The sequence below is a fragment of the Phoxinus phoxinus genome (genome assembly GCF_949152265.1).
Source record: "Phoxinus phoxinus genome assembly, chromosome: 4".
Taxonomy (NCBI): Eukaryota; Metazoa; Chordata; class Actinopteri; order Cypriniformes; family Leuciscidae; genus Phoxinus; species Phoxinus phoxinus.
Window position 1 is genome coordinate 30,169,298 of NC_136879.1, and position 120,927 is coordinate 30,290,224.

At 38.5% G+C, this 120,927-nt stretch overlaps 6 protein-coding genes across 14 annotated transcripts; 3 read left to right on the top strand and 3 right to left on the bottom strand.

Moving 5' to 3' along the window:
* Positions 1-6,448: 6,448 nt before the first annotated feature.
* On the bottom strand, positions 6,449-21,954 carry ttc12 (tetratricopeptide repeat domain 12). Of its 3 annotated transcripts, none has more exons than XM_079609594.1 (21): positions 21,659-21,954; positions 21,279-21,442; positions 21,017-21,047; positions 20,716-20,793; positions 20,506-20,627; positions 20,326-20,385; positions 19,341-19,412; positions 19,144-19,204; positions 18,548-18,736; positions 16,981-17,050; positions 15,848-15,936; positions 15,313-15,481; positions 12,265-12,354; positions 11,516-11,579; positions 10,402-10,536; positions 10,062-10,154; positions 9,802-9,870; positions 9,099-9,200; positions 8,105-8,204; positions 7,775-8,000; positions 6,449-6,922 (listed from the first exon to the last, which is right to left on the bottom strand). In XM_079609594.1, the coding sequence occupies exons 1-21, from the start codon at positions 21,714-21,716 to the stop codon at positions 6,853-6,855; spliced, it is 2,112 nt and encodes a 703-aa protein (XP_079465720.1). In that variant the 5' UTR covers positions 21,717-21,954; the 3' UTR covers positions 6,449-6,852. The 3 variants fall into 3 exon arrangements, with proteins under 3 accessions (XP_079465720.1, XP_079465718.1, XP_079465719.1); XM_079609592.1 differs by having other exon boundaries at positions 21,017-21,074; XM_079609593.1 differs by having other exon boundaries at positions 21,258-21,442.
* A 185-nt stretch (positions 21,955-22,139) lies between these two features.
* Positions 22,140-49,139, bottom strand: LOC306996750 (uncharacterized protein). Of its 4 annotated transcripts, none has more exons than XM_079609589.1 (32): positions 48,767-49,132; positions 47,796-48,019; positions 47,402-47,557; positions 46,869-47,057; positions 45,335-45,452; positions 45,136-45,246; positions 44,894-45,065; positions 44,642-44,804; positions 43,201-43,389; positions 42,941-43,115; positions 41,339-41,478; positions 40,745-41,046; positions 38,041-38,198; positions 37,529-37,756; positions 36,688-37,023; positions 36,243-36,617; positions 32,323-32,493; positions 32,092-32,249; positions 31,863-32,000; positions 31,541-31,688; positions 30,141-30,274; positions 29,783-29,908; positions 28,767-28,956; positions 28,623-28,688; positions 28,392-28,532; positions 28,252-28,311; positions 25,843-25,959; positions 25,425-25,576; positions 24,599-24,685; positions 24,189-24,335; positions 23,941-24,099; positions 22,140-23,813 (listed from the first exon to the last, which is right to left on the bottom strand). In XM_079609589.1, the coding sequence occupies exons 1-32, from the start codon at positions 48,972-48,974 to the stop codon at positions 23,655-23,657; spliced, it is 5,397 nt and encodes a 1,798-aa protein (XP_079465715.1). In that variant the 5' UTR covers positions 48,975-49,132; the 3' UTR covers positions 22,140-23,654. The 4 variants fall into 4 exon arrangements, with proteins under 4 accessions (XP_079465715.1, XP_079465714.1, XP_079465716.1 ...); XM_079609588.1 differs by having other exon boundaries at positions 23,648-23,813; positions 24,189-24,353; positions 48,767-49,134; XM_079609590.1 differs by lacking the exon at positions 25,843-25,959 and having other exon boundaries at positions 23,648-23,813; positions 24,189-24,353; positions 48,767-49,135.
* Positions 49,140-50,691: 1,552 nt separating this feature from the next.
* LOC306996752 (uncharacterized protein) lies at positions 50,692-59,556 on the top strand. Of its 2 annotated transcripts, XM_079609596.1 has the most exons (5): positions 50,692-50,728; positions 57,426-57,503; positions 57,639-57,706; positions 57,809-57,902; positions 58,494-59,556. In XM_079609596.1, the coding sequence occupies exons 3-5, from the start codon at positions 57,658-57,660 to the stop codon at positions 59,284-59,286; spliced, it is 936 nt and encodes a 311-aa protein (XP_079465722.1). In that variant the 5' UTR covers positions 50,692-50,728; positions 57,426-57,503; positions 57,639-57,657; the 3' UTR covers positions 59,287-59,556. The 2 variants fall into 2 exon arrangements, with proteins under 2 accessions (XP_079465722.1, XP_079465721.1); XM_079609595.1 differs by lacking the exons at positions 50,692-50,728; positions 57,426-57,503 and having other exon boundaries at positions 57,510-57,706.
* Positions 59,557-60,083: 527 nt separating this feature from the next.
* Positions 60,084-64,242, bottom strand: LOC306997847 (zona pellucida-like domain-containing protein 1). Its single transcript, XM_079611369.1, has 11 exons — positions 63,807-64,242; positions 63,567-63,665; positions 63,258-63,484; positions 62,227-62,417; positions 62,057-62,129; positions 61,870-61,967; positions 61,705-61,788; positions 61,261-61,432; positions 61,070-61,178; positions 60,930-60,959; positions 60,084-60,794 (listed from the first exon to the last, which is right to left on the bottom strand). The coding sequence occupies exons 2-11, from the start codon at positions 63,658-63,660 to the stop codon at positions 60,637-60,639; spliced, it is 1,236 nt and encodes a 411-aa protein (XP_079467495.1). The 5' UTR covers positions 63,661-63,665; positions 63,807-64,242; the 3' UTR covers positions 60,084-60,636.
* A 6,323-nt stretch (positions 64,243-70,565) lies between these two features.
* Positions 70,566-77,400, top strand: laynb (layilin b). Of its 2 annotated transcripts, XM_079609597.1 has the most exons (7): positions 70,566-71,144; positions 71,713-72,001; positions 73,093-73,250; positions 73,384-73,431; positions 75,508-75,594; positions 75,852-75,969; positions 76,074-77,400. In XM_079609597.1, exons 1-7 carry the CDS (start codon positions 71,069-71,071, stop codon positions 76,378-76,380), a joined length of 1,083 nt encoding a protein of 360 aa, XP_079465723.1. In that variant the 5' UTR covers positions 70,566-71,068; the 3' UTR covers positions 76,381-77,400. The 2 variants fall into 2 exon arrangements, with proteins under 2 accessions (XP_079465723.1, XP_079465724.1); XM_079609598.1 differs by lacking the exon at positions 75,508-75,594 and having other exon boundaries at positions 70,591-71,144.
* Positions 77,401-78,820: 1,420 nt separating this feature from the next.
* sik2b (salt-inducible kinase 2b) lies at positions 78,821-118,645 on the top strand. 2 transcript variants are annotated; one of them, XM_079610364.1, is made up of 15 exons: positions 78,821-79,438; positions 81,813-81,929; positions 86,224-86,287; positions 93,667-93,828; positions 97,668-97,792; positions 98,288-98,411; positions 105,662-105,882; positions 105,987-106,139; positions 106,246-106,404; positions 110,054-110,285; positions 110,866-111,150; positions 112,196-112,356; positions 114,403-114,513; positions 115,857-115,948; positions 116,026-118,645. In XM_079610364.1, exons 1-15 carry the CDS (start codon positions 79,301-79,303, stop codon positions 116,579-116,581), a joined length of 2,700 nt encoding a protein of 899 aa, XP_079466490.1. In that variant the 5' UTR covers positions 78,821-79,300; the 3' UTR covers positions 116,582-118,645. The 2 variants fall into 2 exon arrangements, with proteins under 2 accessions (XP_079466490.1, XP_079466491.1); XM_079610365.1 differs by having other exon boundaries at positions 78,943-79,438; positions 112,196-112,320.
* The last annotated feature ends 2,282 nt before the right edge of the window (positions 118,646-120,927 follow it).

The window sequence follows — 120,927 nt, forward strand, 5'->3', positions numbered from 1 at the left end:
GAGTCATATAAACAGGAACTAATGCTGATGTATTAAACCTTCACATAAAAACGAGGGAGATGGGATCCGTATAATCCAGCCATGCTCGGACCACGTAGCTGATTTGGTACCATAATGTGAAATGTGGCCTGGTTCAAGGGCACCATGTGATTTGAGTTAATCTAAAATAACCTGAGAGGAGCACATTACCTGGAAAAAATGCAGCAGGTGGTGTTAAATTCATCTAGTCTGCCAGTAGGCGAGAGGCAGCAGGATTTTATCTCTAGGTTGACCTGGCTGTTATTTGTTTTGAGGCTGATGACGACACGCAGGTTTCCTAGGGCAGGGATGAGATCTCCGGGCATGATATCTCTCTCCAAGTTCAGACTCATCTCTGCTGTGTAGTTGCCAGTGCCGCAGATATCATCAGAGATTTGCGCCTGACTGGAAGAAGACAATCAGACGGTCAAAATCCAATTGAGTGCAGTGAAAATTAATCATGTTGACTACAGTTTATCACCATGCTCGCATCTCTATAGATTGCATCTGTACTTGTGGAGCTAAAGTTTATTCTGTATCGTTCCGTCCACAACAACAGCAGCCATACTTCTATGGAAAATTTTAATCAAATAAATACAAAATAAAACAACTAAAGTCATTTTCTTAAATAAACAAACAAACAAAAGTAGTTCACCAGATAATACTGATGCAAGTGGGACACTAAAATGTGACATGATTTTTTCATTGTGGTTGTGTTTGCCATTTTGTGTCTCATTAATTCCAGCAAACAAAATAGTCCAATCAATTAGATAATCAATCAGTTATGACAATCAATCAATCAATCAATCAATCAATCAATCAATCAATCAATCAATCAATCAATCAATCAATCAAATCAATCAAATCAATCTACATACAGTACTTATCTGCTTATTGATCTAGCTTAGCACAAATGCTAATAAAATTGTTTGTTTCATATTAAAAGTGATTGAAGAGTCATTACCCACTGAGAGAATCGGATGATATAACCGTCCTCTTCCTGTTTATTACAGGTAGGTCTGACACAAAATCAGTAGATCTCCCTGAGTCACTTTCAGCAAATGGAGTGGTGGCATGTGAGATATCTTCACTCCCTACCCTGGAGGATAATGAACCATTGGGGAGCAATTGTTTCTCTGTACTTGAGAAACTCAAATCCGTGTGGACAAGAGGAGAGAACTTTCCCCCGGTAACAGCAGACAGCACAGTCCGAATGTGTTTTTGTACATCATCTGTTGCGGCTGAACTGGACATTTCGTCAGATGGAAAATTTGATTGTGTCGTTTGTGAATGCTGATTTACTGTTGAGGAAAAATCGGTCTGGTCCTCAGTTAAAGTCAAATGCTCTTTATGGAACACATTCTGCATTTGAAAAGGAAACAAAGGAAAAGCCGTTCCATTGGATGATTCAAGTGATGTGTTCAGGGCCCCTTCTGGACGTGCTGCAGCTGTTGTGTGCCAACTGATGCCAGAAATTTGGCTGGATGTCATGTTCTGAGGATGCTCCTTAACATCTGATAAATTTACAAACATGTGATGAGACAAAAGTGAATTTTTGTGGTTGTCTTGTCCACTTTTATGCGCTATTGCTGGCCCAATAGACACTGAAGGTGAAGCAGAGAGGGTCAAATATTGTTTAAACTCTGTAATCAAGTGAACATTGGAGGAAACAGATGTGTGAATTGGGTGTAAAACAATCTTGTGCGGAATTGGCGTCAACAAGGTTTGATTCGTGCCTTCAACTGAACGACTGTTCTGATCATGGGGTTTCAGAGTTGTTGGTTTAACCATGTCATCTCTCTTTTTTAAGTACGACTCAATCTGAGGTACAGATTGTGTTTGCGGCGTTTCTGTGAGAAATATCTCTCCAGGGTGAGCTTCAATAAGCTGCTGGACTGATGGGATACTGCTAACTGTGTAGCTGCCGAAAAACAGCATCACAGTCCCTCTTGGGTTTTTAAGATCTTGTTGTGTGTCGTCTAACGGCAAAGCAATCTTTCCAGTTGTCGACGAGTGATTTAAAAAGGCGTCGTTGCTATTACTTTTCTTAGAAATGGACAAAAGTTTTAAGAGAACTTTGGCATCTGTTGTCACAGTATCTTGTGACTTACCAAAAGGTGTTGGCAGCAGAAAGGACTTATTTTGTGGAACTGCACGAGCGAAATGGGAGATGTTGGCAAAAGATACCCGTGGTTTTAAAAACATAGTTGTTGTAATGAAGGTCTTTGTTGTGGATATGTTGCTGTTAGAAAGTGGGACCCTAAAATGTGACAAATTTTCGTTGATTGTGGTTGCATTTACGGTTTCGTGTCCTGTGTCCAATGTACTTGAGTTCATTTTTGGCCTCTCGGATATGATGAATGGGACTTTTTGTGACCCACCGTACTGTTGGTTTTGGTTAGTAGATTCGAATTTAGATAAGTTTTCCATATTCGTAAATCTCTTCACAGTTGCAGATGTAAATGAAGGTGGAATCGATTCATGAGCTTGAACTGATACAAAAGGCTTTAATCTCTCAGTGGGTAAAAGATTTAGAGGCTGTTGAGGCTGATGATCGTTCACTTTGAAGACATGAAACACATTCTCAAGCTTTGTCAAAGGTGGAAGAGGCACTGCAGTAGATAATTCATCAAACTGATTGAGGTGTTTTGAAGTGTCTTCTTGAGTTGAAATGGTTCGGAGAGCGGCAAGTGAACTTTGAGTCTGTTTCATGAACATTCGCTTATTTGCTATAGTTGCTTCCTCAGCGTTGGTAAATGAGGCAGTACTAAAGGTTATCAATTCACTCAGATGAACTGGAAAATGATCCATTTTGCTACGTTTCTCTGTCACAGAGATATTAGATGTTCTGGCTCCTTTGGTACAAAGATCTGACGTTTTGAGTAGAGAAGAGTTTTGAGCGACCAAAGAAAGGTCACTTTTATTCAGGCGATGAACGAAACTGTTTGGTGAGGTTTGGAGCGTTGGTTTAATTTGACGCTCTTTACTTGATTTGGTGTAAGAAATTGATTTGCTTTCTAGTCCATCCCTCGCTGAGACAATTCTATGCACGGAGTCAGATATCAACCGCGAGGCCACAAATTGTTTTGTCGTGTGCATTTCGCCAGCAGCTGTTTCCATGTTTGAAAAATAATTCAGCGTGGTTGCGTCTGGAATCTTTGTAGGGGTCAGCTTTGAAGCAGAGAATAAAAACATTGAGTCTGGGTGCTTTAGTGACACCCCGAAGGGTTTTGGTCCATTGGTGCTGGATTTTTTGCTGCTTTCTATCATTTTATTAACTATTACTTGGCTGGTTGATTTCACTTGTAATGGAGTATCAAGGATCACTGAGCTTGGTGAAAGCAGATTATTCTGTTCTTTTGGCTCATGCTCAGATCCATTTTTGGGATTTTGACCAAGCTCAGTGGTTAAAAGCCCTAAGCCCTGCAAAACTGTAAAATGCATAATGGTCGAATGATTCTTATTTAAAGAAGCCTCTTCAGAACGATTCAGAGGATTATCAGCCCTAAACGACTCCAGAGTCCAATTTTCATTCTTGTTTTCGCCCTGTCTTTCCACACTCTCGTTTGACTCCCCAAGGTTATCAATTACTGCTGGATCAGAGGCTGATACCATGGGAATGTCATTTGCGGGCGAAGGAGTAATAGACTCCAAGACTCTTTGATTCTTGCTTTCCAGTGAAGCGTGAAAAAAAGCTGAGATCTTTTCCCTGCCTCTGGACAGATGAGCAGCAGGCATCATGGTGTCATTCATCATTGACTCAAATTCAGCCTCAACTGAGGGATGAAGCCTTCCCTCATCATTGGAGATCAATGAGAGGTCTCCTTTGGACTGAAACGGCTTCACTGCAGTGCCATCCTTACTCGTGGAATGTGAACCTGTACCATAAGCTAAGACAAAGCTTGGCCCATTTGAGGTAATTGCATCTTTATCAGTGGTTGTGGTTGCATTTACTGTACTTGAGTGCTGCCTCTCATGTGGTGTATGGAACAAATCTGTCCCTGGAGAACTGATTACAGGCACAGTCAGGTGAGCAGGGCTTTCGGTGGAAACTTTTCCACTGTTGTCACTGGAGCTGTTTTGCTCTTCTGATGGCATAGTTATTATGAAGGTTGTGCTCTCGGTTTGCAGGGACTGAAAGCCTTGCAGGTCCTCCTCCTTAGCACTCACTGAAAAGTAGCAGAGTTGCAATTTTGCTTGTGAGATGGCTCATAAAATACACATAAATACCTATACAGTAGCATAAACAATTCGAGAGGCATTAAAATTTTATGACCGAATACACGAAAAAATATAGATACAGTTGCATGCATAAGGATTGTTCCGTAACAGTACAAACAATTGCAGCATTTGCCGTATCTAATGAATAATTCAGTGTTATTTATTAGACAGAAATGTGTTAAATGTTTTGGGAAATTAAGTGATCTCTGAATAGTTGCAACCGCTGGACAGGAAAATGTAGAAGCAGAACTGAACACATACAGTAAAAACGGGTCCATAACACTGTATTGAATTGAAAAATGTACTTTGAATCTAATCAATAGTGCTCTTATATCGCAATTAAATATATTAGAGGCAATTTTTTTATATGTTTTTATACATAATTGGTGGGTATAATAATGGGTAAGCCTCACAATTATAATTATATATTTTTAATTATATAAAAATTCTACTACTATATATAAAATTATATATTACAAAATGTATCATTACTTTTAAAATAATTTTATGAATTTTTATAATAACTTATTTTTTGAAAATAAAATGTAAACAATTTTTAAATTGTAATTATGCATATATATATATATACACACACATATTTAGTCCGAATAAATATATTACTAATTTTATAAGATTACAAAAATGAGTCAATTTTATAGTTTGTAAGCTACAACTATATTTTCTAAACTATAATATCTTTAAAAATCATGTCTCTAACTTGACATTTACTGTGCTGATCACAGCAGTTATTGAAGACAAACTTAGTGTACATACCTGTGAGTCCAAAAAGGAAAAATATGTAACCAATCCCCATGCTTAATCTTCTCTCTTGGTTTCTTTTAAGCTACACATACATTACATTATAATGAAACTACATTGAGATGCACAACATAGGATACTGTCCCAACAGAGCACACACCACACTCTGAAGGAGCCTACTGTGAGCTTTACCTTTCTCTCTTGTCATTTATAAGTAGATTAGATTACTGACACGTGAACAAAAGCAAGCTGAGAAAATGAAACGGATTTCTGCGTCAGTAGAATCCCTCATCATCCTCATCGTGTTTGACTGTGTATAATTTTTCAGCTTGCGTGAGCTGCTATGATAAGCTAGTATCCGAGTCATCCATTATTAAACAGATTCAGATAAGACTCAAATACAGTGTAGAGCAGTCGTTCCCACCTTTTTTCCAGGAGACTATTTAAACTATTTTAACGATGACCAAAATTATTTGTTAGGTTTAAGAAATGCAACAACGAAAACATTAAAGGGTAAGTACACACACACACACAAAAGAAAATTCTGTCATAATTCACTCACCCTCATGTCGTTCCAAACCTGTACAACTTTCGTTCATCCTCGGAAAAACAGATGAAGATATTTTAATGAAAGATGAGAGATTTCTGTCCCTCCATTGACAGCTACGCAACTACCACTTTGACTCTTCAAAAAGTTCATAAAGAGATCGTAAAACTAATCCATATGAATTGAGTTGTTTAGTCCAAATTTTAAAAGAAAATTTACGGTAGCTTTAAATGATGACCAGATTAAATTTAAGCTTTTAAGAAAACCAAAAGGAAGGGGTTTCATTTGGTAATATAGGCACAAAACAGAATTTCCATAAACAAAGCTGTTTCAGCCAATGGAATGGGGTCCCAAGGACAAAATTTTAAGAGCCTTCAAAAATAAAACTGGGAACTGGTAAAATACTATTGTAATGACTATTATTAAAATACTAAATACTATCTAAAAAATCATTAGTGATAGGCTTGCAAAAAACTATTTAGTTTGAAGTCAATTGCCATCAACGTTGGCTTCTTTTGTGTTCCACAAAAGAAAGTCAGTGATACAGATTTGGAACAACATGAGGAGTAAATGATGACAGTATTTACATGTTTTGGCGAACTACCCCTTTAATTTAATGTAGTTAGTTTAACACAAGTTTTTAAGCATATTTAAGCATAGTGGTGCTCCATCTGAAACAAAATCTAAAATATGCTCTGGGACAAACCTTAAGTGTTAAGGTTCCATATTGCGGTCTGTTTGTCAGATCATGTCCCAAACCCTGGATTACACTGTCAGACTCATTTCTGCTAAACCTATTTGAATTGTAACAATTTTACTTTTTCTAATTACTACATCAAATGCTTTCTAAAGCCATCAAGTCTGCAAAGATGAGCAGGCATTAACCATAATAATCTTCAAATGCAGTTTTATTAATCTCTTTATTCAACACATGAAAGCTAGCATTAATCCATTTATCAACAAACAGGGAACAAACTGTAATCAAGGCAACACACTTCCCAAGTGAGTCATTTGGGATGAAGGGATATTGAAACGTTTCGAATATCGTCCCGGGGCAACATGTTCTCTACAACAGCAGATAACAGAATCACATGTCAATGTGAATTCTCTCTAATTAAAATGAACACAGGAAACAGCTGTATAATCAAGATAGGCCTTAAGGCATGACAGTAATTTGTGGCCTCACTTAAGATGAGCATCTTAAGCTGCGAACCAAAGGACAACATTCATCTGTATGTGTGTGTGCGTTTGCATCCGTGTCCTGAGTTATGGGGTCAATTATTGAGGAACCGAATGTGGGTAGTGGCTCACGTGATCAATCTCACACAGGAATGAAGGATTTCTAAACCATGAAGCTCCCTGAGTTTCTCCATGTGCCTGAAAAAAAAATCAAAACAGAGATTTATCAAACCAACAGAACTCGTTTTTTTCTCATTTTGACCACACAATGTATTCTGAACAACCAAATACAAAAACCAGAGCTACGAATGTGAAATGCAAAGTAGTATGAAAACGTCAGCCAGTTTGCTCTGCATATAAAGTAGGTTCATCGGTTATGTGTAATATTTTTGGCAGTGTCTGTACCCTCCACTGTTTTCTGTCTAGAATGTCTTTTTTAGGCTGCACTCTGATCTCAAAGGTTTGAAATCTCACTTTAAAGACTCATGCTCGGGGCAGCATTACCTCTGAGAAGTTGAAAGCTCATCAAAGTTGAATGCCATAAGATTCTGACTCCTCTTTGGAGGACTGTCCTTGTTAGATGCTGACTGGGAGAATAAGACGCCTCAAAAACACTTAACTAACAGAGCTGCTTTTCTCACGTCTGAGCTTATGAACCCTTCATAAATTAAAGATGAGGTGGAAAAACTTGATAGTTATAGGTCAATAAAAGTATAAAGGTGCAATCGGTAAATGTTTAAAAGAAACTCTGTAAAAGTGCTTGTTAACAGCCGTACAATGAGACTAGAATATAAACAAAATGTCAAATGCAACAAACAAACATGTTTATATCTGAATCGCATCAATTAGGATGCCTTGCTTATGCGCTGACATTTTTAATTCATTATTCATTCAGAAAGTTCATCATCTTGTTGAAGTTAATTATGAAGAGGCATTATCTTTTCACCTTGATGTTTCCCAGAGTATCACTGCTGTATATAAGAACATCAGCATGAATGTTAATCAATATAATGCAGGTGACTGCAAAAGCCAAGTCAGACTTAATTATACCTGGGCTCTATTTTGCACAGCTTCCCAAGGGTGATGGCTGCGTTCTGCCGAACGGCTGCTCTTTTGGCATCTCCAGCGGCGTAGCGTAGCAGCAACGGCACGCAGTCTGTACCCAGGAGGCCACTGGCAGCTCCATCCACTTCTAAGCAATGCCCCATACACAAAGCTGCGTTCCCCACCACCAACTCGTCAATCCCGCCCAGGAGTTTTCTCAAAGTGTGCAGCCCTGAATGAATAAATGTGTGTAGCACACAAAGTCACCGTAAGGCCATAGAGCTTAAGACATCTTATTGAATCCAATCCTCTGCCTCCATGGCCCTCAGAACTCACGTTTGTCAAGCTTAACCAGCTCCTCACAAGCCTGTGGGATTGAGGCAGTACAGACTGTCAGGGCTTTAATGGAGTATCTGGAGCTCATCTCTCCTCCAACCTGACCGGACAGACACACAAGCAAGTTTCAGTTAAATCTCTACAATTGCCACTGCAAATGTAAAAAACTAAAAAACAAAAACAATACAGCTGGTCACCAGAATACAAAAATGTGTAACGGAGGCAGCCCGCAAAGTTAAACTGTTTAATCCTGTAATGCCTGCTATTTAAAAAAATATTTTGAAAAAAATAATTAATATTAAAATATGCATTGCATTTAGGTTTCATTCTTTGTGTTATGTTCTTTGAAACATTTATATTGATCTAATTTGAAAATGTATTAAAAATGTTATATTTTGTTATTTTTTATAAATTGTTATATTTTAGTTGTTATATTTTTGATGATTATCACAATATCTTTTCACAATATTCTAATTTTGAATTTGGGGTTTTCATAAGCTGGTATAATCATAATTTCATAATCAAAATTATAACAAATAAAGGCTTGAAATATCTCACTTTGATGAGTCTATATAATATATTAGTTTCACCTTTTAAGTTGAATTACTGAAATAAATTAACTTTTGCACTATATTCTAATTTTTCGAGTTTCACCTGTAGAAAGAAAGAAAGAAAGAAAGAAAGAAAGAAAGAAAGAAGAAAGAATGAAAGATAGATAGATGTGATACATGGTTTTAAAGGGTTAAACCTAATTATTTAAATACAATTTGGGTAATTTTGGAATTGGGCTTTTGGGCTGATTTAAGTCGGTAATCATTTATTATCCACTGGTCCTATGCTGGGCTCTGAAGGTCTTTTCGGTAATAATTTCATGTAAATTGCCAATTTAATGCAAGGGGCATAATCTCTACCATCTCCAATATATTATATCTCATTCCATTTAACTTTATTAGAGACACTATTTCAACTACTAAAGCCTGTATATAGGCTCTACCTTCAGAATCTTCAGCAACTTCTTCACTATTCCATTCCGCACGACTTCCTGAGTGGCATCAGAAGACATCGGGAGGAGAACGCTCAGCAAACCTGCAGCTCTCTGAAGCCGAAGACAAAACAATATGTTCAATGCCACAACTCCCATCATTAGGACAGATATGACATTTCAACAGGATAAGGCTGTACTCCGATGTATTTCAAGGCGGCTTGTCAAAATTTGCAGTTCAAACTCTATCACAGCAGTAAAACTCAGTCAAATCCATAATAAACACTTTCACCTCAACTGTACTCAGAGAAACAGCCTGACTGGATAGATATGAAGCGCCAAGGCAGCAAAACCCAAGCAAACAACCTGGAACCTGATTTACATAGTCAGAGAAAATAGTCCCCAATAGGGCCTAGGGCTGCAACGGTAATCACTATGTAAATGCTTCCGTGTATGCGAAATCCTTCTCTTGGGGATGTGAGCCATCTAAGGACATCCATATATTTAAACTCCATTTTTGATCTTGTGGAACCCATATGTGTAAATGTTTTGTAGCGATCCTCTAGAGATGCGAATGCGCAGGGTTCCACAACTGCAGGATGAACATTTTAATAATTGATGAGCAGAAATCTACAGTTCAAACGTTCTGGCGGCTCCCATCATCAGGGGGTGGGCTGAAGCTCGCTTTGGCCTTGGTAAAATGAATTCAACTCACTGTGATGACGCCTCCAGAGGAATCGCTCAGCAGGTCCAAGCACCTGCTGCTGGCCAGAACAGCGTGCTCCTGTGTGTTGAAAGAGAGCCAAAAAAGCATTCTCTCCAATTTTTCTTTGCTGTTTCAGACATGATTGCAACATATGGAGAGTAAAGGCACTAGAAGAACATTCGGCCTAGCCAAGGCCCTTTGGCTACAAAAGCTTGATGTGTTGGATGAGGGCTGGCCAAAAGCCCAGAATATTAAACTTCCTGCTTTACCTGGACAACTTGAGAGGGATTTGAGGCTAAGTTGATCATCAAACCCAGGAGGGGATAGAGGACACTTCTACATTCACAGGCGACGCACCGCTCCTGCAACCAAAACAGAGCTTTATCTTGACAGTGGCGGAAATTAAATTCATGTCCTTTTCTCAGTTTTAGCGTCAGTGGGAAATGGCGGTTTCACAGCTCATGTAGCAAGATAGCAAAAGGAGCTTAAAAACAAACCCTTTGAATCAAAATTCCCAGTGCGAGACGTCATACATAATTCAGCAATGTTCAAGGACGGAGTATTTGGGAGCTTGGTCGTGATGTAAAGGGTTATCATCTCCAAGATTACCATTGCTTGAAGAGAGCATCTCCAAAATTCTTCACGTCCTGCCAGATTTTTATGGATGACGTCATCCAGAGCCATGCTCCCGATCACAGAAATCACAGAAGCCAGGATCTTGTAGTCAGCTGTCATGATATTTGACTACATGGGAAAAACAGTATTAGCCAAATTTTGGACTATTTTATTTAAAAAATTTGGATGATTTTTTAAAAATACTTTTATTCAGGAAAGATCAACACTGACAGTAAATAAATGTTTCTTGGTGAAATCAGCATATTAAAATTAAGAAAGAAGAAAGTTTGGTAACATTTTAGTTTTAGGGTCCCATTCTCACTATTAACTAGTTACTTATTAGCATGCATATTACTAAATATTGGCTGTTTATTACTACTTATGAAGCACATTTTAATGCCTTGTTCTGCATGACCATATTCTACATCCCTTAATCCTACCCAATACCTAAATTTAACAACTACCTTACTAGTTATTAATAAGCAGCAATTGTGAGTTTATTGAGCCAAAAGTCATAGTTAATAGTTAGTTAATAGTGAGAATTGGACCCTAAACTAAAGTGTGACCGGAAGTTTTTCAGTATAACAGGATAAGTATTATAAAGTACCTTTATAATAAGACACAAGAAACAGCTCTAATCATACTAGTATTCATATGATGAGTACTAAAACTAATCATAATATCAGTAATTGGATGTCTACATGGACTGTAATCTATGTTGCATGTAGCATATTTGCATGCTGCAGTATGGTAAAATAATATCTTTGTACAGCTATACACTCCTTAGCATGTGGATTCAACCTTTAGGAAGAGGGTTTTGGATGGCATAATACAGAGTCAGACGAAAGACATTTCAATGCTAAGATGCATAAAGGGTCTTTGACCAATAAGAAAAGGTTTCTTTAGTAATTATGTGACTGTATGTTATAACAAGTCCTACAAAGTATATAGTCATATGTCTTCTAGTTGTAAAGGCAGCGATGTACAATCAATCCAGTGCCAAAATGTCTGGTAAATCAGACAATAAAGCATTAGAATATGATATTATGATTTAGAATAGTATAATTATATAGAGGATGATTATGAATGATGTTTCATAATACATCACCAGCAGATGTTCAAGAGGAAGGGCAAAAACTGCTGTGAAGATCTCCCTTGACTGAATCTTAAATCTGAAAAAGATAAAAAAACAAAAAAAGTATTAAATAAAGAAATTAGCTACTTAACAAGAATAAAGCTTAACTGACTAAAATCCTCAGATAACCCTCTTGTTGCAATGCGCAACGAGCCGTGGGGGCAGAAGATATAAATGCGTTATAATGTGGTGGGCACTGATCCAAGCAGATCTATGGTTGCAAATCTCACGTTGGTGACGTCCCACGTACAACACGAGACCAATATGGCTAACCATCCTTATCTAGAAACAAGAGAGCGGGCTTGAATTCACTGAACACTTTTCATTGACTATCTATCAAAGTGTTACGCCATTCTCATTTTCTTTTGTGCATGAAGTGGCTGCTTAATTCCATCTCCTGGTCACCGGGAGCACCTTTCTCTATCTGTAAGGTGGTGAATGACTAGAAACGTCACTCTCTCACAGAGATAAATGGAGGGATTTGTGAATGTGATGGATTGTTTTGTCTTAAATGTGTTCACTTTGCGTTCTCAAGGGACCTGGGCTGTTGAGCTGAATGAATTTGAATGCGTCTCGATTTAATACGTGCAAGCGACTATGATGTATGGGAATCTACTAGACTCTCAGGTGGGTCGTGCCCAAGATTCTGTAAAAAGAGTCAGTTTCGCTGTTTCTCTCACAGGCATTCATATGGTAAGGGCGAGTATATTGATTGTGCATACTTATTTTCTGCAGCCAAGTTCTCCAGAACTGTCAGCGCCGTCGCGTAGCTCGTTTCACGGCAAACACAGCTCATCAGGTTCTCAGCCGTTCTACAGGAGACAGATCGCATTCGTTATGGGCTCATTAAAAGGACTTTAATAAAACATGCTGTAACAGTAGGAGGCATTCTGCATGCTAGCTAATGAGATGAATCACAGATAGCGTAGCAACACCACACTTAAATCTATCTCCTGCTCTGGTTTGTAGAAAAAACAGAAGATGAAATTGAAATCAAAGTGGATTAAAACAATTATTAGTAAAAGCAATACAAATATTAATTTTAAACATATAATGTGCACTTTTTGATATAATTAATTCATTATGCTCTTTAAATAAACAAAAACAATTTGTATTCGAACAGAACTTAAGAGGAAAAAAACATTACTTTTGAGAGATAAAAAATGTATCAGTATAAACATGGTGTCATTAAACTAGCACCTAAATGCTCAGTAATTAATGATGTGATTTATTACTTATTAAAGGTACAATATGTAAGAATTTTATAATAAAATATCCAAAAATCACTTGCACAGTGTGATATATTTCCTGCAGTTGTGTACTTACAATATCCCAAAAATCACCAAAGATTTTTTATTTCAGAGAAATTTCTATTTTAAATAATGGCCCATCCCGGAAAAAAATGTTGCCTGTCAATGACGCAATATCCGCGCTATCCTCGATTTCCCCTCGTACTGCCATAGCCATGACGTAACCATGGTGACAGATGCGGACAACTGCGTAGTGCGTAACGTTTAGCGGCACGCTGTTCTTATTTCGTTTAAACATTATGGACCATGGCAAGCAGACTTTGGGACAATTAAGGAGAACTAAAATAAGGCTCAATATCGGCGTGGCGTTTTCGAGATGCCGAGAGCTCCACGTCCGTGACAAACTTGGACTTGACAGAGCTTCACGAGTCACGACGTGACAGCGACACCGCTCTTGCACATACTTTATTAGACAGGTGAGCAAATATACATAAAACTAATCAATGTTATATAGCTCAACATGATGAAATGTTAAAATATGATCTTTATGTTATTCTAATGTTGATCTAGCTTACTAGTAAGCTGCTAGTTTCATATAGCAAACAAACTAACTAGTGTTGTCACGATACTAGAATTTCTAACTTCGATACGATACCTTGAAAAATATCGATATTCGATACCATTTTCGATACCACAGAGAAAAAAACTGCCACAATATTAAGGGGGTTTTTTTTTTTTTTTTAAAGCTAAATATAACAAGTCTAGATCATGACAATGAGGTATATTTTACAGTTCTATCTTTTAATATTTTTTAATTGGACCAGGGGTAACATGACCCGTTGTATTTGTATAACCTACTGTTATCAAAGATTAAAATATAGCCTACTGTAACAAAAAAGCACTTAACAGTATCAAATTGGAGGATAGAGTGTCAGTAATGTATAATAATAAGATTAAACATTCAATTTTCAGTTAAAGGCATTTCATTATTGAATTCAGAGATGTCATTGTCTAGCTGTTTAGTTTAATTAATATCTGTGTAATCAAATTGATGATAATCGCTAATGAAGGCAAATTGCAGAATTAAATAATAATTTTCTGAATAAAGTTAAATAGGCACAAGTTAATTTACATTTGACCACAGTTAAAATATTTAAATACTTGTCTTAGATTCCTCAGTCAGATTATGTTAACTTTAAGAATTACGGTGAAAAAACGAGACAACACAGACTCATATCAACAACAATTAGTATTGTTGGCCATCTTGGTTAATGTTTCAGAAAAGTTAAAATGAGAAGAGTTACAGTGTTTCCTTTAGGATTTTTTTAGCAGTGGGGAAAGGTCTGTCCAAACAACAAACACCCCTGATGCTGAGCGTAGCCTATGTTTGCTAAATGGTACCCCTGGAGCCTGTTCCTTAAGTCTGATTTCACCTATAAAATAATTTTAAAAAATGAGTGATGTGAGGGATTATTGATAGTCAAACAATCTTTGGGTGCCCACAGCCCGCTCGCAGTGTGAAGCGCGCGTCCACGCTATACTCCGACTCCGTCATGCCCGCTCGCGGTGAGTTTTTACGTGTGTCCGCGCTATTCTACGACATGCCCGCTCGCGGTGTTCTTTATCAATCAACCAAAGCCGGTCGCGGGGACGCCGCTCTCGCCATCTTTCCATTCACTTCACTTTTGCTATTTAACCAGAGCAAATGAGACGAGTGCGTCACGTGTGGTGTTTGTCAACGCGCCTTTGGAGAGAAGTGAAAGTGACCGCTCGACTAGTATCGATACTTCGGGAAATTAGTATTGGTACCGTTCAGATATTTCAGTATCGATATTTATCGAAATATCGATATTTTTGACAACACTAAAACTAACACATAAAATAACATTTTAACTTTCAACACACTCAAATGCTGTTTATTATGATAGTGTTACGTTAGACCAAGTGAAACAGCGCTGCGTTACCTCTCAAGTTTAATTCATCAAATAAACTGACCCGTGTGAGTATTAATTCAGCACTTGCGGGTAGTTCGGTAGAATTAAATATCCTTTTAACTTTATATCCGCGGGACTCGCGTGTGATATCTCTCTATTATTAGCAATCGCGACCTGCTTCATTTCACTGTAATGGTAAAAAACATGAATGTTTTCACTCATCCATTAACATTATTAGATCCATCAGCTTGACAGCAAGTCCCATCATTCAGCTTGTCACTGCGTCATAAACCTACGCCTTTGTTATTGTAAGAGGTGAGCGACCTAGCGGCGAAAAAAGATTACATATTGTAGCTTTAATTATGTTCTCTGAGAATGTATTTTTATCTTTACCCCTGATCTAAAACCATCACAGTATTTCTTAGCAGTGTGGCACGCCAATCCATTTTGTTTCACATAATTCGTCCTGTCTAAATGGCTCATTTGACCTCATATGTGTTATGTTGTAAGTAATTCATTCATGGCACATCATTTTGTAGACTGCATTGCAATACATTCAATATGACACCAAAAATATTGTACGTACCGGCATAAATGAAGGTTGTCGATGAGCAAGTCCCTTCCGTGCTGAGTTTGTGAGTACAAGCTGAGCAATTCCAGGCTTTCCCTCTGTACTTCACATTCCGGTGATGCCAACATCTGGACCATGTGTTGTCTAGTAACAGGACACTCCATCAACAGCTGTTGGTTCTGCTCTGGAAGGAGCACAATTATGGAGAGGGTTTAATAAAGACAAATGCAAATTTAAATGACCAGTTAATGAGATTACCACTGAAGGGCACAAAGTACTTACTAAAGAGACTTTTAATGTGGGAGGCAATAACAATTTCACTGCTAGCAGGCAAGAACAGGATAAATTGATATTGACTTGAATTCAGACATTTCACGAATCCTCATTACTTTAAAAGTACTAGGGGAGAAGCAGAACCAGACCAAGTGGTGTCGATACATTTTCCATTTTCCAGAGAGAGACCGTTTAAAAGGATAAAAAAGGAATGTGCAAATGGGATTGCTATTTTCCCCTCAGCAATAGCACCTTTCATTTTCAAGGCTTATCTTACCGTTTCCACTGCAAACTGTCCTCCATAGTTTGACTACGGACATGCATAGGTCCACTGCATATGGATCTTTTGAATTCTGCGAGAGGCAGCTAAAAACAGAAAGGGAAAAACTGTAATACAGTAAACACACTTCAGTCACGCACTGGAGACCAAATGGAGTTAAAGGGATAGTTCACCCCCCCAAAAAAGCTTCCTTTTTGAATGGATGTCCTGTTTCATTGTAAATGCATGGAAAAGACGTTTTACATTTTAGCTATTTGTTAATTGAAATAAAGCTGAAATAAAATAAAACATAAATATTAGTGTTTTTATTCATTTTTAGGAATACTGAATCTGAGTTTTTGTAAATGCATGCTCACATTTAGTCTAGAACTACAATAACCATCATGTTCAGACAGCGCACACCTCTGCACTTACTCGTGATTCCTCTCAACATGGGGACTGAGAGGTGTCAGTCAATAAATGGGAAACAAAGTAACCATTAAAGAAAATGTAACTCGGATATTTTGTTGTACATTTTTTTACTTTACTCGTTACTTTAAAAAAAACTGATTATGTAACTCACGTTACTTGTAATGCGTTACACCCAACACTAGGAACAACATGAGACTGGTGAAATAAATGGCATAATCCTTTTTTTGGGAGGCTTAACTATCCCTTTGAACAAACATGTTCTATAGATTAGAGACCACACGTGTGCAAACTGTATGAAGCGAACACAGCGAATCTCACAAACAAACCAATCAATCATTGTCAAACACGGATAAACCCTTTCCATTTCATTCTGGTGTGGAAAGTTAAATTCCAACACAAGACATGATCGCACAGCAGAACCAGATTACACATCTGTTGTTTAAATGTATTCAAATTAGTCAATTAATTTTAATAGCATATTTGGTTGGTGCAAGACAACCGATAAGGGGAGAGAAAGCTGCTTGATAAATGATGAAGATGCAATCAATCATATGGCGATTATGCATGCACACTTTATAATACTACAGTGAGTACTATGCACAAAGCCTAAAATTCAATGAATTAAAATACAACTTCTAGATAGCATCACACAGTCATTTTCAAATGTTAAAAGTACATTCTGATCAAAACTGTCAGGTTCACTTCTTTAGCAACCTTACCTTCTTACAATGTTATTGCCATTAATGATACTGAAGCCATTGTTTAATCTGAATAATGTCTGCCCAGTACCTGTGAGGGACACCAGATAAGGTCAGTGTTAGTAGGTGTGTAGTGAGAGCCATATATCAACACTAAATCACAGTAGCCAGCCCCAGACACACAATATGCTCCGTTCAAGGGCAAACGAGCGTACAAGGAGAATAAACAAAAGCTCATCAAGAATAAGAGAGCGCTGCCTTATCTACACAAAAGCAGTGTTCATTCTGAGGAAATACTAGAAATTAGTTCACAAAGAGCCATTCAGGTATCTCACCTGAACAAAACATTGGCACAAAGCTTTCAAACTTGGAGAACTTTCAAGATTATGCTTCACATTGCGCAGGCCCATATTTTACCCTTGCGGAACACTTCTGACACTTTAAATAGCTTTAAATCGAGTATTTCTGTTGGAAAGAACTGCAGTATGTCAAGTAGGATTTAGCTTGTAGTTTTTATAATGTAAACTTGATAAGGTAACTTATTATGAAGTATAACACAAACATGCATGCAGTCCTGAAAAAAATTATCATGTTTGCCACAAACAATGAAGCAGCACAACTCTTTTGAATATTGATAATAATAAAAAAATGTGTTTCTTGAGCACCAAAAATGATTTCTGAAGGATTATGTGACACTGAAGACTGAAGGAGTAATGATCCTGAAAATTTAGCTTTGCCATCACAGGAATACATTATATTAGAAAATATGTTCAAATAGAAAATAGTTATTTTAAATTGTAATAATATTTCACAAACTGCACTTTTACTGCATTTTTGATCTAATAAATGCGGCTTTGGTGAGCATAAGAAACGTCTTTAAAAAAATAATGAATCTCTTCAAGAGTCAACTATAATTATGGTAAATTTTAACTGAATTTTTTTTTATTTTTTTTTTATAAATGAACTGTAATTTTTCTTTGGCTATTTAAAAAACATCTGCTGTTTGTATTGTTTTTGTATTGTTTATGTATATAAATTGAGTTTCAAATGTAACTTAAATATAATAGAAAAATATTCACTTTTGTGAGGAGTGACAAGTAGCCCTGGTTTCCCTTATATATAGTATACTTTGTCTACAATCTAAATATCTGATCTGTGCAGTGATATTTTGACACAAGACCAGAACCGAGCAGACAAAAACTGACAGGTAATTCACGCGTTCACTAACAAAGTCTAAAAGGCTTGCGCGTGTGCTTGTGATAGGACTGTGTCCGTCCTCTGTGGCTGATCATGAGGATTAGTTTCCTCATCATGAACTGCAAATGAACCGCAGAGCAGAATCAATGAGCCCTCCGCACAAAATTCCTCACTCCTCTCCTCTCCGCATCGATCCCCAGTGCAAGAAATATCGCCCTGGTTGCTGGAACAACACTGGGTAAACTGAAGGCATATTTCAAACAAATCTGAGGTTCAACAATGCAGTAAAAATGTGTTCGTCCTATACCAAAAAAACTGCTGGAGTTTAGTGATAATTAATGAAATAAACAAGAAACAACAGCGGGACTTTGAATTAATCATGTGAACTTACAGTCTTTAATAGCCTGTGAGAGCAGCTCCAATCCACCACAGTAGTAAAGATTGATCTCATTGGGTCTATCGAGCTTCTTCAGCAGCTCTGATACTGCCGTGGCCTGCCCCGTTCCCGCTTGTAGCTCTTCCCAAGCTGCCTTTTCCTGGAGAGCCACCTTCTCTTCCAAATCCACTTGTCTCAGATAAGCTATTGCAATGTAATGTATTGTGACTGCTCCATGAACATATATCTTTTTTATTTCGCAAAATCATGTGGAAATACTCTATTAAAATGCATAGAATGGAAATCCATAATGCCATTACTCCTCTGGAAAAGTTCAAAATGAATGTAAATGAGCAAACTAATGTTCTAAAAACTGCTGGCGTAAGCATGTGACGCTTTCTACAAGAAAATGTAGAAAGAGACTCGTGTAAAAACTACAAATGAACGCAGTTCATTCTGGTACTGCTGAGAGATGCTTGACAGAAACGACATATTCAGGCAGATGCTAAAAGCTAATAACAACTTCTGCTGCTAAAGAATGGATCTGAAGTCCAAAATATTGACTTGGCATTCCCTTGCCTCAGATCTTCACAGCATTTTTTGGATCATACCTTTGACCATGGTCTCCCGCTGTGGCTCTATCTCCAAAATCTTTCGATAGCTAATCCTGGACTGAAAGTGAAGCAAAAAAAAAAAAAAAAAAAGCGTGATAAAAGGACAGGTGTCAAATAAGGTGAGAAATATAAGTGTAATCCAGCTTTAGGCTTGAAAGGACAGAAGGACTTCTATTGAACCGTACGATGCATACCTGTGGGAAATCCTTGAGTGCTAGGTGAGATTTTCCCATGTGTATATACGCTTTAATACACTTCTCATTGCACTGTGAATGAAAAGTTTAACATTTCAATTAGCCCCTTGAAAACAACAGAAGATGCATTGAAGTAATAAACTAGAGTCAGTAATGTGACATTTCTGTCCTAGACTATTATTTTATTTTAAAAAAAATGTAAATACAAATTTATTTTGTTCTATAATGAACATGTTTTTCATTTCTTATAATTAAAACTCATTTTGATATCTTTTAGGGGGCATTAAAAATCATCCTCTTCAAAGGAATGAAATATGTGAAAGAAAACCTTAAGTAGCTTCATCTTTTAGGAAAAGAGATTTTTTTCTATATTTTTTTCGATCTTAATTACTGTGTGACCAGATGCAATCCTCTGAAAAACGTAAGAATTTATGAATTGTGTATTTTAATTACTTTTAAAAAGAGCTGTCAAATCGATTAATTGCGATTAATCACATCTAACATAAATATATAAAGTGTCAATATATATATATATATATGTGTGTGTGTGTGTGTGTGTGTGTGTGTGTGTGTGTGTGTGTGTGTGTGTGTGTGTGTGTGTGTGTGTGCGCGCGTGTGTGTGTGTATACAAATATTTTATACATTTTTATGTTTAATTAATTGATTAAAATTCACTATTAATCGATTAACCGCAATTAATTGATTTGACAGCACTACTTTTTAATTATTTGTATAATAATATATAGATATAGCTAGTTCTTACTTAACTTTCTAAAAGTTTTCCAAAAGCAAAGACTATTCGGCACAGCCCAGAAGGAACTTCAACCCAATTTTCTAATACTAAGCAACTATCCAGTTCAATAGAAACCGCTCTATGGAGCCTGCTGTTCTCACCAGACAAGGTAGAGTGAAAAACTCTCCGCTTCGGCTGACACTGAAAAATGAGGGGTCATTTCTCTGACCTCTTTCCTACTGATTTACTCACCCTCAGAGCCCACTCACAGTCACTTATGGCCTCCTTATATCTCTTCAACTTGATAAAGGCCTACATAATACATGAATGTGAGACAAAAAAATCACAAGAGGAGAGGTCTCACGGGAATATCAGTTATGATACGGCTCATCTGATTATTGTAGAAGAACTTGTTCTGAAATGTAAAAGTACCTGAGCTCTGTTTGTATAGAGAGCCTGCATGTCACGCAGCTGCTCCAAGCCTTCGGTATAAAACCTGACAGCCGTTTCGTAGTCACCTTGAGTGAAAGCCTCATTCCCCTGCTCCCTTAACGCTGCGGGTCAAACGAGGACAAAGGAAATATAGACGTTGCAAACTGCCCAAAAACTGCCCATTTCGCTCTCAGGCTTCAGTATACACACCGTTGGCTTTTTCCTCTTTCATCTTTCTTCTATGACGTCTCTCTTCGGCATCTTTCTCTAATGTCCTCAAGAAATTCTCTGACGAATCGAAGGGTACAACAAACCGTTGCAAGATTTATAATAAAAAGACAAGAAGTGAAGATGAAGGTTAGCAAGTTTGTATTGATTTATGAATCATTTACAAGACTTCAAGGGCATACATTCAAGTTTTATACCTGAAACCAAATTATTCAACAGAGACAGTGAAGTCTTGTCAACTGCCGAACACAGAACAGATGAGACTCAAATACACATAACCTACCTGGATTTTGACTTGGTTCATACTGGGTGTTCTGAAAAGAAGGGGAAAAGCAGTGTAACTGTTTAGAAAAAACAAAACAAAAAAACAAACAAACAAAAAAACATGTTTTTTCAAATAGTAGGTATGAATACAAAGCATGAAATAAGTCAATTATTATTCATCACGAGTCTGTATGTATTTAAAATGCAATAAAGGGTGTTTTTATTCACATTGGTAATTGTATTACATTTTTAATACAGACCAAGTTATACTGTAGGCCTACCGGGGGCAAATTTTCAGATGAGGGATGTTTGTTAATAACCGTCTTATTGATTGTGGTTTTACATTGTTCCACCTGCTCCAAAGATGAGATGAATTGATCTGCCTTTCCAAGTGCTTTCTCTTGACACGACATATCGTTGGAATTTAATTCCTTTACCAACTCATCTGCAATCAGATATCAACAAAATTCAATAAAAAAAACGAATTACATTTATTTCATGTTATGTTGATTCCACCTTTACTGAAAGAGTCCCGTCCCGTCTACAATGACTTAACGTGACGTTGTATAATTAACGTTACATTCCGTTATAACGGAAGAGTCGCGTCGCTATCATCATCATCATCATCAGTGAAGATGGGTTGTAAACAAATAGCACTTACCTATCTGGTCAACATTCCTCAAAAACCGTTCGATATCGTCGCTATCTTGCAAAGTCATGCTTCAAAACGAGTTCACAAAACAAAAGGGAAAAGAAGTGAGGCAGTGAGTTTTGTTTACGGAAGTGTATCCGTAAGCATAGCAACAGCAGCCATGTGCAAATGAACAGTACTTTGCTCCTGCTGGTAGATAGTTATAACTACATTAAGCGGTCAACATATCTGTGACGATATCAATTTAAACTTTTTGTTTTGTTTTGTTATATAACGAATGTTAAGGAACATAAAAAAAACACCCTTTCCCGTGTACAATGGCAACCACACACTCTGTCAGAACATAAAATGAATGTTGAATGTTGTATGGCTACAGATACAGATACTTTATGTTTTAGGGTTTAGGGCAGATGAAGGTGCTTCACGTAACGTTATTCATGAATATAAGCAACGACTGAGATGTAATTCAAAAAACAGGCATACTTACGCAGATAAAAATGTTTTATTGTGCTTTTCTTTTTCTAGTTGTTACTTTAAAACATAGGCTACTTTATTGATCCCTAGAGGGACATTCAGTCACAAAATAGCAGCTGTATTAAATGTAGATAGCAGAAAAGCGCCACAATAAATAAATGAAATGCAATCAAAGACAGTGCAAGACAAAACATGAGTACAATGGCATAAATGCATATAAGTAGTTGGTAAACAAGATTGTGAAGCTGCATTCTGAGACATCCAAGAAGTGCTAATGTCTTGTACTTATTATAGTAAACAGAACAAGACAGAAATTGTTTATTTGTTGCAGCTGCTTTAAACTTTCATCAATGCAATTCTGCCCTGAGCATTTTGCAAAGTTAAATCTATTTTTAACTCGAAGCTTAGGCCATTATTTTGAAATGCTGCATTATGCTTTTCTTTCTTTTTATTTTAGTCAATCTAATACTGGTCTCATCTGGTGGGTCATGACCCTAAAATTGCTTGCAGGTCTGTTTTGATATGGTCACGGACAGTGGGGAAATGACCGTTCTAAACAAAGATAAATTGAATGGAAAAAATCATATAATTGTGTATGGACCATTTTATCATAATTTTGAAGTAATTTCAAGTTATTGAAGTCATAAATGTAGCCAGGTTTTTAATATTTTCATCTTTCAAAATGTATTTATAACACTATTATCTTGGCATTGAATAAAACATTTTTTTTGCTGAAAGGTTGTATTTTAATATTTTATTACACCGGCTGAGTGATAGTGTTACTTAAATGTGACATCTTTTGTCTTTTCAGACTGCCGTAATTAATACCTATCTATATATATTTAAATGTTTTAGATAGGCATGGAAACACCAACATGGTTGTCTTCTACTGCTATTGGAAATGTGTTATAATTATAGGTATACTATAAATATAAAGTTGCATATTTTGTTAAAAATATAGGCTAATTTATTTTATTTTAGCAAATTCACTTTAAACTCTTACTTCCTGTATTTTTCCTGTTTATTGTTTCTGAATTTATTTGAATTATTTAGGCCTATATGAATTGTATTTCTACATTTATTTCTTCATAAAAATGTCACAATGATATTCTCACTCAAATATCCCTCTCCCAATTTTTAACAAATTGCACCCTGGTTATCAAAGCTTGTGTGTCCAAACAAACTGTATGTAAATTTGCATAATTTGGCAGAATCTAGTCAGGTTAGGTAGATGCCAACCATGTCTAATTGTGTAACATTGTCATGTTGTTGGACCTGTGCAATTTATGGTAATATTAACCATATCAATGTTTGATTTTCAGATCATTTTTTAGTTTAGGCAAGTTTTCAGTTACAGCTATAGTTGTGTTGGGTCACCACTCGATGCTCCTGAAGCAAAACTAGGTGCTCGAACTTGGTCCAAGGGCTGTTACCGTCCAAGACGATAAGGCCGAGAGATGTCCTGCAGTATATGACAAGCTGGATTTATCGCTGTCAGAAAGACAGTGCTGTTCAAAGTTAAAATGCCAGTTCATGCAGGAGCGGCATCTTGGCTGTCTGGGCCGTCACTGACTGACGGGTCGGTGTTGATGTGGTTGATCTCCAGGCTCTTAGGAGACTCTTTCAGGAGACTCTCGACCTGGCGGAACACTGAAGCCTCTCTGTATTTGTGCAAATGCCCCAAAACCTCCTGCCCAGAAAACAGCACACATTCAAGATCAGTCCTATCCTACGGCATCTGCTACATCCCAGTGAATTACTTGGCAACAGCTACTGAGAACGTAAGGGGCGAATATGGCAAAATAAATCAAACTTACATCCTCTATGAAAATCCCAGGACTTGGCTTCTGCACTCTTTCCAGCAGAAGACCATCGAGAGCTGCATCTGACGCCAAATCTTTCGTCCTCTTGTCGTCTGGACTATCAGTTTGTCCCAGTCTGGCGTGAAACAGCTCACTTAGGCCCACCTGTAAAACCTGGAAATGGGGACAGGACATGAGGTCATTGGCACATTCCTTCTTGTCTTGTTTAAGCTGTGCAGGTGTGGGGCGGTTGTATATGGCACCTTGAAAAAGGCCCTTTGGAAGGCAGGATCGGAGTCTGTTCTCATCTGACTGGTGGAAATATGTGCGGCACAGTGCATGAGCAGCAGAGAAAGGCCACCCACTGACTGCAACCTCAGATGGCGAACAAACAGAGTCTTCTCTCCCTCCTGAAGACATGGGGAGTGCTAAGTGCACAGGGGTTTGTATGACAGAGCTCTAAGTGTGCTTAACATGAATAAATTATAGCTCACTTGGTGACTGACAAATAAGGGCATTTAACCTTACGGCAACCAAACTAGCTGGGAAACCAATTATATCACATGGAAAGTGGTGCTAATTATCACTTCTCAAAGTGTGGTATATTATTAATAACTTTCCATATGTTCTAGATTTCGCTGGTTCAATATGTACATCATCATTTTAGAAATACCTGATAATAGAAAGAGTTGCGGAAAGCATTGTTATTGTAGTTGTTGAAAGGAAGACTAGAAGCCAGTTGAAGTGTTACTGCTGGTATCTAGAATGAAGAAAACAAAGCTGTGAACAAACAATTTGTTTAGGCTGTTTGCATGAAACCACCGCGCAATCATTTAAAAGATTGACAAAAGTGACAGTAAAGGCATATACTGTTAAAAAAGTTTCAAATAAATACTGTTAATCAAATAATTATGAAAAAAATGTGTTTCCACAAAGATATTAAGTAACGCAACAAGTTTCAGCATTGATAATAATAAGAAATGTTTCTTGAGCAGCAAATCAGCATATTTGTATTTCTGAAGGATCATGACTGAAGACTGGAGTAATGATGTTGAAAATTCAGCTTTGCCATCACATTTTAAATATATTCAAATAGAAATTTTTTAACAATAGTTCACAATATTACTGTTTTTATTTATTTATGCCTTAGTGGGCATAGACTTCATTCAAAACATTAAAAAGAGACCTCTCATTTACTTTAATAAATATTATTTTGATTATCGCTATAGAAAATGAATTTGTAAAATTTCATAACTAACCATGTGGTGACTCAAATGTTTTTTTTGTTTTTTTTTACTGGTTCAGTTAAATTATCTACCTGAAAAAAATCAAAAAATAAGCTGCATGTGCAACCCAACAACGTAAAAATACCTACTGTTTTTGTCATGTCACTTAAAAAAATGTAAGTTAGTAACATTTTGTTAGTTACTCCCCAACACAGCCTATGAGAATCACACATACTGTAAAAGCAAGCGAGAGAAAGACAGACAGATCCAGACCATTTTATATAAGTGAAGGTGCTGGAGGAGAAACTGTCCATGCTGGTAGAGTAGAAGCTCTCGTGGGTTGAGTGTGTCAGAGCTCACTAGAATCAGCTCTCCTTCGCACTCCCACTGGGCATCCATGAAATCCATGAACGACCGGCCTGCACCTGAATGCATGTACCAACACACACCATTTAATGTGTCACACGTTGCTCACTCTGCATCTTTGCGAATTTTAACACAAAATAAAGTTGTTAATTACATTCTCACATCCCTTTAACCTTTAAGAAGATGCTAAAATAAAGCTCAAGTTATATTTCGACTGACATGTTGATGGCTCTCATGGCTTTAAGTCATCTGTTGCTACACTAATGACTTTGCAGTTGTGATGAGTTCAGATTGCACGTTTCAGTGGTGATAATTAGAGCCTGACCCGAGGGCTGGATCTTCAGCAGGCCTCTATCTCTGGCACTATCCCTGAGCTGCTGCTCCACTTCCTTCATCAGCTGGAAGAGAGGAGATAGCGCTACTAGTCTGGACCACTCATCCCCTGCAACACCGTAAAACAAATACAGAACAGGAAAATAATTACTTTTTGTTTCCCAAGTCACTTTATACTCTGGACACTACATGACTCGACTCTTCCTTTAGGTGTAAGTTAAGTTTATGAATTTTTTTGGCCATTTAATTGACTGCAGTGCGATCACATTAGAGAATTTTGAGGCAAAAAAGTGAGTTGTCTATTGTCAATAGTGTAGCGGATGTACGAAGCACAGCTTAAACAGAAAGCAGCTTTCTGTTGGATAACACATGGCAAATCCATGTGACTTACTTGAACTAGTTTGAAATCTGCATGGGGAAATCTTTCGCCCTCATTCAAAATTGATCGAACCTCACTGCTGGCAAAATAGACTTTAAATAAAACCTGGCTCTCTGTGCAATAGAAAGGTGAAATTGTATTTATTTTACATGAAATCAAGCATAGTCTCAGTTCTGCCAGTTCACGTTAGTCAAGCTTGCATCAGCTGACTCTCAGCTGATCCACGTCTACCACTAGGAATACGACTCCTATCTATCTGTATACATATATAAGCTTGTCAGTATTATCAGCAGCTATCGCATTTCTCAGGAGCGAATTACCCTCCTCCATCCCCAGCTCCTCCTCTCGCCCAGTCAGGATTTGGCATTCTGATTACCCTTGAATCAGACTAAAATTCTCTAATTATGTTGTACATTAAAATGAATTCATGATATCTGCAATACATTTATGTTGGTTCTGTTCTGTTTACCCTGAGGGGGGTTATTGCTGCTCTCTCTGCTCTTATCCATGCTAGTCTGCTTGGATGCGCAGGGAGTTCTTGCCCAGACCAATACTGCCAATCCAAACTGTATGCTAATTGTCAATCGTATTTGACGATAGTGGTCCTGACAGAAATTGGTGCTATCTGACCATGCCAAACAGGTAGGAAAACTTCCACACTCATAATGTACAGGGCATGTTGCCGTTCAAGTCTACTACAAGTCTGCTATGGATATGCTTGACTAGAGTCAAATAGTGCCTAAGCTTGCTTTAATAGGAAATACTTCTTAACAAACTTTTAGTCATAATGGTAAGAATGAAAGAATAAATGTTTAACAGTAGTGGATTATTTTCTGTTTCCAGGCTAAAGGCTGCAAAAAAACGTAAATATGGAGAGAACACAGCAACAAAAAATCTGAAATACCGCTGTGTTTGCAGACTTAATTTCAAACAGGATGACTGCGAACACAGTGTGCCATCACGTACAGATAAGAAAGTTGTTGAATCCGTGTATCATTCGTTTTTTTAAAATTATATATTGAAAGTAGAAAGTAGAAAATGGCACCTTTCCCCCAAAAAATAAAAATAATTTAGCTTGAAACGCCCCTTTCCGCTGATTGGCAAACCAGAGATCTAACGCTTTTCATTCACGCCACAGATCAAATATTCAAGATGTTTAATCATTTTCTACCCCTGAAAGCAAAAAAAAAGATTTTCTCTTTATTCTACTTTCAATATCGTCACCTTCCTAAAATAATTGCCCAAGTCATTTGAAAATGAAAAGGACTTAGGCAATTATTTTAGGAAGGTGACGATATAAAAAAAACAAATGAATGAAAAAAAGATACATGAATTGAATTGCTATAGTGTTCCATTTTTAACATTAAGTTGTTTAAACTGTAGACAAAGTATGATGCAATTTTTAGTGATAAAACCTACTCCAACAAAAACAGTTCTGTTAATAACCCTCTGTCGATCCGACTGCGGGCAGATACAAAAATAAGGGAATTTCTCAATTCAGGTAACACGGAGAACGAACATTGTTTATGTACAAAAACTACAGACACTGTAACAATACAAAGCGGGTTTAAAATTGGTCTGAAACCTCAAAAAAAGTAATAGCACACCTCTCCTCAATAAACACCACTATTTGAGGTGTAATTCATGTCTATAGAATAAATGGCAGTGATGTGGTAATGAAGCACGGACATAACCGGACTCTGACTTTACAACACTAACAATTGGTGCAGTTATGTGCTGAAGTTTAATACTTAGAGTTAGGGATGTTAACAAACGTAAAACTGTAAGTGTGAGCAAGTATAGACAATATAAATACTGGTTTATACTTTAAGTATTTTTGTGTTACCTTCCTAAGCAAATACACTAATAGCCTAAATAACTACTTGAGTCATGTGCTAAAACAATGTAACAAATCACGATTTTGCTCATGTTCTCCTCTTGTTAAAACTTCAAGGTCAAAGAAACTTTTCTTAAACACAAACTGCAAGTTTCACTCAAAGTGCTCCAGTAAAACGCTCTGACCTGCTAGCTTTGGGATACTGATGTATGCGGACAGACCAGGTTCCTGGAGAGATTGGACATCTGAATGAAACAAGAGAGAACATCATGTCGCGATCTGAAATGAGGATGCCGGTAACATCTATGACTTAAGACAACCTCACCCTGGCTGCGGTTTAGATGTGTTTTTTCCTGGCTTTTCTGAGTGTAAGATGGGTTTGACAGAGAAAGAGAGGGCACCGTGGCATTCTGTTCACTGGCAGACGGAGTCTTCATTTGATCTTTAAGGGATTGAGTCGAGACACCTGGCGTAGCAGGAGACACAAACACAGCGGTGAAATTATACATTCTTGACAACCAGAATCTTGCTATTTATTCTGTGCATTCAAATATACCTTTCATAACAGACACAGATTCGGTCCACGCTCTGGAAGCGCTGTCCCGGCCAAACGCCCGTTTCCCTTTTGAGATAGGTTTCACAACTGAGACAAAAACATGCTTAACGTTTCTATAATAAGGCATAAATGAGGATATTGTACCAGAGCTCTGTTGTGGCTGTGTGCTGGTATACTGGCCAAGTGCTTTGCTTTCCTCCAACAGCTGAATAAGTCGTTCAAGCCGAGGAAGGATTTTCTGCTGAGTCATGGCTATTACTTTCAGAGGGTTCCTGACACCCTTGGGCTTCAGCACACCAAAATCTTTAAACCAGAATGTGCCAGACACCAAAGACTGGAGGAAGAAAATCAATTTAGTAGACTGTCAGGGGAACAGATGGAATAAAGTCTCTAAAGCATTGTCGCTGTTTGGATTTAAATATGCAAATGCTTACATGAGCAAACAAGTCTATGATTGGATCATTATTGCTGTGATTATTATGTTTCTTCTAACCCTAATTGATGGAGTTTGTTGCTTTTCATTTCTTAAACAACCATGTAGGAAGAACCATCATGGCCATATTCCCAGAATGACAATGTCAAGTTGTGAAAGAATGGTTGACAGGAAGCTCTGAGCCCATACCTTAAATTCATTGAAAGTCTTTGGGATGTGCTGGAGTAGACTTTACAGAGTGCTTGACTCTTGCATTGTCAGTACAAGACCTTGCACAAAAATCGATGCAACTCTTGATGTAAATAACATCACAACATTTATTTCCATCAAGAGTTGCATACATTTTTGGTCAATATCTTTTTTTCTTCCAAACCATTCTTCCACAATTTGAGCCTGATTAATCTTGACATTGTCATCCTGAAATATGGCCATGATGTCTCTTCCTACATGGTGGATTAAGAAATGAAAAGCAACACACTCCATCAATTAGGGTTAGAAGAACTGTTGCCAAACATAATAGAATGCTAGAAACACAATAATCACTCCAATAATGATCCAATTATAGACTCTTAAACATTTGCCTATTTAAATCCAAACAGCGACTTTTTTGGGGGGCCAAGCAGTGTGTATACAAAACAGCTCTCAGGATAAACCAAGGACATCGCTACACAATTATCGGTCAGTGCCACGAGCATGCATTACACATCTAGCCTCCGGCACGTGTTACCTGCGCGGTGTCAGCACGCAGCTGGCAGACCAGACGAGCACTGTGGAGAGACGAAAGCACAGCGTCCAGCTCTGCTTGTCTCTGCATTAATTGCTCCCACAGTTCCTGCTCCCTCAGTTTCTCACCCTGTGATAATCACGAGACATTGTGTTATATATCCTAGAGCAGACTCCATTAAACTGGAAAATGGACAGTGCAAAGCCAGAGTATTGACAATCACACCAATAGTCGCACGAAGAATATTAAGCTTCCAATGTATTGATCTGCTCATTCAACTGTTTAACAACGTAGTAATGAGCTCAGCAGATTTGTATGTGTCTGTTTGAGGGTGAGAGTTTCAATGTGAAAACAAGCTGACCAGATGCTGCGTTTCCTGCTCGGATGGCTGATCCCGGTCCGTCCGCAATCTCTCCATGGACACACTCGCACGGTTCAGCACGGCTTTAAGCCCGGTGTGCCAGTAACACTGCTGCTCCCACTCCTCCTCGTCTCCTTAAAGGAAGAGTTCACGCAGAGAGGAAACCTTTTATCAAATATGGTTTTCCAAAAAGTGACAGCTGACATCTATAGCCAACAAACTCTTAAGGCAATTTATAACTTTTTGGCTACTTTTTCAATTCTTCTGAAGTCATTCTAAAAGTTATGTTACTTCACTCGAGAACCACTGCGAACAGATCACTGAATCAGTGGGTTGAACTCAAAAACCGAATAAGTGAAGGAATCATGAACTGATTTGTGATCCTGATCCTTGTTCAATATTGGGACTGAACAATTTTTTCACAACTGATGAACAAATTAGATGGATTTGCTCAAAAATCAGAGTTCGACTCACTGGTTCAATGATTTGATTCTTGAGTTAACTTCTTACTAGAGGGGAAGATTATCAGTTATTAATTACCTCTAAATCTAAAATATACTTTATTGTATGACTCCAGAGGACTTGGAACATACTGCACAGGAAGTTTAGACAACTTTTACATATATTTTGAAAGGGGTTGATTTGAGCAGCCATAGTCATGTGACCTGTCACTGTATGGAAAAGACTCATGTAAAGACGATTCTTATAATTATTCAATTTATTCCACTTAAGCAAGACAGACATATTAGGGCAACATGAAGGCGAGTAAATAAAAACAGAACTGTCATTGTTGAGTGAATCTCTTTAACACAGATTTTAAGTAAGTAGTCAAGTTTGTTATTCGTCTATATATTATGCACTACCGTTCAAAAGTTTGGGGTTATTAAGTTTTTTTTTTTTTTTTTAAAGAAATTAATACATTTAGCAAAAAATTTGTTACACTTTGCATAGATTTTTTTTAAAAGTGACAGTAAATACATTTTATAATGTTTTATATATATATATATATATATATATATATATTTCTATCTCAAAAAAATGATTTTCAACTATTTACCCATCAAAAATATTTATCACAATTTCCACAAAAACTGTTTTAAATATTAAGAAATATTTCTTGAGCACCAAATCAGCATATTAGAATGACTTCTGAAGGATCATGTGACAGACAATGAAGACTGGAGTAATGATGCTGAAAATTCAGCTTTGCAATCACAGAAATTAATTACATTTTAAAATATAATAAAATGAAAAACAGTTATTTTAAATTGTATTTCACAATATTAGTGTTTTACTGTATTTTTCATCAAATAAATACAGCCTTAGTGAGCATAAGAGACTTGAATCTTTAAAGCATGACCGTTTGCGCTCACAGTGGGAGTATGAGCGTGAGGACTGACCTCCTGTGAGAGCATGTAACACATGGGCTGGTAGAAGCAGAGATAACTCTGAGTTCTGGAGAGCTTTTCTCTGGGCCTCACACTGAGCGCTTTCCTGGACCTCAGCGGCAGTCTCCCTTAGCTGCCTGTCGGTGTCCATCCAGTCTATCTGTTTCACACACACACACACGAACATGCGCAGCATCTCATTTAGGATGCAAGGATGGTGGAAACGCTTTCTATCACTCTGACACTCACAGAAATAAAAACAGACACTTGGTCAAAAGACTTGCATTTTAAATAGGCCACAGAGTGCAGTGCCATCTCTGTGGAGTCAACTCACACAGTCAGGCTCGTGTATGGACGTGGATAGATAGCGTTTAATGGCTGTGTCAAAATCTCCCACCATCTCTTCTTCCTTCAGTGTCTGTTCACGGCAGTAATTGCCCCGTGCGCTGCTCTCCTTCTGGAGGGTTTCCACCTGAGGCAAACAAATACATTTTGCAAACATATAAACACCCCCAAGCCAAATGAGCTTTTATGTGGCTGTGATTTAGTTCGAGTTCGCTCACCATTACACTGTCTGGGTTTTCTCCTAAAGTCAGAATCTGGGACACAGTTACAGGAATCACAGTTCGCTTCCAAACATCCAGATTGGCTCCAACAACTGGAGCCAGCACCCCTGTCACTGGGTCCACCGTCTGCGATCCAAAACGTATGGGAACCATCCCTAAGAGTCGTAATAGGTTAACACCTAGAGATTAATGTAACAGGATTTGGACATTCCTAGTAACCTCCATTACCTTTTCCATCTGCATCCTCCATGGTTCCTGCCAGAGGCACCATGCAGCCTGACACCCAGTCCAACTGCGCTCCGAGAACTGGGACATGCAAACCCGAGCCTCCGGGGTCAGGATACTCCAACCCGGGTAGAGCTGGCAAGGAGAGCTCAATGCCAGGCAGCTTGATCTCCCCTAATAGAGCACAAGCAGCAAGAAGGCACAGTTAAACAATTTGAAGAAATTCAGTAGAATATATATATATATATATAAATGATACAAAAAAATATTTTATAAAAATAAATAAAATGCAAAAAAAAAAAAACAATTTAAAGGAACACTTCACCTCTGGAAAGATGAATGTGTATTTAAAATGGGTAATTTATGTAGAAGAAATGTGAAATTATTTTTGAATTTGGAGCCTTCTAGACTGAGAAAAGCCAGAAAATGTATTTTTGGCTTATGGGGATGAAAGACAACAACTCCCAGAATGCACTTGCTTCGCTGCCCTAGGAGGCCACGCCTACCGGTAAGAGATCGCAGTAAACAACAAGGCTATGCTACTAGTGAGTCTCCGTGAGTCTGCCCAGTATTTTGATGTCGCCCAAAATGTCCAGGATTCGGCTTTTGCGTTCTTCAGTCGCCATTCCTCATGTTTACTGTGACGAGCAGGAACAGCCGCGGAGAACGATGCGAGCCCGGTGGCGTGATTACTGATGAGCGGCGCCGGCGCCTGTAAGACGCACCGGTCTCGTCTCGTATCTCTCACGGAGGAGCGGGAATTTTCCTAGCAATGTTAAAACGCACATCAAACGATCACTTGTTTAGCGTTCATGTAAACACTACATTCAGATTCACCAATCGGAATGAATTCAGTTAGATTGAAACAAAAGGTGTGCATGTAAACTATGAATGCGACTGCAGAAAGCAAAAGCCGAATCCCGGACATTTTGGACCATCTCGACGGCCGGACATGTCCGGGAAAAAGAGGATGGTCACCGCTACTACTCAGCTTTCTCCACAGAATAAGAAACTTTTAGCTTAGCTTCCAAATAAAGAATGGCTGACACTATGTACATTCTGTGAGTGAGATCCCTGTATGGGCGGGTTGAAAACATGCGGAACAGCGCCTTCTACTGGATAAATGATGAGCTAGTGTTTGTAGTCTTACCCTTATTCAAAGAAATTTGACTTCCTGCTTTTTATGACGCAAAATGACGATTTTTGCGTCATAAAAAGCAGGAAGTGGAACACTTAAATCCTTATTTCTCCCATCTCAGGGGAAAATAAGGGAATAAACCATGACCATTCGAAAATGTGACTGGGTTTCTAAAGATACAAAGTCTAATGCAAATGGGTGAAGTGTTCCTTTAAATAAAGGTTCAGCTTTTCTATCACAGTAATAAATAACCTTTTAAAATATATTAAAATAGAAAACAGTTACCTATTTTACTGTATTTTTTTATCAAATAATTTCAGCCTTAATATATCTTGAATAAGAGGCTTTTGAATGGTAGTGCATCTCATAATATTAATAACACTTCTTTACATAACTTAAAGTTATTGACCGTTATTAAACACCACTGTAATCATCTCTTGCACTGTTCGAATGAGATCCCATCCCATATTAAATGACCCTTCACTAAGCTCTGCTCCCTTGGTTAAGAACGAACTGGAGATTTCTGTGAACAGCATGGTTTTCAGTCAAACTTGCTCATAAAGTGGTAAGAATCTATTGGATATTATTATTACATGGACTGGAATACATTGTGACAAAGTATTTTTATTTGCCATTTTACTTTAAAGATATTGTTCAGTTACGCATTAACTTGATTTAAAACTCCAAAGACTGCAAATCACAATGAAGGAAAACACTCCAGCACACACTCACAGTCAACAGATAAGAACAAAAATTAGAGATTAAAACAGATTGTATTAGTATAAAGGAAGTTACAAATATTTATAATACTTCTAACATCTTGGTACTGTGAACTCTGTGAAGTTACTTTGGACGTAACATTTTTGGATAATTTCCACTAAATTGTGTTTAACACTACCCAAATACACAGATTCTCCATAAAAATTAGAAAAGAGTAAACCCTAGTCTGAGATGCAGACAACAAATGGTTATCTATAACTATTTATTAATTATTTTAAGGCAGGGCTCAGTGCAGGGTAAATCGATCATGATTTGTGATCATGAAGTATCAACTGTAACCATTTGGTAGAATGGAACATTTTTGTACTGACCAAACCTTTATATTTACAGTATTGTTCAAAATAATAGCAGTACAATGTGACTAACCAGAATAATCAAGGTTTTTAGTATATTTTTTATTGCTACGTGGCAAACTAGTTACCAGTAGGTTCAGTAGATTCTCAGAAAACAAATGAGACCCAGCATTCATGATATGCACGCTCTTAAGGCTGTGCAATTGGGCAATTAGTTGAATTAGTTGAAAGGGGTGTGTTCAAAAAAATAGCAGTGTGGCATTCAATCACTGAGGTCATCAATTTTGTGAAGAAACAGGTGTGAATCAGGTGGCCCCTATTTAAGGATGAAGCCAACACTTGTTGAACATGCATTTGAAAGCTGAGGAAAATGGGTCGTTCAAGACATTGTTCAGAAGAACAGCGTACTTTGATTAAAAAGTTGATTGGAGACGGGAAAACCTATAAAGAGGTGCAAAAAATGATAGGCTGTTCAGCTAAAATGATCTCCAATGCCTTAAAATGGAGAGCAAAACCAGAGAGACGTGGAAGAAAACGGAAGACAACCATCAAAATGGATAGAAGAATAACCAGAATGGCAAAGGCTCAGCCAATGATCACCTCCAGGATGATCAAAGACAGTCTGGAGTTACCTGTAAGTACTGTGACAGTTAGAAGACGTCTGTGTGAAGCTAATCTATTTTCAAGAATCCCCCGCAAAGTCCCTCTGTTAAAAAAAAGGCATGTGCAGAAGAGGTTACAATTTGCCAAAGAACACATCAACTGGCCTAAAGAGAAATGGAGGAACATTTTGTGGACTGATGAGAGTAAAATTGTTATTTTTGGGTCCAAGGGCCACAGGCAGTTTGTGAGACGACCCCCAAACTCTGAATTCAAGCCACAGTACACAGTGAAGACAGTGAAGCATGGAGGTGCAAGCATCATGATATGGGCATGTTTCTCCTACTATGGTGTTGGGCCTATTTATCGCATACCAGGGATCATGGATCAGTTTGCATATGTTAAAATACTTGAAGAGGTCATGTTGCCCTATGCTGAAGAGGACATGCCCTTGAAATGGTTGTTTCAACAAGACAATGACCCAAAACACACTAGTAAACGGGCAAAGTCTTGGTTCCAAACCAACAAAATTAATGTTATGGAGTGGCCAGCCCAATCTCCAGACCTTAATCCAATTGAGAACTTGTGGGGTGATATCAAAAATGCTGTTTCTGAAGCAAAACCAAGAAATGTGAATGAATTGTGGAATGTTGTTAAAGAATCATGGAGTGGAATAACAGCTGAGATGTGCCACAAGTTGGTTGACTCCATGCCACACAGATGTCAAGCAGTTTTAAAAAACTGTGGTCATACAACTAAATATTAGTTAAGTGATTCACAGGATTGCTAAATCCCAGAAAAAAAAAATGTTTGTACAAAATAGTTTTGAGTTTGTACAGTCAAAGGTAGACACTGCTATTTTTTTGAACACACCCCTTTCAACTAATTGCCCAATTGCACAGCCTTAAGAGCGTGCATATCATGAATGCTGGGTCTTGTTTGTTTTCTGAGAATCTACTGAACCCACTGGTAACTTGTTTGCCACGTAGCAATAAAAAATATACTAAAAACCTTGATTATTCTGGTTAGTCACATTGTACTGCTATTATTTTGAACAATACTGTATATACAGGTTTTGTACAAATCTTTTGTAGTAAACAGCTCCTACCCACCCACAGTACCGCCATTCTCCGCCACACCCCTGGCCTGTTCCTGTACGGCTTCCAGACGACTCAGCAGCTGCAACATACAATGTTGGCTGCTTTTCCAGGCCTGTTCCAGCTCAGATGTTCCTGCCGAGAGTCTATCGAGGTCACCTTGTAGATCTGCGGCTGTTGAGCTCCACTCATCACAGCAACCTTGTATGAGCTCTGCCACCCGCAAGCAGGCGCCCAGAGCCTGGCTGTCCAACAGAGCCTGGAAACCCCCAGCATGAGGCACCACCTTTCCTCCTCGCATGCTGCCTCCACCAACCCGCACCATCCGGCCGCTCAAGGGCTCGATGAAGGACTCGCACATGAGAAGCCCCCCAACAGGAAGTACAGCCCCTGAACAGACACAATCATCAATCAGGCTGTTTAAACGTGCTGAGGTTTTTTCAACATACAGAAAACGGACCTGTGTGGGGATCAAGACTGACCCCCGTGATGAGCACCAGGTTGCCTGTACGTGGGTCCAGCATGGGAGAGCCAATTTGAATGGGCAGCCGCAGGCGTGAGATGGGACACATGTGCACGCCGCCCAAAGGATAAACCAGTCCTGTTTGTGGATGGATGGTGACTGCCAGAATAGGCACCAGAACACCAGTCTCATAGTCACACATGGGTCCTCCAAGCACCAGCCTTTGGCCTGAACGAAGCCCCCGTAGTTTGGAAGCAGCATGGATTTCAGCATGCCGGGATGGAGGGTAAGGAATGAAAGGGAGCAGGGGTGATTCCCATTTTCCCACCTCACCTAAGAAGAGGAAACCATTGCAAATGCCTCACCGTAAACTTGATTTAGCAAAAAGCAGTAAAAAAAAAGTTTTAATCAGACTACTGTTAATGTTAAACTTACAAAAAAAAACTTTTATACATCTAAATATTATAAATAAAAAATATAATTAATAAACATAACAACTAATGAATAAAATATTTTAAATGTTATATTTAACACCTAAGCAACATAACACCTAAAATGACCATTAAATGACAAGAACAACTCTACACCTCAAATAGCCTAATATATATATATATATATATACTGTATATATATATATGCAATTACTTTTGTAAATTAATAAGCATCGCATTTTTGCTTGTATGTCCCTTTGTATTTACATTCAAGAGCCTCACTGTCTCCTGGTTTCTTTAAAGTAAACAAGTCTGGGTTTTTTTTGATAATCAACTGACTGATCTTAACTTGTACTGAACACAGAATATTTGTTTAAACATGCTTATAAGCATATTAAGTGACTCACCCACACAAGCATCGGCTGTAAAGACAAGGGTGGAGGAAGCAGGATCAAAGCCCACATTTCCCGCCACAGGCAGTAGTTTGCCGGTCTGGGGGTGCAGGAAGAAGTCTGGGGGCACTGGCATGCTGTGCCCGCTGGCCAGTAACATATGGGCATTAGAGTTGGGTTGAATGAGGCCTGTGAGGGGGTCTACATGAACGGCATCACAAGCCCTAACAGATCCGTCAGGAGCTGTGGAGGGAAAAGGAGTGCAATCTTTCTGTGTTTCCACAGACTTTAATCAATCAGTCATGCCACATACATGCCAAGTTGAGCCTCAGAGGATATTTGTCAGGATTTGACCAGCCAAACGTGTGCTATGTTGTAAAATACTTCCACCTAGTGGTGTAGCTGACTATTTTCTGCTATAATTCCACTAGGGGGCGTGATTGCACAGTCACTGACTAAAAGCCTTCTCACCATATACAATAACATTAGGTCTGAATTATATGGTTACAATCTGTAAATACTCTTACCAATGGCGTCTTCCCTATTGAGGACCGATCCAGTAGCAGGGCATAACGGTTGTGCTCCAGTGCCCTCTTTAAGCACAACCCAGGCTCCCAGCCTCTGGCTCTCCACTGATACCATCTCAGTCATCTCATCAGCCAGCACAGCTACTCGCTCCACAACACTGCAATGCACAACATATACCCAAGGAAACTCATGAAGAAAGATTCTAAGGAAGTAATATAAGTATTATTTCAAATATTGTATTCAGTTGTTTACACACACACACACACACACACACACATACGATTAATTTCACTACATTAGAGAGGACATTCCATAGACTTCCACTGATTTTTTTTTTTTTTATCAGGTTATTAATATCTTATATCGCCTAACCCAACATCTCCCCCTAAACAAAATCAAATGTGATTTAACACTAGATAAATAAAAAAACACGTTTTGGTTAATAGTAAAGTAAAACAAGTAAAATGTCCTCACTAGTCAGTTGTCATAATATTTCACTTCATAAGTGAGGATTGATATGATATGAAAATACCATTTTACTTACATACCAAGGCTTAAAAGTAATTTCTCGTAAAAGTAGCCTATATAATTTACACATTTTGTAATTAATTTACTTAAACTGTAAAATCATAATAAAATAAAGCTTATTTTTATTATGGTTTTATTATTGTATACCATATGCAATACTATACTATAATACTTTTAGCAAAAATTAAGGTTAAGGAATGCCAACACACAGGCATGAGAGGATTTGGGCTTTGAAGTGCCCGTGTGATATGTACTGTGAAAACAGAAGGCGGTGCTGAGGGAATTGAAGGGTTGTGCAGAGGCTGGGTAGATCCAGAGGTAAGAAGTCAGACAAACACTGGTTTTGTGGTGGCCTGGCAGTGTTTTGCAGTTCATGGATTCAAGGACACCTTGCTGCAGTCTCTGATGCTTATGTTATCTGATGTGCCTCATGAGTTCAACACTGAGGTCATAGACATGAACTGAGGCTAAATGTCTAGTTTCCAGTCCTCTCTATCTTCAATGAAACCTACTTTCTTTGAACTCTCTTCATATCATGATAACGTATAAATGGTGCTGAAGTCAGGCAGATATATCGGATATAGACAGAACATCCTAAAATACAGGTCCAATGCCATCACAGTAGTCACTGGACAATCGATCCTAAAGATCCGATCTGAAAAACGATCACAATTGTGTGCAGAACAAACAAAGCTTTAAGCTTCCCTTTCGCTTTGTGATTATAGATCTGGAAATGTGATAAGAGGGCTGGGACGAAGATGAGACGGAGGGATTCTCCACCATTTATTATGGGGAAATGTTGTTTTAAAAAAAACAATTTATTGTAAGTGCACGGTTGGTTTTGAATTGAAATTACAAAGTAACACAAATTTAACAGATTAATCCGAATTTAATACCCAAAAGATTTGTCTTGAGAGGGGTCTTCTTGAGATGCCTGTGTGTACACAGACAACTGAAAACACATGACAGAAGAAGTAATACAAGAAAGTGCCCTACTGTATGTGAATAGCCCTTTACCTAAGCTGGCTGACAAATTAATTGTGAAATGGGTTACTGTGAAAGTAGGCCAGTGATATAATTTATCTTCACAGTGATCTGTAAATAAATAAATACATACCGTACAAAGTTTGGGGTTGATAAGATTTTTTTCCCCTATGCTCATCCAGGCTACATACTGTACAGTCAAACCAAAGTTTATTCAGGTAACATTTCTCACATTATCACAGTTTATTCACTATAGTTTAGAAAATGGTAATAAAAGACGACAAGAGTTATCAAATCAGTTGATATTTCACTGGTTTTGGCCATCCTTCTGTTAGACTGTCTCACAAATGAATTAGGTTGAATAGCTGTCAGCTGTTACATTTAAGTACACAATTAGATAATACCAATTTAGGTCAACCAATTACCAAGCAAATTTTGTTCAGTCTGTGGCGTAGAAAGGTCGCATTAGCAATTAAAGAAAAAACACTTAAGGAAACATGGTCAGGTCAAAGTGTCTGAATCATTTTTGGTCCCAAATTTTATACATTTTACTGTTAGTCCACTGTATGAAGATTTTTTTGGGTATAATATGTCACAATTTATTTAGCTATCCTCACTTACATTAACTATAGTGTCCTGCACCCATAAAACATATAAAAGATTATATCTGGTGTCTGGATATTTTTAGTTTTGACTGTATATTTGATCAAAAATACAGAATTTTTATATTGTGAAATATTTCCATTTAAAATAACTTTTCTATTTGAATATATTTTAAAATGCAATTTATTCCTGTGATGGCAAAGCTGAATTTTCAGCAGCCACCTCAGACTCAGAGTCACATGACCCATCAGAAACAACTCTAATATGCTGATTTGGTGTTCAAAAATATAGATAACATGTATTTGGAAATATTTTGTAACATAAGTCTTGTCAATTTTGATCAATTTTACAAATTCTTGCTCAAAAGTATTAATTTCTTTGAAAAAAATCTTACTGATCCCAAACTTTTGGACGTATATGTCATTTACTGTGATTATCTAATCATTGGGTACATCATCCATTTGACAATAGGCTTATATTTGAATCAACTGAAAAGCATTTATGAACCACATTTTTGTTTAAAGAGGGTTGTTTTTTTCAAGCAGAGATAAAAACAGACAGATGCATATCTGCCTCTCCATGACATACTGTTGCTTGATGTGTTTATCCCAGAGCGAGGTCTGACCCTCAGCCAGCAGTCTAAGAAGCCTGGCGCTCTCCCTCACTCGCGCTCTGAAGGTCTTCTGCATGTCCTGCTGCGCTCTCATCTCCACCCGCAGGATCTGCAGCTGACTGTCCAATAGCTGTGTCAGCTGATTCCCCAGCGCTCTTCGTCGCAGCATCTCCTGCTCCACCTGCCTCTCCAAACCTTCAGTTTTCCCTCCAAACATCCTCCAGCCAGGGTGGAGCTCTCTCAGCTTCCCCAGCACCCCCTGGTAGAGCTGCTTCACCTAGACAGGGTGCACGTTTCCTTCAATGAAACAAGCTTACAAAGGAACGCTATACTTACAACTCATTTTACAACTTAACCCACACACTTTTCACCCCAGGGAAGTAACAATTCACTTCCTTATCCTAAACATAGTATCATGCTGAGCAGTGAAACAAGAGAGACTGTTAATTGCAACCGAGCGTCTCGGTGATGCTATTCAAAATGTGTTATAAATATGTTTGAACTTTACGAGGGTGATATTTGAAGCTCTGGGGGGTGGGAATAAAGACTTTGTTCCCATGGAGTCTCACCTCTCCTCTGAGCTGTCCGAGGCGTACTGTGACAGACACGCTGTGCTTGAGTAGGATGTCGTAGAAGGTGCTGGAACTGAAGGCTTCGAGATCCACTTGCTCTTCGTAGTCCCAGAACTCATTCGATACCAGAGCCACCGCTGTGGACAATGCAAGCACAATCTGTGGGATTGCACAATCAATTCTAACACTGGACGGAGCTGATATAATACCATAGGAAAGCCAAATGTGTCATAAGTCTTTTAACAATTATTGTTTTGAAAGCAAAGAGTAATCTTTGGTAAATGTGTACGATGCTGTATAGTACGTTTAGTGGTTGTCAAACAGAGATATAGTTCTGCCAGAACAGCAGGGATATCCTAAAACCTTGCACTATCAGGGTAAAATGAGTCAGTTTACTACTCCCTTCACAAATGTAGCCTGATATCATGTTATCTTGAGCAGGTAACGAATCTTGTCAATGGATATTCAAATGCTACTTGGAGCAAATAAAAGAGATTTTGACATCTTGGGGTAATTGTTTTCTCCTTTATTGTGAAGCATATGGGGATTCCTTGTTCAATGGAATGTTCCATGTTCAGAAATCAATATGTGTCATGTTTGTTCATTTTCTAACATGGAATCTAAAGGGGGGAAAGGTGACTTTCATTGATAAAACATTTCCTTTTTTCTGGTTGTTGGGCACACATTACTTTCTTTTTTAATTTCTAAATTTCAAGTACAACAATTGTATATTTTATTATATCACATTAATATAAAATGTGTTATTACCTGCTACCAAATTGCATGTTTGTACTTGGGGGGGAAATTATAATATAAAAAAATGTAAGAATGCATCTAATAATAATGAAAATATGTTTTTATCTAATCAGAATATTTCAAATCTATGTTTGGGTAACATTTTACAACGAGGTTCTAAATTACTGATCAGAAATATGGGGTCAGTAAGATTTTTTTTTTTTTTTTTTTTTTTTTTATGAAGACTTTTATTCAGCAAGGATGCATTACATTGATCATAAACTACAGTAAATACATATATAGTGTTAAAAATATATACATTTCAAATAAATGCTGTTCTTTTAAATTTTCTATTATCAAAGAACATTGATAATAATAAGAAATGTTTCTTGAGCAGCAAATCAGCATATTAGAATGATTTCTGAAGGATCATGGGACACCAAAGACATTTTGAAAAATACAAAAATAGGAAACCGTTACTTTAAATTGTAATAATATTTCACAATATTAATAAATATACTGTATTTTTGATCAAATAAATGCAGCCTTGGTGAACATGAGACTTCTCTCAAAAAAGTTATTTTTTTTTAATCTAATTTACTTTAACAATGAACTGTACTCTAGGTTATTGTTCACTTTACATAGTTCCTAATTGTAGTTTGCAATGTTTGTTAGATTATGTGAAGTCTGTAATCTTTCAACTCATAATATGATATTGGCTGTGCACGAGGCATTGTGGACAAGGATCCTGGGATGTACAGGCTCAGAGGTGATCGAGGTGACAGGTCTATTTGTGTGAGAATGTGGCATGTGTAGCCCCTGGCAGTACTAAAAAAAGGTTTACTTGTGTCTATAGTAGGTTACCTCTCTGCACTGAATCCTCTGTCAACCCCACCTGCAGGTTTCGGTGTGTTTTTTTCACAGCCACCACCCTGGAGCCCTTCGATGAATAGTCATCCATGTTGAACCTGAGCTGCAGATGACGGTACCTGGCCTGAGCTGGCAGTTTCTCAGGCCAGCCGTACTCCCTGAACAGGATCTGTGAGGACACAGTGCCCAGTCGCTTCAATAAATCAAGCTTTGTTAACCTCAACGTTTTTATTTAAGCCTCCCTTATCACTTACCAATATTGTCACACACAAGCACAGGACTACCACAGCTCCAGCTAAAAGCCCACCGATCATCAGCCAGTCGGGGCGGAGCAACAGTTGGCGCCTCTGCGCGATGCCCATGCGAGTCAAATGATGTGGGTCAGATGGGAAGAAGGTTCCAGTGTCATAACAATCTCCACCTGCAGGAACTACCCTCACATACTGAAAGGACCAGACAACAACATCTACCAATAAATACACATGGAGGTTGATTTATTTGATTACAACCAGGTCTTGACATTAACTTTTAGCCCACCAGCTACTGTGGCTAGTGGTTTTCCTAAGTTACTGACCATTTTCACAGGCCACAATTTTACCATCGATACTATGTGGAAAAACTGCCATAAAGATATTTCTAATATTATCTCATTATTTGGCAGTAGATATATTAGGGTGCTGTCACTTTAAGACCTGACACACGGATAATTGTAGGCTACTGTTACACATGCGTTTTCTTTCTCAGCATAACTGACTGCGTTTACGTGAATACTCACCAAGACTGGTCTTTTGACATTATTTTGTAATATTTTGTTCAAGCGCCGAGGCTGCTCTATGTGCACGCATTTTGAGTGTGAGCATAAAATCTGCGGGAATAAGTAAAATGATGCGCAATACGTGCAATCCTGCGCCGAAATTCAAGCCCTGTAACACCAACAATATTCATCAGGTGTTAATATCAAGCCATGATTACAACTGAACTAACAGATTGGTCTTGGAAATTATTTATCATGCTATCATTGAATTTATATAAACTACCATTCAAGTCAAGTTTGAGGTCATTAAGATGTTTTTTTAAAATAATAATACAGCAAGGATGCATTAATTGATCAAAAGTTGGAGTAAGTAGAGTATTTTACACTGCTAAATGCTGTTCTTTTGAACTTTCTATTCATCAAAGAATCCTGAAAAAACATCATGGTTTTACAAAATTATTAAACTGTTTTCAGTTCTCTTTTTTTTAAATGTTTCATGAGCACCATATTAGAATGATTTCTGGAGGATTATGTGACACTGAAGACTGGATTAATGGCTGATGAAAATTCAGATTTGCCATCAAAGGAATACATTACATTTTAAAATATACTAACATAGAAAACCATTATTTTAAATTGTAATAATTTTTCAAAAATATTACTTTTTTTTTTTTTTTTTACAGTATTTTATTTATGGAAAGTTCTAATTTTGCCAAAGTATGCACTCATTAAAGAGTAAAAAATAATTGTGTGTACATACTGTAAAATGCTAACTTTGAAATTAGCCCAAGTTAATTGTGATACTAAAATTCACTTGTAGCATTTAAACAATTGATGTCAGGTTTTATCATTTTATTCTTAAAGTTATTTAGAGTGAATAGTATAGAATTTTAATATTGGATATGGTTATTCGGCCACAACATAAAAACAAATCACAATACCATGTGCCTATGTTGGTGGCTGCTGAGTTTGTAGGCATACACCCCAGGCTCATGGAGACTTATGGAGAAAAGGGAGTGGGCAGATCTTGCCAGTTCTTGGTCCTGTGCCAGTAATCTGAAGGGTCCCCAGTCAAACGCAGAATTAGTGTTGTACAAGCTGTCCCTGTGAAGAAAGCAGGATTCCCTCTGTGACAATCTGGGACAGTCAAAATGAATGGGCAGCACATGAATCACATGTCAGCATGTACTTACACATCATACTGAGGGTAGTGCTGCTGGGTCACAGTAAAGAGAAGAATATCCCCAGGATGTAGACATGCTGTTGGGTTCAAGACTCCTCCAGGCCGCATGTCGGATGTACCGAACGCTGATGATTTGCTGGACCAGTGAGAGTCCCAATCTTCCTCTTTGTCTTTGATGTTTCCTAACAAAACAAATCTCATTAGATGTCCAATATGGTATCTGGAATATACACATATTGATGTATTAGATACCTGGGTCTGTATCTAGTGGCTCAAAATGGCTGTTGGTTTCCTGGCTGTGTGCCAGAATCAACCTCCGGACCTCGACGGGAACAGCATTGAGCAGACCAAAGAAGCCCGCTTCTGCACAACAGCAAACAAACAGCAGACTGCTGATAAACCGTAGTCACGAAACCCTCTGTGCTTCCTGCCCTTGTCTCTGGCCACTCACCCCCTGTTTGCACCGTGTACACAGGCCTAGAGAAATTGAGCTGCACGTTGCATTCCAAGCTCCCACGGGAGTCCCAGTGCTTCAGGACGGTCTCCAGCATGCTTCCCGACATGCTCACCTTTTACGAAAACACAAGGATAGTTTAATGGCAAATAGGTCAGAGTGTTATCTTACCGCTGTTTGTGCTGAGCTCTCACTTGTGTATTTAGGGCTGTATTACACTCTCAATGTCCTGTGCAAGTCCCTCACATTGTGTACTGTGTTAAAGTTATCCAGTCATCCTGTGTTTCCTTCCTTTTTTGCTGTTAATCATTCTATGGATTATGATACTTGAATGAATAAAAAAAACTAGATCAACTTTTCGCTTGTTGTTGAGGATCTATACACAGTCATATTATACTATGACAGTACTTTTGATGTTTCCATTGTGTTACTCTTTATAAAATATAATCTAAATATTTGAATAAATTTTTTCTTAGTAAAAATTATTACATTTATATTTTAAATTATGTTACTTAATTATTGTTACTTTTTATGAGAAGCAATGTATTAAGTTACTTTTTGTTGTTGTTGCATAAGTTTATACCCAGCCACAGCAGTGTTGTTATTGTAAAAGTCACCATGAAATCAAAATGAGCAATTCTTAATTTTTACAGAATGTTGTAGTGTTTATTATGAATGATTTATCAATGCACAACATTATTGTTTTAAAATTCATGTGAACTCATAATCTTTATGACGCATGTCTCGGCGGAGAGTGGGACTAAATATATTCCACAACTAACTGCAAACTGGCATTCAGATCTGCCTCCATTTAGTTAGCAACGTCCAACTTTCTACAATCCAATCAATTCCTAAGGACGAAATCAAGTCCCGCCCTACATTTGTTCTTGTTCCACAAGCCGTTAAACTTCATAATATCATAAACATCACAATAACTTAAATGATCAAAAATCATTTTCATTCATTGGAATAAATCTGACATAATATGTAAATATTAGATGAAAAACTTTCAAATAAAATTGGTAAATAAAATAAGTTGAAGTGCTAAAATTACTTAAACTAAAATGAAAAAAAGAAGAAAAAAAGAAATATATAAAAACATATTTTTTAAAAGACTAAAAATAATAAAAATGACGAAAGCTCAATTTTACTCAAATTAAAATGGAAATGGAAAAATATAAAAAGCTTTAAAAAAATCTAGATATTAAATTCTAAAATATTTCACTTTAAATGCTCAAGCTCTTTAAATCAGGATGGATTCTGATTGGCTTCCAAAAAAATCATTCGGAAAGCGATTACAACTATTGTTTCTCTGTGCGATATCGTTATTGTTGTGGTGTGGAGTCTGCTATTCTTTTATATTTAGAATTTTATAGATTTTTTTAACTATCTTTATCGTTGTAGTTATAGATATGGTCATTGGTGTGAAAGGCCCTTTACCCCCAAGACTAGACACTACTATGAGTTGTCATCATGTTTTGGGCCTCCTTACTAACACCAAATCACGATGTAGATGGACTACAGGCCTGACCTGTTGATTCGACTCTGTGTAGAGCAGGTAAAGGCTTCCAGTGCAAACCAGCAGCAGAACTGGACTCGGGGTGTTCCGGCACCAGCCCACACACTCAACCCTGTCTGGCTCAGGCCTGGACAGACCTCTGCACACACACAGACCCAGGGAGCCATCGTAGCCCTCGTACAGCTCAGGAGATGGACACACCTGCAAAGCAGGAACAACATATGACCTACTGATCAACGGGCTCCAAGAGCCCTAAGGGAAAAGTCACATGTCACGTTCAGTGGTACATGTGAGCCGCCTTATGTGCATAGTAAGAGTTCATAGAGAAAGGAATTTTACTTTAGAGGCCACTGGTCAACCATGCAACACTAAGAAAACATCCAATATTGGATGCCCTTCATGAGAAAATAAGAATGTCGTCACGCACCATTCATAAAATTTTCAATGCTAATGACCGAATAAGCAAATATGTCATCATCTTTGTGCAAACAGCATGACTGTAGTACACATTTCTCAATAGTACCTCAATTTAAGTGGACGCTCACCTGCTGGGAGCAATAATGCTTCCATTGCTTGTGGTCCAGACATTCTCCATGCTGGTTACGTGCTCTTCCGTCCTTGCAGATCTCATAGACCTTCAACACACAGGCTTCTCCTTTCTCTGTGTATCCCAAACTACAAGGACACTGTCCGTCACTGGCCTACATTCAGGATTGGGAAGATGTCAGCCGTTAGAGACAACAAATCCTGACTCATTTCCCTAGTGGGTAGTAACTGATGAAAAGATCATTCAGCAGTCAGTGAGAGTGGTAACTAGATTCCCACTGGGCTGAAACATGAGCTTCTGTCTGAGCAGAGGTCTGCAGATTGTTTCCCTACAGGGATGCAATTAGCTAGAAATGCTTGGGAACTTATGTAAACAATGCAATAAGTTCTTACCTGGAAGATTTGACCCTCTCGCAGACACGTACAGCTGTCCTGTCCAGGCAGAGGCTGCTGTGACCATGGCCCACAAGGCAGGCAACTGCTCATGCCTTCTCTAGGTCCATAGTGATGTGCTGGGCAGCTGATACAGCCGTTTATGGTTGTGGCCCAGAAACTTGGTCCAAATGTTCCTCTGGGACATGGAACTGGACCCTCATCTCCCTCCGGGCAGTAAAAGCCTTCACAGTGCATAAAAGTAGAAGGTTCTCCCACCAATAATCTTGGTTGCTCCAACAACCAAACTCTTACATTTCATATTTAAGGTTTTCTTCAACTATGTAAATTGGACCCAGGGAGTTCTTAAAACACATTTTCACTCTAACTAGTTTATTTTGTCTTCTGACATTGTCTACCGTGGTGGAAATGACATGTAAAATAATTTGGGATACAATCACGTATTTGTCTTGATTAATTTCATAACTAGTATTGTATCCTAAATAAAAAACAAAATAACATTTGTACACTTTTTTCATAATTTCACATAATTACAGCCCGGATGGAAATGGCTTACAATAAAAAATATTCTGTTAAAAAGTGATATTTACCTTGATTTTCTTCATACATATCTAATATTTAATTTTGGTGAACAAGTAAGCAAACTTTTTTTTAAACTAATTTTAGGGAAATTAAATTATTTATAATTATTTCACTATTTTTAGTCATTTGATCATCGTAATTTCAGTAATAATTTTTATAATGCATTTTTAAAGTTTAACCAGGATCAAATATTATTATTAATAATAATAAAACATATACATAAATGGTATTTAAAAAGTAGCCAAAACACGTTGATCAAAGCATGATAAAGAATTTAAGACAGATAATGTGATGTTCATTAAAGTTAATAAATAAACAAATAACCTCTGGGACTAGACACCCACTTGATGAACTTTCACCTTGTCATGTCCCAGAAATGTGCAAGTTACCTGGTTTGCAGGAAGATCTTTCAGGAAGTCTTAGAGTAATGTTTGATCCATCAGCAGGGCTCAGTCTTAGGGTGAAGAACCAGCAAAGTAGGGAAGGCCAGCAGATGCAAACCCTGAAAGAGCACATCATTTCATTATGCTGTCCAGGGCTCAGAGACAGCCCGAAGGCATACAGGAAGCTCTTTCCCTGCCATGCTGAATGATTCATGAACCGTCTAGAGATAAAGTATCACACATGCCAATAGGTAGAAAGATGCAACCTGATGCTGCCAGTTTAGATTACAGGCCACAGTGAAACCATGAAACTGATTAATTTGGGCTGTGCTTTAAATGTCTTTCAGCACATCAAAAAAACATTATATCATTCACAAGTTGCAGGTTTATGAGAAAAATCCGAGTCCTATCAGACAGTTTCTACTACTGTGCACTTTCTCGAATAGTTTGGCAGGAGAAGTGAACATTGCAGGCACTCTGTATTCAAACAAACAATGGGTCACTAAAACAACAAACCTTGTTTTTCACATCCCTTGGCTTCATTCCTTTGATGCACCGCATAGTTGAGAAGGCCATGGTCAGCCTAGTAAACCAATTGCTTTATCTGGGTTAAAGTTGAATCTGCAGGATCCAGGCCCTTTATCACTACACAAGGGTGAATTAACACAAAACGCTTACATAAGCTAAAATTGTGACAATCTTTGAACTGTGCAACTGAATAGAATAAAATATAATATTATGTAAACAGACTGTCATAACATTTTACATTTTAAAAAGCACGACTCTGTACACAACACTATAACACATGCTATAATGACCTCATAATTTTTATAGTGCTTCGAAATCAATGAACTTTGACCCTGAATTACTTAGGCAGAGTTTGTGTGGACTTTGACCTCATGGTGACTTAAGTATGGACTCAAATGACAAGGTAGTTTTAGTGTTGCAAGTGCAAAATGTCTGATAAAAACTAATACTAATAAATAAAGACATACAAATTACAATTATTTAGTAACTGATACCCAATTCCACAAAACATCCTTTTGCACATTTGTTATATTGTTATATTTATTTGTAATAAAATATCCAAAAATCAATTGCACAGTGTGATATATTTCCTGCAGTTGTGTACTTACAATAGGCCTATCCCAAAAGTCTCCAAAGATTTTTTATTTCATTTTATTTTTATTTCAAATTCCAATTTTAAATAATGGCCCATCCCGGGAAAAAAAAATCGCCTTTCAATGACGCAATATCCGCGCTATCCTCGGTTTCCGCTCGTACTGCCATAGCCATGACGTAACCATAGACAGTATATAAGGGGACGTAACCATGGCGACAGAAGTGGACAACTGCGTAGTGCGTAACGTTTGGCGGCAGTGGCAAGCTGTTCTTGTTTCGTTTAAACTTTATGGACCATGGCAAGCAGACTTTGGGATAATAAAGGAGAACTAAAACGACGCTCAATATCGGCGTGGCGGTTTCGAGATGCCGAGAGCTCCACGTCTGTGACAAACGTCTGTGTTTACACTTTCGCCTGGCTACGAAGAGAGAGGGAGTGCGCGCGCGCAACCGGCTCTCTTTCTCTTTCTGCTAGTTCTCTCAGTTAAACATGCGCCCTGTCACAAGCGCAGCAGTTCATCTACATTACTCACCGATCAAATAAGACTTTGGCGGGGGCTAAAACAAGTTCAATGCAGGAGAATTCATTTAACTGAGTAGTAACGTTACATGACCATGCATTCGCACAAATGCGACCACATAAAATTTCAACTCGCACATTCTCCAAAAATGGTCGCAGTCTAATGTGTCCCTGTAAATAACCTTCACCTTGTCGCCAGGTTTGGAGGAATTTGTCATCGTTATCTCAACACAAGAGTCAAAAATACTTGGGTAAATGAAAAGGCGGTAAACATTCGTATGACAGCTTTGACACACAACATGGCGGCGCGCCGCAGAGGATAATGGGTAATTCGAGAAACGGAAAACCATCTATATGCTCTATTTCCTGGGGGTTGAGCCTGTAATGTTTGCTCACTGGCTAAATCATATTTGACATATAATAACTGGAACAGACACGGACCCTTCGAACTGTGCGCTTTTTATTATTATTCTTCCATTACACACACTAGTCTCGCGACTCTCGCGAGACTTGCCCGAGGGCTACGGTGTCCCTTTTTGGACATACAGTCAGGATGTTACATCTCCCTTCTTAAGAAACAAATGGCATTACCTGAACACACAACATGAATTCCGTGAACATAACAATTGTGCTTAATGCATATATAAGCAGTCTGACAAGTACAGTCTGTGGTCATCATTAGTGTCATTGCTGTAATGTAAACAAGTACGGGTAGCATTTGAATGACATAAGACGTGGATGTAGATAAGTCATTGGTTTTCTAGTCAGAAACAATGTTTTTGATTTTTGTATGATTCAAGTAACTTGAAAGTGAACTAGTTGTGAAAAGATATAACAGGCAGTCAAACTGATTTCACAGTGTGTCCGAGGTATCGGGTAAGTAACAGGTTTGTAAACACATTTTCTCTCGGTTTCTCCCTTTTTTTTTTTTTTCAAGAGACAGAAACAACATTTTAACTACAATTTTTTTTTTTTTTTTTTTTAGGGCAGCGATCCGCCTACACCCTTTACATTATAAGTCAAGGACTTGTCTTGGCTTGGAGATGCGGCCAAACCTTGTTGTGTAATTGGGCTTTTGTTGGTTTGTTGGTTGCGGGTGGTCCACAGGTTCAGGTTGTGGTGGCTGTGTGTTATTGGTGTGTGTTTCTGCATGCTGTGTGTCTTTAGTGTCTGGATCATCTCTGCTTTCGCGGAGGTGCCAACGGTTGCGTCGTAGAGTTTGTCCATCTTTTGTCTGGATGTGGTAGCTCCTATGTGTGTGTGCATGTTGTGTTACCGTTGCAGGTCTCCAGGAACCATCCTCCTGACGGAAGCGAATAGGTGTGCCAGCAGGTAGGTGAGACAATGGCTTGGTGCCTCTGTTGAAGTATGCTTGTTGGCGGTGTTGGCACGCCTTCCGTCTGTCTTGGACAGCTTTCTGGGGTGCTACCTGTGGCTGTAGATGTCTACTGGTCGCTGGGAGTATGGAACGTAGTCGTCGGCTCATCAGAAGCTGGGCCGGTGACTGGAGGTTGTCCACTGGAGTGTTCCTGTACTCCAGCAGAGCGAGGTAGGGGTCTGTGTTTCCAGCTTTTGCCTTGTCCAGGATGCGCTTTGCTGTCTGGACAGTCTTTTCAGCAAGGCCGTTGCTCTGTGGGTAGCGTGGACTTGTGGTGGTGTGGGTGAAGTTCCACGCGTTTGCGAAGCAGCGGAACTCCTCAGAGCTGTAGCATGGTCCGTTGTCGCTGATGACTGTCTCTGCGATGCCGTGACGGGCGAACGCGGACTTGAGTTTGGCGATTACTGCAAGTGAGGTGCAGCTCGTGAGTTGCTCCATTTCAAAGAATCTACTGTAGTAGTCTACAATGATGATGAAGTTTGAGTGTTCCATGTGAAGAGGTCTGTGCCTACCACTTGCCATGGTCTCTCGGGTATGTCATGTGACCACAGGGGTTCTTTGTGGTTAGCATCACGTCGTTCCTGGCATATACAGCACTGTTCTACTATTGCTTCTATTTGTTTTCCCATTCCGGGCCAAAACAGGAGGTCTCGTGCTCTATGCTTGCTTTTCTCCACACCCATGTGTCCTGCGTGTATGCGCTGGAGCATGCCTCCTCTGAGGCTCTGGGGAACTATGATTTTCTCACCTTTGAAAAGTATTCCTTCCATCTCAGAAATCTCATCTCGGTGGTTCCAATATTCCTGGATGCTGAGCGGGCATTTCCTCCTTTCGTCAGGCCATCCGTTCTGTGTGGCTTTTCTGAGTGTAGTAAGCTGTGCATCTTGTGCTGTTGCGTCCTTGATCTCCAGTAGCTTGCTGTCACTCACTGGAACAGTACTTATGAGTGTATGTACCTGTGCTTCCATGCTTTCCATAAGGCTGCTGTCTTGGTGCTCGATGGATTTCCGGGACAGGGTGTCGGCCACTGGGATGTCCTTTCCGGGCCGGTGGATGATGTGAATGTTATATTTCTGTAGCTGTAGTATCATCCTCTGTAGCCGCGGTGGTGCTGCGGCCAGCGGTTTTCGGAGGATTGCTTCCAGAGGTTTGTGGTCAGATTCTACAATCACACTCCGGCCATACATGTATTCGTGAAAACGCTTACAGCCGAATAAAACTGCATACAGTTCCTTTTCTATTTGGCCGTAATTCACTTCGGTGCTGTTGAGTGACTTGGAAGCATAGGCGATGGGTTTTTCGTCTTGAAGCATTACAGCGCCGAGGCCACATTTTGAGGCATCTACTTGGAGTCTTAGTTCTTTTTGTGGGTCAAAGTACGCAAGCACAGGGTGATCTGTTATCAATTTTTTCGTCTGCGTGAATGCTTTGTCGTGGTTTTTGTCCCACATAAATTCACTGTCCTGCTTCAGCAGTTGGCGTAGTGGTGCGTTTATCTCGGAGAGGCGTGGTGCGAATCTGGCCAAATAGTTAATCATCCCGAGGATGGTTTCCAACTCCCCTTTGCTTGTGGGTGGCTGCATTTCTCGTATCGCTTTCACCTTTGCCGGGTCTGGCTTGACGCCTTCTCGCGAGAGCGTGTGACCAAAGTAGCTGACCTCTGATACACTTATTTGGCATTTGTCGGGATTTAGCTTTACCCCTCTTTCTCTTGTGCGCTTCAGCATGGCCCTGAGGTTGTTATCGTGTTCAAGCTTTGTCTTACCGAAGACCAGTATGTCGTCGACAATGGCAGCTACACCTGTGAGGCCTTCATATGTCTCGTCGACGCGCCTTTGGAATTCGTCTTGGGCTGAATTGATTCCGAACGGCAGCCTCAGGAACCTGTATCTGCCAAAGGGGGTATTAAATGTTGTTAATAGGGAAGACGTTGTACTTAGCTTTATGGCCCAATAGCCTGATCTGGCGTCGAGGACGCTGAAGTACTGCGCTCCGGCGAGCTTTGTGGTGACATCTTCTAGAGTCGGCAAGGGGTAGTGGGGCCTTTTTATTGCCTTGTTGAGGTCTCTGGGGTCCAGGCAGACTCTCAGCTTGCCAGTCTGTGGTTTTTCGACGACTACGAGGGCGTTAACCCATTCTGTGGGTTCTGTCACTTTGCAAATGACGTTGTTCTCTTCCATCTTGTCGAGCTCTTTTTTCAGTCTGTCTCGCAGAGCGATCGGTACTCTTCGTGGTGGGTATACTACTGGTGTGGCGTGTGGGTCGACATGGAGGTTGCACTCCCCTGGAAACTCTCCTATGCCCTGGAAGACGTCTGTGTATTCTTTAAGAAGGCTGTCTGTGTCTGTACATGGTTTCGCTTCTTCCTCGGCCACAGCCAGTATCAGTTTGATTAACTTGAGGTCTATAGCTCTCATCCCTAGGATGGGGGGTGCTTTGGTGTCTACTATGTAGAATTCGAGCACGATGGAGGTGTTTTTATACTTGCACTTTAGACGACAGGTGCCCTTCACTTTCAGGAACTCACCACCATAGCCGGAGATTTTTGGGTGGTTGGTTTTATGGCAGTATCTCTAAACAGTCTTTCAAATGTGTGTACGGGAATTGCATTGGTCTGTGCGCCAGTGTCAATTTTGAATTTAACTTTCTGAGTCCCGATTTCAATTTCAGCATAAGCTTGTTCGTTACATTTTCCTGTGTTTTCACTTGTAAGTCCGTCAATAAAAAGTTCTACCTCCTCATCTTCAGTGTCTTCATCCATAGTGTGAATCACTTTTCTTGAGTGTGTGTTTGTGTGTAGTTTTGACTTACAGACTTTTGCAAAGTGATTGAATTTTTTGCACTTCATGCATTGCTTTCCTTTTGCTGGACAGGCGCCTTCTTTGGTGGTATGCAGGCCGCCACATCTATCACATTCTCTTTGAGCTGTGGCGGGCTCTCTCGGCCTGGCTTTGTAACTCGTGCGCGTTTGTCTGTGTTCCGGTCTTCGGGCTATGGCGTGTACAGCGTCGTTGTTGGGGTATTTGCTTCCCACCATCTCTTTGAGTTGGGCTTGTGCTAGTTCATGTGATCGCGCGATGTCGATGGCTTGATCTAGCGTTAGCTCCGCGCCGTGGCTGAGCAACTTCTCCCGCACTCGCGGTGAATTTGTAGCGAAAACAATGCGGTCTCGCACCATCTCGTCACTGTTGGGGTATCCACAGTCCTTTACTAACAGCTTCAATTCCGTGACAAAGTGTTCGAAAGTTTCCCCATCACCTTGCGTTTTCTCGTGGAAACGATATCTTGCGTATATCGGGTTAGACTTTGGTGTGAGATACGCGGTGTACTTATCGTAGTATGTTTGCAGTTTCTTCGCGTCTTCGTCTGTTAGCGTCCATGTTTTGATAATGTCGCGCCCTTTTTCCCCGATCCATAAGAGGAGATAGCTGCATTTGTCCTGTTCGCTTTTTTCCCGTAGAGTTCCGGAGAATATTAGCTCCGCATGCTGCTTGAAACGTCGCCACGCTTCTGGTAAGTTAGCTGACTCCCAATCCATCTTGGGTGCTGGGACGCCGAAACTATCCATGTTTCTGTCGGACGTGAGTATTATAGCCTCTACTCTGACACCATGTAATGTTTGCTCACTGGCTAAATCATATTTGACATATAATAACTGGAACAGACACGGACCCTTCGAACTGTGCGCTTTTTATTATTATTCTTCCATTACACACACTAGTCTCGCGACTCTCGCGAGACTTGCCCGAGGGCTACGGTGTCCCTTTTTGGACATACAGTCAGGATGTTACAGAGCCCACATAGACAGTATAAAACATAGACATGTATAGAAAGGCTAGATCATGGGCTAGATGGCTTACCGGCGCTGAGAGCCAATGGGACCCGACGACGTCACACGGCGGCCATCTTAGGACAGGACCGCTCGTCCAGTTATAACATTAAAGTCTATTGTGCATGTAGTGCTGAAATAACTATATTTTGCTCAATTTTCAACCGATTTTCAAACGGCTTGGTGTGTCATAAACGTCAGGGATGCGGCTATTTAACTGCATACTTGTGAAAAATTATAGCCACGGAGTTTATTAAGCTACAATTTAAACATCGGCATCAGCACAAATCATAGCCACGTTAATAAGGTTTGTAATAAACCAAACCGTTTGTAAATCCGTCAAGAATTCAGCAAGTTACGAGCATTTTAGTTGCCGTATGTCACTCACCTTCCGTCCACAGCAGCAGGGAGCAGCAGCGCAGTCTCCTGACCTAAGATGGCCGCCAAGTGACGACACAGCTGACTCCGCCTTGAGCCATCTAGCCTTTCTATACATGTCTATGGTATAAAATACCACCATAAAATACTGCTGTGGTAAATCCTATGGGTAAATCCTTGTCTGAAAATGGATTGGCCGAGAAACATTTTACCTGATTGGCTAATTTTACTACATGTTGAGTGTTTGTTAGTTCATTCCTTTCGACTGTTTAGAATTCTGAACTGAAGCGCGAATGAATTAGTCAATCACAGCTCTATTCATTTTCAACGAAGACTATATTCGAAAAGTTCACTCACGAACTGAATCGCTTAAAGCCGTTTCTCACTCAGTAAAGCAGTAACGGGAAACCTTAAGACAGATCACAACACAGCGCTGGAAGAACTGGAATATTTATCAATGAACAATTTAAACAAACACTGTAAATGGTGCCTTTTCGACGCCAATGGTCGCTAAATTTGTGAATTAATGCAGTAAGTTATAGATCCAGTTTAACAAAATGTAAAAATGCTGCTCCCAAAGTCACCAGAATTGAACGATTATATAACATAATCATGTTATTGCTCAGACTGCACTGGTGTAAAATCAATGGGGCAAGTTACAATGACGTAGTGCTATGAGATTTGTACAACAACACATTACCCGGAATAGCACGTTTGGTAACTAAAATGGTGCAATTTTTTATGGTACAATTCCTTGTGCTTGTCTAATACTCGCTTATACATGCAGCTGCCAGAAAGTAGGCCAGGTCTAAACTGAAATAATCAAATGTTCAAAGTATCTTGCTATTGGCTTTGTTTATCACTTTGGCCATGTAGACTCAAAGCAAATCTAAGAGGACCCATTCAGTAAAGTAAAAACAAACAGCACCTTTGTTCTGACTCTCTTGCTGAGTCAGAGATAATGAAGCAAGCACAGGCTGGAGGGCTCATTCTTTGTGACTTATTTCTATGTCATTTCTGTTGGAAAGCCAAGTAGGGCTCAACACGACTGATAAAACTAAGCCAAATTTCATGCAGGTCAGTTCACTGAGTGAACTTCACCGGCAACATAAGTCCTGGGACAGAGTATCAAGTATGAAGTCCATATCGTAATGTTAATATGCGCTTTTGTAATCTAAATAGAGGTCATGTATCTAAGTTTTCAACCCTGTTGACTAAGTAAGAGCTGACCAAACACTTCTGGTTAGTAGTAAACATATTACAATATTGACCTTGAAAATGACGTCAAAATTGGCCTTGGTGTGACATCACAGTGGCTACTCTGAATCTGCGTTGTTGGAAAAGAGTAGCTTTGAAGAGACGATCAGCAACATACCTATAGGATTCCTGACGCCCATCGTTATCAAACTGACCCTCCACGTGGTTTGTGTTGACACAGGTGAAAAACCCTCTGATAAGGAACTGCTTTAAATGTGGACTCTGTGGAAGAATTAAAGGCATTAAGAATTAAGAACAGGTAAGAGCCAGATATCCACTTGCATAGATTAATAACTTAATGGCGTTTAAGTTGTCCTGTTTAATATATGGATTGCCAATAACATTTTAACAAATGTATCTGATTGCATAACTCTTTTTTTTCTATTTCAAACAGAGAATAACCAATTAAAAAAATGAATCTGCAGTTTGTTACGTTGGCTTTGGCCTTTGCTACCACAACAGGTTTGTTGCCTCTCCAATTTCTATTATCAAATTCAATTTGATCTAAAATGGTTATTTTGATCTTTTATTACATTGATCTAATGTGACTCTCCTCCTTTTCAGCTTTTCCACTCAACGATGAGATCAGTCGAGAAGCATTTAGTTTACAGAGAGACAATCAGGCCACTGACAAGAAAAATGTTGGCAAAGACTCAAAGTAAGTCTACTCTCATAAGATATTTTGTCTACATTAATTTATTAAAAACCGAATTCATATGCCATGCCTTGAATACCATTCGTCCATGAAAAATTAATTTGATTTCAGATATTAAAAATTAAAACAAATTTGTGCTAATTAAATCTTTTTTGGGGCAGGGACATACAGTATAGTCAAAATGTCAGGGCGATATAATTGTTGTGATATTCTAATGAAAAAAAAAAAAGCCTCATTAAACATACTTATATTCTTGTATAGAAAATATATTATTATTTCATACATACATGACATGAAAATATAGTTTTCATGTCATGTAACAGACCAAAAACGTAATACTGATATTTATGAATTATTATATAAAAAAATGCTTTTTATATTGAAAAAAAATAAATAAATAAATTTAAAGTAATTATTAAGATGTGTACTCTTATATGTTTTTAAGGTGTAAATAAATATAATTTATGTTTTACTTGATGGTTATACCACAGAGTTTTTCTTTAATGTCTTTTTTTATTTTTATCAACATGAATACAAAGAGTTCTTTATCATGGAGGCTCTTGTAAGTCATTGACCCCTGATCCTGTTTTGCAGTGGTATGTGGAAGAACCATGTGGTGAGCAGTGACCTTTACTCCCAGGACTCTTACAGCCCCATGGCAGCTGAACTGAGACACAAGCTGAGCATGGAGTCTGAGCGGCTGAGGGCTCGTCTAAAGCAGGAGCTTGCGGAGTTGAGGGAGAGACTCTCTCCTTACCCCAGCCACCCAAAACACACCATGGCCAATGTCAAGGAGTTCCTGGCCCCCTTCACTAAGCAGCTCCAGACCGCCCTCCAGTCGAATACTCAGGAACTCTGTGAGAAACTCAATCTGAACCTCCAGGAACTGAACCCAGAGGAAGCCACACTCTACCAGGAGGCAGTGCAGAGGATCACACAAGCTCTGGATGAAAGCCACCAGAAAAGGACAGTAGCCTTTGAGGACTTTAAAACAAAAGCATTTGAGGCGGTAGAGGAGGAAAGAGACAGCAGCGGAAAGGAACTTTGGGAGGAAGTCACCGCCAGACTGGGACAGGAGTTGTGTACCTTCAGTTTAGAGGTACAAGGGAAGGTGGCAGCACTGAAGATAGCATTGGCAGGCCATCTGGCCTCAGCACAGCCTCCAAGGGTTGTGATGGCTTCAAAAGTGGAACAGTTCTGCCAGAATTCCTCAGCTCGGAATCAACAGTTTATTTCTAACTTAGACCTACAGATGATCGCTCTCCAAGAAAACCAGAATCATGGTGAGTCATCTGGTTTCCATCATACAAACATAGAGTCCATACAGGAGGATTTCTCCACTAGACTCACAGCCCTGTTACAAGACATTGTACACACTCTCAATTAAACACACCTCCAGTCCTGTCAGAAATACAACTGTAATGTAAATAACCGCTATTATGTTTGGATTGTACATTGTGACTTGTAACTTTTGTAGAACAATATTGTTGTTTGTACAGTTTTCAAAATGAACCTTATATTATGTTCTGCGCAATCCATTGAAGTGAAAGACAGAAAAGAATGCCTTTCTTCATTTTACTAAAGATATGTTGTGTAATGTGTGGATATACTGTTTCATAGAAGCATGTAAATAAAAACTATTTGTACAAATTTGAAATGAATGTTGTTCATTGATTATTGCCTCAACTACAGTATATTAATACAATTATTCCTTTCTATATACATCACATCTAGACAATTTTCATATCATATAAAATTACAGAGAAGCAGCAAGTCATTGGCTAATACAGGGGTTTTCAAACTGTGGTTCGGGACCGCAAAGGATTCTGTAGAAAATTTGAGGAATTATACACAAAGAAACTGTAAAAGAAAACTATATTAAACTTATAAAAAAGTTAACTTATGTATCAAATATATTTTTTAACACAAAATATAAAAAATTGCTTTGCAAATACATCTGAATTTAATTGAAAATATTTATTATTAATTTCATACATCTAAATATAGGTAGGTAGAAAACTCTAAAAAATGCTGGGTTGTTTCAACCCAATTTTGGGTAAAATATGGACAAACCCAAATGTTGGGTTGAAAATGTAATGTAAAAATTTTACCCAACGGCTGGGTTTGTCCATATTTTACCCAAAATTGGGTTGAAACAACCCAGCATTTTTTAGAGTGTAACAAATACTTCCACATAATATTTTAATAATTGATTTACTTTTAATATTCAAATTAAAAGCCAATTATTTAATTCAGAAAACAACATTGCTTCACTCAATATAAACAGGTCTTTATACATGACAAAATAGCTGCCTTTACTTTTTTAGGAAGAGGGTCCTTTAAAAAGTTTGAAAACCCCTGGGCTAATATACAAGCAATGTGTATAAGAAGCAAAGTTTGATCAAAACATTACAAAACGATTACATCCACAGTTTGTTCCTCTCAATAATACCCACATACCTTTTACAGTATAACTCAGATAATGAACATCTAAAACACATGAACCGATGCAGTATTTGCATTTACATGAAACAATTAAGCATTAGCATTTTCTTCCAAGCGCATGGTGACTGCTCTACACAGTGCTGTCTAAATAGATTAAAATATGCTAAATAGGCATTATGCAAAGTGGTTCTTTGCTGGTTTGTGCAGATGCCGTGATGTGATCAGACGTCTTATCGGGCATATCAAATTAAGCTTCATTCAACGCGAAACAGATGGCGAGTTGATGGATCTCTTAGTGGAAAGCCCGAGGCAGACCACCGGCCCAGAAAAACTTCTTCAGCACAAACCATCCAGCCATGACCATCAACACAGCACCGCCGGTGGCGAAAATGACCCCCACCACCACTCCAGCCACGTTCATATTGTCCCTGTTCAATGGCTCACTGCCTCCTGATTCACAAGAGAAAACAAGCTGTGCTGTTACCTTCTAGCTTTTATTCATTTGTAAGTACTTTCATCTGAATTCCAGACACATCAAAGTGCAATATTTTGTTTGAAATAAAGTTTTCAAAAAGAGTCTCCTACCATAGGCCGATGCAGTGGGAACATCATTCTCTACAGGATCAAAAAGAAACAGTTAGGCATGGCTCTCATTTGGAATTCAGTGTGTTTGACGACAAGCTGGCTTCTCAATCTGGATTCATGTGTGAACGTGACCGACTCACTCAGGGCTGTGGTGTACAGAGGACCCACGGACACCGTGGCAGATTCTTTGGCTTGTGATCCGTAAGGTTCTTGGGCCCTTCGCCGTCGTGTTTTGTTAGAGTTGCAAGACTGCATAAGTCAAATAAATGTTAATCGGCTGACATTAACAGTAGTGGTACTCTATTCAAATCGAACGGTAAAAGACTCCTACATGAAGTAATTCTTGGCACTTGTTTGGCTCGCACAGTCGCAGTATACAGTGCAGGTATATAGTAGACTTTTCTTGATTCCGGTGCTCCACGAAGCGGAAGGCTTCAAATGAAAACCGGGAAAACTTGGAAAATCCATTATAAAGCACCGTTGTTCGATTCTCTACAACGCATCTGTGATGAAACAATAGAGAGACATTGATGTAGTCGCACTGGCGCGAGGGCACAGCAATAGCAAACAACAACCAACGATCCAATCAATTCAATCAAGTCCCGCCCTACATTTTTTCTTGTTTGAGAAACCATTTCATCAGGACATATTTCACAATAGGGAAGAGAAGATGATAGCAACTTCCGTTTCATGCTGACTTTAACTCAAATTGATGTTAACAAATGGAACCTTATTGTAAAGTGTTACCTTGAATTCTTAATCAGGAGAAACTCACCCTGTGAAAAAGTTGTACTGGTTGTTGTTGGTGTGATTATAGGGAGATGGGGTTGCAAAACAGTGGTCCAACAACAGATAAAAACTAAAGAAAGGCAGAAAACAATTTTTCATTCCTCAATAAAACCCTTGAGAAACACTGTCAGTGAAACTGCAGATTTCTTACTTTCCAGTGAGATTGACAGCCTTTACTTCAACATAGACTTTAGTGCGCAGATCTAATCCAGTAGGCGGAACCACCAAAGGGCTGGTATAATTTGTGTTCTGACATGAAAATAATCAAAAACATCTTTAAAAATGTGGCATATTTTGCATTCAGAGTAAAGAATCTTAACAAAAAAATCTACACTTACATTGAAGACGCTCATGCTGAGAGTGTCAATGAAAGTTCCATTGTTGTCACTAGTGGCCACTGACACTGATGACCTGCATGAAATATATATATATAAATCAAGTCAATCCTCTTGTTGTCACTCTGCAGTTGGTGAAGTATGCAGTGGAGGGTGAATGTCTTAATGCTCACGCTACGATCTGAGTGTTGTTGATGAGGTATTCCAGTGGATAACGGCAAGAGAAGTGATAGTAGAGGTCTGTGGAGTAACTGATGATGCCCTCTGCCGAGCTGGGCGTATCAATATATCCTGTGATAATGACGGCCTGAATGCTGGAGAACATGCTGAATGGACCTGAGGAGCTGGGCACCTCATCCACAATCTAAAAACGCACAAGGGGAAATTCAATTCATTGTATTATGTATATATATATACTTTTAATAATTATAATACATGTTTAAAAATATATTTTTGATACATTTACAGTATTTTTGTACATTTCACATTATTAAATATAATTATTTAAAAAAAGTCATTATTTAAAATAACTATTATGTCTGTATAGCTTTAATGACCTTATATATAAAACTATTTTACAAATGCTTAAAAAATATATATATTTTATGCTTTACTTTAAAAAAAAACTAATTTAAATTCTGATCTCTTTTTACATTGTAATTTGTATGTATTCAGCTTTTGTCACCTATTCATTGTACATTTCACATTTTTTATAATTACAATATAATGTCTCATGACCTTATAAATTCTTTCAATAAAATGCTACACAAAAACAATATACATCTAAAACATTTTAACTACTTACTTCATTAACTTTTTACATATTTTTTACTCTAATACATATTTTATATATTAGCTACATTTTATAATATTCCATTTTTTTACATCTTACTATTTTTGTATAATATTAAATTATTATTATTTTTATCTGAATTAAATGTAGTATTTTCTTACACAATTTAATCACTAAGCAAGTGGTATAAAAATGGTTTAAAATATATATTTTTTACACATTTTCCTAAAAAACATTTATTACATTATTACAAACATTAAATTTTTTTTTTTTTTTTTGCTATATACAGCTTTTATTCATGTTTTAGTTTGTATTTGCCACAGCAACTGTGGTTAAAAAAAGGAGGAAAATTATGTTTTCAAGCTTAACCATCGAGAAAGATAACAAATATTGTTTTGTTTTTCTTTGCACCTGCAGAGACTGTCTACATGGGTTCTCCTGGCTGTGGTTGACTGCCAGCAGATAGCGGATGACAGGTGGGTTCGCAGTGGTGTCAATGGTGCCCTTGCACTGGGCGTTATTGCGCTCCCCGTTCAGAGCCAGGCCATCGGGGTCAAAGCCTGCCCACTCAGTGGTGCACAGGTTTACCTCCAGAGTGATCATGCTGGTGCCACAGTGTACCACCAGATCACTGTTGTCTAAACAAAAAGGGAGGTCTTATTGTCAAGCAAACTGCAGAGATGGAGGGCTGTCGCAAAATCTGAAAGGTCACAGACTCACCTGGAACCCTGTTATACACCGAGGAGCAGTTATAGGCCGAGTGAACTGGCTGCAGGACGAGAGCCAGTGCACATAAGCAGAGGCACAGCATCATTCCTGCTGTAGAGCAAAGGCACAACGTGACCAAAAGTCATCCAACATCACAACCTTAACCTCTGTAACAGTTACAATAACAGTGAAGGTAATTGTAATTTATAGTAATTTAGGGGAAAAAGCAGTGTATATCAGTGTAAAGCATACCTGTTTAACTCCCAGGGAGTTGAACGGACACGATTTGAAAAAGGTGATGAGATGATGCTTCTTATATAGCGGTAGACCCCAGGCGTGATTCAATAGGTGCAGGGAGTGTCTTATCCCTCATACTACATTACCGTACAGTTCCTGCTTCACAGATTATAACATTAATCCTCTGGCTCTGGTTAACAATGACAGTGACAGCGGGATTTGACATATTATAGACACTTTTCAGATAAGTCCATATAAATGAATTCTAATAAAACTGTGATGATGACCTTTAACATAATATGTAGATGTTAATAAGTTTATATTTATATCGTTTTTAATATAATGTGCAATATGCCATCAGGGGCTTTTATGTCATTTAATGTGTATGTTAATATTTATGGGTAAATGTTTCTTGCTTCTGAGAGCTGCCAAATGTTGTTGTACTTCAATAACAATAAAGTATCTTACTTTTACACGTTTTATTTTTATTTTTTCACCCACTGTACTGTTGCAATTAGAATTGGTTTTATGATTTATTTTGTATAAGCTGCAAAGGATATTGACATCTGTCATTTGTATGTATATAACATGAAATGCATTCAGTTAATCTGTTCACTTATATTTTCTTTTAAAGAAATAAAGTCTTGAATAGCACACAATCTAAAAATGTAATCCCTTTGGCCAATATATTAATTTTAAATAGTGTTTGTTGATTGGCATTTTACATTTAGGAGTAAAATATTTTAAACAACGTATACTCTATACAAATTATTACAGGGTTATTGTGAGACTGATGTTATTGTTATATTGTAAATTAACATGAAAAAACATATCTTCAAACTTTTTAAATGTGTGTGTTGTCTGTGTGAACGAGCAGTAAAAACAGTTTTGTATTCTTGCATTCAGATGGGTTTTATTTTAAATACTTTTTAATGATTTATTCAAAATAATTTGTATTATTTTATCCATCTGGGAAAATATTTCTGTTACAGTATTGAATCTCAAAGCTTTATAAAATAAATTAAGAGTCTTTTATGTATAAATCATTTGAAACATGAAATGTTGCATCATCTCCTGGGAATAGAACATTATGAATATGAGAAATGTGATAATTTGCCACAAGGTATGAAACACAGGACGCCAAAAATAGCTTTTGTTCGTCTGGCTCGCATGCAAGCATCATCTATTGTATTCTGAGAGCAGCGATCTCAAGACTAGCTCAAGACACCCCTGCTAAAGGCTAGAGGGTCGTTTTTGACGGAGTGATGGTGATATCTGACAAAGGACTTTGAATGAAGCAGGTACACTTGTTTGTGCCAAAAAGCCCCTTGGTCAGAGAACATATTTCACACATTATTCTTCAATGTGTCACACCTTGATGATTTCCAGTTCTCCACTGGACAAAACAACTTAACAGTGATATAAATCTAAATCCCTGTGTTCTTCAATTTTATTCACAGTTTAGATGAATTCATAGGACTGCAGTGGTCACTATCTGATTCAGAGAGGAGGTAAAATGCAAAGTATGAAGTATGAGAACCATACTTGTTCAAGAAGTCATACCACCTGCACAGTGACATTGTATTACCGGTATTTATTAATAAGCCAAAATTCATACATTTGCATGGCAACATCTCTCTATAAATAAGAATTTTCCACAACTTCACATTCTGATCCTGTAACTGCAGAATAAACATTTTAGCCACACAATTCATTAAAAAAATTAAATTAAATAATTAGAAGAACAGAAGGAGAACCAAACAAAGCAATTTGTTATTGTGTGTTGTGTCCTATCTCATGTGCATACTAATATTGTAATTGAATCATATTTTTTTGGAGAACAAAATAGTGGTTATTAGATTCTAATTTAACATCCCTTGTTGTTTGATTCTGTAAAAATATATACTGGGAATTCACGTACAGTGAGGGAAGACCATTTTGGAAAGAACTGAACTCTGTTGTCAAATCATGATTTATGACTCCTTCATGATTAATGGCCTAAAGCCCTGTAAGACAACTGTACAATCACATTGCTTGGAAATGTATTTCCTACTGTTGTTAGTGTTCTGCTTCTTTCATCATGATATTAATAATCACATGGGACATTTTACTACTGAAAAAAGAAGAAGACGATTCCCTTTAAAGGGTGACAATTGTGAATAGCTTACCTAACATCAGAACAGACCCTAAGAAACAGTGGAGCCGGTTCAGAAAAACAGAACAATACTAGTACAACACTACCACCTGCTGGTTCAAAAGTTTAAAAACAACAACAACACAAATATTTTGATGAGAAAATGATATTGACAGCCATCTTAATACCAGATAATAATAGTAGCCTAATAATCATAATAAACATAATTTGTGTTAGGTCCGTTCTGCTTTAATACCAAAAATATTATTATCTTACTATTGCTAATGGTTCGAGCACAAAACAAGCAGACAGAACAATATAACCCAAATAATAAATGAGCGTCCGATCTCAAAACAATTCTTAACAGATATTGTCTTTCAATCTATTCTCAAACTATATCTGTCTATGAGGACATAGAAAGTAGTGGCAGTAGATCTGGTGCTTTTAAACTCGGTTATTACAAGAGTCAGTCTGTACTTGTTAAGTATGCGTAGGCCTATCTGCCTGCTGCAATAAATACTTTCCTGAATCCAGTTATAGAAAATGCATTGCATTCAGTGAGATAAACTTTAATGTCCATTCTATATGCATGTGCAATAAATATACGGCAACAGCCATCCACACAAGGTGACACAAGCTGAACATACCTAAACAACAATTGCACAAGTGGTCAGTTGCACAAGTGTGTGCAAACGTGACCAACTTTCTTCATTTTTGATGTCATTTCTAGCGTGAAATTAGAATGATAGTAATTAAATATTAGCTTAGTTATCATCACCAAAGCTCTCTCTATTTTGTTGTTGATCAATTTGCATTATTCTTTCTCAGAAGCCAGTGCAAAATTAATTTTGAGAGATATACCTTCAGGCGCAAAAACTTAAAAGCTTTTGGACACAGCAGTGCTGATATATCATAAGCCTACCGGAGTACCAATGTAGTGCCGACAACACCGGTTACTTTGGCTGCATCTGAAATCTAATGCTTCCCTACTATATAGTATATACTAGACGAAAAAACAGTATGTGACAAAAGAAGTATGTCAGAATTCACAGTACACAGAAAAGAGTAAGCAAAAAGTACCCGGATGAACTACTACTTCCAGCGAGATTCTGAAGTATGCATACGATGGACAATTTACTATCCCATGAGGCAGGGACGGACTGGGACTAAAAAACAGCCCTGGACTTTGACTAGGCCCGGCCCAAAGCAATCGGCGTGCGGAAACTCGTCAACAACAACAATAACGCCTGGCATGAGTGTCACAAGACTTTAATTGTGGCTCGAATACTACATATAAATGGAGGTCTCAACACACTGCAGTCCTGTGTAAAAAACCTCTAGGCTGTGACTCTCTGACTTGGGGTGCTTAAAGTAATTTAAAGTTGAGCTGGAGTGGGTGTCTTTCTCTGCTCTTGGTCTAAGCTCAACCTGAATAAACAAATGATGGAATGGATAAAAAAACAACAACAAAAAAAAAGGTTTTATTCCAAGATAGCATGGAATAGATTAGATAATATGCTGTTATAACAGCATATTATATTATCTATTCCATGCTGTCTTAAAATGAATTTATTACTTAATAATCTTAATTAATTTATGCACTAATTAATCTTACTGCACAAATAATAATACCACATCTAAATGAAAATACACCATTACAAATGTAACTTCTGTATTCAAAATCTTCAAAGTTTGTAAGCATTGTAACGTTACCAACATTTTTAAAAGTAAAAGCATAACATATTTCTTAATATTAGCTACTGCATGTGGTATTTTACAGCTAAAATGTTGAAGTTTTGCTGTTTTAACTAGCCTACTGTCTGTAATCATTAAAAATGTAGCAACCTGAATATAACTTCCTAACATCATCCCTAGCAAGTAACTCTCTTTATATTCTCATGTTCCACACTTACTTGCCCTGGATCTACCTGTGGAACAGCTCTCCTCTCTGTCCCTCATCATCACTGGTGGCATGTTGCTGCACAGCTGTCTGGCTCACTTCTTCACTGCTGCTAATATTTACTGCTGCTGGCTGTGCTGCTAAATATTTCAGTTAGTTTGCGACATTTAGCGGTTTCAGTATCTATATTCCGCAAAAAAAATGTATCTCGCCTTCTCAGCCCCGCCCTTTTCTTTCCGTTTTTTACCCGCGGCCGCGTTAACCGAAAAAAACAGGTGATGACTGCGTGCGTGGCGGGTGGTGGGCCGGCCCGCCGGCCGTCCTGGAGTACCGGCCGTTCTGTGATTCTCCAGATCACACAGATGGCCAGTCCGCCCCTGCCATGAGGCCATGGGAGAAGATTTGTGAATGGCGGTGAAGCAACGTAACTGGCGCTGGTAAGTCACGTGATAACGACAACATGGCGAATGTGTAGGCTATACGTCTGGATTCCATTCACACTACACACACTCATACATACTATATAACATTCTATTTTAGCCAAAAACTTATTTTGGCTTATTCAAAATAAGTACCAACTTAAAGAGTATGTGATTTCAGAAGCAGCCTAAGGCCGTGTGTCCACCAAAGCCCGTTGTTTTTTCACGCGGCTGGCGTGTTTTTTCATTATGTTTTCAATGGGAGCGCCGCGTTTTTAAAACGGCATGAGCATAACGAGGCGCTGAGCCAGCTTTTCACACTGAAGCGCTGAGCGTTCTGCGTTTTTTACAGGTCGAGAGTTGAAGAATGTTCAACTTTGGGTAAAACACAGCGCTCATCACTGTCACTTTTTACCCAACCGTCCAATCACAGTGGAGGAGGGGCGGGACTAATACCACACTGACCAACCGCCACATTCTGCTTGTACAACGTCAACAGATGACAACAAAAAAGCATAATAACGGAACAAAATGATTTGAAACAAGAGCCAGAGAAAATACGTTACATTGTATCGTCATTTTAATATAGAATCAACACAGAAACTAAATATGTGTGAAATGAGATACTAGTAGTAACACTTTCGCGGATATTCCGTATCATAACAAGCAAAGTGTCTCAACTGAAAAAAATGCTGCGCTGCCTAAACGCTCCCAAGCGCCCATAGCTAGGCGTTTTCAGCAGAGATCGTCTAGTGTTTTCAGCTGGCTAAAAACGCTTTGGTGGACACACGGCCTAACTCTTTATGAATGAGTCATTGAATCATTCATTAAGAATAGCACAGGGCGGTAGCTGTGATTTCAACCGAGGGGGCCCACAGCAACAACCCGCACTAGGGCCCCTTTATACCCGATCTACGGCACTGGAACAGCGCACTAGCATACTTCTTATTTCTCCAATATCTTTAAATGGTGAGTATTCTGCTATTCCGAATTTAGCCTCCGTCTTTACGAGTTAGTCATCGTTAACTTACAAATTATTCATTCAGAAACAATGCACAGGCATTGTGCTGTGGCTTTGTTTGTGGTGGAGCAAAAAACAAATTAACTGGCATGAAATGTAAGTCTAAAATATAAGTTACACAATACAAGATAGAAATAACAATGTAAATAATTGAAACACTCAATAATGTAAATATAACAATTAAAGCAACAACACACTCACAATCTTGCTGTTTTCAAACGCTTTCAATACAATCTCAAGCCTAAATTCAGTGGTTAGTGGTTCTCAAAAGATGTGACTTGAGCCTAAAAAAAGAGACATGACAGAGGAGGGGCAATGAGTCCGGGCAGCCTGCCAGAGATCAGCACAAACAAACTGCACATGCAATGCCACTGGTCTAATGGCCTCACCCTTACTTCTCCAAAACCTCATGACATCTGCAGGATCTGTTCATAATACCAGATTTCACTGCATACATGATTAGCCTACTACACAGTAGGAGTTTTCCTCTTCCGTGAATTTAACCCAAGTTGCAACTGGGCCTCTTGTCACGAACACCAGAATAGGTTTTACAGTTTATATTTCCCAACTTAAGCTCTGTATAATGAATTTATTTTCTTTGTCAGGTCAAGGGGAAAATGTCTGGAAATGAAAAACCCGCTAAGATGAAGAGGAAACAGCCTGTTGAAAAACTGTGTGCTTTCTTTCCTGACTGGCTTCCTATTCCTGGGGATAGTGTGTGTCTGACTGTGAGCTGGCAGTGACTGAGCTCCTTTGACTCGCACAAACCAGTCACCCATCTTACTTCCTCTGTCAGTTTGCTTGTGAGCCAAACAACACTGGTCCCTCTGCACATGTCTCTGAACTGATTTTATGTGAATTAGAAACTACAGTGATTGATGCTTATGTGTGATACATATAGGAAAAGTAGGAAATTGTGCTAAAAGATGAAGAACACGGTTACTTATCACTTATCTCCTGCAACATATTTAACATACAAAAGCACTAAACACAAACAAAATAAATAAATAAATAGAAAAAAACAATAATTTTGCATATTTTTATTTTGGGGTCTAACCCCCCAAAAATAAAACTCTGGTAGGGCTACTATCCATTATATAAAAGCACAATCATTTTTGTTTGCATGTTTGGAATTTGCTAGTCTTTTCTTACCTATTGTGGTGTAAAACGGCTTCTCGATTTTGTCCATGGGGAATTGATTGATTGGATGGTTGTGGTTTGCTATTGCTGTGATCTCATGTGAGTGACAGGTTGCCCCGCCCTCACGCCAGTAAACACGTCATCAGCGAAGAGATGTGATGTCACTGCTAGAGGGAAGGGAAGTTAGTTTGATTGAAGATTATAAGGGCACCTGAAGTAATACAATAATAATGTGCATAAATAATTTATTATACTATTGCAATATTGCACAAAATATGGTCATTTTTTATGTAATGGTGACTAAAAGTTTAAAGCATCGAAACAAAAAGTATAGCCTACATTTAAAAAATTAAGCCTACTGTTACATTTCACTAATGTATTATTAGCTTATTTATTTTTTAAAAATTAGCTTACAAACAAGAAACGATATCGTGGAAAATTTCTTCGGAACACTGTTTACATTTAGCTACACAAAGAGTGTCAGCACAAAAACAGCTACAACAGTTTCTGCTGGCAAGCGCATTCATTCGGAGACTCGAGCAGCCTTTCTTGAGTCGAGCGAAAACTTTGCCTGTGTTTGTTTCGTCTGACAGCGGGACGTTTTACCAGGATCTAGAAACAGTCGTTTCGTGGCAATCACACGCCTTTTGAAACTATGTAGAGATGGAGTTCATGAAACTGATCGGAACTGTTTTGGCAGTTTGTTTCCATCCCAGCTGCGCATCAAGCGCGTTCGGTGGTGAGTTTGTGCTTAATATAAAATGTCGGTTCATGCACAGTGATATTCTAACGATAGGACTAGATTAGATTTCGGTTGCCTCTTATGCGTTAAAATAAACCTTAGTGTCCAGTTCGAGTGAACAATAGCCTATGCAACACTGACAGTCAAATAATACGATAGTTTCGGTTAACGAACCGCAGTGTTTTCAAATAAAGATTTCTGAAGCGTTTTGCAGAACCATTTAACGAATATAAACATCTGATAATACAACAAAACGTTTAACTAGCTTCATTGAGTTTTCTTTTTATGTAAAAGTGGTGTGTTTATGTTCAGTTTTCGGATAAATTCGGGTCACAGCTGTTTTTTAGTCAGAGAGGATATGGCTGATGGCTGTCGCACACATGACTTTGCTTGAGAGGATTTTCCGCCTGACAGTAGCCTAAATGTGGAAGTTCTCCTGGTTTCTTCCTCACTTAGCTCACTGAATTCCCTGCGCCAACTTTCCTATAACGGTTCCCACAATGTTTCCATAACAGTGCTTTAGGTTCAACACTCTCATCAGTGTTTTTGGTGATGTGGTTTGCAGAACACAGGATATGCCGGAGAGGGACAGAGAAGCCCTGCTATAAGATCACAAGCTTCCAGGACAGCAGGCTCAGAGCGAGCTTTGAGGCAGCCAGAGAGAAATGCAGGGAGGATGATGGGGAGCTGCTCAGTATTGAGACCGAGAATGAGCAGCGTCTGGTGGAGAGGATTGTTCAGGAGCTCAGGGCCTCGGATGGAGACTTCTGGATTGGGCTACGAAGGAGCCCACAATATAATGTTGATTGTTCAGCACAGTATTACTGGCTGGATTACAGTCAGGCCACATTTAGGTAAGTAACATCCTGCATTTTTTTGATGATCCCCCCCTGTATGTTTGGTTTTATAGATTTTGTCATCTTTTTCTCATCCTCATGTCATGTATTTCTTCACTAAAGGAGATATTTTGAATTTTGCTCTGGTTGCAATTACAATAGATGGGGACTGAAGCTTTCAAGCTTCAAAATGGGCATAACAGATTCATAAAAGTGCTCTATATATCAGTGCTGTTATTGTTTACTAAAACTCCAAACTACCAAAATTGTATTCGGTAATTTAAATAAAGATAAAAAAATATATATACATATTAGATTAAAAACTTAAAGTAAAGGCTGTTGTTGTTTCGTTCAAACATTATGGACCATGGCAAGCAGACTTTGGGGAAAAAATTAGAACTTAAACCAAGATCAATATCAGTATGGCATTTTCGAGATGCCGAGAGCTCCACGTCCGTGACAAACTTTGATTTGACAGAGCTTTTACATTTATTAGACAGGTGAGCAAATGTACATAAAACTAATCCATGTTATAGTTCAACATGATGAAATGTTAGAATATGATCAGTATGTTATTCTAATGTTGATCTATCTTACTGCTAGTCTCATACAGACAAACTAATACATAGAATAACATTATACACATCGAATAACTTTCAACACACTCAACTGCAGTTTAGTGTGATAGTGTAGACCAAGTGAAACAGCGCTGCGTTACCTCACAAGTTTCATTCGTCAAATAAACTGACCCGTGTGAGTAGTAATTCAGCACTTGCGGGTAGTTCGGTTTAATTCAAGTTATAGTTCTTATTCCTTTATATCCGCGAGGCTCGCATGACTCTCGGGACTCGCTCTGTCTCTCATTAGCAATCGCGCCCTGCTTCATACCACAGTCATGATAAAAACATCAATGTATTCACTCATCCATTAACATTATTAGATCCATCGGCTGGACGACAAGCTCAATAATTCCGCAGGAAATTTTGCATCATCAACCTACGCCTTTGTTATTGTAAGAGGTTAGCGACCCCTATCTGTGAAAAAAATGACATATTGTATCTTTAAGTGAAAAAATGTAAAAATTTTCAGTGAATGTGTGGTGTGTTTAGAAACTGGCTGGTGACGGAGCCCTCTTGTGGCCTTGATCAGTGTGTGGCGTTATTGTACCGGCCCTCGTCTTCTGCTGTCCAGAAGAAACGCAACCTGTTCAAGTGGACGGACTACAATTGCAATTCCAGGAATAATTTCATCTGCAAGTACTCAGACGGTAAGCTTTTGCTTATGTTGAGGTTAGCTGTCACATTAAGATGTTTAATAGCGAACAAATATCAGTCAGGCATCTTTTGGTGTAAACATATTATGTAAAAGGACTTCAAATGTAAACTCCTGTATGTGTTTAGAGAAGCATCCTGTCCCCACTCCAGCAGGAAATATCACCACACATACAGGTAAACAAATCCATAAGTGTTATCTGGTGTGTTTGAAACTTTTTTTTCTGACACAACAATGGTGATATTATATTTTACTTATAATATACAGTATATTCATAAGAGAGAGTGTCTAAATTGCTGTCAGATATTAGCATTTTTATAGTACCTTTAATCTCAGATAAAATTAGATTAATGGGATAGTTCCTCAAAAAAAATTATATTCTCTCATAATTTTACCAGTGCTACTGGTTCTAAAATGACTAAAACTGAAATAAAATAATATTTATTTATTATATTTATTTATTAACTAATAAAAAATATTTATTTAAAAACAAAAATGAATAAAAATGACAAAAGGACATAACAAACTTACAAAAACGTAATAATAAAATAAATTCTAAAATAATTCAAAATATTAATAAATGCTATAATAGTATATAAAAAAATACTAAAATATATTTACTCACCTGTTCACTTTAATTGAAAAAAGAAAAGAGCAGCGTTAACATTCTGCTAAAATGCTTTGGTGCTCCATGGAGTAAAGAAAATTATATAGGTTTAAAACGACATAAGAGTGTGTAAATGTGGACACAATAAAAGGACAGAATATGATTTTTTGTTGTTGTTGAATTCTTCCTTTAAAAAGACATTCCAACTTTGTATGGATAATAATTATTATGATGACCTCTAGAGGTGGAAGTGGAATTATACTTTCACAAACATAATAGGTTAGTCATCATCTTTAAAGGGATAGTTCACCCAATAATTCTGTCATCAATTACTCAGCCTCAAGTTGTTCCAAATCTGTATGCATTTCTTATTTCTGCTGAAAACAAAAGAAGATATTTTGCTAAATATGGGTAACCAAACAGTTGTTGGGCCCCATTGACTAAACTTCCATAGTATTTTTTAAATTCCATACTATTAAAGGGTTAGATCAGGATTTTAGACATGAATCTCTATAGCTTCCCCATAAGCAGTGTGGTGCATTGACCATGACTTACCCCCGACAGCGTCCTGTGAGCCGAGCTCCGGTCCAGTTTTGGTCAAGATGAAATTAGTCCGGCAAGTTTGCTGGGGTCACGGCAATAAAGCTTTTTTCTTCTCAAATCAATATGTGTTCAAAAGAGTGATATATTTAAAGCACAAAACCGCTGTCTATGGAGAGGTCAGACCTCGTAATGGCTTAGCACTATTTTCTTCCCCGTCATGTCACTGCGCGCTGCCGCTACCTACAGCCAGCTGCGAGCTGCGCAGGCGCACACCACTTTTTCAGTTGTTCGGCAGTGTTTACAGCAGTGTTTACGTGCTCAGAACAGCTACACGAACGAGCTAACATAGCTACTCACCAAGAGCGATCAGTTTGTACAAGCTTTGTACAAAATGGTGCGGACTTGTGACTATCCGGACTGTACAAACAAAGATGTGGCGCTTTCTCCTCACACATATCACTAACTCCATATTCTAACTCCATCTGGCGTAACTTGTCATCTGTGTATTCAGGTTCGTAAAGATAACCTTTTGGCTGTGTGTCGAAGTCAATGTTGTCATCGTCGCTGCTGTAGTCTGACATTTTATCTTTCTCGTTACGAGTTGTAAACAAAGTTACACGTGCGCGGCTCGCAGCTGGCTGTAGGTAGCGGCAGCGCGCAGTGATATGACGGGGAAGAAAATAGTGCTAAGCCATTACGAGGTCTGACCTCTCCATAGACAGCGGTTTTGTGCTTTAAATATATCACTCTTTTGAACACATATTGATTTGAGAAGAAAAAAGCTTTATTGCCGTGACCCCAGCAAACTTGCCGGACTAATTTCATCTTGACCAAAACTGGACCGGAGCTCGGCTCACAGGACGCTGTCGGGGGTAAGTCATGGTCAATGCACCACACTGCTTATGGGGAAGCTATAGAGATTCATGTCTAAAATCCTGATCTAACCCTTTAAATTCATTGGGGCCGATCAACTGTTTGCTTACTAACATTTTTTTATTTATTTTTATTTTGAAAACAGAATTTTAATTTTTGGGTGAACTATCCCTTTAAGACCAAATATTATAAGTGCTTATTCCTCATTCGCTGTCATTCTTGCTTTTAGGTATTGATGACCTGACTCTGGTGCCAAAGCACCCGCCCATTACTGTGGACAATGACAGGATAAAAACTGAACTCTCAGAGTCATCTGGTAATACAGCAATAAATACAGCAAAAACGCTTACAATTCATGATCCCAATTTTCTTAAAGAAAAATAATTATATTCACTATAGGCCTATATATATAAATATAGGCCTCTCTCTCTCTCTCTCTCTCTCTCTCTCTCTCTCTCTATATATATATATATATATATATATATATATAATTATGTCTTTTTATTATTATTATTTTATCATATTTGATTAATAATGATATTTTTACCATCCAATAACTATACCCTTTCTTAGTTTCTATTTCAGATGACACGATTAATATTTACTACATCCTCCTGGCCATTTTACCTGTGATGCTGCTGTTGATATTGGTGGTGTCGGGGGTGTTCTGTTTCAGAGTCATGTCAAGGAGGTGTGTAATGCAGTGCAAACATTTTCATCAATTCATACTTTGATTGTCTTCATGAACTATTTTGTCTGTCTCCATGCCATATAATTTTGTGACTGTCTTTGAAGGAGAAAAGAACAGAATGAAATCTATGCCGTGCCAGGACAGTGGGTGCGTCCAGTAGCTCCAAAAAGTCAAAGTAGTTATGAACACACCAACAAATTCAACCAGCCTGGGGCTCACCTGGAGTACATGAGCTCTGAAATCGACAGAACATTTAGCGGGACATCCACAAACAGTCAGTGTGAGGACTACGAGAACGTTCCGAGCCGCCCCGCGCGGTGTGGTTTTGTCACTAATGACATCTACGAGACCTGCCGGAGCCCCTCGGCGGGAGAGGCCGGATGGGTGGACAATGACATATATGGATACTAAAATACTATACAGTATATACTAACCCCTCTCCCACTAGTGTGGCCCCATGTTTGATCTCATCTCCAGTCTGTATGCCTTGCTCTTTGATGTGCACTCTGGGACCTAGTGTGAAGGATTGGGAAGCCATGGGGTCTAATGCAGGGGTGTACAGTACAGTGAAGCTCAAATTCCCATAACTGACTATACAAAGAAGCATAAAGGTGTCATCGGCTTGTGAGAGCTTCCTCTGTGGGAGCTGGTATCCTGGAACAGGACCTTCCCTTTTGGAAATCCACAAAACACGCTGACCTCTCAGCCCATCTCAAAAACATCCTTCCATGTCTCTGAAAATGGACTCTCTAACGGATATCTACTGTTGTTCCCTTGTTTTTGAAGGCTATGTTGCTTTGTTAGCTCCATTGTATACAAAAAAAATTGAATTAAAGGAAATAACTAAAGGATTTGTATGCATAAAACATTATTGTAACATATTGATTATGTATTTTTCTTTTGGGTATGTATGAAATTGTGAGAAAAAAGATAAATGAGTGTTTGCTGTATTTGGATTGTAAATGATTATATGTTGCCTCTGTCCATTCCTTATAATAATAATAATAACAACTCTGTCACATTATTTTGACTTTTTCTTAAACAGAATACTAGATGTTTGGGGTTAATCTACATGGTTTCCACACTAATGGAAAATCTGGCATGGAAAAGGAGAGTATTATTTCTATAGTGGATATACCTTTTTTTCTAGTTATGCTTAAATTGTAAAATATTTCATTAACTAAATCTCTATAAAATCGTAATGATTACAAAATACATGGAAATGGATTGATCAAAAGGTCTGACCCTATTTGAAAATGCATTATTATTCTGCTGAATTCTCCGACGTCAGAGCTGCAGGAGCAGTGAAGTATTTTATTAGTAGCCTACTGCAGTATAGCACGTGTCCAGGAGATGTCACCATATGATAGGCTGAATCATTTGCAGAGTTGATACATATTTGTTTCAAATAAAATTTCCAATACAAATCGTACGCTGTCTGTAGTGCTTTTTTTAACCCTTAAATACTCTTGATATTAACCTGTTTATTGAACTGTTGTATAAAATGTTCAGTGCAGTAGCCTACATATATCCCTCTCGCTCATCTAATTCTAGACACATTTAAAGTTTGTAACGAAAATCTGCTTTATGATGATGTAATTGAACAAATATTTGGTAGGCTACGACTGCTTTGATGTCTACAGGGCCGTGTTCCAAACCCTTGACTTGTCCTAGATGTCATGTCACTTTCAAAATGTGATTATTTAAAGGGATAGTTCAACTAAAAATAAAAATTCTGTCATTAATTAGCCTACGTTCCAAATCCGTAAGACTTTCCTTCATCTTCGGGACACAAATGAAGCTCTTTTTGACGCAACTCTTCAAAAAGTTAAAAGAGATTGTAAAACTAGTTCATATGGGTTGAGCGGTTTAGTCCACATTTTCTGAAAAGACTTGATTGCTTTATTTGATGAACAGATTTAGTTTAGGCTTTTATTCACATTTAAACATTGATCAGCGAACATAAACAAGCTCAACCGAACTAGCTTTTGATGCACGAGAACTAGAGAATGAACCTCATTGGTTCTTGCACGTCAAGCAATGCTTGAGCTTTCATTTACCACAACTGATGTGTGAGTTTGATGAATGTTTATTTGTGAATAAAAGCCTAAATTCAACCCGTTCATCATTTAAAGCGGTCGTGTCTCTTCAGAAAATTTGGACCAAACCGCTGAACTCATATGGATTAGTTTTACGATTTCTTTATGAACGTTTTGAAGCATCAAATGGTAGCTGATGTAGCCAACAGAAAGCTCTCAGATTTCACCAAAAAGATGTTAATTTGTGTTCCGGAGATGAACGAAAGTCTTACAGGTTTGAAACGTGAGTAATTGGAAAAGGGCGAGTAATTAATGACAGAATTTTCATTTTTGGGTGAACTAAACCCTTTAAGGCCGGTTCGTGGGGTTCTACTTTAAAGGGGGTTCGTGGAAATGTTTAGAATAGGCCTATATCTTTTTTTATATATAAATAAGATTAAAATGAATGATATGTTAGCTTTAAATTAATAGTAGGCTAATATCCTAATAATAATCTAATATTATAGATAATATTTAAATAGGTAAATAAATAATACATTTTACAGTAGGCTACTACAGCACAATGAGTAGAAAATGTTTTAACTAAACAGAAACCAAATATTTTCCTAACTATGTCATTTTGACTTATTTATAATATTGATTTTTAAGTATTCATAGAACTCCCTCGCACGAGGATCGTCACATTCGGGGTTAGCGACACCTAAAATATTGAAACCCCTGCCCTGACTGGACACTTACAATAAAGAGAGAAAAACAACGCGCACAGCCTTCAAATACCAAGCACGTCCCCCCTCGGCTCTCATTCCTCGACTGAACTGAAGTACTCGAGAGACTTTATCAAAGTTGCTCACACTCACAGCCAGAGCTCGAGCAAACAGAGCGACGCTCTGGCCGTTGACGTAAGAGGTGGGTCTGGTCGTCTTGGAAACGAATTGGCACTGGAGTGTGGAAGCGCTTCGAAGCCCCGCCCCCTGTACAAATACCCCCATAGGCTCTGACGTCAATGCACGTCAACCAGAGAACATGATGCCTCCTGCCAGTCAACTCGTGTACTCTCGCAAACACAGATGAAATATTAGAGCTCTATTGTATTGGAGGAGGTGGCGTGACACTTCGCCGCGCTCCGAAACTCTCTGCTTCTCCTGGTAAGACTGGAGCGGACCGTCAGCGAGCACCGTTCGCCGGCACACTGGCATTTCTACACGCGCTAGCCTCTGCCGACCTCGTTATCTTGAGGCTCAAGTGGCAGGTCTCTATCTTCTCACCCCAAACCCTAGTGTTTCACAAACAGCATGGTCATGGCTGACTGTCACCAAAAGCCAGTGCTCAGGGGTCCTGTCCGAGTGGGCTTCTACGATATCGAGCGGACTCTTGGAAAGGGGAATTTCGCTGTTGTAAAACTAGCAAGACATCGTATAACCAAGACAGAGGTGAGTTGGGAATATATGAGCTAACCTAAATATATGAACTAACCCAGTGTATGCATTGCAAAACTAACTGGATACAAAGTTACAGTCTCTGAAGCTTTTCTCACACTGGCTTGATAATATTATTTTATTGTTGACACTAGTTATGTGAGAACTTATAATCTTTGGGTAACAAACAAACAACCTGTTTGTCTGAAGCGGTATCAGCATTGTTTTGCTAAAGGAACCACCTGGAATGTTTTATAACTTCATCTGGGCTGATTTTTGTTTTTAAATGCATTTGAAACATTTTGTCAACATTTATGTAAAACATTTCAGTTAATTAAAATGAATTATTATTTGTTTTTCATTATAAAATAAAATCATCATCAAACCTATATCTAGATGATATAAATGTTAATAACATTTAAACAAAGTTTCTAGTGCATTTATGTCATTCTCAGTAATATTTTAGTTTTTTTTTTATGATCCAAAGTATGTTACAGTCTACAATTAGATGAAGCCTTTGTGCAGCTTTGCATGCACTGATAAATGCACGTCCAGCAGCCTAATGCCTCAATGGAAATATGCAGAGTATTCAAGCATTGTCAGCTTTAATTGTGTCTGAAACTAGTTGTCAAAGAAAGACAAAGCCAAAGCCTGTGTACAATAGCAAGAAATGATGCTGGTTTAGTGCCCTTTTAAGGGCCATGCTGTTGTGCAGTGGTTGCATAAGCAACATGGGTGATTTTATGATAATGGATGTCGTCTCATCACAAAACCTGAGCTGATGTTTGTCTCGCATTCCTTGTAAAGATACCCTGCTGAGCACCAAATGCATGACACAGGGTCACGTAAATCAGGGACATGTCAAGAAAATTATTTAAAACAATTATTTAACATTTTCCTAGTTACACTAAGCTCTGAAATGTTTACTCTTTGATGCAGTCTTTATCAAATGATTTTTAGAAATACAAGGTTCATGACCTCTGTTGGCATTGTGTCACTGTGAATGTGTTGCTTTGCAGTAAAGTTTTGGTTAAGGGTGTTAGGTGCGTCAAGCTGTAATTTACGCTTGCTCTGAGAGCTGTGGTTTTCCGACTGTCTGCAAGTCTGCAGATGTAGAGTTGAGCATTGGAGCAGAATGTGAGGGAATTAAGATATGTAACAGGATTATGTTGTACAGAGTTGATGCATCTCTGCAGTGGCTGCCCTGAGGCGTCTTCATTTCTGTGGGGACGGCACTGTCTCGGCTCCCATAGCTTCTCATCAGCCTCTCTGGTGTTTTGTGATTTCTCTGTTCTCCCTCTGAGCTCTGTTCAGAATACACATGCTCTGGTACCATGTGTCTACCGCTTTGTGTTTCTGCTCCAGTATTGCCTCTTGCCTGCATTGTTCATGATTTCAACGGACAGTTGGATCACTGTTACTGCCAATGAGAATGACTAACCACATTCGCATATGACAGCTGATTCATAGGGGGTGATGTGCTGTAATGTTTTCAGTCCGTTACCATTATCTTTCAGTGGACAGAACTGTCAAATGTTCAGTACATTCCAATTTTCTTACATATGTTTTAATGCCTTGCAAACGTAAACATTTGGATTTCTGTGAAATACTGATTGTTGTTTTGCAAGTTCTGCTGTTTTCGATCTCACTAAGATAATGTAGCTGACGATGACATAGATAACATAGATGACGCCTTTCTGAAATTGTCTGAAAGAAAGCATCAGTTTTATAAATTATATTAATTTTTTGGCACCATGTGCCATCTTTTTAAATGTTAATGAGCTTAATTGCTAAATTATTGTATATTACATTAATGTAATTTAGTTTGTTTATATATATATATACATAAGAATCCTTATTGTTGAGCTTTACTTTGGCATTATAAATATTACCTTTACTAACAGCAGGAAACATGCTAAAGCACCACGGTACCGTAAATCTTCAAAACAAAAATGTTTATCACTGTACTAATATAAAACAAAGGTCAAAGTCTTTAACTGTGGAATATGTTCTGGTGTCTCTGCTTATGTGTACTACTTTCCTGAACATTATTATTACTATACAGTCAAAAGGGATTCAAGTATGAGGGGTTAAGAAATGGTGAATTACTTGTGTTCTTCTCCCATTTGTCTGGCAAAAGATGAGAAGCCTGTGGGAAAATGATCATTTGGATCATTAACCTACTTCAGTAGTTAAGCCGTTAACCAGACACTTTAGGTGTGTATTAGCTTTGCTCGCGTGTATTGTGCCTTTGATCTGCGCTGGGGCTTGTGAAGACTGGATCAACTTGCTCTGCAAACAGTAACAATACTAATGAATTTTACTGAGTAGCTTGAGGCATTAGGCTCCGTACCAATGAAAGTGTGTCTTTGTCCCCTTAATTCAACAGGTGGCTATAAAGATCATTGACAAGACCCAGCTAGATGCTGTTAACCTGGAGAAGATCTATCGTGAAGTACAGATCATGAAAATGCTGGACCATCCGCACATCATTAAATTGTACCAGGTAATCCGTGCCCAGGCTATTTGCTGCCAGTATTGTTGGCTCTTATATGATTTAAGTTGACGTTTGACATTTTTAAGTTGATTTGGATAAAAGCATCTGCTAAATATAAATATAAAATACTTGATATAATAGTAAGGTTTTAAGAAGGATGTACCGATATGGGATTTCTGGGATGATTACCGACAATCAACAGCTGGTACAATGACCAATGATTTCACTTTAAAGGGGTCATCATAACATGATAAATCAATTTTGCCTTGATCTGCTGACATTTAAGAGTCTTTGTATCATTAAAACATCCTGCAAGTTTCATAGCTCAAAATATTTTGTATTAGTCGGTTAGTCGCAGAACAACAACAACAACAAAAACCTTGTGGCGGTTCTTTGTGGTAATTACAGTATGTTGGGCAGGAAATCCAAACGTTCGCCTGTCCTCCATCGACCTCAAATATGGCTTATCATTTGAAACATGTACGTAGCAACTTTACATGGCTGCTTGCTCTTACGTTAACCAAGATAAATGAAATGTCCGCTAATTAGGTGCAAATCCAAAAGCCGTGTCCCATTTCGAAGGCTGCGTCCTGCATATGTCATTGAGGCTGCTTAATTTCAGTAAACTGACCACTAGATTCCAAAGTTATTAAGAAAGTACAACTATTTATGCTTCACTTGAAAAAACGATCAATTTTATAATTGTAACTGTTGTGAAATAAGACATCCTTTATGACGTATGCGGCCGACAAATGCAACCTCCGGAGGACGCAGCTTTCAAAATTAGCAGCTCAAGTGTTTTTGTGCGGAGTGTAGAAGCTAAAGTATAGCGTGCTTTACTGCATGGAGGCGCAGGTGCGATCACTTGCATTTTTTCCTGACAACAGCGGAAACAACTTAAAATATGTAAACATTTTCTTTGTAAAATAAAGAAAAAAAATACAGGATGCGCTTTCTGCCGTCTCGGTCTCCGTGAACTGGAGTATGTCACAAATGAACCAAAACTCATACTGTAGGCTACTTGCCTCACAGACATGAAAAATATATCTATAGAAAGCTTGAAATGTCTAACTAATTCGAACCAAATCATACAACAAACCAATTAAAATTGAAAAGAAATACTCGTCTTTGCAGCCAACACTGACACAGAAAACACTAGTTTATTAATAAATAATTATAAAGTCTCCTTCATATTTTTTCTGACACATTCATAATCACTTTTGCTGCAAAGCTTTATGCGTGCGTTTGAGTGTGGAATATGATATATTACGCCTATTCCTATATAAATTCTCATTATGGTTTAGTATTCTCCTCCGTATACTGTATATTTAAGTATTTAAATGAATATAAGCGTGCGATTAGTCGACTAATGGCTTAAATGAGCGACTACTAGTTGACTAGAAAAAACTTTAGTCCTAATTGATTTAATCAAGCTAAAAAAAAAAGTCTCGTTTAGAGATTGTGGGATTTGTGATGTCACACGGGCAAATGCATTTATATATGACTTCCTTCAGAACAAGATATTGACGAATAGTTTTACATCACCGCACCATAGGGCCCAGTGGCATTCAGTCGCTTAACGGCTGACATTTGCCCACACTGGATGTGAGCGTCACGTCAAAAAGCAAATAGAACCCGTTATAATCACGGACGCTGTCTACACTAGATACAGTATAAAGATGAACTTTTATTAACTTTTCTAACTATATAGAATGCAACAACTAGACCGGATGTGATGTATTCTAATAAAAACTATGAGATTAGTGAAGAACAAGTTATTCTTTAAACACTAGGCCTATTTCTTAGGAAAAATGATCTCAGAAATAATTATTTTATAATTGTTAAATTATTATTTACGAGGTATTGGTGGTCAGTTGTTTTGTGTGGATAATCATACATTAATTATTCGTTCATTTTCCCATGGTGAATAAGCAGCGGGTAATGGCTGTTTAACAACTAATTTGAAAGTTCCATGCGACTGCCTCTAGGGGGGGCGAAATGCGACAATTTTGTGAATTTCAGAGATAGTGGAAAGGCGGCTTCACACATATACCACAGGTGACATTAACACAAGACTGGGAATAGTACAATAAAATGCCGCCATATACATTTATGCATTTAGCAGATGCTTTTATCCGACTTTTATGCGACTTACAAAAGAGGAACTAGATGATATATCATGCACTTCTTTCATTTTACCTGAGGAAATTTCGCCAGATTACCACCAGCCATTTGTCCAAAGTTAATGGCTAACTACTTTTCACTGTAAACTTTCACATGACCAACATTAAAGTTTTCCAGCTGGAAAAAGCCTGTTTTTTTAACAGGAGATCATTCACACTCTTGAGTCAAAGTCACACAAACACTTAGATGATGAGATAACTTCTCCCTCAATGTGACTTCACTGCAGCATTATGTAAGACTTTAGGTCACTTTGGCTTTTGGGAATGTGAATAGCGCTTCCTTATTATAGAACGTACCGGCACGAGTCCAAGCCCCTTGCCGTGTAATCATAGTGTATCATTATTTCCAACGGTTACTCCATTCAAACTGCATGGGTCAATTAGTCATTTCCTTTCAGTCATCATAAACAGAGGGCAGCTCTGCAGGCCCTGCCATCTCATCTCTAACCCCCGGTTTCCTTCTGCCCCATCTGCCACGGCTCAGGGTCCTAACACCAAGCAGCTGCTCCGTACATGTAACGCACCAGCAAATGGTCCATATTTACTGTGGTAATCTGCCTCTATTCACACGTCATTCATCAGCAGCATTACATGTCAGCTTTTTCTTTGGACCTATCAGATGGAGCATATGCAGTGCACATGCGTTTCAAGCACACTGCCATCAATTCTTCAAGCGTCATTCATGTAGCTTTCTAGGTAGCATGATTTGTTGGTTGAAACTTTAAGCAGTGTCAATTTAACATTTAAAATTGCATATATATTGCAGTTTATATGCACACACACATGCATATTGTTTTATTATTAAATGTAATAGAATAACTAATGTGTAAATGTTGTGCATTTAATAAAAAAAATGCACTAAATATCTCATATATTCAAATATACACTAAATACTCAATACTAAATACTTAATATTTATTAAATTCTATTTTTCTACATTTATAACATGTTATCTTAGCATAGCATCAAAGCGCAAAAAATGTATGAGATTAAATACCATGTTTTATCTCAAGTCACCGTATAACGTCAGTTCGAGTGTTTGAAATAACTTCTGTGATCCTATGTGGCTTCTTATCACAGAATGAGACAAAGAATATATAATTTTGTAGTATTCTATACTGTGATTTCTTTAATTATTATTAATAGATGAATATTATTATAATAGTTGATGCATAAATGTAGTGCAATTAATTAAACAAACTGCACTAAATCTACACACGATACATTCGAATAGGCATATTATGTTATTTCTAATTGATTGATAGCCCTAATTTTGTTTGAGGTTATCTTTGACCACAGCGTGACCCATCCCTTGACTTAATGTGACTCACTACTACTGGCGGTTTGTCACACAAACCAACAGCCAACTAGTGTAGAATCAACTATTCGCATGAGATCATTTGAGTTATTTCCAGTTATTTGCTTATTTGGCAGCTGATTGGGATAAGACGTGCTTTGTGATCATTGTGTTCTGAACAGCTCTGAGATCACAGCTTCCATCAAAACAAGTTTCTGGAAAGGAGAATTAGTTGAGGAGTTTAAAAGATGATTCATATTCTGGCCTAGTTGCTGATTTTATTAGTCAACCCTATAATGCCTTTAAATGGCAAGAGCAGAAAATCCCCTACAAGTTGAGCCCAGATAAGGCTGATTTACACAAAAGCCTCTTGGTACAGATGAGGCTGATGTATCCGTAAACCCTAAACTAACTGACTGTTTAATTGGCCGACGGTAGTGTTTATGTGGGACTCTTTGAATGTTTCTGAATTATAACATGCCGCTTCTCTTCGCTACATTTAGGTCTATTCATCTTTTTGTTTGCTTTGGCTAATTCTGGAGTCCTCCCACACATCGCTGGCTCTGACACTGCACTATGAATCGAGGCTACGAGTAAACTAGCGTCCCACTCTGATTCATGTGTGTTTCATTATAATACTGTGAACTCAGTGGGATACTTCAGATTTCATCTCAATGTAGCAGTCGTTTTATCACTCAATGGTTTTTGCACTCTCTAAGTGCTTCATGTGTATTTTGGAGTCATGTAGGCCATCTACCATAGTGTCAAAGACATATGGAGGATTTTACATGTGACATGCATTATATTTTTCATCCTTACGCAGGTCATGGAGACCAAGAATATGCTGTATCTTGTGACGGAATACGCCAAGAATGGGGAAATCTTTGGTAAGTGTTTTTTTAGTATTAATGACACGCCAGCCATCACTGACCAAATAACAAATTATTTGTATGTTGTTGTTTTTTCATTTGTAAAAATTGTTTGTTCATATTGGGAGTTGCATGGTGTATATTGGTACAGAAATGTTGTGGTACCAATCATTTATAATGGTACAATACAACTGTTTTGCAAATTTCAGTGGTGTGAAGTGTGAAAGCAAAGTACACAAGTGCAACTATGCATGATTTGAGAATAAAAATGTATTGCATATCTAATTATGAATAATTGTTACTATAAAAACAAATATTAAAACTCACAGTATCTATAAACTGTTGGCTGAATGTTGTTGTATTCAAGATGGTTAGCAAAGTAGTACATGAGATGATTTACAGAATTTACAATCTGTACAATTTATTAGTTTTTATTTGGTTGTTGTTTTTTTGCACAAAGCTGACTTTGGGATGGGTATAACTACTCAATAGTGTTTGTTGTTGTTGTTGCTCTTGTTGTTAATTCAGGATGACAGCCATATCTACCTCTTATTTCACTGAAATATCCTAATTCCACTTATCACTGACATGGAGAAAGTGTGTATTCAGACTAACATCTTGGTTTCAGATGATAGTGACAAAGGTCAGGCTGAAATTAGCTCAGGCGTGACAAACACAGTCTGTGTGAATAACCATCATGGTCACAAGCAACAAATGTGTCAGTGATGATGATCATATTCTGACGGGTCAGCTGTCTGTCTTTCCGTTGCTTTGGAGTTCTGTTCTGTCTGACACACAAGCTGGAAGCTAAGAGGAAAACTGAAGGTCAAAGAAAAATAAAGTAATATTTCAAGCAAAATATTAAGGTACTGGTCCACCTTTTCGTTTTGAGTGTTTCAAAAAAGATGCAAAAGCCCAACAAAAATCAGTCCATATCTGCTATATTTAAAGTCATATGATCATTTGTGTGACAAACACACTGAAATTTAGGTCATTATTCACTGTTAATCTTCTATTCCAAGTGACCTGTTAACTGTTGCTACCAATCATTGAGTCAGTGAGTTAACTTAGATCAACCGAATCTTTGAAAAGATCTGATTTGAAAAGAACATTGGCCGTTTCTCAATACCAAGTACGCAAACTTCGAATTTGCGTCCTTGGTAGTTCGGACTTGCCAAGTTCGACTCAGGAGAACGAACTTTCAAGGACGAGAGGATGCAAGTCTGGTTATTCTGCAAATGGAACAGCGGCGTTCTTGATCGCGTCACTCAGCACGCTCTGGCTACTCCGGTTATCTCTATGTATATTTTCGTCAACAATAAAACGAAATATGGTATAAATACAACCTTCCTCTTTTCATCAACAATAAAACAAAATATGTCACAAAACTCTTCCTCTTTTTATTAAAAAAAAATCGTAAACATATTAATGGCCACACAAATGTGGTTCAGGTAACGCGTATACATTGATTATCTTCACTGCATATTTATAACAACAAGAAATATAAAACTGTATTGTATACAGTTCTTCCTGCTTTTTTTGTCTGAAACAAAAATATGAAACATTATTGATCATTAAAACTGACATTTAACAAACAGAGTTGTGTCCTTTTTTAAAATGATACATGTACATACAGGGAAGAGAATATATAAAAAAAAATAAAAAAAAATCTATATATTTTAAAATGTATAAAATAAAATTACACAACCCTGTCTCTTTTTGTTAAATGTCAGTTTTAATGATCAATAATATCCTGTATTAATGATCAATAATATCCAGTATAAAAGTATAAGTAGCCTAAAAGGTAAGCTATACAATGAGAAATAAAGCAAACAATTCAGTCAAACATAAGTCAGCTCTCTAATAGGCTACAAAGTTAAAGTTAAATAGCCTAATATAGTTATAAAACTTTGTCCTCAGCCAAAACAATTTGCCATGAAACAAATTATAGATTAATGAGACCAAAGATCGACCGTTAGATATACACAAGACGAATTATATCTCATGTTTAACCACTTGACTAGAGGCATCAGAGCCAGCGGCAAACATCAGAAGGACTAGCAGAGGAAAGGTTGTTCTCGCGGGGTTAATGAGCCCGGTGATCGCCTGGATCTCACAACTCTGAAAACGTCAGATACATTTTTCAAATAGGTGCTATCTTTATAAATAAACGACAGATTTGAGCTTTAAACAACTACATTCTGGACTGAAACACTCTTAAAATTACATTTCGTGAGGGGGGTATTATGGGTTTTTTTTTCCTCTGCTATTGACGCTTGCTGGTTGGTGCGAGATGCATTCTGGGATACCTGTCTGTCTCAAGTCCGCACAAGTCACCTCTCGATGCATCCTCGGTAAAAGGGGCGGATCAAGAACACATCCGGGGATTTGAACTGGACTTGGCTAGATATGAACTTTGAATTGGAACAGTACTTGGGCAGTGACTGATGACGTTTCACAAGTCCACAAGTACAGACAAGAACGCATATTGAGAAACGGCCATGGCCTTGTGGGAAGTGGCTCATGGTCCTTTTCCAATACTGTTCCACTCACTTCCTGTCACTGCTTCTACTGCCCTATCATAGCAAGAATGGCAAAAATATAATTTTAAATTAACAGTTTGTTCACAAATTGTACATTGCTGCTTCTCTCATGAACATGCCAATGAAAGCTAGGACAGAAATTTACTCTCTTCTTCCTACAAAACTATTGTAGGATTTTGGAAGACTTGGAAAACAGGGAAAGAGTTACATAGATCACTTTTATGATATTGTTTAGTGTGTAGACGTACCAGTCGACCCGCTATAATCTATTCCGGACTTGCACACAAACTGCATTGCAAACATTTTGAATATCAAATATTATGAAGTCTGTAAAAAGGACATTAACACAGGCCAGAGATGGGGCACGCTGAAGACGGATGCAAAGAGGAGAACACAGACGCGACAGCAGAGAAAATACTGTACCAGATACAACAAGCTCACTGTTCGTGATGCTTGAAATCTACAGTAGGAAGAAAAATATACCGGTAAATACTGAATTGGGGGTTTATATGAATGTATCTCTTAAGGGAACTGACTGTGTTCAGGAAAGTTTTGATGTCATTTTCTTTTCCTTTTACCTCTGTATAAAGTAGTGTTTATAAGAAACAGCTGTTGTTCCATAAGCGCCACCTACTGTCAGAGAGTGAATTTATATTTTTATTCAACCTGTCTGCTGTTTTTGTTTTGTGCATGTATGTTTAATGTAGCATAATTTCACAAATATGAAGTCAGACCATTCTGTTCTTGCTTTGAATCAAAAACAATTGCTCATGCTACATGAATGTAGCATCTTTGTTTGGATTGTGGTTTGCCTGTTATAGAGTAAACAGCAAATAAATGTGCTAAACAAAGAAAAAAATCGGCAACTGGAATTGGAATCCGCTATGAAAAATTCATGATCGGTGCATCCCTGGTATAGTGATTGTCATCCACTAGTAATTCACTTTTATTACCGGTATATTGAAAAGAGTAGGCTGGAAAATCCTGTTCACGGAGAAGAGAGTGATGTGGATTTGGAACAACATGGATGTAAATGATCACAGAATTAAACATTTTAGTTGAACTATCCGTTTAAAAATCCCTTGTTGGTGATTCTTGAAAGTGTCCTAAGACTACATCACTTCCACTGATCCTTTTGACTTTGTAGCAGCAGTTGCTGTTCACCACCTGTGAAAACTCACATAATCATCACACATTATTCTTACATAACAGTGTGTCTGTTACACAGTACACGGGAATGTGATATGCTACCAAGAAATTGTTCCTACCCTGAGTATTCAGGTTTTTCTACGTGCATTTAGAGTTTTGATGCACTTTACGGGAAATAGCCTGTATAGTAGCTCTACCCAAAGCTAAATCCTATTGGTCCCAAACTGTATATTCAACATCAAATATGTTCCGATTGGCTGTTGTTCTGCATTGTGCGACATGTCTGCTTTTATTTTAGACAGACAAATTACTTAACACTACTTTGCTTCGGATATATGTTGTTTTTTTGTAAATGTATTTGTCATGAAAATTCTGCTTTTCCAGCCACCAATCAGCACGTTGTACTAGCAAAATGCTTTATTACTTAACAACAAACAGACATTTAGCGTGATGCTAAATCCATCTCGTGGTTGTGGTGTACGTTGTGTGGAAACCATGACCCTGGTGTTGGATGTGACAACAGTGTCTGTTTTGAAAGAGATATAAAGAGGAATGTCGTGGCTGAGGCAAACCAAATTACTTGTTCCTGCCCAAGTGTGCTACAGGGTGAGATAACAGCCAAAACTTCCATAGAGGCTTGAAATGAGATTGCAGACGTCAAGCAAATAAAAAACAAAAAACACATAAAATTATCTGTCATCAACATAGCATGATAAATACTTGCATGACAGTTTTTGTAGAGATTACCCTAAAATGAATCTCTGGTAGTACTGAGAGGCCGTGTTGTCCAGCTATTGTGATTCTGATTGCACAATATGATTATGCAACTTATTTACAGCATGTTCTACCACTATAAAGACTAAAAGCCTTCAGTTAATCACAAATTATGAAAGATACTATTTTAAATTAAGACCAAGTGTTGTGTGCTTGCATCCCACAAAACAGAACCCGATTAGTTCACACTAAACCTAATCTATCCTAACTTAACAAAGGCACTCACTTCCATCAGATAATCTTCACAAGGATAAAAGAGAGGAGAGAGATAGAGCAGCATTTGGTGTTGTGAAGTGCTGGGTTCGGTCCCCCGTGGTGGAGCTTAGCAGTGCTGAAGCCCACCACGAGAGCCTGTCTGCTCCACCAGCACCGCAGATCAGAGCCGAAGCTTTAGAGGGACCTGGAAACTGGGTCAACTTCGAATAAGCAGGAGCTGCAGAACGCACAGGCAAAGCAGGAGAGAGAGAGGGAAAGCTAAGGGACATTGATTTGAATTTTGGAAGTGGAGAGGAGAAATGTAGGCCATGCATATTTTAGAAAAATACAGAGCTGGAGAAAAGGTTCTTTTTCAACATGTCAGCTGATCAGTCTTGACACCCGTGTCTGCCCTCAGCATCTCAATCCCTGCCTTTTACCCTCAGGCTCTATTCCTCGTCTGTCAATTTTAGGTTTTAGCATTAGTAATGGCTGTATATGAAAACTCATAAATCCTGTCTAGATAATTTATGACACACTAGAAAGAGTATACATGTGTTTCAAGACCAGAAGCAATGTATTCTGTATGTTGGAAATAGTTTTGTTTATTTTATTATGTGTGCAGGAATCCACTTACAAAAATAAAATAAATTAATACCATGGTATCCGTTAAAGTATTTATTTGTTGAGTTGAACATATTTTTAATTTTTTTTTCTTTAATTATTATATATGTAGTTAGTATGACCTGTATTAATTGAGAGACTCTTTGAAAAATCCTTTTTAATATCGGTTTATAGGTTTTTATATATATACTGTATGTATGTATGTATTTCCTATATATATATATATATATATATAGGGCCTATATGTCACACAGCAAAAGAATGATTTTAAAAAGCTTAAAATAAATGGAAATCTAAGTAAAGAAGAATTAGAAAATACCATGGAGTCCTCCCTCCCACTTTAGAGTAAAAAAAAAAAATTGTGTTACTATTATATATGCATGCATATATGCAGACTATATGAAATATTAGATTTTATTATTAAAATACCTTGTTTATTAAATAATTTTTTTATTATTCAAGTATTTTAGATATTATATTTCAGTGAATTAAAGACGTTGAACCTAATTTACCCTATCTGTAAGTGACAATACTGATAGGACAAGGTTCAGCTAGTTCATGTTTTAAAACTGCCCTTCAGATAATGCATCTTGCTGGGAAGAGGAAATGCTTTTTCTCCTCTTCGTGTGACTGCTGCTCTGGTTTGTAAGGGTCAGTGGAGAGGAACTTCAGTTGAACAACTTGTAAAGTGAAAGCAACTTTTATATCTGATGTCTAATCAGAAGAAGAGAAATGCATGGATAACAAGCACCTATGTACCTGGTATGCTGGCACCAGACTGATATTGTGTTCTGTTGGCCAAAGTCCACAGTCTGTGCTTTAGTGGGGTTAATTACAGGCGATTGAGGGGTATAGAGCAGAGTGTATGTACACCTTATCTCCGAGTAGATTCCTACTGGCCAGTTGACACAAATATGAGACATTCCTATCTCAGGTGTGCTTTTTGATTAGCAACATACTCCTAAAAAATGTTTTTAAAACGGAGCACAATTTCAGAATGTTGCATCTGTTATCTAATTGGTTTGCTCAGTGAATTTTACATTTGGTATTACTGTAAATGTATTATTTTGTAGTAATATTACAATGTAAATAATATATTCGATGTACTATTAGGTTACACTTTATTTTATGATGACGTAGTTACATTGTACTTCCTCAAATAACTTGGTCATGAATGAGTTACTGAACTACATGTACTTACTATAGAATTACGGTTAGGGTTTGGTTTAGGGTTAGTTACTTGTAATTATGCATAATTTACTGTTATTACTATAGTCAGTGCATGTAGTAATGTGTAACTACATCCCCTTTAAAATAAATGGTTCCCTATTATTATATAATTATTAATAGTATTATAATATTATAAGTATTTTATACAAATATCATATACCATTAATATATATTTATTTAAAACGTGAACCCTGTACAAATGCAATAAGATGGCTAATATTTTTGCACACAATACATTCTTTTAAATGCATGCATCACACAGCAAATTTATGAAGTAAATAGACTTCGCCTATTTAAAAGTACGTGTGGACACAATGTGGCTTTTTTTAGTAACCCATATTTTTCTTTTCTACTCTTTAGACTAGGTTATGCAAGGTAATTTTGCAATCATAAATGACTGTCTGTTTTTGAAAATAGTTTTTTTCCCTTGCAATTAGAAAAACAACTTATGCAGAGAATGACGCCTTAAACATGTTGCCATGTACACACAGTCGCTCTGCCAACCCACCTCAGTATAATCCCAGCAGGGCGAGTATGGAATGGAATGTGTGAGGACTGTAGGTTTGGCCACGGGCCAGGGCCCAGGGGCTGACCCAGCACTCTAGGGTGTGGTGACCACATGATTACACCATCCGGGGGATGTTTACCCTACTCACACACCACAGAGCCTCCTTATTGTGGCTCATCAATCTCTGCCACTAGCCACACCACACCACCAGAGCCTTTCCCGGTACAACGTGTGGTCATGGTTTTCAAATGATTGCTTTTTTTTGTCCAGTCACATTTTATTATGACCCATATTACACCACAGTACCCATGCAGAATGTTTAATTGATTGTGTATTTTGTGATGTTTAGTGAACCCCACTTCCTCTTTATTTAGACTACCTAGCCAAGCATGGACGGCTGAGCGAACCAGAGGCACGACGCAAGTTCTGGCAAATCCTGTCTGCTGTTGAGTACTGCCACAATCGTAACATCGTTCACCGGGACTTGAAGGCGGAGAACCTGCTGCTAGACGGACACATGAACATCAAGATTGCTGGTAATAGTTCATAGTTACACTATCCAAAATTTAGTCTTTGGACCATTACTAGTCTGATACAAAAAACAGCTGCTATATATTATATTATATTATATTTTAGTGTATATAATATATAAATAATAATATAATATAAAACAATTAGGTATTTACCCAATTGGTTTTTTTTTACGGCTATAATGAATTATATTTTTACTATATATTGTATAATTTTATATAATACAGGCCTAATAAATGGACAAATAAAATATATTAAATTTAGTTTGGTTTATTTTATCAATGCTTTTTATTCGTGCAACTGAGTAAATGCACAAATAAAAATCACACAAAAAGTGTGTCAGTAGCATTTTATGAGACTCAAGATTGTTTATAGAAGTTTGAAGCACCACAAAACAGCTGAAATTTGTAGTCAAAATGGTTTGGTACTTCTTTTGGAGGGAGTTTTCTTTAACTTAAATAATTTTCACCTACATTTTTGTGAGTTAATAGTTTATAGTTAATTATAGGGTGTGATGGACAGTTTATATAATCAAAGCTGTAATGCTCAGGATGATGACTCAGATACTGCTAAGTTGGCAAATCCGTGACTTGCGTTAAGAGGACACGGGTGCATTCTGTGCTGAGCCATACATGCAGACCAAGGTTCATTTGCAATTTGTAATATAAAGTGAGCCAGATGCTGACTATCGCAGCCATCCAAGGCTCTCCGTGAACGGAGAGCTTCCCACACACATATGTGCACACATATTCCAACACAGACCAAACACTGTCAGTTTTCCTGACACCTCAACCTGCTTTCTGCAAAAACTCCACTGTCATGATGGTAGATTGTGATGTTTTGCACAGCAAGTAATGCAGTGGCCAGTCACAGAGGGGTGTCCCACAAGGCTTTGTTAAAGGTCCTTTTTCTTTTAGCCCTCACACTGATGCACAGTCAGCCTCTTAGAAGATGGCCGCAGCTGGGTCACTCAAAGAAAGGTCATCAGCCTTTTATGTTCCACTTCAAACATTTTTGTGCCTGTCATCATGACAAAAAAAAAGACATTTTGATGAAGCAGAAGACTCTAATATTTTAACCATGAAGACCCTCCCCCATACTGTATAGATATACAGAGCTATATATATATATGTATGTATATTTAATTTCACAGTGATTTTGCATTTTGATTATATGACAGATTAAAATGTCAACGCTTGAAGCAAGAAAAGAGTGTACTGTTTTTCCGTTAATTCGTGTTAAATGAGCAAACCTGTGGGTGTGGGAGACTTCCTGGGGTTAGCCAATGATTGGGAAACCGGATAAAAATGGTTAGGATTGGATCCCCAGAGATCTTTACGCAACCAACCTCCAGCACATATCCAATGCACAGTGTGTTACGCATGTCCACTGCATAACGAAATTATGAGAGCCAGAGCTATTGACCTCAATAAAAGCTTTTATTTAAAGCAACAAAAAGATCAGGTCTGCCTGCCTGTAAATATGGCACTAGCCACTGTTCTGAGTTAAGCTCTGGGGCCGGATGATATTGAGTGATTCCTGTATTGAATGTAGAGGCTCACTCCTGCAATGTCTGCCGCTGTACTGCCTAGAGCATTGACGTCAATTCCTCCTGCTCAGCATTCAACTCATGAAGTGGGTCAGCTCAACTGATATGGACTCATCATACCGGCTTCTTACATCACAGTCACAGTGTAATGTAACCACGGCTGCTTTTTTATCTCTCCTTAAGGGTCACTTTTTCACTTTATGAGGTCCCTGAAGCTTAGATTCTAGACAAACTCTCAATACTCACTGGAATTTATGAAATCATGAATGAAAATGAAAAAATGAAATCAGATGATTTGACATCCTACACACTTTTTTTTTTGTATATATGTAAGGTTATATAATTAATACAATTATATACAGTAATCTTTTATATATATATATATATATATACACACACACACACAGACACAGACAAACATACACGCATATTAAGACAATTTTGCTGTATTGGATAATTATAAGTGTGGCTTTAGTAATTCAGGATGAAACCAATACTGACTTGTGATCTATGCTTTAAAGGAATTTTGACCATTGTACACAAGCAGTATCAGATTTGTCTTAGAGCCATATTTGAAGCCATATTTGGCCATCTCGCACCACTGTCTTATATTTCTGGCAGTGGTAGCCATTGTATCTAATCTCACAGCACTTTGTAAAGCTTTTCCAGCCCATTAAAGCAAGGGTGAGGTGGTGATGACGGTTTCCGTCTTCAGGGTTTGCACGGCATGATTTACTAAGCCCTGTTACAGATGCTGCTCAGCCGGTGTGTTGGCTCAGCATCCTTCTGTTCCTTCATTGAATGTTGTCAGCACACCATGTTATACAAATTTGTCGGTAGACATAGTGTGGTATAATGTCAACTCAGTCGCTTTAAAATTTAAGTGACCTTATGTAATGCAGTCTGATTTTCTGGTCATTCACACAGTGTTACAGCTTGTTAGGCCAAGTGTAAGGTCACAGAATCATATTTTATTCCTTTCATCAAGAAATTGTTTGAGTTCAGTTTTCTGTGTTGATGTATTTCCTTTTGAAACAGGGAGTTCAGATGGAACATTTTAAAAGGCTTGTCCCTTTTACAAAATAGGCACTAGGTATTAGTTGTCACAGCCATGAACATAATTCAGTATTTTCTAGTCAGTTGTAGGCGGTATTAGAGAAACTGATATATTCATTCTAGATGGCATTTGATTGGACAAAAATCTGTGTATTGCAGAATGAGTCATCGGTATTTTTGCTCTGTTTCTCAAAAGAGGAAGACTAAATTTTAAATGCTTTATCTAATTATCACTTGTATCTAGATGATCTCATACATAACACACATGGGCTAAGTCACAAAACTCTATTTTTGAATGGGATCTGAAAGATATATGTAAAAATGCTGTCTGACTACTACAGGCAAATTACACTCTAACAGCAAAGTTTGTGTGGGAATGATTTTTTTTGTTTTTTTGCAATGGCCTCTCAGTAAGTACAACACTAATATTAGTCATCAAATTAGAAAGAAGCGGGCTGCAAAAGCATAATTCTGTGAGCTTTGAGGATATGTGGAGGAAATGTGCTTTTGGCTTAGGATATTGGAGAAGGATGTTTTTGCAGTGTCTGTATTGTCAGAGGCATGGGTAATTTAAGGCAAACATTGCACCTCTGGTTCATCAGTAAACTGATTTTGCACAGAAAGTATGGTATGCAGTTGGAAGGATATTATATTTCTCAACTCTTGACAATTGATGACAAATGATCCACACACTTACAGGATCCATTATTCACCTTTTTTTTTCACACTTGCCAAAAGCGGGTAAAATTAGAACGTTTAACCGCCATTAACATCTTACCAGTCATGAACTATATTTGGCATTATTTTAATGAATACATTTATTTAATTTTTTTAAGTATTTTAAAGTTGTGATTTTTAGCCCTGGAAAAGTCATGGAAATGTGCTATTCAAAAGTTTGGGGTCAGTACTTTTTTTCTGTAAGGATACATTAAATTGATCAAAAGTAAAGCTATTTATAATGTTTATATATATATATATATATATATATATATATATATATATATATATATATATATATATATATATATATATAATCAGCTAGAAATATCTATTTTAGTGAGTTTAGTCTCTATTAAATGCTTTTTTAAACACACCAGTCATGATTAACTAGAAAAGTTCAACGGTCACTTGGTGTGGGAACCTTGATAGTACAATCAATATTGAGCACAGGCAAAGCCAAGCCTGTCAGTTTCATTCTAATTTACCGTTCTCTTTTTTTTTTTTTTTTCATCTTTGCAGATTTTGGCTTTGGAAATTTCTTCCAGTCGGGAAAGCCCCTGGCCACATGGTGTGGGAGTCCTCCATATGCAGCCCCGGAGGTGTTTGAGGGACAGCAGTATGAGGGACCTCAGCTAGACATCTGGGTAATGCCACTCTGCACTGCCAATGTATCCGTGCACGTTCACACTGCAGTGTGTTTGACAGTAAATGATTAGTAAGTCAGCTGACAGTTGTTTGTGTTACCACCTATTCAACCTTTGAGAACTCGACTGACGTCAAAGCGTAAACCAAACACCCTGCAGTTCGTGTGAGAGAGATAGAGATCAGATCATGTGAAATCTCTTGTGCTCGCTTTTTACTGCCATTAAAGGAAGAGTTCACCCAAAAAGTGGAAGTCATGTACTAACCCTCAAGTCGTTTCCAAACCCATATGACTTTTTAATTAGGTTAAATTTTCATATACAATGAGAAAAGAACAGCATATACCTCCTGTTAAACTCTCACTTTGTGTTCCACAAAATGAAAAGTCATACAGGTTTGGAACGACATGAGGGGAAGTAAGTGATGCCACCTGTACATTTGCACATTATAATCTTGTTTTTCACCATTGAGCTGACGCTGTGTGTGTGTTCCTGCAGAGTATGGGGGTGGTTCTGTACGTGCTGGTGTGTGGTGCCCTGCCCTTCGATGGGCCCTCTCTCCCCGTCCTGCGGCAGCGTGTTCTGGAGGGCCGTTTCCGTATCCCTTACTTCATGACAGAAGGTGAGACGCTCTCCTAGTGCACGAAGCCGCCACCAGGAGAGGTTTTCTGGCGGCAGTTGCATTTTATTATTTTTTATTTTTTTCATGAAATTCAAGCCTGGTCAATTAAGACATTCCATAAGTGCTTGGCTACAGTTTGTGTGTGTCTGGACTGGATAAAGAGGAATGGCTCTAACTGCTCAGAGACATTGAGTAGTGGAACATATCCCTTTGAAATTAGTTATGAGGGTCCACTTGTAAACTAGTCATCATGTAACCGACTAGTCTATTAGTAAGGTTGATTAGTAAGGTTGACTTGTAGGGTTGCACTGATATTACAATTCTGGTCGATATCAATAAGCCGATTAATTATTTTCATTCTGTTGATGAAAAAACAATTAATTGCTGTTTTTGTCCAAATATATCCAATACATTTTAAATCCTTAGCTCAATACAAAATGGTGAGCTTGTAATAATGTTTTTAATTCCAGTGGTACTGGTGAATTTTCGCTGGAAATTTGAGCATGTCTTTGCGTCATTACGTCACACCTGTACACATAAAGAAGGAGTTTCGTCTAGTAGGCTATATTGCGTGTGAGGATGTTGGAGGTGGAGATTTATAGCCTTTTCTCACAGCACATGATATAATTAAACTTATCAATTTGATGGCGGATCCAGAAAGGTTCAAACGACAATAACCAGTGACAACTAGAGATTCACACGTTGTAAAATGCAAAAGACTTTGAACTTCGGAGTGGCTACAGAAAAAAAGAGACTGCAACCGGGCCCATGCGAAAACAAGGAAATAATTTGGAAGGGCATTAAATGTAGGCACGCAATGCTGATGTTGTTAACAATTTGAGAACAAAGTATAATTAGCACGGTTTGACGGGATATGATAAGCGATCGTTAGATTTAATCAGATCGATTTACTGCAATGCGTTTTTTTCCCTTTAGTTGGTCAGAACAAAAGTGAATGTTACTTACTTGTTCAGATGACATTTTACGGTGAAAATTCTAATGTTGGCCATACTTCCAAAAAGTAGAATCTGTGATTCCGAATGACAGTATCCACACCGGCGCGGTGACTGACAGCAGCACATTCTCCTCAAAACATTAGATTCATCCGCACTGTGCCGTGCCGAGGCACAACCCACGTAAAGTTGATGATTCCGCAAATAACTGCAATTGCAGATTTCGAACAGAGATGGCGACAAAGAGGAAAAACTACGGACTGCAGCTTTATTGGCCCTGTCCCAAATGGCACACTCCGGACTTGTGGACTTCCTCAGAGTCCACACTTTGGTGACGTCATGTAGTGCAGACCTATAGGGCCCTTGGTGCGAGTCCACGAGGGCGCATTGAGAGGTATTTTTGGGACAGACTCGATCGCCACGCCGGAAATAGGAAGACGGTCCGGTTGTTGTTTAAATATTATATTTCTAGTCTACATTTACATATGACTCAGTAAAGCCCTGACATTCGGTTATATTTATTTAATTAAGCATAATGCGATCGTAGCCTATTATTCAGTGCGCTATTTATGTTTATATTAAATATATATTTATGTTTGAGACATCAACCACTGGTTGATGACCATAATGTTTGTATAAACTGTAGGTAATAACTGGCAAAATGTACACATAGGTTATAAAAATAATGATATTTACACTTAAATATTTTCTTCTCATCCATGTTAACATGAGTCAAAGCTCCTCCCATTCGTTGTCTGATTGGCCTTTCGCAAATTCGCAAGGATTCCTGGGTAGTTAAAGTGCTTGAAGCCTGCATCTATGCGGGCTTCACTGAAGACCGCTTCAAGGGTACAAAGGGGGCGCTGCTGAGCACACTTCAGAGCGTTAAAATGATGAATGGGACGGCCTACGGACTCGTAGACTCAGCGAGCACGCGCAATTTAAGTCCACGAGACCGAAAGTCCACATCAAGTGCGCCATTTGGGACAGGGCCGATGTGTCCTTGCTGAATAAAAGTAAATAAAAGTATTTATTTCTTTTAAAAAAAGAAAATCCTATTCGCCAACATTTTTTGAATAGTAGTGTAAAAATGTAATGTAAAAATATGGTACATTTAAATTAGCAATTAATAAATCTATTAAAAAAACTTATTTAATATCACTAATATGGTACTGATTATCAAGCATACCTACTGACAAGTTTATTAAATTTTATATATATATTAGGGCTGGCCGTTAAACGCGTTATTAACGGCGTTAACGCAAACCCATTTTAACGGCGTCAATTTTTTTATCGCGAGATTAACGCCTAGCAAACTTTGTATTTTTTTCACATGCTTTTGCAACAACTAGTAACGTTATTAAAACTACAACACCACACCGGATCTAGCTAGACCAGAAACAAAACAACAGGCATGCCGCACACACTTGGGCTTGCAATGCGAACCGGCCAAAGAGTGGACGAGACGCGCAGCGCCGAGCCGCGTCTAGGACAACTCGTATCGCACATCGGACGCGCACTTTCTCAGTTTATGGCCAGCAATAAAAACGCAGAATGGCGCCGCCGGTGTGTGTACACTCATAGAGAATAATGTGTTCGAATTTTAAATACGAGGCGCTGCGCCTCTCGTCCGGTGTGCGACCCTCTTTAACGTTACGTTTTGAGTGGATGAATGATGAGCGCGAGACGCCGAAATGGATGCCAATAAGATTCTGAATGGAAAGTTTAATTTTAAAAAGTTGCGAAATGGTTCAATTGACAAGACCAAAGTGATCTGTGTTTTGTCATTGTGAACTGAGCTATCATCGCAGCACGTCCAGTCTGAAATACCACTTGATGGCCAAGCACACACACACACACACACAGCTGATGCGTTTCTACGCCCACCTGTCAATATCAGTAACGTCACCTCGTCAGTATTTCTTTCACCCTTTTATTGATGGACAGTGTTACATTGTGTGAGAGATTATTTGCTCCAAGTGAGAATGTTAGTGTGAAATTGAACACAGTATATGCCAATGTTGTTTTCAATAAAAAACATTTGCACAAAGCAAGCCGATCCACTTTTTCTATGTTGATAAGAGCATTAAAATGAGAAAATATAATGGGACAAAAAGAAATCAAGAGACATTTAAAATAGATAAAAATGTGCGATTAATCGCGAGTTAACTATGAAATTCATGCGATTAATCGCGATTAAATATTTTAATCGTTTGACAGCCCTAATATATATATATATATATATTTTTATCACTGGTTCCACCATTGTGTTTTTTAACCATGCCGGACACCTATTCAGCCTGTTGTTCCGTGTGCTATTGTGTAGATGAATAACTTGCCTTTCCAGATTAAATGTCTGTTCTTGGTCTTGGATTTTGTGAAATAAATTTCTAAATAAATGCGACTTATAGTCCAGTGCGACTTATATATGTTTTTTTCCTCTTCATGACACATTTTTTTGACTGATGCGACTTATACTACGGAGCGACTTATAGTCCGGAAAACACGTCTTTTAGTTATACAGGGCTTCCTTAAACTTGATTTGTTCTCCTACGCAGAGTAAAATCAAAGCAGTCAACGTTCGCTCCACTCTTTTTTTTAGGCAGAATAACGCAGGCCGTGAAGGGCAGGATTGTGTTTGAGAAAAAAGAAAGGAGAGCAAGAAAAGAGAGAGAGATAAAGTGATAGGGCAAAGGTTGAGACGCAAGATAGTTCAGACTATCCTGACGGCAGTGAGCCAGTTCAGGCCAGACTCTGGGAGAGGGAGGGGTGTTCCGCTTTTGACGTAAGAGTCATAATGTCACATTTGTTCATTTTTCAAAAGCTTTGCTCGCTGTGATTAAGCACGGATCAGGTAACCCGAGAAAGAACGAACACATGTTAACCTACCGGTCTTGCCAGGATGGCCCCTGATTTGGGGGGAGGGGGGCCGGTAGTAGGGAGTCAGTTGACTTTGTTCAAGACATTTAAACAATTAAGCCACGTTGAGAATGTTAAAAACTCATGTCCTTGCGGGTCCCCAAGTGAAACTGTTACTCCCCAAAATGAGAACAGTGTGTGGGTTTCCTTTACATTTTGTTTTCAAATGCTCTCATCACACAGGATTTCACCCCACCTCAGTCTGCTCTCAGCCAAGACTGCTTGCACACACCACACACTACATGCTTCACACTACGTCACACAGTGAATACAGCACACGCACCATTGGGAAAGATTATGGGAGCCTGGTGTGCTATACAGGGAACTTTGGCTTATTTCTCAGTGAAGGAAAAGTACTTTTCCAGAATTATCCTGGTAGCTTTAATGAGAACTCAAGATGAGATGGAACATTCGGGAACTTGCACAGTAATGGCAGTATCTTCTAGGACATGTAGGACAAGTTCTCTGCCCTTTGATGCTTTGAGGTGAAATAAAAGTATGATTGAGGAAGATACTTTTACTATAAATTAAGATAATGTGTTTAGTGAGGTGTCACTAGAGAGAATTTTAGAATTTCTATCACAAGTTGTACATTTGAAAAAGTATTACATTTTTTTTTTTTTTTAAGATTATTATTATTTGTGGCAAGAAGGGCGGGGCCGAGAGGCGTGAGAGACTGTTGCGAGGCTGGTGGCGTTATTGATAATGAGCGCTGTGCGCCGCACCAGCCTCATATCTCTCACGAAAGATACGTGAATTTACTCCAGGGTTAATATTAATAACTAAAATGAAAACCAAAAAAAACGAGCTTATGCCATGTTCACGCTATGTCATAACCGTAGTTATGAGATGGCAACCTGTAGGGGTGTAACGGTACGCAAAAATCACGGTTCGGTACGTACCTTGGTTTTAAAGTCACGGTTCGGTTCATTTTGGGTACAGTAAGGGATAGAAATGCAAAACAAACTGCTGGTTGTTTATTATAAACTTTTTTTAACAATTTGTTTACACTTTTTTTAAACACACTTTTTAATAAAATATAACGTTAGACTAATAAATAAAAAATATATAAAATAAAAAGAATAAGAAATAAAATACTGCTGCAAAGTTCTCCACTAAATAAAATACTCTCAAACCAATATTGGCCATGACGCTAGCTAGCGAGAGGCTGGGCTAAAGCAAGTGTGCCATGTATGTGGTGATACATACATTTTCTCATACTAATGACACATGTACGTTTGTTTGTTTGGAAAGCCCGCTTTTAACAGAAAGGCATTCGGAAATGTCCACAGATGAGTGCAGCAGCGCTCTTTTTTTTTTTTTTTGAGCGCATCAGCACTCTTAACACAGGCGCGCTTGCACGTGTTTCGTTGTCACAGCAACATAAACAAATTTCCGCACACAGGAAGACCGATGTTATGGTAATATTTTACATGTATTTGAATCACAAAAACGATTAATCAGATTTAATCAGTGCAACGCGGAGACTTCCGACACTTAATATGTTCGTGTGGAAACTCGGAATTGACGCATGTTCCGCACACAAAACTAGCCTAATTTACGTGAAAGATTGCATTCGGTGCACATGTGCACCGTACCGAAAGTCCTGTACCGAAACGGTCCGGTACGAATACATGTACCGTTACACCCCTAGCAACCTGTGATGTTCGTACTTGGAGCTGTTCACGTCCTCGTACTCGGAATTATGCATTTCTGTGGCAACACTATCAATGTCAGAGCTCTAAGTTGTTTACGGTCATTATTATTGTAATGTTATGTACTTTGAGACATGAGGCAATTTAACGCCATTACTCTCTCTTTGCGGACTGTTCTGGCAGGGTGTGTTCATGTGTTTTGAAGGAGGCGTGGCTTTAGAAAGCGCTCTGAAGGGAGGGTGGGATCTTATGCTTTCAAAGCTAGCTTGCTATTGCTAGCCTCTCCGAAATTGCAGACCATACCTTTAAGTGACTGAACGCCAGTACGCGGGCCTATGGTGTGATATAAAACTATTCTTTGTAGATGTCTTGTTCTGGACCCAGGTGTATACACATTAATGTGAATGTCCCTTTCTCCCAATAATCTGTTGAGATTTTCAGTGAATGAAAACTTGCATTTTGTCTATTCCTTCTACGAAGCTATTGTTTAGTTTCAGAAAACTTGCTGTTTAGTGCCCGAGTCAAATCGACTACTTTGGATGCTTTTTGGTGCTAGACAGTCCCGGTTCCCGAGTAAATGATGACTGAATTTAAATTTTCAATTCATAAAATTTGTCTTATGTTTTGTCTTTAAAGCAAGCAGTGATTAATATCTATTAATATCAGTATAAAAGTCTAGTTTCAATTGAATGGTCAGTGAAGATGATGGTGTAACATCTCAGATCAGTTTGCATCTGAATAACCATTCATCCTACAATCAAGGTATAGCCAGAGTTCTTGACAGTTGTATTTATGCTTATGATTTCTACATGAATATAGTAATAAGATTCTCTGATTCCCCCTGGTGAAGTGAGGGAGCCGTCTGGAGGAGGATGTTTCCAGCAAGTGGACATCCCACTGCGTTTTAGCACAAGGAGTGTTAGCCGTGCGACTCCCTCTGTTTGCACTCGTGTCTCACAGGCTCTCCAGCAACCATAAATGTGACAGATTAACAGGATGAACAAGTCTCGAAAAAAAATAGTCAGCAATGAGCAACAGCACGCCTGCATCACCACCAGCCCTGTGACGTCAGTTTCATTCAGCCCAGCTGAGTCAGACGTGGTCAATAGTCAAAGGACACAGGGACAGACAAGAAGACCTTGTGCATTCTCGAATGAGATAATGTAATTAAGGTTTGTGTTGGTCTGACAGTGCAGCATTTGTTGGGCAGTTTTCGGCAGGGACTGTAGACAAATCTTGTCCTAAGCAGTGGAGGGTACAGGCTGTCACCATTGCTGAGTGTATGTCTCAGATGCAGCAGTGTTTACTGTGAAGCAAACACACTGTGACCTTTTCAGGTTGAGATTGTACAGAGCTGCTGCTGAGACAAGCACAGAACTTTCTCACTGCTCCCCCAATTATGATAATACTTGACCAATAATAATAATAATTTACTTATAACTGTTATCGGAATAAACAGTTCTTCCGCCAAGACTTTTCCCCCTCCAACATACACCACCGTTCGTGTCATGTTCATTTTTTATGAAAGAACGTCAAAAAGAAAAGCATTTCTTTTCAATATAAATCACTATCACTTTTGATCATTCAAATGCGTTTTTATTATTGTATTAATCTCTTTTAAAAAAATCTTACTGACCCCAAACTTTATTTAAAAAAAGTTCCCCATCAGTTCCTGGGTACAGGACGTGTCATGTTTATCTTTTTCTTTTCCTCTTATGTGCAGACTGTGAGCATCTGATCAGGCGGATGTTGGTGTTAGACCCCTCTAAACGCCTGTCTATAGGACAAATAAAGGAGCACAAGTGGATGTTGATGGAGGTGCCTGTGCAGCGGCCGATGTTATATCAGCAGACCGTAGAGGGGGAGGCTGGTGTGGGAGAATACAGTGAACAGGTGCTCAGGTTGATGCACAGCCTGGGCATCGACCAGCACAAGACCGTAGAGGTGAGAAATTACACTGATTTGAAAAAATGAAATTGTGTCCTTAATGTTCATACACGTTTGACTAATGGCACTTCTTTTTAATCATTTCTCCATATGTTCTGCAGTCTCTTCAGAATAAGAGTTACAATCATTTTGCTGCTATCTACTACTTGCTGGTTGAGAGGCTAAAGGCCCACCGCTGCAGTTTCCCAGTTGAGCCCCGACTCGACGCCCGCCAGAGACGTCCCAGTACGATTGCAGAGCAGACCGTCGTCAAGGTAAAACTCTTCAAATTGCCTCTAAAAATTCAAATGTTAACAGCAGTGCAAGTATGATGTTGGCCAAGCTGTTGACTGTTTCCGGATCTTTTTCTCTGCACCGCAGGCGAGCAGTGCTGCTCCTCAGGTGAGCCTCCTGCCTCAGAACATGCGTCTCCTGCGATCCCCAGCTATGCCTCAAGCCTCTGCAGACTCCTTCACATTCCCACAATCCACCTGTGCTACTGAGCACAGCCTCATGGAGGAGGAGGTTGGGACTCCCAAAGTGAGTGAGAAATGGATTAGATGTTCAAGTATAGAGGAAGGAAGCTTGTGTTTCTCTCTGTTGCTCGTTTAGGCATTGATTTTTCTATGAAAACTAGAGTTTTCACTGAAGCGTAGCAAATGTTTAAAATAGGTAGGTAGGTAGATATAGTCACCTTTATTTATATAGCACTTTATATAATACAGATTATTTCAAAGCAGCTTTACAGTGATAACAGGAAAATGATGTATTTCGGCTTTTGTTCAGCTGAAGTCAGTTCAGTGTTGATTCAGTTCCATTGTAAAGATCATCAATTATTAAATTAGTTCATTTCATCTACAAAGCAGTTCTGCAGAAAACAGTTATGTCATCATCCAGCTCTGTTCACTTCTCACACAGCAGCGTCAGTACAGTCAGATCAACAAGATCAATAACATTGTTGAATACTAAGTGTCCCCAACTAAGATAGATAGATTTAGATAAGATATAAGATATGTATCTATAAGATAAATAAATAAATATTGATCTATGTCTACTATATATGCATTTGAACATTTGTAATGTAAATCTCCCATAAGCCCATTCTTCTGAGACATTCTTCCTACATTGATGTGCAGCGAGCTGCAGGGCTGTTGAGACACTGATACAAACAGCTGTTGTTACAGAGTTGAACCTGACTGCTGCACGCTGAGTGCTCTTACACTCCTTCCCTACATTGCTGTTAAGCAACGTTAGTCCTTCCAAGGTCAGGCAGTGGGCCTGGCTGTTTGCTCAGGCCTTCTCATCACGCCCGCTCCCCGAGGAGCCTTTTGTTCAGAACCATCCTGACAGACGGCCAGATCGGCTGCCAGCTTGGCATACAGAACAGGAATAACAGCACAGGAGCCGGCCAGCTCTGCCACTCGTATCTACTTCACTTACTCGAGACCTAGTTACGCTGTCTTCGTTTTTATCTGTCTCTTTGAGGAGGAATAATCTGCTCTCTTAAAGACTCTTTTCACTTACACTTGCACTGTTTTTATTGCATTTTGTGTCGATGAGGGAAAAGCTGTTTACTTTGATGGTTTTTAGTAGCCTTAGTCATTTTTGTCTATGTATCTGATGGTGAGGTGTCACTGTGAGTGTTTCCCCTTGAGGCCGTCCACAGCTGTTTGGCTTACATAAGCGGGTCAGACTGTAGACGTCTCTGGCAGTGACACACATTGGACGTGACAGCTGTCCATTCGCTCCGGCTTAGTCATTCCACTCTTTCTTCTCTCTCTCTTTCACTCTCATACACTTGCACACCACAGACTGTCTGGTTTTGTGTGTTTCGGTATTTTACCATCTTCGGAAATGTGGAGTAATTGAGCGTTCATGGCTTTCATACTGAACATTGCATTAGCTAATTCCTCTCTTTAACAAAAAAAAATCCTCTTATTGTTTAAATTAAATTTTAGTAATTTTGTTGTGTTATTGTTTTTTATTTTATTGTTTTATTCCTTTTTTATTTATTAGTTTTAGTTTATTTTATGTTTTTTTAGTTACTTTAAGTTAAACTAAATGAACATGATAATTTTTGCCTTGGAAATAAGTTGTTTTTTATATTTTATTTTATTGCAGGTAACATTTTTGTTTCAAGTAAATTTTTTTTTTTTTTTTTTTTTTTCAGTTTTAGTTAATGATATTAACCCTGTTCAAGAATTGTTCAGGTCATAAAAAAATCTTAGTGACTCCATATGAATGGAGGATGGATGGGAGAACTTTTTGTGACATCAGCAAAAAAACAGAAGTCGTTTTTTCAACATTGTGTTGAAAGATTACAAAACATAATTGCATAAAATAATGTACGTTTCCACACAGGTTTCCTTAAACATGTCCCTCTGTGCCATTGGCTGAACAAATAGATAGCCCCCACGCAAACTTACTACTTGAGATAGTCAAACAGCGATCGTGTTAACACTTTTTGGAGAAATCAACCTACAAATGGCTTATTTATTATAGTCTCCGCTTTCTCCACATGAGATATAATTCAATATTTTAGCATTGAAAAAATGACAGAGGGGGAATTGTGGCACTCTCTCCAGTACGAGATCATCAAATCTGAAGCTTGATCTCAGAGAGTACAACACAACCACTGGTGGGGAGGGGACGGCTGGGATTACATAATTTGTTCAGAGTCCGAATGATCACACTGTTTGTGTGTGAATAACAGAGGGGCCGGGCACAAAGATGGGCTGAAATGCAAAAAGAATAAAGAATAAAAAGAGGATCTGTGGCTGTTCTTTAACCGTGTGTTGGGATAACAGCATTCCTGGCCCAGCATGCTGCAGGAAACTCAACTCATCCAGATGATCCATGTTGGTTGAGTGTGTGTGTTTGATGGCATGTCTCTCTCAGTGTACTCTGTCTGCATGAGGCTCTGACGGCCCTCTCAGCCAAAACACACTTCCTGTCCCTGCATTCCAGACTTCCACCCCCTCCTCTTCAGCTCACTCATTCGTTTTGAACGAACTGCAGGAGTGAAAGAGAGGGAGAAATAAAAAGAGGCAAAAAGGGAGAGACTGCAGAGCTTTTGTTTACTCTCAGTCAGTCCCCAAATCATTAAGGAATGTGTTCATCAAGATCTCCCTGTCATCGTACAGCACGTAAAAGTACATGTGCATGGTGCTGACTGAGTGGAAATGTGCCTCAGGACTGTGGGTGACTTGTTAGGGCTGATGGGAGATTAGAACTAGTTTATGGGAAATACAGTGCTGGAGGCATGTGGGTGAAATGTCTTATCTACAACACCAGTGTAAGTGAGAATTCATGCAAAGTAAGAGAATGAAACATCCTGAAAAGTTCAGGAAATAAATATAGAAATTGCATATATACTAGTCAAGTCACCTTTATTTTTATAGCGCTTGATACAAAAAAATGGTTTCAAAGCAGATTTACAGTGATAAACAGGAATATAAAATAACTAATGCAAATTTAATCAAATATGAGATTCAAATTCTGCTGTAAAACCGTTCTAGCAAGATAATAGTGACATTATTCAGCGCAAGTCGGTTTAGTGTTGAAAATACTACACTTGCACTTCAGAGTAATAAAGAAACAACTTTATGTCTCACAATGTGGCTTAATATATTTCACAGTTTACACTTTATTTTTCATTAAAAAAAATGTTTACCTGCCATTTGCAATATTAAGTCTTCAGGGAAGGCTTTCCATAATGCCTGCTACAGACTGTGGGATTTCACATTATGTGACATGGATGTAATAAACTTGGGTACGACTTGTATGTAGACTGTACAATGATGACACCTATTGAATTGTAGGCACAACGACACAAGTTAGTATAGAACCATTTCATGTCGCATTTTTATTGGCTAGTCAGTAGACGTAGGTTGCAGCAGCAAACACACTGAGAGATGATAATGCTACATTTCTGACAGTGTTAGAAAATTATCGCAGGCAATCTTTGGTTGCAACATCGTCACTGTACGATGTAGGACCACCGTTTAGGAGCCACGATCACAGAAATCACCACGATTGGTCGTCTTTCATCAGGGACAGCCCAAAATCGTACAATGTGTACCAGGCGTTAGATGTTGCAACATGGCTGTGGGAATTTCCTCAAGCACAGTAGCATCATTCAAATACTGTTCACCACATTTTATTTAGAGATCTTTACATTGTTTTCCAGGTCAACGGCTGCATGCTGGACCCCTTGCCCCCCGTGGCCGTTCGCAAATCCAGCGCCTCGTCTCCCAGCAACATGATGGAGATGTCTATAGACGAGGGCATCGAGACGGAGGAGCTGGACACTGAGGATGATCATACCCATGTCTTCAATGCCTATCAGACGGCCCGCTTTGGTCAGCGCAGACACACGCTGTCTGAGGTCACCAACCAGCCAGGAATCGTGACCAGTGGAGGTGGGTGTGGCTTAAGGGTAACCACATGGTTATAGGTTCAAACCCCACTTTATTGTCAATAAATCAATTTGAATAAAAATGACAATGAATTCAGAATAATCAACTACTTCAAAACTGTTGAAGTCCCCCTGTAGTCAATAATTTTATCCCTTAAAACTCATAATTGATCACAAAAATTACATATTTAAACATTAAAAATCTTCATGTTTTACAATAGCTTGAATGTAACTACACCCTTGCCTCATTTAGTAAACACGGTTCTATGAATATGCAAATTAGCCCTGCCTCCACTCACTCACACCAGCTCAGAAATCCACTCGTTGACGTGATTGGTTACAAGGTAGTTTGTGACGTCAGAAACGCCAGCGATTTCAGACCGCGTTTTTGAGACTGTCTTTGGTTCACTGCAGTTTTAAGGAGAAAATACTCAGCTATGGTGTTGACTTATGCATTTGCACATGGTTTGTCTTAGAGCATATTAAAACACCACATGGACATATAAACAACATTAAAAGCTTTATTTTCACCACAGGGGGACTTTAAGATTATAAATGAGTGTCATCTCATTCTCTTTACCCAGGTAAACTGTTCAGCATGGGTCATAACCCCTCTCTGGGTAGCGTGGACACAGAGTATGACATGGGCTCTGTGCACAGTGACTACAGTCTGCTGGAGGATGCACCCTCTCTTAACGACGTGGTCCTGGCAAACACACCCGTCACCCGCCTGACTCCGCCCTTCATCAGCGCTCGTCCCGCTAACCCCACCATGCAAGCGCTGAGCACCCAGAGGAGAGAGACACACAACCGCTCTCCCATCAGCTTCCGAGAGGGCCGCAGGGCGTCAGACACCTCACTTACACAAGGTGAGCAGCATCCTGTGCTGTCCATGAGAATAAATAAACAAAAGGGACTTATTGTCCCTAAACTTTTGTGTTTTACGAAATTAATATATTTATTCAACAAAGACATTCAATTGATTAGACAGTGAAGAATAAAAAAAAAACTTTTTCAAACAAATGCTGTTCTTTTAAACTTTCTATTCATCGGAGAATCCTGAAAAGAATCTACACAAAAGAGTCCACAAAATTATTGAGCTGCACAACTGCTTTCAACATTGATAATAACAAGAAATGTTTCTTGAGCATCAAATCAGCATATTAGAATGACTTCTGAAGGATCATGTGACACTCGAATTTGTTATGCTGATGATATAATTTCTATTAAATAAAACAAATACTAAAATATAAAATAATTTTAAAAAGTGCACAAGTTTTTACAAGTGGTCTCACACGTCTGAACCCCACTGTGGTACATGCATTAGATTAAAACATTTCTCTGCTCTTCCTTGTCTTTCTCTCACACTTATTGTCCTTTTCACACTCTCTCCCGGTTTCTCTCTTGTTTTCCTCCTCTAAATGCAGCCCCCCCCCTCCTGTCAGATGATTCATTGAGTGAATCAGGGAACGCTTTGAAGATTAGGCCAACTCTGTCCTATTGAGTTCTCTCATCCTGTGGCCTGAATAATTACCCTTAATCACTTGAAGCCCTAAAATAACCGGAGTCCCTTTTTTCAACCCATCTTCCGTTTAGCTGCAGAGAAGTCAAGAGCCACTAAACAGCATTTTAATGTGCACTTGAATGATGAATAAAGCATTTGCACCCATGGCTGAACATATCTTCTCCTGAAATAGACTGATTAGCAACTTTAATAGAGGTCACATGGTAGAACCGCACAGGAGCAAGCAGAGGTGGCGTGGGCTTGAGGGAATGTGTGTCACTTCCTCTGTTCTGACACTCCCATGTAAGAATTAATGATGACACAAGGGGGTGGAATATCATCTGATGACCTGTACATCATTTGGAAATAACAGTGCTATTATTCATAATCTTACTCCTCTCTCCATGTAGGCTTGGTGGCCTTTAGACAGCACCTACAGAATCTGGCACGGACCAAAGGTATCCTGGAGCTAAATAAGGTGTATGAGCAGATGGGCTCTGGAGAAACCCCTTCCCTGGGGCTGCTGAGCCCTCAGGTACATCCACATGGCTTATTGGACCCTGCACTACAGGTCAGTCCACCAGGGGAGCTACTAGAAAGCACAGATTTGAGCTAGCCTAAAATGTTTTTTGTAGTATCTCTAATGCCGGTTTCAGACTACACGATAATTACGATATGCAATTTTGACTCCTAAAATCATGTTGTGGACAAAAAAACATGTCAGACACGTTGCTTCCCGACCAATTATTACTTGCTGTCTTTAACAACATGTTTAATGTCATCGAGATTGAGGAGCTATTGACTGATATGTTGTGAGCGTAAACAAACAATGGCTACCGAAGCGGCGTGTTTTGAACTGGATGTCTTGTCATCAGAAAAGCCCCAAAAAGAAAGAATGATAGAGTGGACACGTTTCTAGATTGCACGAAGAGGACAGTATGGAATACTCTAAAGAGAACTTTAGGTAAAATATAGATTTTTATTTTTAGCCAGTAGTAAAAATGGTAGTCCCTCAAGGAAACATCTCAGGCCCTGTTTACACCTGATATTAAGATGCGTTTTGGTCTATCGGATCACACATACCCGTTTACACCTGGTTTGAATCCGTCTATTTTGTCCACTTTCAACCACTTCTGTCCTGATTTCTTCGAGGGGACGGTCTAATGTACAGATACAGCCACGGTCGCTTTGGCCAGGTGGTATTTATAGCATAGGAGGTGGACGCTTTAGATTCTAGAGAGCGTTTGATTGGACAGAAGATGCGATGAGAAGCTGTATTCCGCGGTGATGTAAAAAAAAATCTGTGATCCATTTTAGCGGAAGTGAGAGACTAAGTTTTGAATGCTTAGATCTCCTAAATGCGAATTTTGTCATTGTTTTGGATCACACCAGTAATAATAAATTTACTAAATTTACTTAAAACGTTTTTAAACAAGAAATAATACAAATTCTATATTTTTACATCTTATACTCCTCTAGTATTGTTTAGAAAAAATATACACTGGTACATTTGCATTGGCAATACAAGATCTTGAAAAGAATAGAATAGAAATAACATCACAACATTTATTTCCATCAAGAGGTGCATACATGTTTGGTCAAGGTCTTGTATTGACAATGCTAGAGTCAAGCACTCTGTAAAGTCTACTGCACATCCCAAAGACTTTCAATGAATTTAAGGTCTGGACTCAAAAGTGTATTCATGTGTAAAAATGATTCTTCATGCTGCCTCCCGACCATTCTTTTCCAATTTGAGCTTGATGAATCTTGACATTGTCATCTTGGAAATATGGCCATGATGCATCTTCCTACATGCTTGCATAACAAATGAAAAGCTACACACTTTATCAGTTAGGGTTAGAGAAGAACGGTTGCCAAACATGCTAGAAATGTAATAATCACTGCTATAATGATCCAATCATACACTCTTAAGCATTTGCCTATTTAAATCCAAACAGCGGCGTGTGTGTGTGTATATATACAGTTATATGTGAAATGTATTACTCCGAGAAGCACTGCGAGTTACTTTGGTTGAAAAGTTCCAGAACGCCCTTACTTGAACTCTTCTACCCTTCTAACCTCCCTACTGACACACAGACAGCCCGCTTATGTAATGACTGGAGAAGAAGCAGCCAATTGTCAGTTGTTTACTGTCCTTCCGGTAAGCCCGCTGAATGCGGCCATTGTTGAGTTACAGGATGGTGGCTGGTGCCCATTGCTCCATGCAAGCTGAAGACAGAGATTTAGTATGAATCAATGAATAAACACTTATGGGAATAACTAGTAGGGGTACCGCACAGGGCAGGCGCCAGTGTCTAGATGAAGTCCAAGAAAAAAATCTGCTCTAAATCATGTTCATTTTACTGAGCTAATATAGTAGAAAAAAGAACAGTGAATAATGATCTTCCATTAGAAGCATGTAGCATTGTGAGTAGGATCAGCTACTGGAGCAGACTGGCATGTTTTTCCCAACATGTTTTTCCCTGTGGGTCACCGGACAGCTATTCAGCCTTTTCATAACCAAGTAATGAATTTATGCATTTGAGTGCACAGCCGCCGATGTGGCCACCTAGCGAGGCGCTGACATGTTTTCTGTGTGTATGTATGGTTTGTGCAGGAGGAAAGAGGTCACCAGCATGACATGGCTCTATGCTCAGGTGGAACACACCCCGCACTGTTGTCAAGGAGACAGAGTCTGGAGCCGCAGTACCTCTCTCACAGAATACAGGTGACGCACCTTTATTTCTGCCAACGTCATCCAGCTAATGATCATTATAGCCCATCTGAGATGTGTGTACACTTACACAGCACATTTCTGAGGCTTCATGGTCTACAATAGTTGCTTAGTAATGATAGTTTAAGACAAGCATAAATATTACTATTGCTCAGACAGTCTTACCTGGATGAACAACATAGCAAGATGCTAGCAACCATCCAGAATACCATAGCAAATATTAGGGGTGCGGGAAAAATCGATTAATCGATTTTTTAAAAATCGATTATCATCGATTCACAAAAAAGAATTAAAAAAATTCTAAAATGTTACACTTCTTTGACTTCGCAGTTCTACTTAAAGTTATTGACATTAATCACAATAAGCCGCGAACAAGGACTCGTTCAGTTCTCTTTCACAGCTACACACATAATTATGTCAAAATGTATTCAAGAGTTTTCACTGTAAAGAGTCTATTTTTCCTACGCGAACAAAAACAAACGGGAGAAAATCGGATGTGTAACAGTATATTAGATCCGTGCATTCATTCTTAAAGGGACAGCAGCCTCATAAACTGTTGCCATCCGTTTCATTAATTAAAAATAAAACTCTGCTTTTGTATTAATCAATTTATATTCATACAATTCATACAGTGAAGACAACGTAGTGACCTATGATACTGTACCTGGAAAACTTGTTTCATTTGTATATATTTTTTGTCCTATTGTTTGTAATGTGCTTCTTTGTTCCTATTTTTAATATCATAAAATAAAATTGCCTGCCTTGCTTTATTACAGAAGACTGTGTAATGATTATAGTCAACTTAAAGGGCATTTGTTTAATAATATTGGATTGACTAAAATGGGAAGAAAAACTAAATTCAGTTTGATTTTCTTTTCTTCTAGACCTATTAAACTGCCTACCGCAGTCAAATAAGAAAAGTAACACAAAACAGTAAATAACAATCAAATCTATGCACATGTCGAAATTTGATTAAAAATCTATTTGAATCTAACCGTGAGGTACCAAACGATGCCCACCCCTAGCAAATATATTCCAACATGCTTGCAACCACATAAAAACGTGCTAGCAGCCACACAATACCTTTGGCCAATAAGTTTGCAGTAAGCCTTGACGTTTGCAAAGATGTTGAAATATATAATATTTAATACTTCTCTGCGGTTGGTGCTTAGCTCTCTGTTCTCTCCATTTCCTGTACTCTTTCTGCTATCTCTATCAATAAAAGTGATAAAAGGCCAAAAGTTCACCACAGTATATCTCAAGATTTCCATGGCAGTGCTGAAAGATTGCTAGAGCTCTGCATTTCACAATCCCTGATGTTGTTCATCTCTGTACAGAAAGCCACACTGATGGCCAACAGCCCCAGCAGTTGCCAGATGTTCTGCAAAGAAACTCCTCGCAGTCTGGAGCAGCAGCTGCAGGAACACAGGTACTAGCCTTTACCGCGGTCTTTCTTGATGTCAAACAAGTGATCCGTCTATTAAACCCCTTCTGTTCGATACGCAGGCTGCAACAAAAACGTCTATATCTTCATAAACAATCTCAAATGCAGACATACTTTAACCAGATGCATATTGTGGAGGACCCTTACGCTCCCTGTGCAACCATGGGCCACCAGGACTCCGGAGCCCCACCTCAGCCACAGGGTTTGATCGCAGCAGCACATCAGCAGCCGCAGAACCGCCAGACCTCACCTCCGTTTGCACATGCACAGCCACTTGCTCACCTAATGGAGCCCAACCCAGAAGCCCTAGCGTATGAACCCTACCTGGGACATTACTCTCAGATGCAGCCTCTACCACAAAGCTTCTCCGCTCTGCTGCAGCCCCAACAGGCCGAACCCCTCAACTACACCTACTCAGCCTGCGATCCAAGCCACTCCCCCTCAGGAGAAGCACTGTACCCGGAGCAATACGACTATCCGCTTGATCCCGGGCAGCAGCCTCCACCCGCGGAGGGCGGCGCGGCTGGGTACGAAGGGTTGGCATTGGCCGACCCATTTCTGGACAGCGAAATGATGGAGACCGTGGACCCCCAGCACGGTTTCGTACTGGTGAACTAGGCTGAGACTCGAATAACCAGTGTTACCTTGATATCTGACTCACTACGGATGAATTGACGGATGAGATGACGTCACAGGGACGGATCGAGTTTTGTACGTTCGACGTTTAGGTTGTTGCGAACGTGAGCTGTGATCTTTATACTTTACGAAACTCCTCCCTACCTCCCTCCTCGTTCTCCAGTGGTCCCACCTGCTGCTCTCTCACAATAGAGTGCCGGATGGCGTGGCGTTCGGGCCAGTTGCGTCGGGGGGCTCACCTCGTCGCCTCCAAGCCGACCGCAGGACAGGAGCTGCTCGCTACGCGCCATATGTAGCACAAAGACAGCCTAGATCTGCAATACAGAGCCTGATCGACAGCACAACTAAATATTGACACGTTTTGTACTGAACAATGTCAATCGAATCGTCTGACTTTGATTACGAAAGACTAGTCGTGCACACTCGACAAGTGCAATGTTAGTTTAAAACACATGGCAATATTGAAGCAATATACTGATTCATTTAGAACTGAAAAAAAAAAAAAAAAAAAAAAAAAATGAAGCCATAAGTAGGAACTGCACCACCCAAAACTGCTACCACCGGATGTTTCTCATCTTCTAAACGGCTCAAGTCCAAATCCACAGATACTTGTGGATGAAGCTGTGATTTTTCGATTATTTTTTTCCACTGGATTTCCTCCTCACGCTCATCCTAAAGGCCCTGAAAATAACAAACTGTTCTCCTCAAACCACAACAGTGTTATTTTGTTTGCTAATATTGCAGTTCTTCAGAATCTGCACTCAAATTGGTGCACTGTGAAGGGATGAGTCATGACTCTTGCGTGTCAGGTGACATCATCACCTCCATGGGCGATGTCGGCATGCATTTGAATGATTTCGAGATTTGAATGATTATTTTGGTGGTATTCACCCCTCTACACTAAAGAATACATCAGCATTCACGTTTATCCACAAGACACTGGATTGTTCGGCCAATTCATTGCATTTACGACAGACAAAACAAAGATTGTTTTTGTTAGCAGCACTTAGTAAATCTGTTCTACTTGAAACGACAGTCTGTGACTAAACCCAGATATCAGACACTCTACAGAGAACGATCATGACGCAAATTGATCACAAGGTTCGGGGCTTTTAACAGAACACGCATTAAGGCAGATCATGTACTGGAGCACTTTGTCATGGAAGCTAAAGTTAATGTAGCTGAGGAGACGGCAGATTGGTAAGATGAACCTGCTCTGCTAGTTTTGTCAAATAAGAGACAAATTCATCTCTTTCCAATAACTTGCTCCCCGCGAGCCGGCGCTCTCTCAAAGAAGGATTCCGAGAGAGCGCGACTTGGCGATTGTTTCGTGTAACATAGGGGTTAGAAACTTTGGAAGTGCTTTCAAAATGCAACAATTTTTGTATTTAATGTGATAGTGTTCCGTGTGCCTTTTTTCTTCGTTCTTTTAAGTTAAGATCTTAAAGGGATAGTTCACCTAAAAATGAACATTCTGTCTGCATTTACTCTCTACTCACTTGATCCAAACTGAATGGCTGACTTTCTTCCGTGAAACATTTCACAAGCGTCAAAAAGGACATATAACTATCATGAAAGTGGCCCGTATGAGTTTGGAACGACCCGAGGGTGAGTAAATAATGACAGATTTTCTTTTTTGGGTGAATTATTCTTTAATAACTTTTTTCAGTTTGATTCTGTTTCTGTTTGTATTGTTACAGGACATATGTAGACCCAGGTTTTACAAAGGTACAAAACCAAAGTCCCCTCAGAAATGTTCCTGTATAACCCCACCATGTGGAGTTTGGAGCTTCTTGGACTGCTTCGTAAATGTGCTTTTTCCTTTTCTCTTTGTCAATCAGTATATGCCGTTGAAAAGTATTAATAGCAATATTTCTTATGAATAGTTCAGAAAGAACAGATTAGTGAATGTGTTGCCGTATCATAATCACACCTGCTGGCGAACACCATTCCTTGGAACATTCTACTATTCTACATTTACCTTCAACATGGTTGTTGACCACACATAAGCTAATGTGCTGTTAAGATTAAAAAAGGTTTATTGAACTCGCGTTTCGTGTCTTCATTTCCTGGTGGGATTTTCACTTTAGTCACATCGGTTACCCGTTCATGCAGACAGTTATTCCAGCTGCTGCTGTGTGAACAGCACTTTTCCAAACTGTTTTGAAAAGGCAGTGCTCAAGTTAGTCACCATGAATTCAACATTTTAATTTTTTTTAAACTCTTCCCCCCGCCAAACCTGAATTTTCAGTTTTTGAGAAAACGCTTGTATGATCTTACATTAAAGATCATATAGGCCTGGTTTCACAGACAGCGCTTAGATTAAGCCTGAGTTAGCCCTTAGTTTAATTAGGACATAGGTAGCTTTTATAAATGTGCCTTAGAAAAATAAAAGACTAGGCGTAATCCTTGTCTGTGAAGCTGGGGATAGAGTATTTCGGACTATGACACGATTGAAAGTAGTTTTTGTGTCTAAGACAGGTCATGGCTTTAATTATGTGCATCTATGCTCACCAAACTTTCAATTATCTATTAGAACATTTCAATTAATGCGTTCAGCAGAGCGTTCAGAGCTCGCTCCCAAAGGGAGGTTCCTCTTCAGCTGTGATTTTCACATGACCCCGAGCTCACTCGCTCTCATTCACACTTCCATGTACGCTCTCACTCTCTTTCACTCATTCTGATCACAGATGAGGCAAGAGCCTGATCTCCAGACAGCTCACCACACAAGAATGCTCACAAATTACACAAGCGGAGAAACGGCTGTTTTTTCCACTGTTCTCGAAAAACAACCACTAAATATTTCTCTTACCCAACTCAAAAAAAAAAGAAGATCATCTTGTGGGTGAAAGGGGTTTCCAGCTGTTAGAAAAATGTCTTTCACACGTGCCGTCTGCCCACTGCAGTTCTGTTCAGTTTCTTTTCATTATTATCTGGAAGTGTATGGTATAAAATCTATTTTTGGGTTACCGATCAACTTCCATAAAGCATAAACACAATCCATATGGTTGATGTCTTGCAATGGCAGCCAGGTTTAGGTGGAATTGTTACTCAGTAGGGTATATCTCTGGAAAATAGTGATCTATGACATTGTATTATTTATGTTGAATATCAACGTTTTTGTGTCTGTTTGTTAATGAGGGATGTGTGGAGTAAAAGTTATAGTTTCTATTTTGAAGTAAAAAGATAAAATAAGAGTCTTGGGGTAAGATGACCCCTTCAGAATTGGCACAGAAGGCCCCAAGTGGCATCTTGTTATAGTGTTATTATTTTTCAATTTAATGCTGATTGTAATTAATGGGGTTATTATTTAATTCTTCCATGATGTACAGTTCAGACATCTTTGCTTTCATTAAAACCTATAGGTTAAAGTGAAATCTTTGCATTTGCATTCATAGTGTTGCTATTACGACATCTTCAATTTAAATAATGGGTAATTTAATATGCAAAAATGAATTTGACCTTTCAGATGAATCTTTTACTGCTTTGTCTAAATTGTCAAAATAAAAATTTAAATAGAATAGTGTACACTGACACTTAAAAAACATTTTTTTTTATTAATAATAATTATATCAAGTAAATTCTGTAAAAGTTAATCCCAGGGGCCATTTTACCCCCTTTCAATATTGTACATTTTGCTAAATTAAATGAGCAAATGTCTACTTTACTATATCTATATATAATACATATGTATCTATATGTTACAGTTCATCTACGGGGCATCTTTCCCGAATCTTGAGGAGTTGAGACAAATGTGGTTAATGCAATAATATTCCCATTGCTGTAGAATGATATTATTACAGCATAATTAGGTGGTTTTCAGACAGCTTACCCTCAGAGGAACATCATGATCGGTAATCTGTCACAGAATAATTCAGTCAGCTAAAGTGGACCGAAACAACTGATCCAATGAAGTCAGTAATGGCTGACCAGTAAATAAGCCTCAGGCACAGAGTGTATTGCGCTAATGTGTCGTAGAAACATCTCACACACCAATGATTAGATTTCAATGAATGATTTAACATGAAACAATCAGTCCTTCCTTATTGAGTAAGATTGGTTTCTGACCATGTTGCGTAGTTTTCTAATCCCCTCAAACCATCAGAAACACATCAAATCCTCATTTTCATGGAATTGTGGTTTCTAAATGATGCTTCTCTCATTGGGCTGGGATTCTGAAATGCATCATCTGCCTACGACAGTTTGTCTCCACACAAAAATAAGATGTATAGTTAGTATAAAATGATCCATCTATCTTAATTCAAAGTTTAGCACTAAAATGTTAGCATCAAATGTTACAACACAATTAAATCTGAAGGATTGTCTAA

Excerpts from the sequence above, each read along its gene's own strand:
- laynb (XM_079609597.1), top strand. The coding sequence starts at position 71,069 with ATGGAGTTCATGAAACTGATCGGAACTGTTTTGGCAGTTTGTTTCCAT. Across the intron at positions 72,002-73,092 it reads TACAGTCAGGCCACATTTAG|AAACTGGCTGGTGACGGAGC; the intron begins GTAAGTAACATC and ends TGGTGTGTTTAG. Across the intron at positions 73,251-73,383 it reads CATCTGCAAGTACTCAGACG|AGAAGCATCCTGTCCCCACT; the intron begins GTAAGCTTTTGC and ends GTATGTGTTTAG.
- LOC306996750 (XM_079609588.1), bottom strand. The coding sequence starts at position 48,974 with ATGAATCATTCAGCATGGCAGGGAAAGAGCTTCCTGTATGCCTTCGGG. Across the intron at positions 48,020-48,766 it reads AAGATCTTCCTGCAAACCAG|GCTTTTACTGCCCGGAGGGA; the intron begins GTAACTTGCACA and ends TGCACTGTGAAG. Across the intron at positions 37,757-38,040 it reads CAATAGGGAAGACGCCATTG|CTCCTGACGGATCTGTTAGG; the intron begins GTAAGAGTATTT and ends TTCCCTCCACAG.
- ttc12 (XM_079609592.1), bottom strand. The coding sequence starts at position 21,716 with ATGACTTTGCAAGATAGCGACGATATCGAACGGTTTTTGAGGAATGTT. Across the intron at positions 19,205-19,340 it reads CACTCAAGGATTTCCCACAG|TCCAGGATTAGCTATCGAAA; the intron begins GTATGCATCGTA and ends CTTCACTTTCAG. Across the intron at positions 18,737-19,143 it reads GCGGGAGACCATGGTCAAAG|CTTATCTGAGACAAGTGGAT; the intron begins GTATGATCCAAA and ends ACATTGCAATAG.
- LOC306997847 (XM_079611369.1), bottom strand. The coding sequence starts at position 63,660 with ATGATGCTGTGCCTCTGCTTATGTGCACTGGCTCTCGTCCTGCAGCCA. Across the intron at positions 62,130-62,226 it reads AACAACACTCAGATCGTAGC|GTCATCAGTGTCAGTGGCCA; the intron begins GTGAGCATTAAG and ends TATTTCATGCAG. Across the intron at positions 60,960-61,069 it reads TCTGTACACCACAGCCCTGA|AGAATGATGTTCCCACTGCA; the intron begins GTGAGTCGGTCA and ends TTGATCCTGTAG.
- sik2b (XM_079610364.1), top strand. The coding sequence starts at position 79,301 with ATGGTCATGGCTGACTGTCACCAAAAGCCAGTGCTCAGGGGTCCTGTC. Across the intron at positions 93,829-97,667 it reads CATGAACATCAAGATTGCTG|ATTTTGGCTTTGGAAATTTC; the intron begins GTAATAGTTCAT and ends TCATCTTTGCAG. Across the intron at positions 114,514-115,856 it reads ACCTCTCTCACAGAATACAG|AAAGCCACACTGATGGCCAA; the intron begins GTGACGCACCTT and ends ATCTCTGTACAG.
- LOC306996752 (XM_079609596.1), top strand. The coding sequence starts at position 57,658 with ATGAATCTGCAGTTTGTTACGTTGGCTTTGGCCTTTGCTACCACAACA. Across the intron at positions 57,707-57,808 it reads GGCCTTTGCTACCACAACAG|CTTTTCCACTCAACGATGAG; the intron begins GTTTGTTGCCTC and ends CCTCCTTTTCAG. Across the intron at positions 57,903-58,493 it reads AATGTTGGCAAAGACTCAAA|TGGTATGTGGAAGAACCATG; the intron begins GTAAGTCTACTC and ends CCTGTTTTGCAG.